The sequence below is a fragment of the Melitaea cinxia genome, chromosome 4 (genome assembly GCF_905220565.1).
Source record: "Melitaea cinxia chromosome 4, ilMelCinx1.1, whole genome shotgun sequence".
Lineage (NCBI taxonomy): Eukaryota > Metazoa > Arthropoda > Insecta > Lepidoptera > Nymphalidae > Melitaea > Melitaea cinxia.
Window position 1 is genome coordinate 14,563,128 of NC_059397.1, and position 130,000 is coordinate 14,693,127.

At 32.8% G+C, this 130,000-nt stretch overlaps 4 protein-coding genes and 2 long non-coding RNA genes across 6 annotated transcripts; 4 read left to right on the plus strand and 2 right to left on the minus strand.

Moving 5' to 3' along the window:
• The first annotated feature begins 1,999 nt into the window (after positions 1-1,999).
• LOC123669935 lies at positions 2,000-2,960 on the plus strand. The gene is made up of 2 exons (XR_006745829.1): positions 2,000-2,157; positions 2,653-2,960. It is a non-coding gene; the product is annotated as an uncharacterized LOC123669935 (long non-coding RNA).
• A 682-nt stretch (positions 2,961-3,642) lies between these two features.
• LOC123669936 lies at positions 3,643-5,004 on the minus strand. The gene is made up of 2 exons (XM_045603449.1): positions 4,819-5,004; positions 3,643-4,011 (listed from the first exon to the last, which is right to left on the minus strand). Exons 1-2 carry the CDS (start codon positions 4,896-4,898, stop codon positions 3,768-3,770), a joined length of 324 nt encoding a protein of 107 aa, XP_045459405.1. The 5' UTR covers positions 4,899-5,004; the 3' UTR covers positions 3,643-3,767.
• A 4,431-nt stretch (positions 5,005-9,435) lies between these two features.
• Positions 9,436-69,678, plus strand: LOC123669937. Its single transcript, XM_045603450.1, has 6 exons — positions 9,436-9,534; positions 31,987-32,074; positions 49,281-49,366; positions 52,352-52,459; positions 65,263-65,322; positions 69,592-69,678. Exons 1-6 carry the CDS (start codon positions 9,436-9,438, stop codon positions 69,676-69,678), a joined length of 528 nt encoding a protein of 175 aa, XP_045459406.1.
• LOC123670283 lies at positions 47,943-48,174 on the minus strand. The gene is made up of 2 exons (XR_006745891.1): positions 48,133-48,174; positions 47,943-48,004 (listed from the first exon to the last, which is right to left on the minus strand). It is a non-coding gene; the product is annotated as an uncharacterized LOC123670283 (long non-coding RNA).
• Positions 69,679-86,863: 17,185 nt separating the features above from the next.
• On the plus strand, positions 86,864-87,370 carry LOC123670420. The gene has a single exon (XM_045603915.1). The coding sequence runs from the start codon at positions 86,864-86,866 to the stop codon at positions 87,368-87,370; it is 507 nt and encodes a 168-aa protein (XP_045459871.1).
• Positions 87,371-110,067: 22,697 nt separating this feature from the next.
• LOC123670421 (carboxypeptidase Q-like) lies at positions 110,068-112,142 on the plus strand. Its single transcript, XM_045603917.1, has 3 exons — positions 110,068-110,228; positions 110,597-110,726; positions 111,043-112,142. Exons 1-3 carry the CDS (start codon positions 110,068-110,070, stop codon positions 112,123-112,125), a joined length of 1,374 nt encoding a protein of 457 aa, XP_045459873.1. The 3' UTR covers positions 112,126-112,142.
• Positions 112,143-130,000: the final 17,858 nt, after the last annotated feature.

Sequence of the window (130,000 nt, forward strand, 5' to 3'; positions counted from 1 at the left end):
TATTTAATATATTGCCGTCTTATTCAAACCTATATTTGTAAAAATTATCAAATTTAAATTATCAAATGGCTGTAAATTTAGATCATTCTTTTTTCTTGTGTTTGTTATATTTAGGTCGCTATATACGAAAAAAATAAAAAAAATATACAGCATTGCGAAGTTCATCAGGTCAGCTTGTATGTAAATTTACTTTCATTATATCTGTTAGACATATCATCGTTATCATAACAATTAAGGAATTTAAATTATCTGACACACTAGGGATTTTTGACGTTGTGAAAACCCAACGAGATAAAAGTATAAAGAATATTTATTTTGCAATGTTATCGTGTCAAAAGTGGCCAAAGGCAAAGAATCAAAGGTTATTAACATCGGCTGTTACTTATTATAGATGCGTAAATGATCATTAATTAGTAAAGTTATATTCTACATTTTGTTTTTGTTCATAATTGTGAAGGATCCGAAGTAGCAAAGTGACATGGAACGATGTATTACAGTAAGTTTGAAGTAATCACCTTTTTGAAGTGTAAAATTTCTTTACGCACGCTTGATTTGGGGAGTAATGTGATAAATGCGTGACGAGAGCGTTACGAAAAGTGTGATTGGGCGAGGTGAACGGAGTAGGAGAGAGAGGAGCAGACACACATTTTCTGTCTTTCTCTCATAGCTAGTTACATTTCGTATATTTAAGACACAGTGCAGGCCTATTGTACAGAAACATTACTTCATTAGTATGGTCTAAACTAAAGCATACTCGTTTTTTAATACGCTTTTATAAGCATGACTTGTATATATGTATGTAGTGTAATCATTGAACTTAAGAATAATATAATAATAAAATATATATTTAAAGCTTATGTAACATACTAATAAAAAAACTTTGAAAATTCGCTCAGGATTCTACCTCACGACTTTTTTTTCTCTGTCTACGCTAGAGGCTTTAAATTATTTATTTTAATATTTAATAAAGCCGAGAATATAATAAGAAAGTAATGTCTATCGAGACACTAGGATTTAGCATTAATTGAATATTGTGACTATGTTAAGGTTGCTGGATAAAACTAGATACCTACGTTACCTAAGCCTAAACTTGTGTACCTAATGTTTGTATGTTGTAATTTTTTTGTTTGATTTTTTTTGCAACTGTACTTTTGTGTTTAAAAAAATACTAATAGATTCAGATATAAGGATAGGGTCCAAATAGATGAAGTGATATTTTATGGTGAAATAGAAAAAATATATCAGTATATTTTATAAATAAATAAATAAATCGTTTATTCCTTCAAACTTACAAAAAGTATAAAAAGTGGAGATAGACAATGAATTATTAAATAAAGTTTTCATTTTTATTTCACACTACGATCACATGTATAGCGCTCGAAAATCGGTCTCGCTCAGCATGCTACCTCAACTTATAAGTCATGGCGCTGAACTTAAGTGAGCTTATGATTGATTCATTTATGACAAAAAGTTACTTGTTTAATAGTTCTAGGAATAGAAAAGTAATATTTAACTTAAAAAATGTAGTAATTTGTACTATGTAATAAATAACTATATATGTATAAATATAATTAATGACGATATAACTATAATTAATGACGACCCGGAGAAAGAGATACAGGTCAATAGCAGAGTTATGGCGAGCTGTCTATTTTCAATAGGACTAACTTAATTATTTGTTTGTAAATTGTGATAGAACTTGTGATAACCTTCCCTTTGTTAATATTAATTTTTAAGTTTTTTATGACGCCTTTAATAATTTGTGTTATTATTTATTATTTTCCAGTTTAAGTGTCTTGTTATGTAAATTGATCTTTTTCATTTTTTTTTAAATCCCTTTGTAGCAAAGAGTACCTAATACAAATTTAAAAAATATGAAATTATTTTACCAGTGCTTTTTTTATTTATACACATAAATTGTTTATCAGAATGACCTCATACCAGTTCAAAACAGTCATATGTATATAAAATAAGCAAATTGATAGCAATATCCACAGTCATCCATTGTACGAGTTTTAACTTAATGTAATAAATACACTTATTTGGTATATAAGATTGCATTATTCTTAAGGCTAAAATGAACAAATCAGTTATAATAAAAGTTCTATGCTTATTTGTTTTGTTTATATTCAGCGAAGCGACACCGATAAAGAACATGTGAGTTTTTTTTTTTTTTAATAATAACTAAGTATTTAGATCGAAATTATCAGTTTGTTTTATTCTTCGGATATATTATTATTATTCATGATTATAGTTATTTAAATGTTATTGACTAGCCTGGTGACATAGTATGCAGTGAACTACCTAATGTATAAATGCTATGCAAAATTTGCCAAATATTTGAGCAGAATTTTTATATTGATAATATATCGTAATTTGTAACATATTTTTATGCAACTTAATATATGTGTGTTGTTGAGCGGTCGATTGATATAGATATACTTTTATATAATTTTAATTAATGTAGTCAAAAAATAAAAGATTTGACTAAAAGATTGTCTATATTCTAATAACGATTTAAAATGACTATAAATAATACAGATGGTTTATTGGAGAATGTATTTCTTTGAACGTGTAAAGTCTCGTAGCATGTAATTATATGTATCTTTGTTTAGGTGGTAATTGTATATTAAATATAGCTTTATATTACAGGTTAACGGGTGATATCAGGGACCTGGATATATATGATGACATCTCTGAGGGTTCCGACGAATTCGTAAATTGCTCCGATTGCCATTTCTACAAAATAGGCAATGGTTACAAAAATGTCAATAAAATTACTATTTATGGCTAACACGACAGTTATAAATAACCAAAATGGTCCCTCTTCTTCTTCTTTAAAGAATATGACTCCGTCAGCTTTTAAAATGGTTATAATTAACAAAATAGTTGTGCTAATTATGCGTAAGCTTTGAATATTGTATGATAAAAATTTGGTTTCAATAAATGGCATTTACAGATATGATTATACTTATTTGATATATTCTGTAGTATGTGAAAACAGAGAGAACAGTTCTATCTTTATATTAATACGTGAAGCAAAAAATTTGCACCCCTTTTTATGAAAATTACGCATATAGAGGAGTATGAAATTTCACACATATAGTTTATACAGAGGAGTGCAAAATGCTAATATTATTTTAAAATCATGCATATAAATATATTAAATCAATAAAATAATACATTACACACACTACCATGTATTTGACACACACACGCATATCTCTTTAATTTGTTGGTTGTCAAAGTCTGTAGTCAGATTTAAAAATAAAATAAAAGAGGTTCTTAATTTTCATAATGTTTTGGTTTTCTTTAATTATGATCGAATTTCGACCTCAAGGCGTCCACTAGATTATTTTAAAACATATGTAATAAAAATGAACAATGTAAAAACGGAACATAACAGTACAAATTTTACTTGTAGTATAATATTTATATGTTTTTTTTTTTTTTGTGTAGGTAGTAAACAGATTTTTTTTATTAATTTTTATAATATTAAGTATAAAATATATATCGCCTAAAGTTTTAATGCATATATTGATTGCCTTTATAAAGCAAAAGTTAAATTAAATGTTAATATTTGTAACAATCATAAAAAACAAAACTCACAAAATACTTTTATTTTATTTTTTTTCACACCTATACTAAAGTAATAAAATATAACATTAAATATGAATATGAACAAGTTGCTTCAGCAATAGTACAAAATAATATTGATGCAAAAAATTTTGATTGACGGAGGACGGAAGTCTTTTAACAATTGTTTTTTAGTGATTTTTTAACGTTGGTTCTTCTTTCGAACTGTAAATAACCACTTCGTTAATGTTTTTATAGCCATTTCCAATTTCTTTAAATCTACAATTGTGGCAGATTTTTCCAGTTGCAGTTAATTGTTCTTTACTATGTTCTGCGCTGTCTTTACTTTCGTTCCTACTTTGCTCGAAATATTTATCATGATAACTGTGAGAATTGTATCCGTGGTGAGGTCCAGTATACTGGTAAATACGATCCCTGGAAATAAATAAAATTCATAAAAATATACACAATGTATGGATAATAATATTAAAATTTAGTTACTTTTGTACCTTATTATTGGCACATTTGAGTAAGAAATACTAAAAAGAGTGACATTAATTGTCAATTTTGAGGATGATACAAATATAAAAAATTTCAGATGAATTATTGAGTCTGAGAATATTATTGTGACGAGAATGGGGTATGACGTTGTTGTTATATGTAAAAATTCCAACAGAATAAAAAACGAGAGTAATACGAAATGCTGTCTGATATCTATTTTAAATATAATACATGTACGCGAAATTTAATAATGAAGCTGTTATTAATAATGACCATATAATCGTTTTACACGTTAAGCTGTCGCCCCGGTTATCATAGATTTTTGATAGCGATTAGTATTCAAAAAAGGGAATGTATATCCCTCAATTCGTAAAGTAGCAGCATAATGGATTGAGCTCTGATTGACGGTTTTTTATCTATAAAATATGGCAATACGAGATGTCGTGATTAGGTATTTACAAGCACGTTCCAAAGATTTAGTAATAATATACTACAAATAATCTTTATTTTACGCTAAAACATATTTTATTATAAAAATGAAATAAAACTAATAAAAAGTATGTACAAGGGGTGGCTTTATCGCTGGTACAACGATATTCAAGTCAACTTTAGGTAGAGTAAAGAGATAAAATTACGATTTTGCTAAACATTTGAATAATCCATACAAAGTTCAAAAATACGAACGTATTTTGTTATCTTCTATTGTACATTGTTTGTAAATCAAATCAATGATTAACTCACCTGGGCATCGGATTACATTCATTTGTAACGATAATAGTAAACAAACACATAACGAAAATTAAAACAGACGATGAATGCATCTTGATATTCAATATTTATTGGTATTAACTGCAAGTAAATAAACCAAAACAACTAAAAAATACTTGTTATACTGTTATTACCAACGAAGTATTTGTTTGAGACTGATACCCTGCAATAACGGGAAAATTGTTATATATATACTTGTACTGCTGATATGAACAACAGGTCAAATTGATAAGAAATTATGAACTCTTGAAATTTAAAGAAATATGAATTTTACTTCACACAAGGTGGGAAAAAATAAACAAGAAATGAAAATATGATAACTACAATCGTATAAGGATTGTAAAAACGAGTTTCAATACTAATATTACATAATAAATAAATAAATAAGCGCTTAACATTGAACGGCCCCCAGTAGAATTTTCTCCTGTCTCGGAGGTCCGGAAACACACACACAATACACAAGCACAAACACCCAGACCACGATAAATATCTGTATAGCCAATACAAATATCTGTCGTGAGCGGGGATCGAAACCGCGACCGTTAGCACAACAGTCAGTACTATGACCACTGTGCCAACGCGTCGTCAATATTATTTTCGTTTTTTTTTTTGTACGAGAAATTTAAATTAAATTTTGTGTGTTCATATTATTAACAATATATTTAAATACTTATGGATATTCCCTAAATTTTATTCGCCTTGAAAGTTTTCATTTAATTTGCATTTTTCTGTAAGTTTTGTTGGATAAAAATATGTTAACTATATATTAAACATTAATGCGTTATCTGTTCCTACGCAAAATTAAGAATTGTTTTATGTGACAAACTGAGAAAAGTTTAAATATAATTGAAAGATCAATAAGAAATTTTAAAAGTACTTTGATTACTTTTAATTGGGGTTCATTGAAATATTTATTTATAATTATACATAATTGTTAGATGAAAAGAAAAAAGTGTATGTTTTAAAGAACGTTGCCTGTTTATCGGGGGCATATAATGACAAATATAATATAAGCCACAAGACAACGTTATAAACTTATATAATGATTGGTGTCTAGTAGTTTATTGAAACATAATTGTGTTTGCAGGCTAACGAAGAAAAACCGACTTCAGTTATATCGACAAGTAATGCAACGTAGGTAGACGAAAAAAAAGATAAGTAAATACGCATTATCAAAGATTACTCGAAAAGTTGTAATCAGATCTCAATGGAATTTAAATGTGACCACATGATAAACATCGGCTTTCGATTAAATTAAAAATCATTAAAATCGGTATACCCAGTAAAAAGAAAGAATTATCAAAATCGGTCGATCAAAATATTAATGACTAATGTTAGATATAAAAAGAATACATTTTGAGAAAATAAAGGTCACTATAGTAATATTAAAGTTACATTCAACATACATAGTAGCATAATTACTTACAATTTCAATAAATAAATAAATTAAATAGGTAGGATTAAAAAAATATTATAATGTAACTACAAGTAAATCAAAGTGAATTCTCTCTCTAACGCTGTGAATCTCAATTACTATTTATTGTACTGTAAAAATAATATTCAATATAACTATGATATGATAATTTTTAAATAATTATTTATTTATTTATTTATTTGAATTCCTAAATAACTGGAGTTTAAATAGGCACAATATTCATATACAAGCTGTATTATGTATTAAGCTGTATTCGTGTGTATTAATCTGTGTGGCTACGGCATTGTAACCAACCCAATATAGCCAATATAGCCAACCCTTCTATTCCTGTGGGTGTCGTAAGAGGCGACTGGAGGATAACACTGTTCCACTACCACCTTGGAACGTATAAAGCCGAACAATGGCGAGATAACCATCCAACTCTTGGCTTAGAAATTCACAGGCCGAAGACGGGCAGCAGCGTCTTCGGTGCGACAATGTCAGCCCTGCAGTCACCAACCTGCCTGCCCAGCGTGGTGACTATGGGCAAAACACATGAGTTCGCCATTTTTGACGCGAATTTGTGAAGACCTTCGTCCAGTAGTGACTGCAAAAGGCTGAAGAAGTGATTCATATACAAGGTTTCTTAAGGAGAATCTTTCATTTGATACCCATATTGTATGAGTTAATTAAAAATAACTACTCCGACAAAGTTGTTGCTCCATCATATTAGATTTAGGTTAACGTCACATATCTAACCATGCAATGTCAATCAAAGTAAACGGATATACAAAACTTCAACTCTATCAGTTGAAGAGCTATACTTTAAAATTAACTTGCAAGATTCCACGCCAACAAACATACATAGTTAAAATATTTTACATGTTAAATAAAATCATATGAAATACTCAATAAAAAATTTTATAATTAATTCGGGATAGCTCAAAAACTACTCGTCAGATCTCGCTATTTAAATGGTGGTTGGTACCTTACAAATGACAATCGCCAACTTTCGAATAAAGAATCATCAAAATCGGTTTTTGAAGTCAGTCAGATAAATGTGAATATTTGGTAAAGGGACGATTAATTTACGTATTTAAATTACGTTTTAGACACGATTTGATATCAGCAATATCTTAAAATTGAAAAAAGCTAATCATAGAAATATATTAATTACTAATATGTCACTATATAATATATTACTTTTTCTAAAGAAGATCATTCTTTTATTTTTATCTAAATATTTAGATAAAGATGTGCTATAGATTTAGATAGCCCTAGAATAAGAATAATATTTTATTCACTTAGTGTCATTGTAATATCAATATTGATTTAACTGGCTCAGTGCCACACCAAGCTTGGTCACACGTCTGACTTCGCAATATCGATGTTATGCTTGTGACTTCCCCTCGAACTATTTATTATTATCTTTCATGTCAGTTCGAGTTTCTGTATATTCTCCAAAAAAAAGTTTACTTCAATTTTAATGAACTTCAATCAAAACAAATAACAGTTTTTATATAACTTTATTTTCTTAAGAAACGGGCTACATAAAATACAATTTAGAAGTATAATGGCAAGGCATAGAAGATGTCAGAGAAATCTTCTTACCTATGCGTCCGTATTTACATTTACCTTAACAAGATTGTTCCGAAGCTCCCGAAGTTTTCCAAGTAAGTGGTTTGGTAAATATTATTTTTATCAGGTTTCATATTATCGGTGACGGAGGATTCAGGTTTCTTTTACCTTGAGTGGGAGAAACATAATAATGTTTACTCCATTTTTACTCTACTACATTTTTATTTACATTCAAAAGGGTATTTTTCAATAACATAATTTAATAAAAACTTGTCTAATTAGGTAAGGTAAAGAGTCCACATCAATATTATCTTTAATGTGGGAATTTCTATCTGATTTATTCAAAAAACGACGAGAATCAATATTTTAACGTTACTTTGAAATAAAAATGGTATAAGTACATACTATCAAGTCAGATTAAAATTTGCTTATTATCTTGATGTTGCAATTTTCAATTTTTTTTTTAAATAATTATAAATAGTCAGTCCTGAATTTTTTTAGACAACCTATTTTTAATATATAATCTGATATACTAAATTTATTATAAAATGTGTTTCATTCTATTATCAGCTCAGTGAAGATAGATTTAGGTTCGGATCTTAGACCAAAAGTATACAATTACTACGTGTATGTGTAACAATAATGATGATTTTTTTTACAGTTTTTTATACATCAATTGTCAAATATATTATTAAAGTTTCATGATAATAGTTCTGATACGAATTACTCAGTCGACCTAACGCCAGCGTTAGGTACGACTGTACAACACCGCCTTACAAATAGCCTTTTCAATTTTCAGTCAGCACGCGACCGCGGTGATGAGTGCACGCTCTTTCGTCTGAAACTCACGAATAAATACGATAAAAATAAATAGTAACAATACTATGCGTAGTGATTTAAAACTTTTTGCAGCTTCATTGTTAAATCAAAGGTAATTTGAATGTCGTATTTTATATTTTAAATGACGATAAATTCTAGGTTATTTTTTGTTCGTCACAAAAGCCTGCAAATGACATAATTATTTTATTTAACATTTAAATTATGACAGTTAATTATAAGTTATAAAATTATTTAATTGCGCATATGATTTTAAGGTTTTTTTGTTGCATTTTTTTTAAATGTTGTTATAGATTTTAATAAAAATGTAAATGACTTTTTTTTTATTTTCTATAAGTACCTACACTATTCTTGTTATGTTAAGACATTACATTGAATCTTGAAATCATTGTATCATCGAAATCATTGAACCGACCGAGTTACCAAGTAGGTATTACAGCTTGCTTCATAATTATAATCACACTAACTTTTCAGGAGCCATAATATGTGAAATAAAAAATATCTTTGTAATACTAAAAGTACTAGTCTGTAATGTAATATTTCTAATTAAACCCTGTTTGATATTTTAAACTCAACGGGCACCTGTAGGATTTTCTCCTTTGTCGGGGTCCGGAAACACTCATAATACACATGTTCAAAAGCTCTGACCAGGAAAAACGTCTACATGGCAATACAAATATCTGTCCTAATAGAGATCGAATTTATGCTATTTATAAAATTAGAATAGTTTAAATATGTCTAATATTATAATTCTTTGACAGATGAAAGCGTGGACAGCTCACGAACAAGACACAACACTTTCTTGCTGCAGAACTTTGCACGTTAAACACGCAGCTTACGCGAGTGCCCTCTATACTTTGGTAAGCATAAGTATTATTAAATATTTCCTTAAATATTGACTCTAATTACGACGTTTTTTTATGTTCCTTCAAGCCAAAAATCAAAGTCGATATATACCTATTTGATTCTAATAGGTTTTTAAAAGAACTTGTATATTTAATATTCTATTTATATTATTGCAAAATTACTTTAAAAAATTTCAGCTTTTCCCAAAAATAACATAATCTCACTTATTTTATTATATTTATCGATATAAAATCATCATCGGCAATAAATCAATTGTTTTTTTAAATCTTTAACCAACCCTTTTAAAATCTATTATCGGTTCAGCCTGTAATATGCCACTGCTGAGCATAGGCCTCTTTCCCCGTTTAGGAGACGGAGCAGAGCTTAATCCACCATGCTACTCCAGTGCCGGTTGGCAGATATATTCCGTAACATGAGTACCGATCGCTATCAGGTGTACATGATAACAACCGGGACCGACGGCTCAACGTTCTCTCCGAGGCACGGTGAAAAGACCCAGACCATGGCAAACATCTGTATGGCCAATACAAATGTTTGTCATTTGCGGGGATCGAACCCGCAAGCGCTAACGCAACAGCCACAAACCAGTGCTGTGACCGTTGCGCCAACGTGACGCTTAAAATCTAATATATATATATATATATATATATATATATATATATATATATATATATATATATATTAGATTTTAAGCGTCAAATAATATATATATATATATATATATATATGGTATACAGCTAAATTTTAAAGAGAAAGCCATCAGGAAAAACAACGAAAATTAGTTTCATGTCTATACTATTTTTACAAAGATTAAAATAACGAAAATGAAAATTATTTCTTTAAGAATATCTAATTTTCGTAACTATCTTAATCCCGTAACTTTAAAGACAAAGTCAAGACTTATTGTGACAAACCGTACACATTTTGTACATTTTAAATAACGCAACCGCAAAACTTTTATGAATTTGGAATAAAGTATTACATCAAGATAATTATAGAAATACATCTTTCGTGTTAGGATAACGTTTTTACGTCGAACTAAAAAAAAGATATACACCGCTTTGGTGTCACGTGTGTGTGCCGTATAAGCAGCTACACGAACTTAACAAAGCCACCGTTAATCTGTCAGTCCCGGTTATCATAGATACCTGGTAGCAATCCTTGCTCATAGTAGTACATAAATATATCCGTCGACCCGCAGTGGATAGCATGGCGGATTAAGCTCCGACCTTCTCCTACATGGAGAAAGTGGCCTTGTCCAGCAGTTGGATGTTACAAGTTGAATTAATCGAGTGTACATATAAATAAAACATGCTTAAATATTAAAACCCGACTTGAGGTAGAAATCGAAACCAGCGGAACGGAAAGTATGGTCACTGCCTTTGTGTTCAAAGGGCTAGTCAAACAATAAAACCTCCTACAAACATAAATAAAAAATTATGTGGTGTCATGGGACACCAGGTAGGAACGAAGTTCCTTCGGATAGTATAGAAGCAACACAATTTGAAAAAAAATTGTTTAATTTTATATATATTTTCTAGTTCTTAATTTTTTTTTTTTTTTTTTTTTTTGTTGATTGTTTTTTAATTAAGTACATAAAAGTATTTAGGAAATTTAGTATTTTAGAAAATGACAAATACCGTAAAAAAAAAAAAAACAAACAAAATAATAATTCAAACTATTAAGTGAAATAAAAAAAATGTCTTTGTTTATTTTTGTCGACAGTATAAAATTACATAAATAATTTAACACACAGTTTACTAGTAACATTTTAGTTTTACAAACGTCATATTATACAGTCGTGTGACTGATATTCCGTCACTTTCGTTATATATTTTTCTTACGGTTTTAGTATTACATTTTTCTTCAGTTCGGTCGCCCAGCCAAATGTCAAGCCTGCCTTAAAAAACTTCGTTCCAATAGGAATCTTAGCAAGAAAAGCATTTTTTTCTTTTTAATTTTTAACAAATCTTTGTATTAAAATTACAAATAAACAAAGTCTAAATTATAAAATTACAAAAAAAAAACAACCAAAAAGCTCGCTATTCAAAATTAGAACCTTCCAAATAACTAGCTACGCTTTGTTATTTAACAGAAATACGAATAACATTCATTTCCAGTTTTTTTTTTTTTTTTTTTTTAACGTCTATTTTGATTTCAAATGAGAATATTAATATATTCGAAAATGGATATCCTAAATAAATATAGGAGTTCTGTGAATTGTAGTTAGAATTATAATCTATATATTAATACGTGAAGCAAAAACTTTGTGACCCTTTTTACGAAAATTGCGCGGACGGAGCAGTATGAAATTTCGTACACAATTTATATAGAGAAGAAGTGCAGAGTACCAATTTTTTTTTACACACACTACAACAATATATGTTGTATTGACACACACACGCATATTATATACTCTTTTGTTGATTGTCAGTCTAAAGTCAAAGTGAAAATTTAAAAAAAAAGTTTTTTATTTTTATTATTTTTTGGTTTTAATTATTTAAAATTTTAGTTACGGTCGAATTTCGACCACTGGGCGACCACTAGTATGAAGAAAATACTCGTAATATTGTGGTTTCCAAATCGCTTAAACAAACTGCAGACCTCGTGTATCTGATATAATCACACATTTTAATCAGAATTTAATCAAATACTTCACACTTGCCGTCCCTAATAAGAGTAATGTGTGAAAGATCCGGAAATACCCCAGCTAAAACCCTTAATACCCGGATTGTTCGGGTCAATATGGAATATTTTAATTAGCTCAAATCAAATCCCGTCCATGACTACAAAATAGCTTATAAAATTCGCTAACTGTCAACCAATGTCTGATGACCAATTGTCCAATTCGTTGTCAATAATCAAACGTAATAAATTTTTATAATAGTACTAGCTGAATCGGCAAACGTTGTCTTGCCGCTAAACGCTATTTAAACATAGGGGTTGAATGTAGAGGGTTGAAAATTTAGGGTTATATGTATTTTTTAATGTTGTATCATAAAAAAATAAAAAAAAATAATGTATCTAAAAATTAAAAAAAATAATTTAGGGGTGAACTACCCTTAACATTTAGGGGGATTAAAAATAGATGTTGTTCGATTCTCAGACCTACCCAATATGCACACAAAATTTCATGAGAATCGATCAAGCCGTTTCGGAGGAGTTTAACTACAAACACCGCGACACGAGAATTTTATATATTAGATTTTAATGATATCTTGCGTTATTTAGAAACGTCAGTAAGTAATGACATATTATTACTATTTGGCTTCAGGGTATATTACATTATTATTACTCTACCTGAAAAGCTAGATATCGTTTATATTTATAACTATTAATTAACAATATTTGATATGTTGACGTAAATGAAACGTAAAAACGTAATTAGAAATAGTAATCTTAGTACATTCCAGTGTGATTAAATAAAAATTATTATTATTATTAAAAGAAGAATCATGTGAACCGGAGAAACTAGTAAAAAGTTATGACATAACACACACAAAAAATACCGTCGAACTGAGAATCTCTTCTTTTTCGAAGTCGGTTAAAAGTTCTATATTTTAAGAAAAAAGTATTATAAATTCAACACATTTAACAAAGTTTTATCTGAAACAGACAATTAGTAGAAAGATAGACATAAATATAGAGACTATAAAGAAGAACAATTAGTATTTCAATATACACGTACAATTTATAATAATACTTTATTGAAGTAATTTTATACAAGATCTTTAGACGTTCTTTGCGTCGATTTGATTGTTTGAAACAGAAATCAAAGACCGCATTGTAGATAAGTTTATATATCTCCAATTTCTTTTGATCATCACGATTTAAATGAAATTAAGCTAAACATATATTTAAAGTCAACACAAAATCATACCGATTTCCTGCTGTACACAAACTAAAATTCGAATTCCAGATTAATAAAATGCTTAATGACGGAATAATAAAACCATCAACATCACCATGGTCGTCTCCAATTTGTATAGTTCAAAAAAAAATACCTAGACTTCGCCTACTCGATTTACGTTATAACTATATTTTATTAAACAATATAATTATAACAACTTCCGTGTACATATTAAAGTTGTTGTATTATTTTAGAAACAATAACATTGAAAGGGTAATGTTAATACATTAAACATAACATAATATTGCTTAAAGGTAAATATTTGAGCACAACCGAATTTATAAACTCATCATGTGCTTTACTTTAGTGACATTTTAGTTACGGTTGTTTGCACATTTTCAGATTTTTTCTTTTGCATATAATCATTATTGCTTTTTAGGTCTAAGTTATCTTTTTATTTTGTACATTTTTGTAGTAAGTTTACCATCGCATAAAATTACATGTAACAAGTAAATTGCAACGCCCAAAAACTACCGAGCTATTTCGTTATAGATAATTTTTTTTTAAATTACTTTTATAATTTAAAACTAGCTGCTGCCCGCGACGTCGTCTGCGTGAACGCTATACAGCACCAAAAATACCTACGGTTATATCTTTTAAAATAACATTCATTTACCCGTTTCTTCTTTACATTTCATATCTACAGAAAAAATCTCATAGATGGCGCTGCTTTAAAATTGTCTTATCTACTTATATTCATTTAATTATGTTTATCGGCTTAGTTACTTTCCTACCATTTTATTATATGTATAGATGACTGAATAATTTAAACTATATATTTATTATTTCTCTTAAAACACAAAAATTGAATTAGGTAACATAAAAAACATCGCGTAATTAATAGAAATTCTAAGAAACTGAAAGCTTTATTAAAATTTACTACGCTATTAAGATTCGGATACCGGAGATCACGTTGATAGATGAAACCATGTTTGAGATCTTATTTTACTAGTGATCGATAGGATTCACCCTCGTTAAAGTTCAGAGTTAATTTACCTGTCATAGAAGTTGTTACCTAGCACTTAAAAATTATCTACAAATAATAGCGCTTTTATTTGATTTATATGTACTAGACCTATGATTAAATTAATCAAATACCGAACGAAGGTTCGGTGAATTTTATTCTCCAGAAAAAAAGTAAAAAGATATCATGACCAATATGTACTATGAGAAATGTATATCAATCTACAAAAATAAAAATTGGTATCCTTTCAGAGACGTACGAAATAAAGCGGAAAACTTTTTCCTAAATAGTTTATCAATATTTTTTATACCGATTTAACGGAATCTATACATTTAATAATAAAATTGGAGTGTCTGTTTGTAATATTACAATAACCGCTTTTTACTAAATGCATTTGGATATATTTATATTATATATACGCCAACCCGCATTGGAGCTGTGTGGTGGATTAAGCTCTGATCCTTCTCCTACACGGGGAAAGAGGCCTATGCCCAGTAATGGGATATTACAGGCTGAAGCGTATATGCATGTATATACGGTACACATACCAATATAACATTTTTTTACAATTTTTGTCTGTCTGTCTGTTTGTTCCGGCTAATCTTTGAAACGGCTAGACCGATTTTGACGGGACTTTCACTAGCTGATGTTAGCTGATGTAGTTCGGGGTAACTCAGGCTACTTTTATTTTAGAAATTTATTTATTTTATAACTCTCCGAACTGATAAATAATTTTTTTGTTAAATTCTATGCGAACGCGTCTTGGCACACGCAGTTTGGGACATCCTCCGGCCCGTTGGACCGACGATCTACGTAGATTGCCGGTGTAGGCTGGATGAGGATTGCGGAAAACCGACACGTTTGGCGCGAACTTGGGGAGGCCTATGTCCAGCAGTGGACTGCAAGAGACTGAGCTGACTGACTGACTACGCGAACAAATTCGCGGGCACAGCTAATAGATGAATATGATTATGTTAAATGTAATCTTTCTTGTATCTTTGAAACTGTCAAAGATACAAGAAAAATTAACAAAGCAACATGTACGGCAGACATCTGCCAATTAAAAATTCTGAATGTGCTTGTTAATGGTGAAACTCTCCAACATATGTTGCAAATGGGCGAGCGTCGTAATTCAATTACTCGTAATACAATGTTTAATGTTACTAAAAAATGAAATTACCGGAATTTATTTCAGTACTTAAGTTATGAAACTCTAAACTTTTAAGATGAACGATTGCAAAGCATCCAAAATCTTCTGCAAGCGTAAAAAAATGTTGGTGAACATTAACACTTGGTTATAAAAGGAAAAGACAGACGAGGTTGAAAAAAATAAAGTTTTTGCAAAATAATAATAAAGATAACCTTTACAAATACCTCTTCAATACAATAAACTCAAAGTACAGTGTAATATAGCATCGTAATTCAATTATCCTCCTTCTGCAGTTGGTTAAAAATGAGAATAGAAGATAGGGAAATTCGAAACGATATCTCAGAGACGGTACAGTTTTTCAAACTTTGCTACCAGAAGTCGTTACGTAAAGGGATGTGTCTACATTAAACTTAATTTACGTTCCAGATTCGTGAATTCCTCATTCGGGCTCCGCTTTAATTTAGTGGAAAATTTATGAAAGGACCCGCTTGAAACTTGGAGTACTTGTTCTGGATACCAGATTTTGTTTCCGAGACAATTATTCGTCACAAATACCACAGATGACAAGTACGACGCTAAGTGGTCAAAGTATATATGATTAGTTAAAAGTTTTGTTGACCTAAAATGAAGAAAAAATATTTTTTGTAGATTTTTAAAATATTGATTAGTTTTCTTAGTATGCAACTTTATGATTTTTTGCATAGTCATTATGCACGAAATATGTAGAAATGTATTAAAATTATCTCATATTTTGTAATTTTAAACCAAGTATTTGTTACAAACTACTTACTACGAAATCTGATATATTTTGTACTGTATAATGACTGTATTATGATGACACTTTACATAACATCCCTGAAGGGGAGCCTGTTTGCCGTATAAACTCCCTAATGGTGCCATATAACACCAGATTCATGCCCAAAGTTTCGAACCCTTGCTTTCATCAAAGTGACATTAAGACCGACAGCACATTATTTTGTACCATACGTTCTTATCTACTAAACAAACTTATTAACTGTATTAATTTAAATTTAATACTGGTACGATCCTGTTGTTATAATCATGTCATATTAGTAAATGAATGGTCGATCACTGACTTCATTATAGTGCTCGACAGCTATACTATTTTACATACTACTAGGGTGACAAACAAAATTCTAGCCCACCTGAAAGAGGTTACCATAGCTCAGTAAGAGCTCTGGCCACCTTACTCAGTATAGAAACAAAACCCTACTTGATAGCAGTATTATTTGTCTGTGATCTTATGTAAGGTTAAGGTACTTACCCAGTCAGGCTGCCCCAGTTCTGTCTGTGTCGTAATGATTATCCGATCACGTACAGATGAAACCTAATTATTACAGTTACAATAATTGTGTTTGCAGGCAAACGAAGAAAAACCGACGTCAATTATATCGACAAGTAATACAACGTAGGTAGACAAAAAAATAGTCAAGTAAATACGCATTATCAAAGATTACTCCAAAAGCTGTAATCAGATCTCGATGAAATTTTAATGTGACCAAATGGATCACTTTCGATTATCGACTTTTCAACGACTTTCGATTAAATTAAAAATCATCAAATTCTCGAGAGTTTCCCTCGATTTCTCTGAGATCCCATCATCAGATCCTGGTTTCCTTACCATGGTACCACACAAGGGATATCTCCTTTCCAACAAAAAAAGAGATTTATCAAAATTGGTCCATAAACGACGGAGTTATCTTCGAACATACATTGAAAAAACATACGGTCGAATTGAGTAACCTCCTCCTTTATTGAAGTCGGTTAATAAATAAAAGTAGTCATTGAAACTCAACTAAAATAGCAGAATGCTACTGACTCAGTCTTAAAGCACGTTCAAATTTTAATTTATATGTTATTATTATAGTAGTTCAGAACGTACGCTAACTAAGTAGCTTCTGCTAACGGTTCCTTCCGCGTGGAACGGAAGCAACTGCAAGCGGAAGAAAGCAAATCTGGAGCTCATTTGAACACATTTAGAAATCACAAATGTTCAAATTCTAATAGTAACGTTTAACTTATACATTTATAGCATATTTTTAAATCGTCTCACGATTTAAAAGTATGCTTTCGTTTACCATTCTCTTAAAACACTTTTGTGATTTGTCTTGATTAACTATTGAGGAAAATGTCATGGTAAATTAATTTAAAGTTTAATATTTGTAAAGTAAGGAACTTGACTGGGAAGAGAGGACCTCCCATGATCATGTTTGTTGTAAATAAAGTATCCAAAACGTCGGGCATCTAAAAAATCTAATAAACTTCTTATAATTCATTATAATTTATACATTTGAGAAATAGTTTGAAAAACATTAGATACTATTCTTTGTTTGAATTATTGTTATTCAAGTGAAAACTTCTTTTGACGCACCGCACACATATTACCGTAGGCGGTAAGTTATTCACAAAATACTGTTTTCAAGCAGTATTGTGTTCCTGTTGGCGAGTAAGGTGACCAGAGCTCCTGGGGGGATTGGGGATTGGGTCGGCAACGCGCTTGCGATGCTTCTGGTGTTGCAGGTGTCTATAAGCTACGGTAATCGCTTTCCATCAGGTGAGCCGTACGCTTGTTTGCCGACCTAGTGACATAAAAAAAAAAAAACCTAAACAATAATGACACATTTGTTATCGTTACAGGGAATAGTAATACGCTTTTGGTTTACAGAGATGATAAATGCGTACCGCAGTAAATCAACCGGCCCTAGTATATTTGTAAAATAATTAATTATATAGGATTGGCCCTTCATAATATTTTTATTTTATAGAGATGCAACCATTATTTTCCGTTTGTATATTGACAGCAATTATTGTGTAGATGACTCTAGTATACCATCATTAGTGTAAATACACAATAAAAAATACTTAAAATATAAATAATAAAAGTGTTTACAGAAATAAATGCTCTTAATAATTTTTATTTTTTAAATAGAATTAGCTATCGCTATTTAGGAACGAAGCCGTCTTTTGTACTTATTTAGTGTTTTTTACAGCATTGCTTACTCTTGTTTTACCAGGAAGAGTTATTAATATTTTTAGTTAAAAACAAAATTAGCACTAAGAGAGAAATTATTCTCTTTATAGTATTAATATAAAATAGGTTACAATATTTATTCAGGAAATAAATATTACAGCTGTTGACAAATTGGCTCACGAATAGAAGTTGACGGTTTATTATAAACCAAATTTGGAAGTTGGTCTCTATAGGGAATTGCTACAACTTTCCAAATTCAAAATATAATATTGGATTCAACTGAAATATCTGAGTATAATGTTGAAATAAATATGATGTTCAGTATTCAAACATTATTATCATTTTTCGTTCCAAAATTTTTCAATTTATGTATAATTTAGCAACCGCTCCGGCGTAGTAGTGAGTGTGCCATGTATGCGCTAAACACCGACGGTTTGCGGATTTGATTCCCGCTCGTGATAGATATTTGTATTTATACAAATATTTCTTTCCGGTTTTTATTTAAAATTACCATCCATAGGATCAAAGCGATCGGGAGCGATTTATTAGTAAAACTACAGATCGACAGTCCTATGACTGCCTAGTAAAGCTAGGACGTGGGCTGACGCTGACGAAATTTTTCTGTTACAATATCATATATTTTATACCGTCAATTTTCATTTTTTTAAAGTCTATAATTTCTTTCCTGGTTAGGATGTCTGTCCTTGTAGGTTTCCCCAATTCCTCACCATGTCTAGGAGAACACTATAATCTATCGGTCCCGGTTGTCATCTTATACGCCTGATAGCGATCGTTACTCATAGTGGGGAATATATCCGCCAACCCAAGTTGAAGCAGTGTGATCGACTGGAATCCAATCCTTCTACACGGAGAAAAGGATATTATGACCAGCAGTGGGATGTTACCGACTGAATCGATATGTTGAGTTAAAATTGCGATTTGTATTTGTTGTTTTGAAATATCTAGCAAAATATCTTTAAAAACATTCAAAAAATATTTTTACTACATTTAAGAGTAGGTATATAATTTTATAATATGATCTTCATTAACATGAAGAGTGAGGATGCCTCTCAACAACAATTTCATGACTTGGGTGTAACGACCGATAAAATATAATTAATAGAAACATAGTAGACTCGACGATACTATTTTCCGCTTTTATGTAAAGATTAGATTCTTTATTTCTTTCTAATTGATTAGTGCAGCATTTTGTTATTTAACAGCTGCAAAAACAAAGAATTTATTTAAAAAAATTAACAGATAACCAAAAATTCGTAATTATTAAAAAAAATGTTTAACTTAATAAAAAATGTATAATTATTGTCGAAAATACGAATTTTTTCTCTTTGTTTCGTAACGCCTTGACTGAAATCCCTTTTGTTAATTCGGTTCTTTGTTGTTCACATCCTTTGTGATGGTTAATTTAACTACACTTGTTTAGCTCATAACAATATATTAACAACATTAAAATATCTTTAGGGCCATCCTTATTTGTCCTACGGGGATTAGCGCCAGATATATGTTTCAACAGAAGAATAATTTACATTGTGCTTCATTTCCTTGTCTTGTTTTGTATTTCAGTCACTATTAGCCGTATTCCCAATGCATATTTTTTTACAGGAAACTAACCACTTTTATATAGATACCTTAGGGACATCTTCAAAAATGACGCAACACAAAAAGTTAACTTAAATTTTCCCAATTATAAGAGACAAGTGAGTTATATTAGCAAGTTAAACTGAATTTTGACTCACGATTGTTCTCTATAAAAATTTGGACAAAAGAACGTCTTAAATAACAGCGGAACAGCATTAACAACAGCAACTGGATATTGCGTGGTAGATAGATAGATATATATATAACATAGTAAATGTTTGTTACGGGCCATGTTTTTTTTTTATGGTGAGACCGGCCGTTAGCTTGAAGCGTCTAAGTAATTGAGTATATTTTGCGCATAGATTTCAAAATTTAAGCTATTCATCAATCTCTTAGTGCCAGAAGTTTATAAATAGATTATCCACTTAGTGATTACTTACAGCTAACCGAAGCAACCAAAAATGTAAAGTTTGCACAATATTGTAAATTGCCTGATGGAAAATTTTCAAACTTGCGTAACTTTAATGCGGCTTTCGTCTCTTCAATATACAACAGTTTATCAAATACTTGCTGATACTAATATCTTGAGAAATATAATTATGTACTGAAAAAGAAACTTATAATAAACAAAATAAATAAGTAATAATAATTTCTTAGTGTTATTTTTATTTTAAATTTAAAACTTTTTTTTTTTAAATATGTAAAGTGACTTTTAGTGAATTAGTTCATGACAAAATAAAAACGAAAACCGTACAACCAACAAGTAAACACATGAAGCTTCTTTTCCATATAAATACAATAGATTACGTAAATATTTTTAATTGCAAAATAATAAAATTTCTGAATACGTTATCAATAAACATGTATTCAGCGAGCCAGTCAAATCCCATATGTGTGGATTACTTTTTGACAGAAAACACTAAAAATACAAACGAAAAGCCCATCGCAATTCCACAAATGAAACCCGATACGACAGAAGTTGTTAATTAAATTGTATTGGTACCCTCCAGCCTATGATATCATTTGTCAATTGGAATTAGTTTGATCAATGCAATTTATATTGGTTTTAAAATATTTTCAAAACTCATTAGTTTGTGTCATGTAACAAATCGTTTTCAGCAGTCTGAACCGAATGAGTTTTAATGGGATTCATCAACCAAAATGTGCCAATTGAACCGTTCAATTGAGACCCATCATTCCATCTAATCCATTATTTAAACAATAAAACATCCCTTTTTTTCCATGGCTATATACGTATAGTACTTGCACTTTTAGCACTGTGTGTATTGATTTGAAACATTCATCATTATAACATATATCATAATGATGATTATATTTCCTATAGGTGGAAAAAGACTATCAAATCTCAGGTATGCTGACGACACCATTCTTCTCGCAACATCCGTAGAAGATATGAGAGAGCTGTTCCATAGGCTGGAGTTAGAAAGTCGAAATATGGAGCTTGCAATAAATCCAACGAAAACCAAGGTTATGATAGTGGATCGAGCCGGAAACCTATCAAAAGATACTTTCAACATTCGGGGCATTGACACCGTCGATCGCTACATTTACCTAGGTGCCCAAATCTGCAACGACGGCAGTTGTGTCCCCGAAATAAGAAGGCGTATTGGGATGGCAAAGGACGCTATGGCGCGTCTGAACAACATTTGTAACAAAAGGGGAATCGGTATCAAAACCAAGACCAGGCTGGTACGAGCCCTTATATTCCCTATCTTCCTGTATGGAGGTGAGACATAGACAATCCTGGCCCGAGAAAGGCAAAGGATTGATGCATTCGAAATGTGGTGCTGGAGGCGAATGCTAAGAACACCTTGGATGAAACGCACTAATGCGTCGATCCTGGCCCAGCTCCATATCAAAACCAGATCGTCCACCGTATGCCGACGGCGTATTTTGTCGTACGATACGCAGAGGCGATAAAAATCTGGAAAGACGGATTGTGGTTGGGAACACGGACGGCAAAAAAACGCGCGGTCGTTCACTAACGAGATGGGCAGACCAGGTCAAAAACTCATCTGCCACTAGGTTATACACGGTCGTAAGAGACGCCATGGACAGAAACCGGTGGAGGCAAATCATCCGCTCCAGGTGCAACCCTGATGCTGACCACGATCCTCAGACATGAAGGACCGACAAGAGAGAGATAATGATATGATAATGACTGTAAGCTGAATGGTTACAGTAGTAAAGAATATAGCCACCCCCTCTCTTCCCGTGGGTGTTGTAAAAGGCGACTAAGGGATAACACAATTCCGCTACCATCTTGTAACTTATTTGATTAAATACTTACGTTGATGATGATGATGATGATGATGATGATGATGATGATAATCATCTTGTAACTTAAAAAGCCAACCGATGGCGGAATAAATATCCAAGTGCTGGCCTCTAAATACACAGGCTGAAGACGGGCAGCAGCGTCTTCAGTGCGACAAAGCCAGTCCTGTGGTCACCAACCCGCTTGTCCAGCGTGGTGACTATGGGCAACGCACATAAGTTCACGCCATTTTTGGCACGAACTTATGATGAGGTGATGGCCAGCAGTAGATAGTCACTATGTAATATGAGATTGTGATTGATTTTCAGAATATTTTTTTTATATAAACATGAATTTTATCGTTCGAATTCGTTATTAGCGCTTTACTGTAAACAACAAATTTTGTAATTAATTTCGTTGTACGACAAAGGTTGTAAGGCTAAATAATATAAATTAGTAACAAAATTAATTAACAACGAAATTTTAAGAAATAATTTAGTCTAGTTTATTAAAATTAGCTTACTCGATTGAAAGTTATTACGTTTAATTTGAAGGAAGGCGGAAGTTAACTGTCATAGAGCGGAAAAACGATTTAATTAACTTAAATATCTTCACGTAATTACACAATTTCTTTATACCTCGAAAAGAACTTGAAACTAATATTTTTCGTTCCTATCTGGCATCCCGCGACACCACAATTTTTACAGTATCTATTCAACATAATTATTTTAATGTTTCAGAAGTAATTAAAAAAGTTTTATTTTCTCATAAAAATCCATATTTTAATTATCTCATGTGCCACACTGTCATAATAGATGGCGTTGTATTACGAGGTCCTAAAATGATCTCATACATCGATTGAAGACATAACTTTAATATCTATACACTTAAAAAAAATCCGTGTGGAGATTTGGAATAATTAAAATGCATAACTGCTTTTGATGTCTCCTAGAAAAACAAGAATCTTCTTAAAGGATTCAAATCTGTGGGTGTAGTTCGGTGGTAACCATATAATTTTTTACATAATAGTTATGTGCTTGATATACTAGTTGGAAAGTATTATGAATTAGCTGACATAACAACTTGCATACTTTTAGAATTCCTTTAAAGGAGTATACAACTAGCATTAATTGCTAGAACTTCACTTGTCAGTCTATTGTTATAATAGCTTTGAGTCGAAACAGGTAGATACTATATATCTTAAAACATAATTATTATGTATATTTATGGTCACTATAACGACGAAAAAAACAAAACGTGTGTGCTTTAGATCACACGACTGAAGTAAAACTTCTGCACAATAAGCCTGCACTGTGTCTTAGACATACGAAACGTAACTGGCTATGAGATAAAGAGCGAACAAAATGTGTGCTCGCGCCTCTCTAGCGACGTTCGCCTCGTCCGATCACAGTTTTCGTAACGGTCTTGCACCAGCATTCGCATTAATTCGCAACGCATTCACCAGCTTACTCCCCATGTAAAGCGTACGTAAAGAAGTTTTACTTCAATAAATTTAAGAATTAAAGTAATGAGTAATACAAGAAACTCGTTTTCTCGTTTATATTAAAACTTAATCTTAAAATTTATGCACTATTTAATATTGTCCATTAATCTGATACCTTTCGCGTGTGAGTCAAACTTTACTATACCAATAGTTAGTTTTAATCGCCAATATGCGTGTTAAAGTCAAATTTGCAGAGGCTAAAACTAGAAATTTATATGAAAATAATTTATCGCATTATATTAAACGTTAAAAAATTTGTATTAATTTTCTATAATTTTGTTTTATTATTTACCTAATCATGGATGTATTTACCCTAGGACCAAAAGGGCCATGGCCCGGGGCGACACAAACTGAGCACAAAGGGCGGCGCATGACGAGCAAACGTATCTACTAGACATGTAAAGAATTATGAAAAATATGATGAACTTATGGAATAGGTGACCTAAAAAAAGTCAGCCGAAAATTTCAACGGCGGCAAACCTTACTAGGCCAGGGCCCTAAATCTTAAAATACGCCACTGATTCTAATAAATTGTTTTGAAGGTATTACAGATCTTTTGAGTTTCTTGCCGAATCTTCTCTAAAAAGAAACTACTTACCTATGTGCTTTCCGTAACGGTAACAACTTCATAATTATTAACTGATTATTTAATTAAAAGAATTAAAAATTCCTAAAAATAAGGAAACAATTGAAGATATTTAAAAATAGAGAATTGAAATACCTTTTTTAATTGTAGTTTCAAATGTAAATTACGCATCAAACATCTACAAATCTTCTGAAAATAAATAATAATTAGAACATGATTGTAATATTTCACGAGTAGAAAATACGCGTAACACTATGGTCGCTTTTCAACGAAAAGGATTAATGAGAATTATTACAAGCAACAGGGGATTTAACAACTGCCCGAGGTTGTATTTGGTGGTACATCATACTTATACTGTACCGTATATCTGTATGTATTATATACTATTTTATGCTAATATGATATTATAACTTTTAATAATTATCTATTAATCAATAATAGTTACTCAATATCTCAACCCTCTGGTAGCGATTCACGTGTTATATCCAGTGTCATCTCGGGTCAAATAAAAAAAGTAAAAAACTTTTAAAAATTAAAATCAATCAAATAAAGTTATTAATTTCCTTGTTTATCTACAAATGTAAACGCAATTTTTTATTGAAGTGAAAACTTCTGTTGGCCACATATTTTCTCGTTGATAGTATAAGCTACGCTGACCTGTCACGGTCTGAGGTGAAAGGCTCGATCGGGTGAACTAAGGACCGCCGAGTGTACCCGAGCGAGAAAGATACATTCAGCTGCTTTTCGCTGTTGTGTCGCTTTGTTTAGCATATTCAATTAATACGTAATAATTGTCATTAGTAATTTAATAGTTATTGTTATATTATAAATTGCTTGCCTTGCCTGTATTGGATAGTACTAGTTGCTGGATAGGTTTCTCAGTCTGGTAGTCTCATCAATCTTTTTATTTGATACCTATAATGTAGCAAAGCATTAAAAACTTACTCTGACGTCTTAAGAAATCTTTTATATTGAATTCAGTGTGACGTCACTGTATTTTTCGAGTTATTCCCAGCAAGCCCTTTTATTTGATACCCATATTATAGAAGTGCATTAAACATATCTATTCAGCTCAGCAAGCAATTTTATTTCATATCTATCTTGTATTAGTGCATAAACAATAACTACTCCACTTCCTTAGGTTTTCCACCAAGTTGGATTTAGAACAACGTCATATATAGCTTACCATGCATTGTCAGAAACTAAACGTGTGTACAAAATTTAATTTCAATAGATTGCAGATACATACTTATAATTAAATTGCAACAATCTACCCTAACAAACATAAATACATCGATGCATATATATTTAAATACGTACATTGCAAGTTAAATAAAAGCTTTTATTATAAAGTATGAACTTTTATTACACCAAAGAGTTTGGTATACCAAAGAGTTTCGTTCACCAGAGAGTTTCTATTATTTACGAAAAAAATAAATAATAAATGATTTTTCGGTGTTTTCATTTACAACAAAATTTTGTGTTTGATGAATAAAAGTTTGGTGGCAAAGACAAATTCATTTCGAATTTATTTTAACTAGCTAACGAAAAGCGGTGTTCTTATAGAAACTTAAAAAAACAATTATGAAGAAAATGAGAAATTAATTTCTCTTTTTGTTGGCGAAAAATAACATTATTAAATACATAACATTCAATATTTTAATATATATATTGTACATTAAATTTGCTAAAACCTTGGAAGAACTTTCTCCCCTTTAAAACCAAACTTGGCTTAACTAATTCCTTACTGTTACCCTTATTAGATAATGTCGACATTGTTTTTATTGATTTATTTGAACACTTTTTAAACAAGTTGTAACAATTATATTCGGTTTCGTTCGGTGTGGCTCATATATTATTCGGTTTCCACAAATTCAACCATATATCTCAACATCGTCAATAGTTGGGTAGGTTACCAATTACGATTAAGGATCGCCATTCATTTGTAGAACACAGTCATGACAGAGTAGGAAAATAAAAAAAGTGGAATTTTCTTTACTTTAATTTCATTTTTCATCATCATTATTCCTTTATTGAAAAGTATTTTGAACGTTACTTTTATATATATTAACTATTTATTTACTTTAGTTACACGTTTTCACATGTATGTATGTATATGTTTAAATATGTTATGAATTGCGATAATGGAATCGACAAAGTTGTACAACTTTGTTGATTACTTTTAAAGTTATATGACTTTGTAGGGGACCAACTACTATAACTTTAACTCGAAAGAGAAAAATTTTCGTTTGTGAAAGAAGTTGCGGGTTTTCTTCGATGATTAGAAAGCAGATTCTCAATTCAAGAAATTTAATATATATTTTTTTAATTTATAATAAATAAGTACATTATTGTTTAGTAAATAAATAAATTAAAAAAACGTTTCCAACAAATTTTATTATTAAAAAATATAAAAATCTAAATTATATAAAATATATTTCAGTTTAACATTCGCACACTTTTAATGTGTATTTCATGACATTCAATTCAATCCTAGCTTCATTTTAACCTTTCTTAAAAAATTTAACTATAAAAACTATATGTATAGTTTTACTAAAAAGTTATATTTGTACAATAGTTTTAAAGCAAAAACTGGCTGTTAATAACAAAAAAAGTATATATTGATAAAACCGTATCGTTCTCATTGAAAACTGCCTGTCATATAATATTCTTTTTTTAAATATAGATTATTTTCAAACATTATTGTACACCACAACCACATGTTACACATCACATAGTTTAAGATAGTTATAGTTATTTTTGTTGAGAATAGTAACCATTGTAATGCTGGTTTATTCTGTAAGCTTCAAGAGCAACCCAGGTCAAACAGATTAATTACCGCTGACGATTTATTTATTTTTATTTCTTTATTCGTTTTTTTTCTTTTTTTTTTTTCGTCACACTATTTTCCTGGTATAGAGTACCAAGGGGTACAAAAACTGTCGTATAACTCTATAGAGAACAGAGTGGATAAATAATGAAGCAGTGTATTGTTAGACAATCAAAGACGGTAGACTGTATTTTTTCGCTGTGATTTTATTGTTCGATAGTGATTTGTCGTCGTCAATCAGGATATTTTATTCTCCATCTCAGATTGGTATATCATTAAGCTATTATCTGACGTAATTTTAATATGTATTTCTTATCATATCTATATAGCCTTAACAAAATTATTTATACATATATAAATGAAAGTTTGTGTATATGTCCTTTACAGAATCGTAAACTATGCATTTGATCATGTCATGATCTTCAGCAAAGTATTGTGCATGAGCCCACAGAGGTTTCTGATTTGATACAACCAAAAAAAACGTAACAACGCGCGCAGGATACAGCTAGTATATAATAAAACATTGTGTGCAGATTAGTAATGCAACTTAAAATGTCGAACTAATCATTAAAGTAATCTCTTAAGTGGCAATTATAATAATATACACACAAACACGTTCATGCAGAACTATCCATACATATGTACAAATATATATATAGATAAAATATTAATAAACTAGAAGTAAAGTTTGATAAATACTCGTCAATGTTTAATTAGTAGTGCTTTCTTTACACTGTACTTAAAATTGTCAATTAACATTTTTCTTATCTAAGAAATAACAAAACACAAAGGGCTTTCTACCCTGAATCCCATTTACGTTATCTTCAAATTTAACATAATAAACAATAACCCAACCCCTTTGTAGACAATAGTTATGTCATTAATGTCAATTTATATGATGGTCTGACGCCACACGTAAATGCCGGCGTTAGCATACATCGATAAAATATTATTTTGATCTATGTCATAATGCCACGACAAAAAAGATTAAGTTTGTGTTCTTTATTATTTACTCAATATCTTGAATATTTTCTCAGGATTTATTGGAAGAAAGATTTAAGAGACAGGGTTTAGAGGAAGAAGGGTGTTTGTGCAGTCCTTGTGGGTCTCCCCACCGTGCCTCGGAGAGCACGTTAAGCCGTCGGTCCCGGTTGTTATCATGTACACCTGGTAGCGATCGTTACTCACAGTAGGGATCGGGATATCCGACAATCCGCATTGGAGCAGCGTGGTGGATTAAGCTCTGATCCTTCTCCTACATGGGGAAAGAGGCCTATGCCCAGTAGTAGGATATTACCGGCTGAAGCGTTATTGGAAGAATTTTATTTACTAAGCCTAAAATCAAGCATTTTCGGGAAGAGCCTAGCCTAGGGATTAGCCTATAGGCTATCAAATATCGCATTTCTAATTTTATTAAGATTAATACTGAATGAAGACATAAATTTTCAATAGTGTTGCCTATTAACAATTTCAATGGTGCAATGAAATATATATAAACACATAAACAGTACATGTGTTTCTTTTTAAGCATAATGTGACGATGAAGTTTTAATAACTTTTAAAATATAAACAGACGTATTTTCTTTTCATTTGATTTGCTTCATTTGTCTTGCACGTACCGGAAACCCGAGAACATTACATACACGTATATAGAAACATGTGTTCACCCAGCCTCATCGTTAAATCGTTGAGCAGGGATAGGCACACTAGCGCGTAAATACCAATGAAATATAATAGTCGGGGTATATTGAATTTGAATTATGAACTTGAATAATTTTCTAACACTGGTAGAAGCTAAATCTACTTACATTGAGATCTAACGAGTACTTTTTGAATTCTCTGTCTTTTTGAGTTATCTCCGTATTTACTTGATTATTTTTTCGTCTATTTACGTTTTATTATTGATCAATGTGATTGAAGTAGGTTTTTTTTCGTTTGCGAGCAAACAAAATTAAAAAAAAAACAGGAGTTTAAACTTAATCCATGCATTGCAAAATTTTTATTGGCCAATACATAATAAATACATTTTAATTTGCAATTTAAGTACCACGAAAACCGCGCGGGTTTATCTGGGTACAGAGAGTCACTTCCGTGTGTTTTTGTAAAAAATATTTTTTAAAACGTGATTTGTTTTTCGTGGTACTCTTCTCCGCCAAGACCATAATTAATTTTAAAAATAGCCTCCGCTATCTTTATGTCCAGCCGCAAGAAGCCTTAGTAATTGGGTGACGTTGGTGCTCTTTAGGGACGAAACATTTACACATTCACGGTTCACGTCGCTAGTACCCAATTTCGTCGGAATTTAATACTTATAGTCTTGTATATCTTCTTCAATAGGGAACTTATTAATGTAATTTTTTTATTAAATTGGACTTAAAATTAGAAAATTAGTTCTATAAAAAGTCTCCAGCTGTAAATTGAAAATGACACAGTTACTGTTCTTTTTTATTCACAGTGAGTTCGTGATGTGTCTTAGTTTCTGCTTAAGCTTCAATCTAAATCATATTTTAAATATGTTAAAATTCAATAAATAAGTGAAAGTTTAATAAATTTATTACAAAATAAGAATGTTTTCATATGAACCTAAAATACCTGCAACCTCATACACCTGTACAAAACTCAAAAAAACCTTCTTCTTTACAATATCAACTATCTGTGCCCCAGGACACACACGGGGTTTTACACATGCGTTCATTTGAGGAAAAGAATATTTTGTATCCTTCCTTGGTAAGTTGACTATCAACCAAAAAATAATTTTCCAATTCGAACCATTAGTCCCTGAGATTAGCGCGTTTAAACGAACAAACAAACTTTTTAGATTTATTATACCTACATATAAAGATAAAAATTTAAATACCAACCAGTGAAGCTTTAGACTGAAATGCGATGGTGCAAACATGTATATGTATATAGTTCTTCTTACGGCATCCGTATATTTACATTAGACCTGCATAATTAGATCCAACCGGCTCTCATGTAAATAGCGCCTAACGACTCTTACATATAGTTTACTCTACAAGTTATGTTTGCATGTATCCAATTCAAATATACGGCATATGGTTATAGCGTTGTGAAGGTGACATGGGTGTTCATTAATAGAAGCACAAACACTACCTGTCTATTTTAATATAACACAGCTGAAAGTTTTATATCTTTTAAGGCGCTAACCTCAACAGTACCCATGTCTTCTTCTGTCTGGTAGGTATCCAAGAAATTGGTTTGATGTCGATCATCATTATCACTTCAGCCTATCGCAGTCCACTGCTGGACATATACCTCCACAAGTTCACACCAAAAATGGCGTGGTAGTCACCACCCTGGACAGGCGGGTTGGTGACCGCAAGGCTGACTTTGTCGCACCGAATACGCTGCTGCTGGTCGTCAGCTTGTGTATTTCAAAGCCAGCAGTTGGAAGGTTAACCCGCCATCGGTCGGCTTTTTCAATTCCAAGGTGGTAGTGGAACTGTGTTGTCCCTTAGTGGCCTCTTACGACACCCACGGGAAAACAGGGGGTAGCTATATTCTTTACTGCCGTAATCACACACCTGGAACCTGATACAACGAAATGAAAATTTTTTATTACATTATATTGTAAAATACTATTAATAGTATCCAACAGATATAATTGTTTGTGTTATATGTTTACTCTTCAGTCTTAAATTAAACTTTTACTGTCTCAGATATTCTGATCCGTAAACGTTAAATGCAAAAGTTGTAAATTATTATTTAACTACAATAAGGTTCCAAGTATCTGTTGGTTCTCCTGCTGATAACTCATATAACTAATACGCTAGAAAAACTTTATCGGCAATTAGTAAAAGAAATCCATAGATTTCGATCACTATGTGCGATTGATGTCGATACCTGTAAAAATTGAGAGTCTGTCTATATCTTCATTTGTCATATTGGCATTTGTTAACTTTCATACGTAATTTCATTACATATAAACCCATTTTTTTATCGAAAGGTTCTGCTTGTCATATGGTCAATTTAAATTTGATCGAATTCTGACGAGTACTTTTACCCTTAGTAATGCGTATTTAATTGATCATTTTACTCTCATTTTGATTATTTTACTATTATTAACTGGTCAATGTTGTAAACTGAAGTCATTTTTTTTCGTTTACGAGCAAACACCATTACCGTTTGCGAGCAAACATTTACCAGCAGTAACCAACACCTATTATTATTATTATTACCCCGGAACCGTATTAACATTAGTTTTCGTCATTGACGTCACGATCTAAGATACCTATTCTTTCTCCTTCCTCTTCTGCAAGATCACTCTGACATACTGCGATATTCTTTGTCAGTTATCTGTCATCATATATGTAACCCATTAGTAATTGTATAAATATAGACTATAAAATAAAAACACTAATACATAAATAACAACGACTGATACTGATTATTATTTGACATATAGCATGGAGTCATAATTATATCAAAGTATTAAAGCTAAGTCATTTAACAGTACAAATTTAATAATAAGTGGACACAAGGGAAATCAATGTTGTATGTACGAATACATTAAAAACTAAATTGGTGTAATTTGAGGAACAAAATATTTTAAGCCATAAATAATTGTTATACTCTTTGTTATAAAAAGTCAAACACAATGTTAATTTGTTCCAGAATATATCAATACTGGTGGTGCTGTTGTACAGTTGGAGAATTGGAGTCAATGCGAAAAGGTACAAAGAACTCGACGATGTTTACTATGGTATGTACTATCTATAACATCAATATATTTTCAAATTCAAATCAACAAAACATGTTGTTGGCAAACGAAAAAAAAATTACTAAAATTTACTTCGACAATTTACAACGTAGGTAGTTGAAAAAGTAGTCAGTTAAGTACACATTATTAAGTATAACTCAAAAATTAGTCGTCAGACCGCGATCAATTTAAAATCGGGTACCAGTAAACAGTTATGAGTTACAACTTTACCTATATAAAAAAAAACAGTTGAATTGAGAATAGTAGGTTCTAATTCCTTGAAGTAGGTTAAAAATAAATACCAACCTTTATGGTGATCACTGAGATAACCCATCGACAAATCGACAAACATTCTGGTAAACTTTTAACATCATTTGATCAAAATACTTTTTAGTATTTAGTAGTTATTCAAACTGTCAACCAAATAATGACGAAACAAATGAACAAATTCCTCTGTTTTATTATATCATTTTTATATGGTCACGTTTCATCATACACAATGGTATTAGGTACTAATACATTTTAGTCGTGAGGTTTACGTGACTAGACCCAATTTCCTATTACTCTGGACAATTTGCTCATAACAAAACATATAGGTTTATTATAAAACAACTAATGACTAGATGATGACAAAATACTTATATGCTTATATATTGACGACCGCTCTGGTATACGTAATTGCGCCAGTAGACTTCCTCAACACCGTCAGTCATGGTTCCGATTTCCCTTCGGGGCAGGACATTTATATTCCTTACATAAAACGGGTTTCTTGTCTCGTTTATGCCCTTGTGAGTTTTCTCACCGAATTTTTGATAGAACGTAAAGGCTTTAGTTGTTACTAACTTCAGCCTATTGCAGTCCACTGCTAAATATAGGCCTCCACAAGTTCGCGCCAAAAATTGAGTGAACTCGTGTGTTTTGCCCATAGTCACCACGCTGGGCAGGCGGGTTGGTGACAGCAGGGCTGGCTTTGTCGCACCGAAGACGCTGCTGCCCGTCTTCGGCCTTCGGCCTATTTCAAAGCCAGCAGTTGGATGGTTATCCCGCCATCGGTCGGCTTTTTGAGTTTCAACAAGACACCCAAGGGAAGAGAGGGGGTGGCTATATTCTTTTCACAGCAAAGTTGTTACTCATGGTAGAAAAATTATCCACCAAGACGGAATGGAACATGTGGGAATAAGCTACAACTCTAGTCCTAAATGGAGAAAAACTCCTCTCCTCGATGATACCGTGATACGGTTATTGGTTGACTCATCTTTCTGTTCATTGGAAATATGTTATTAACACGAAAAAGCGAACGTTTAAACGTTTTTGTAATGTCTTTTTCGGATTATTGTTGATTATTGTTGGTTGGTTTATTGTTGAATTTTAATCAGAAAAGGAATATAAAAAGCAAGTCTTATATTTCCGTTTAAAATTAACGTAAAGAAGACCTAGATGATCCAATTAAAATATACCACAAATCCAAAAGTGCTGATAAGTAGAATATTCTTGGTATTCTTCAAATTATTGCGCGCGAAATTCAAAAAATACCGCAATGGTACTACACGTTTTATTTTTATGTTTTTTTTTAAGCTATTTTAATTAAAATTACATTTTAGCCAGTTTATATTCTTTCCAAGTGGGCACAAGCGAGTGACATTAAGTTAAAGTATATATTCTACTTACGTGCAATTATGTGCAAAATAAAAGTACTATCTTGAGACTAAACTACTTCTTTGACCTCGCCGATTTTAGTGTACACCTAAAAATTGCGTAGAAGATATTTAATTTGACGCATCTCGCTTTTATCGACCTGTATACTCGTACTACCTTCAAGTTTTCATCTGTTTTAATTTCGTTACTACTTTTCAATGCAAAACAACTTTTCAAACTAGTTCAGTAGTATATCAATATTTAAACAAAATTAAACATCACACATAACATCCACAGTCTGTTTTGACTACTTCCCTATCTTGCAAAACTTATTGTTTATAACTTGACGAAAACTCTTGAATTTCAACTAAAGTACGTCTACTTTAAATGCGACTACTTCGTACGACGTACACTTGCTTTCCGAGTATTTGATATTGGGACGAGCAAGACGCCGTTTTAAACGTTAACACTCAAACATATTTTAAGTTTAATTTTCACACAAATCTATTTTTAAATATCTTAAATCTTTTCTTTATCTAATATAGATGATGAACAGATTGTTCTCAAGACCGCTTTTTTACATCTATCTATATATGTATTATTTCTAGTTTGTTTCATTGTGGTGTACAATAGTGTTATATCTATAATCTATAATAATATATATAAAAGCGAAAGGTCACTCACTCATCACGAAATCTCCGAAACTATAACACCTACAAACTTGAAATTTGGCAGGTAGGCTCCTTATAAGACGTAGGCATCCGCTAAGAACGGATTTTACGAAATTCGACCCCTAAGGGGGTAAAATGGGGGTTGGAAGTTTGTATGAAAGTCCTATGTTTTTGAAGTAAGAGACTTGAAATTTAAAATGTAAGCTCTATAGATGGTGAAAAGGTGTCCAAATAATGTATCTTTAGAAATTAACTCCCTTTTGGGATTAAAACGGGGGATAGTAAGTTGACTCACTCATCACGAAATGTCTGAAACTGTAACATCTATAAGCTTGAAATTTGGCAGGTAGGCTCCTTATAAGGCGTCAACATCCGCTAAGAATGAATTTTACGAAACTTGAGCCCTAAGGGGGTAAAACGGGGGTTGAAGGTTTGTATGAAAGTCCCATGTTTTTGAAGTAAGAGACTTGAAATTTAAAATGTATTCCTTATAGATGATGAGAAGGTGTCCAAATAATGTATCTTTAGAAACCAACTCCTTTTTGGGGTTAAAACGGGGGATGGTAGGTTGACTCCCTCATCACGAAATCTCCGAAACTATAACAGCTACAAACTTGAAATTTTGCAGGTAGGTTCTTTATAGGACGTAGACATCTGTTAAGAACTGATTATACGAAACTCGACCCCAAAGGGGATAAAACGGTTGAAAGTTTGTATGAACGTCCTATGTTTTTGAAGTAAGAGATTTGAAATTTAAAATGTATGCCTTATAGATGGTAAGGAGGTGTCCAAATAATGCATCGTAATCTATATATATATAAAAGAGAAAGGTCACTGACTCACTCATCACGAGAACTCAAAAACCGCTAGATGGTCCATCCATCCAGGATGGACAAAGATGAAATTTGGCAGGGAGGTAGATTATAGTTAGCAGACGTTAAGAACGGAATTTACGATATTCCACCGCTAAGGGGGTTTAATTGGGGTTGATAGTTTGTATGAAACATATACAGCCTGAAAATAAAACTAAAAATGTGGTGTATAGAGAGGTTTTATAAAAATAACTATTAAATTATATTAAATTGTGCCTTTTAAAAAGTTACTCAGTTTGATAAGCATTTCAAGTGACTGAAATAAAAAAAAATTGCGTTAAACATCTTAATGCATATCTTCATAACCACGCGAACGTAGTCGCGGGCAACAGTTAGTGTATTACGAAAAACAGTCCCCAAAAGTGTATGTGATCGATTCGCTCAAAATCTACTGAACGGATTTTCATGCGGTTTCACCATTGGAGAGAGGGCTCTACCATTGGCAAGAGGAAGGTTTACGGAACGGCTAAGCCGATTTTGATGAGAGTTTCACTGGAAGTTTGCCGGAAAAACTTTGTGACACACTAATTTCAACGCGGGCGAAGCCGCGGGCACTGCTAGTATCTATATATTAATACGTAAAGCAAAAAGTTTGTACCCCTTTTCACGAAAATTGCACGAACGGAGAAGTTTGAAATTTCGCATACTTATATAGATTATATATAGAGGAGTGCAGAATGCTTATATTTTTTTTAAATGATGTATAAAAAATACATTAAATCAATAAAAAATACATTACAGACCCTACCGTGTATTTGACACACACACACACGAATATATACTCTTTTGTTTATTATTATGGAAGTATAGTGTTTGACAACAGAATCCTATTAATGTTCAAATTTAAAATTAAAAATTAAATATGGTCGAATTTCGATCACTGGGCGATCACTAGTTATTATTAATCTATATAGTTTATCATATACGCGTATCCTCTTTACTACTACTCCTCTCTGTAGTGCTTCTCTTTTCTATTCTTTCTTCTTCTGGCAACTGTGATGCCATCAGAACGAGTAATACGATGTGTTCTCTAAATTAAATAAAATTGTTCAAATTAATTCTTACATATTTTCATTCTCATTTAATACGACAAATTTAATTTGAACGATACACCCTACGATACATTCCACTACTAGGCATAGGCCTCTTTCTCCACGTAGGAGAAGGATTAGAGAAAAGATATTCGCCAACCCGTTGTACCATAATCCAGCACGCTGCTCCCCTACGGGTTGGCGGATATGTTCCCATTATGAATAACGATCGCTATCAGATATTTATGATAACAACCGGAACTGGCGGCTGACGTGCACTCCGAGGCACGGAGACTAACTAGGATAGACATCCAAACCGAAAAGAAATATTTGGACAAATATAAATAAACATTCTGAGCGGGAATCGAACACGCAAACCGTCGGTGCTTTAGACGACTACACGCACCACTACACCAGAGCGCTTGTCAAGAGAGGTGGGAATGTTTACAAATTGTTAAATAGTAGTGTTTATACCTATGTATCTCTGGATCTTTATGGGTCTCTCACTTTTATGAAATTTAATAATTATATTATTTATGAACAACCGTCATAAAGTAATTATAACATGTTTTTATGATAGAACAATTCACATGCCTAAATATAGTACGTACATATAACCTATATGTGTAATACCTTGCATTTTGTTTTTTTCTTGACCTCGTTTCTGTTTATTTATTCCTACATGGCACCTCCAATAAAAACGGCAAAAGGTACAAATCTCGGGTGCTGCTGTTTAGATTTACTACGCCGTTCGTTTCTAGAGCATAGGGTACAAGGAGAGTTACATAAAGGAAGGGATCGATCCACGATAACTGTTTCCAATCTACATAATCAATACATATGATAAAACTTTAAGCGGATCGCAGTGCAGTGCATGGAAGATATACGAGAAAAAATATTATTAGGAACTTTATCAACGCAAATAGCACCCAAAACAATTATTTTGAGAACTTTTGTCTGTTTTTTCAGTGCGTTTGTGCACGCTAATCTCAAAAAACGGTTTATCTGATGTAGATGTGGTTTTTATTAATATATTGTGATAAGCTTCACTTAATATGTAGTGTTTGTTGAAAGTTATGCCAATTTAAAGAATCACGTTGTACATGTAAATACCCAAACGACGGCGTCCATAATCCAAAGTAAACCAAAAGATATATCAAAATTTGCTGTCCAAAGTCACGATTCCACGCGGACGAAATCGTAGCCACAGCTAGTATGGTATATATTCCTCGCGAGCACAAAGTTCAATTTACGAATTAATTTTAAGCGACACGTTTTATGTTACATATACGTGTAATAAAACTGAAAGGTCTCTTTTAATTGTTATTAAAAAATCCATTGAAAGGAATATCCGTGGGCTAAAAATAAGGCGCTAAAATTTAAATGACATGAATCAATTAACAGAGCACGTAAACGTTATTGCTTAGATTTAAAATTCAAGTTACTTTTTTTTTAATTTTCGCTTATACAAACTTTATCCTGACAATAAAGATCACAAATTATTCAATTGGTTGTCCGGAAGTTATGGGCGTACATACACTTCGCCTATTTAAGTAGTACCTAGGAGACCGAGCTCAGCTCGGTATTTTTAGTAAATCGTGTTTTATGGAAATCATATTTGAATACGAATTACATATTTATAAAATATGAATAATATTTTTCGATCTTACCGACATAATAATAAAAAATAAGAACTAGGTATTTAAATAAAAAATAACGAGTGCAAGTAGAAAAAAAAAAGAAAAAATTATAATCGATCTAAAAATTTGAGAACTTGAACCGTGGTATTTTCGGTCGATCGCGACCGGCCGATTTCCCACCAAAGCGACACAACTTTACGATATTGTAGCCATTTTTTCATTGCCTAAAAACTGGTATAAAACGACGTTTTCTAAAAATGGATCCTAGCTAGATTTATTTATCTCCCCCGAAATCCCCTGCATACTAAATGTCATGAAAATTATTCGAGCCGTTTCCGAGATTCAGATTATATATATATACTAGCAGTGCCCGCGGCTTCGCCCGCGTTGAAATTAGTGTGTCACAAAGTTTTTCCGGCAAACTTCCAGTGAAACTCTCATCAAAATCGGCTTAGCCGTTCCGTAAACCTTCCTCTTGCCAATGGTAGAGCCCTCTCTCCAATGGTGAAACCGCATGAAAATCCGTTCAGTAGATTTTGAGCGAATCGATCACATACACTTTTGGGGACTGTTTTTCGTAATACACTAACTGTTGCCCGCGACTACGTTCGCGTGGTTATGAAGATATGCATTAAGATGTTTAACGCAATTTTTTTTTATTTCAGTCACTTGAAATGCTTATCAAACTGAGTAACTTTTTAAAAGGCACAATTTAATATAATTTAATAGTTATTTTTATAAAACCTCTCTATACACCACATTTTTAGTTTTATTTTCAGGCTGTATATGTTTCATACAAACTATCAACCCCAATTAAACCCCCTTAGCGGTGGAATATCGTAAATTCCGTTCTTAACGTCTGCTAACTATAATCTACCTCCCTGCCAAATTTCATCTTTGTCCATCCTGGATGGATGGACCATCTAGCGGTTTTTGAGTTCTCGTGATGAGTGAGTCAGTGACCTTTCTCTTTTATATATATATAGATTACGATGCATTATTTGGACACCTCCTTACCATCTATAAGGCATACATTTTAAATTTCAAATCTCTTACTTCAAAAACATAGGACGTTCATACAAACTTTCAACCGTTTTATCCCCTTTGGGGTCGAGTTTCGTATAATCAGTTCTTAACAGATGTCTACGTCCTATAAAGAACCTACCTGCAAAATTTCAAGTTTGTAGCTGTTATAGTTTCGGAGATTTCGTGATGAGGGAGTCAACCTACCATCCCCCGTTTTAACCCCAAAAAGGAGTTGGTTTCTAAAGATACATTATTTGGACACCTTCTCATCATCTATAAGGAATACATTTTAAATTTCAAGTCTCTTACTTCAAAAACATGGGACTTTCATACAAACCTTCAACCCCCGTTTTACCCCCTTAGGGCTCAAGTTTCGTAAAATTCATTCTTAGCGGATGTTGACGCCTTATAAGGAGCCTACCTGCCAAATTTCAAGCTTATAGATGTTACAGTTTCAGACATTTCGTGATGAGTGAGTCAACTTACTATCCCCCGTTTTAATCCCAAAAGGGAGTTAATTTCTAAAGATACATTATTTGGACACCTTTTCACCATCTATAGAGCTTACATTTTAAATTTCAAGTCTCTTACTTCAAAAACATAGGACTTTCATACAAACTTCCAACCCCCATTTTACCCCCTTAGGGGTCGAATTTCGTAAAATCCGTTCTTAGCGGATGCCTACGTCTTATAAGGAGCCTACCTGCCAAATTTCAAGTTTGTAGGTGTTATAGTTTCGGAGATTTCGTGATGAGTGAGTGACCTTTCGCTTTTATATATATTATAGATTATAGATATACGAGAATTGCTCGTTTAATAGTATAAGATAAATAATTGGAATTCAATTTATTTCCTTTTTTTTGGACCTAGTAAATAAAACATAAACTAAATAAAGGCAATATATGCAACAACTATTTTTTTAACAATTTCCTGCGTACATAAACATGCGTGCGTGCGTGTGTGATATACTTAAAATATATATATATATATATATATATATATATATATATATATATATATATATATATATATATATATATATATATATATATATATATATATATATAAGTTGTTATTGTTTATAGATAAATTGTATTATTTTTTTCTTTCTATCTTTTTGTAAATTTTAATTTATATAAGAATTAGTTATTTGGAGTTATATATATATATACAAGAATTGCTCGTTTAATAGTATTAGATATTTTATTATATTTTTATTTTTTTTTTTTTTTTTTTTTTATTTATTTGTACTATTAAGAAAAGCATACATCAAATTATATTTACTTGCAAAAGCCCATAAGCTTGTCCGCAAGTGACAGTCTCTCACATTTTACATAAGACTTGTAATATATTGCTATAACATTTACAATCTATAGTGGTTACAAAAAAACATATTTATACTACGCTTAGATAATTTTTGCTAAACAAAGTTTTACGTCTACCCTACTTATTAAAAATAGTTTCGTTTTTATTAATTAAACAATACTATCATCGACGGTATGGTCACAAAAACGATTACACAAAACATACGGGTGTAAGCGAGATAGTTAATTTGTTTTTATTTGCTCAGAAATAGCTAGCAGTATACAGGTTGTTATGGTAAATTAGTTACTATATTCATATATATTTTACTTCTATTTATTAATTATTCAAAAACAGATAGCAATAAAATACATATTATTCATACATAGATATATCCATTTATTAAATTTGAGTTTTTTAATATTTCTCATTTTTTTGCAGTTGTTCACAGAAATATTTTTTAAATTTGTATTTGTAATTATCTTCTGTAATATCGAAAAGTACAGTTCTGGGTATTTGGTTAATTAAAGTGGGTATCTATTTGTGCGTTTACCGTAATAGTTACGAACTTTAGGTGTAGCGAGTTTGTTTTGTGTAATTGTTCTTGTTGTGATTTTATGGTTAATTTTAATTTGTAATTCCTTTTTGTGAAATTGTTCCATTAATAATAGCATCTGAAATTTCGTATGCACAGGTAATATTTTACAATATTTAAATATTCCATTTAGATTGTTTTCATTGTAAAATTGATTTTTAACTTTTTTGGGTATTATAATTTTTAATATTTTTAATTGTAGATTTTGTATTTTATCTAAGTAAGTTTTAAATGTTTTACCATAACTCGTTATTCCATATGAAATAAGAGACTCAACAAGTGCATTAAAGAGATTTATAAGAATGGGATACGGAGTTTTGTATTTTAGAATGGCAAATTTTGCTAACACAGCCCGTAGCCTGTCACATACATATTCAACGTGTTTACTCCAATAATAATAATAATAATAATAATAATATTTATTTAGATGAAGATTACATTATGAGGAAAATAAGTTATAAGTAATTTTTACACAAAGTTTTTTAGAATGCGTCGAGCGGATATGTACAACTTTGGTTTTAAGCGAGTTCAATACTAATCCTGCGTCATGCGACCACATGCAAAGGTTGGTAAAGTCAAGTTGTAACATTTTCTCTGCCTTTGCTAGGTTTTTATTGGCTATTACTAGACATGTGTCGTCAGCGAATTGATACATCGAACTATACTTAACGACATTTCCCATGTCATTTACAAAAGCCAGACAGTGAAGAGGACCAAGGACAGATCCCTGAGCTGTACCCGTAGTGAAAGATACTTTATCACTGTGTTCATTTTCAATTCTCACTCGGTATTTTCTGTGCTTGAGGTAATCTTCAGACCATCTACGAAGTGGTCCACGGACGCCGGTATTGTCTAATTTTTTTATTAATAATTTATGGTCGAGTGTATCAAACGCTTTACTGTAGTCAATAAATAAAAGAATTACGTGTTGTTTACTGTCCAGATAATTATTAATTTCGTCGGTAAATTTCGATAATAATAAAGTAGTTGATTTATTTTTTTGGAATCCAAACTGAGCCCCGGATAAGACGTCATTCGATGCGTAGTAATTTTGTTTCTGATTGCATATGTATTTTTCAAATATTTTATCGTCCTCTGGCAATATGGTAATTGGTCTATAATTGTCATAGTCGTTATGAGACCCTTTTTTGTAGATAGGTCTTACTATTCCTTCCTTTAGTTGTATTGGATAAATACCAGATTTAACACTGGTGTTAATTAGCTTTGCAATTACAGCTGCTATTTTTTTTACTTAAGCGTTTTATATCTATGCATCGAATCTGGTCCGCCCCGGGCGCTTTGCTTGTATTTAATTTCTGAATTATTTTGTTAATGATTATTGCATCTGCCGCTTTAAACCTTATTGAACTATTTTGAGGAAATATATACGTCGACTCATTTAAAAGTTTTTTCTTACAGTTAGGTAATATTTTTTTAACATTTTCTTTAAAACTATTGCCAAAATTATTTGCCAGTTGTTTAATAGTTAAATCATTTTTTTTTTAAAAGCTTTTAGTATTGCCGCATCCAAAGATTTATTTATTCTACCTGTTAGGGAATTTAAGATATTCCAAAGTTTTCTTGGGTTATTTATATTATTGTTTATTTCCTGATTATAGTATTTGTTTCGCGATAATTCAATAATTTTATTTGTTTTATTTCTTACCTTATTGTACTCTAACCTTAATATTTTATTGCTTGTATCTTTTTTCCACTCCCTATATAGAAAGTCTCTTTTTTCACAAAAAAAGTTAATTTTATTGTTTATCCACGGATACTTATTTCTCTTACTATTAAGACTAGTTTTTATAGTATATTTGGAAATTTCGTAACATTTTTTAAAATTATCTTCTATAAAATTATATATATCCAATGGATTTTGCATTTTTTCAACTATGTTCCATTCAACGTTTTCAAGAAGAGATATTAATTTTGTATCATTTATTATTTCTTTGATTTTCGTATCATCCTGTATACTGCTATCAAACTGTGCGGAGGCGCACGACAGTATGCACATGCGGTGATCCGCCACTACAGTTCCAAGCGCGGCCGAGTATAAGTCTGACGAGCGTGACTTAACAAATATATGGTCAATACAACTCCGCATAATATTTTCATTTCGAATTTCTATTCTCGTGTAATCCGATATCGCGCTTATCAGACCACACTCGGACATACAGCTTAAGTAATGATCTCGTATGTTATTTTTTAATTTCAGATCAATATTTATATCGCCAAAGAAGAATAAATCAGAGTTTTTGATTGAATTGTGACATAATAGTAATTTAAGCTCATTTATAAACAGGTGTTTGCTTTCATTAGGTGGTCGATACAATGCACAGATGTGTGTCGGGTAGTGGCGGGTAGTTTGGATGTTTATTATTAGTGATTCACAGTGTTTTAGTTTGAAATCGTTTACTATCTGGAAATTATGGCAATTTTTGATGTACATAACTATACCACCACCACGTCGCCGCTCCCGAAGTACACTACACATTTCATAACCGTTAATATTAAATAATTTCAAAAGATCGCTACTCATTGAAATGCCTACCTCAGTTACAATAACAATATCTATAGATAATAAAGATTGATTTAATATCTGCACTAATGAACTAAAATTTTTGATTATGGATCTAATATTAACATGGACAACATTAAATAAAGAAGTATGTTTAGGAAGATAGGTACTAAAGTCATTTAAGTTTGCTGCATCATGAATTTCAATTATTTCCGATGCAGTGCCTAGCGTGTAAGATTTCTATTATCGGCTCACTTGTTTCTCCATCACTATATTGTCTATATCCGTACAATTTCGGATGACGACAGGCTTATCATTATCACTCCTGCGAACTAAAATTTTACCGCCTTGAAACCATATATATTTATGGGTATCTTTGAGCTTTAACTTAGTTTGCCACAAGAGGGTTTTATTGGCGTGAGATAGGGCACGGCGTATCATAATTTTGGATCTAGCAACAGACGGGTCTGAAGATGAAACAATGTCCCCTGCATAAATGGTTCCTTTTCTTGCTGCTCGTATCCACTGGTCCACTAGTTCTTCCTGTTTTACAGACACGTGGAGTATGCCTTCCTTCTCATTTTTTCCCTTCACACTTTTAGTTAAAATTATATCTTCTTTCTTCATAGCAAGTTTTGTAGCTAAATTATTTATCATAATTTCCGTGTTGTCTTCTATCATTTCGGGTACACCAGCGATTTCGATAATGTTGTTAAGTTGCTTTTGCTCTAGGTTTCCAATGTGTTGTTCCATTGCATCGATTTTTAACTCCAGATTTTTATTTTTATTTGTTAAATATGTATTTTTATTTTCCAATTCTTTTATTTTTTCCACTAATTATCGCCAAAGTATCCATTATTCCATCCATTTTTTGACAACAGGAACTAAGAGCATCGTTCACTGAGCATATTTCTTTCTTTACTGCTTTTTTAACCTCGATCGAAATATCGCGTAGTAGTTTTTTCATCACACTTGTTTCTGTATCATTACCCTGTGTCTTTATTAGCTCCTCTGCATCTTCCTCTTCTTCTTCTTCTTCTTGTATCATAAACGACTTCCGTCTTGGAGATTCGCGACAACAATCTTCGCAGGTTCATTCTAAATTCTCAGCGTTGCGCAGTGCTGCTAATTGCTTGGATGACAAGCCAGTACAAGCCTGGTTTATATACATAGATAGTATCACTACCGGTAGGTTTTTATTTAACCAAAAAAATAAATTTAACTGAGGTAGGGAACAGCAGGAAATTGCAGAAAAAATAAAAACTAGACAAAAGCCTGCTCTTGGCAATAAAGAAATATCTAATAGCCTATAAAGAGTTTGCACTGGCAACATAACTTTACGTACAATTATTAATCATTTAGTGATTGTAGCAGTATGTGTATTGTGCTTTTGGTAAATACCATCATCACGTAGTAAAAGTAATTATATTTATATAATATTTATTATATTTGACGACGTTAATACGTGGTCACACTAATGTAAAACATTTGTATAGGTATAAAGCTATACAGTTTGTCGTAGTCTAGGCGTTTGTATCTAAAACACATAACATAATTATAAATATTTTATGGAAATATATATTTTTACATAAGAGGAATACCGTTAAGCCGATTTTTCTCTGCAGAATCTACATTCCGAATCGGTGGTAGCTTCACTTTTACAAAAATAATAATTTATTTTTAAAGTTTTAATTTGTAAAATGACGATTCGAAAGTGCTCTTGGAGCCTATTTGAATAAAGCTATTTTTGATTTTGATTTTGATTTTGAGTGTGATCTGTTTATTTCATTATTTTTTATTTGGATAGATAAAACATAAAATTGACAATAACTTATAAAATTAAAGAACTATTTTATCGTACGATCACGTCTGCGTAGCAAGGTGTCAAGAATGCTAGTAATATTTTCCTCTTAAATCGTTGTTCCGATGAAAACCGGTCTTATAAATAAGCTTATCAATTAAAAGTTAAAAAAGTAACGATTCTATTACGTAAATGTAGCTTAGTTTTTATTTTAATTATTTAGTACAAAACTGATAAAGTATAAATTTAAGTAAATGAGGAAAACTAGTAGTGAAACTTGAACGTATATAAATGTAGATTGAGATCATATACATACATAGGCTTACTTTTTTATTCCAACATTCCCAGGGGTACGGAGGCTACGTCGTAGTTAGTAATAACTCATTGCAACTTAATGGACCACGTTGCTCCTCTGCGGATTGTATACATAGATATATATAAATCCGCAATAAAAGAGCTTATGTACTTAATTTTACACTTTCAATTTTTTGTCAGTATACTGCTTTCGTAACAAAATACTTATTGTTAGAGTATTTTGTACACTAACTTCACGCATAACAATTACTGTATACTAGTGGTCGCCCAAAGGTTGAAATGCGACCATAATTAAAAAATTTAATTAAATAGAACCAAAAAAAATATGTAGATATAGAACCATTTTTTTTTTTTTAATTTGACTACAGACTGACAATCAACAAAAGAAGATAATATGTGTGTGTGTGTGTGTGTGTGTCGAATACATGGTAGTGTGTGTAAGGTTTTTTTATATTGATTTAATATATTTTTATACATAATTTCGAAAAAAAATTAGCATTCTACACTCCTTCTTTATATAAACTATAAGTGTGCGAAACTTCATACTTCTCCGTCCGCGCAATTTTCGTAAAAAGGTGTACAAAGTTTTTGCTTCACGTATTAATATATAGATTATGCACATAATTATTTATTTGTATATTCATATTTCCTTACTGACTGGAACTAATGTATTTGTAAAAAAGTTTATTTAAAAATTGATTTATTGTTAACAAGTTTTTCTACTAAATTTGAATATGGTGTCAAAATTGTGACATCTTCAGACACGTCTACATAATTTTAGTACTGGAAATTTTGGGAAAGCCATTAATAATCCTTTATTTCGCGGAAATCAAAAATGAGAAAGGGGAAATTAACTTTTCTTTTTTAAGAGCTTTAAGAATTATTTGATGTTTCAGAACATTACAAATCTTAATCATTTCTCTCAGAAATTGTCATACAGTTTACCTTCTATGTACTATTGTGGTACTTTTATAAAGACTCAATCAATCGAAGATTTATTTTTTTACAAGCGTTTATTTAACTTGCGATGTATGTATATTTGTTCGGGTTAAATCTTGCAACTCAATTATGAAGCAGATATCTTCAATCAATTGAGTTGAAATTTAGTATACAAGTTCCATTTGGATGACAATGGAAGAACAGGAGATTTACTTGTCAAGATAAACAAGTAAATTAAATAACTCAATGTGATCGATTTTAACAATTAAAATTTTCTAACTAAGGAAATACGAGTACTCAAATCTCGCGACAAGTTTATATATCATATAAATTATGTAATGACCTTATAAGTAGATAGTAAAAATTTTAAAGTAAAAATTTATTTTTTTCGAGTTAGCACATTCAAATAAAAGCTAGTTTTTAAAAAGGTTTTTTACCTTCAATTATTTTTTTTTTATTATAAAAACTAAAAGGCTGGCTGGCTGGTTGCTGGCACTGGCTGTTGTGCTGACGTTCGCGGGTTCCATTCCCGCTCACGTAAGAAATATATTTTGACATATTGTTGTTTGTCAGGGTCTGGGTATTTGTGTATTGTGCTGGTTTCTGGACCATCTCCCTACAAATCATTAATTTACTGTATACAAAGTGCGTAAAAACTTAAAATATTTATATATGTTTATAATCTAGCACCAAAAAAAATCTCTTAAACTAGATTTTCTAAACGTAATAAATACTTTTTTTTTTTTTCATTATCTATCGTTGTGTCCATTTATTATAAATATTCTTTGACGATTAGCAGGAAAGTGGACATAGGGTGCCAATCAAACCACCAATTGCAAATTCATGCGACGTTTCGATCCTTTATTGGACCATCATCAGGCATCTATAAAATATAAAATCATTGAAGAAAGCTGTATACATAAACCAATCCACAACAACAAACAAACAAAAAGAAACCAAATCCTCAGTACCTTTACATACGGTAGTCAAAAGACATCTCCCCGTCAAAGTTCTTTAAGTAAGATTCTAAATTCCAAACATTATATACTATTTTTTAAGTTATATTCTAAACTTTAATCTCTAAATTTTGAAAATTTAAACTACAACATTTGAATTTATTAGGTAACAATATGCACACTTTTAAGTTATTAAGTTATTAATTTTACAATTTCAAGGCATCAAATTCTCCGAACTTGACTATTGAACTGCATCTAAAACATCAATCATATATGTACACACAAATAACCATCAAAGACTGACAATATCTACATAACGATCAACAACCAACATTTTATATTACCTTTACATATGTTAATTCAATTTATAATTTTTTTCCTCCTATTTTGGTTCCTTTAATTTATATTATTTATACCCACATGTATTTTTCTTCAATTTTATATATTAATTTTTATTATTCATTATTTAAATTGTTAAGATTTACAAAATATTAGTCATTTCTTATCAAATTGTCATTAAAATTAAGTCATTTAAAATTGGCTAGTTAAAATTTACATTAATATTTCTATTTTGTAGTTATTGCTCTTTAAATTTACATTTTGTTCTCCAACCTCTTGTATTTTCATGTCTAAAACAACAAATTATACATAAGCCACAGCCGAACACGTAACATTGTACAAGAAACAAACTACCCACTACAAGTGTACTAAATACGGATTATGAACTATAATCATTATAATACAGGCTTTTACTCACATATAGTCGCATCAATACATATTTTTGATTATTAAATTACATCCTCCAATTAGTTTTTTTTGTTTCATGTTATTAAAATTATCTTGTTTGTCTTTTTGAAAACAGAAAAACCGTCGACTAAAAACAAATTTTATTTTCTTTACAAGCCTAATTTACTGTTGAAAGAAAAGTGGTAAAGTGAAAACATTTAATTACTTTATTTAATGGTCCCTGAAATTTAATTTAAAGCAGCGAATTTTCGACTCTAATTCAATTCAGTACGAGAGCGAGCGTAATTCTGTCATATATTTTCTCAAGCCGAGAGAGGCAAATATCTCCGGGTAATCGATGTGATCGATTTTACTCGATTTGTTTGTACACTTCAGAATCGATTACGTGCTATCGTTACCCTCGAGATATAACGCTACTTTACCCTGAGTTGTATTTCCATAATCAAGGCGAATCGCATCAAAATTACCCCATTTCCTTACGCAGGAATCTTTTGGAATTCCTCTCAATTTTCAGTGTTATGCATTTTATTTGGATTGTGTTCAAAATTTGCGTTTAGTTATCATTAAACTACACAATTAATCAATTTGAACAACGCATTCTTTGAAAAAAAAAATGTGAAATTTCTTTAAAGGTAATTATAGTTATTACCATTTCCAAGCTAACATTTTTAAATTAACATTTCAAATAATTTTTATTATTATATTTATTATTATTATTAATTACACACACACACACACACACACACACACACACACACACACGCTCGCGCGCGTGCGCGCATACTCATACACACACACATATGCGCACACATGCACGCTCATATATTTTAATAAGATTAATAGATAATATATTGCAGTAAATACAATTTCAGTGAATTATAAAAAGGAATACACGAAACATTCACTAGTTAAGTTCGCGTAGGCGGCCTTATTTCTAATAGCTGTCTCCACCAGACAACCTTTTGTGAATTAACTTTCTAGCTATACATAATAATGTTTGAGTTTTCATATAACAGATTATACGTTAGGACTGGTAAACTCTTTACTAAAAGTCATATCCTAGAAAACATAATTAATGTTATCCTAATAAAAATCGTACCGTTTACATACGAAAATTTTCTGTAAAATCGATCTTTATGAATTTTTTCTTTGTTCCAGGTGTTCAAATAGCGTATTTTGCAATCATAGGAACGCAAATGTTTATGATCGTGCTCAGCATTTTCCTTTTTTACGGGATTTATAAAGTAAGTATGAAATTTTATCATTATCTAAAATTAGCATAACATGCTTAATCTAAAAACAATTTAGAACCTACAATCCTAATTATAAACGATCCCCGCACATGACAAACATTTGTATTGGCCATACAGGTGTTTGCCGTGGTCTGGGTGTTTGTGCAGTCCTTGTGGGTCTCCCCACCGTGCCTCGGAGAGCACGTTAAGCCGTCGGTCCCGGTTGTCATCATATACACCTGATAGCGATCGTTACTCATAGTAGGGAATATATCCCCCAACCCGCATTGGAGCAGCGTGGTGGATTAAGCTCTGATCCTTCTCCGACATGGGGAAAGAGGCCTGTGCCTAGTAGTGGGATATTACAGGCTGAAGCGATATATATATATATATAATATAAATTATACCGTATCTAAATCAAGTCACTATTTAAAATTCTTACTGGAAATATTTTTCATATTCCATAACGCTTTATGCATTTCTTGAAAAATATTACCGCTAGAGTCTAGAACCGTTCGCTTAAAAGTTATTCGTATATTTTTCTTGGCTTGGTTTTATTTGTCGTAAGTGTTATAAAGCGTTTTAAAACGAGATCGGGTGTCAAGTGTGGGTTTATGAGAGTCACCCATTTTTACTTTATATCTTTATCACGCTGTTACAGCAGTTATAAAGAGCTTATCTTAATAGCCCCTAAGGTTGTTAGATTCATAATGCTTATAAACGTCACAGTACATAAATTTCGCTATAATATCTTAAAGCGAAGTTTTAATTCGTTTTTGTCGAAACATACAATTTATCATAATAATTTATTATATTTTTGTAAATAACGGTAAAAAACCGTTTTGTAACAAAAACTAACCTAAAATTTAGTTAACTGGTCGAGTTAAAATAAAATTTGGATTTGAAATATCTGATTACGATGTAGGCACATAATATTTCGTCCTCTCTTATCGAAGAAAACAATATGGATTTCAATTTCGCATAGATCTATTATAGATAGGCAGATGTAATTTGAGAATTTAGTTCATGAAGATCTTTCATTGATGCCTAAATTGAAATACATTAAATTGGTTTGGATAGGCATATTAAACTATTTCATATAGGCATATGGGCGGAATGATAACCAGTAAGGTACATGAAAATAATGCTAGTGTCGTTTTTTCCATATCAAATTATCCATTCGTCGTTTTGTAAACAACTTCTCTGTTGTCTTCTTTTCTTTTGTTAACAATTCTCGAGACAATTAAATAGATTTTAATAATTATTTAATCATAGGAACTTACATACTGTGTTTTATTTTATTTTGAGTAATAATAAGAATATAACTGTATCGTTTTATTTTAAATACATCATTTAAGTATTTGTTTTTAACGCCAGAAAAAAAAAAACGCAATTGACTCGCGTTATGAGCTACATTTATAACACTTTATTGAACGAACAATTTTTTTTTAAATATAAATAAATAAATAAATATCTACACAATACACACACGGTCGTCTGTTCCTAAGCAAGCAACTTAATGATTGTGTTATAGGTAACAGCCGACTGGTATAGCTACTTTTTTTTCGATAAACATACTTATAAATAATACATATATAAATATATAAATAAACTCGGGGTGAGAATCGAACCCACAACCCTCGGAGAAGAAAGCAGAGTCACTGCGCCAATGGGCAAGTTAAATCTATTATAATGTAGTTATTAAAAAATTTACTGACCAAATAAGTCAATATATCAACGCAGTTAAAACACCGGGACACAGATAGTAGGTACACTCAGAAATGCGATCTCAACTTTCATTTAACTTACCGTTTTATATACTTTATGTGAAACGAAAGAACTCTGGTTTAGAGCATCGTAACGAACGCATCAGGCTTTTACGAGTTCAGACATTCGAGAAGTGTTCTATTTAATGGAGCATGAAAAGCGAGTTGAATAAACTCGTGGAACATTGATTACATTTCGACTGGAGCTCCCCTTGAATCTTGAGTGCACATCATATTTATATTTACTTTAATATCGTTAATAGCATACTAGCGAGTTCACTTGCGTGAGTTTAATTTGTTTGGGATTGAAATTGGAGTATTTTGATGTTTAGATTTATTTAGTTAAATGTTTTATTCTTGTTGTACCAAACTTCTATCTCGTTTACCTACTTGAGTAAAGAGATATACATCTCGGCCAATTTCAAACTAATTTTGTCCTGTCAACAACAAAATTTGGTGTAGTTATTGGAGAGTTAGACGCATACCTCTCAATGGTTCGCTTTTATTTTTATGGAAGATACTAGCTTCTGCCCGCGAATTCGTCCGCGTGGAATAGTTACTTTGGGCTAGCGCTAACTTTAACACGCACTTAAACTGTTTACGCAGCGGAAGCTCTCAAAAGGAAAAATACCCGATTTTAAAACATTCTTTATTGGTGCTCCGCTCCTATAGGTCTTAGCGTGATGATATATAGCCTTCTTCGACTAGCCTATAGTCTTTTCAATATTACAAAAAATTTAATTTGTGTCTCTTTTAGTGCCTCAAGTTTTTTTTATATATGCTTTTTTTTAAATGTAATATTTTAAATTATAATTGTCACACTACTACTAGATGTCAAGGGGATTATCTTAAATACAATTCGCAGACTCTTATACATAAAAATGTCGTCAATAAATTATTGCGCTTATTTAAATTTTATTCCTTGACTTTCCAGATAGCTTGGTATAAATATATCTAGTACGGCTAGTATTCGTCATACATGATTTCTCGTGAGAGTATTGTCTCGCAATAAAAGCAACTGAAAACAAGATGGAGAGACTTCCGACTAGTCTGCCACAAATAAATAAATTTTTTGTCTTTGAATATATATATATATATATATATATATATATATATATATATATATATATATATATTATTTATTATATATATAATATAATTATCATATTTTATATTATAAATATTTAATTTGGTTTTATATATGTATATACCTATGATATTTTTGTTTCAGGAAAACGTCGCCTTTCTAGTTCCATGGGTAGTTGGCTGTATGACCTTCATGGCTTTGGAGGCGATGGCGATGGTTTACTCCAACATACTTCGAGATCACGTTAACAAAGTAAATATATGTTTATTATCTAGCCTTTATCTTCGCTCGTGTATCAGGATATCAGATAACCTCAGAGACCTAAGCGAAACCCAATGATATCTCATTACTTTCTTCTCAAGATAGATGTCTCTGTTTGTCCGTCTGTGAATAATATAACTGTAGTTATAATATATGAAATTGTAATAGTTCAAGTTTTATACTCTTTACACATTTTAAAATTTTCTTACCACAAACACTCAAAGCACTTCTAATCGTCACTATCTGAAGTATATTATTGAATTAAATAATGATATTGTAAATAATAAATAATAAATTCTGTTAAAAAACCGGCTAAAAACTCAACAGTTGCTTTTTTGTTGCTATGCAGTGTAGTAAAAAGGTTTTAATTTTTATTTACAAAAAATTATCGATGATTAACAATATCGATGGTCAAATGTAATTTTGGCAATCAGTTGTGCTCGCAGATGACATGATTTATTACCGATCCCTACCAAGATTGTGGTAGTAAAAACAATCTTGATACCGGTTCTGGATTACGTCAATATTTCTTGTCTCGATATAAGAAAAGGTTAACTATACAAACTCGAGCGGTTTCAGATTCTACGCATTCGGTTCATATTTAAACATAGAAATGAACTTATTTATGACTTAGACTAATGATTATATGTGTGAATTTTTCATAAAGTGTGGGTAATTTTTTATCCGCCTTTGTATGAATATGTACATTCTTTTCCTTTTCTATCTGTGTATTGTACAATCAAGGCTTAATATATAAAGTCGTGGGCCTGTTATTTGTTACAAATGTTACCTTTAGAGACAGGTTGTCTGTTAGAAATCACTATCAGTGATAAGACCGCCTTTGCACTTTGTTCAGTATGTTGTTTCTTTTTAATGTACTTGTAAGTGCAATAAAGTATAAATAAATAAATAAAATAAATAAAATCTGAAAGAACTATTTGAAGTTTGGGTCCCTATGAGAATTTTCTCAGCACTTCTTCACACTCTTTCTATTTCACATCATGTACTATCAAAGTGTTTCAACTTTGAAATTCTCTGCTTAGTATATGGATTTCTCAAACTGTAGGAGTGCCTATTTATAAAGCATGTAAAGTCACATTATTTGGCAAAATGTCGTTGATATTTCTCTTTTCTCATTAGGTAGATATTATTTTTTATCTTTTTGCTTCGTTTTTATGATTGTTCAGTTACGAATTATGTTTTTATATATTTACAAACGTATATAGGTTTTATCACTACATAGTATATAATTTAAAACAAAAAAAAAAACCGACTTCAAAAAGGAAACTAAAAAGTGAAAAATAAATTTACTTAGTACAAAGTAATTCGTATTTTGATTTAGTTAATCAGAAATGATTAAATAAATATTTTATAATTTTGAAGTCGGTGCCAAGTAAAACAATAACTACTCTAGTATCTACTCATAAGTTGTATTCAGTTTTCTTTCATAATTTGTTTCATTGACTATTAGGTTGAATACTGTTATTATTCTGTTATTGTTTTGACATATCTAATAACATTTTTTGTACTTGTTTGTTGTGTGTGTGTTGTTTGTATTTATTATTGTAGCCAGGTTGTTTTAGTATTTACTTGGCACCAACTTCAAAATTATAAAATATTTATTTAATCATTTCTGATTAACTAAATCAAAATACGAATTACTTTGTACTAAGTAAATTTATTTTTCACTTTTTAGTTTCCTTTTTGAAGTCGGTTTTTTTTTTTGTTAAAAATTATTTTATTTTACAATTTTTGGTAATGGGTAGACCTAACAAGGATGCTCTTTCTCTTATGTCGGGGGTCCGGAAACATACACAATACACAAGCACAAACACCCAGACAATGACAAACATCTATATGGCCAATACAAATATCTGTCGTGCGCGGAGATTGAACCCACTAACGCCAGCGCAACAGCCGGTGCTGTGACCGCTGCGCTAACGCGTCGACATACTATGAGTAAAGTTCGCTATCAGGTGTACGTAATAACAACCGGGACTGACAGCCTAGCGTGTTCTCCGAGGCTCGGTTGGGAGAACCACAAGGATTAACAACTAGACCAAAAATAAATATTTATATAAACATAAATATCCACTCCGAGCTGGAATAGAACCTGCGACCGTCGGTGTTTAGGCGCCGCCGACACGGCACAAGCACCATTATATCAAAGCGGTCGTCAAACAGCAAAAGGTAACTGCTGTAAATTGTTGAGAAATTCCCTCGAGTGTTTATCGGCTCCATCATCAAACCTGGTCCTGCGACACAGATGATCACACAGCAGGTAATCGCTATAAATCGTTGAAAAGTTCCCTCGACTATCTTTCGTCTCCATCATCAGACTTTAATGGCACTTGTAACTCATATAGGTGCAAAGTTCTCATCAATAGAAACGAATTAAGTTCAAACAGCAGGTAATTGCTATAAGTCGTTGAAGAGTACCCTCGACTATCTTTCGTCTCCATCATCAGACTGAGATGGCACTTATAACTCATATATATGCAAAGTTCTCATCAATAGAAACGAATTGAGTTCAAACAGCAGGTAATTGCTATAAATCGTTAAAGAGTTCCCTCGACTATCTTTCGTCTCCATCATCAAACTTTAATGGCACTTGTAACTCATATAGGTGCAAAGTTCTCATCAATAGAAACGAATTAAGTTCAAAAAGCAGGTAATTGCTATAAATTGTTGAAGAGTTCCCTCGGCTATCTTTCTTCTCCATCATCAGATCGAGTCCAGACCTTTATTAAATAGTAGTGCTTTATAGTACTTAATGAAAACATGATTAAATTTACTAGTCACCCTTACGATTTTTGAAATTTTCCCTTGATTTTTCTGGGATCCCATCATCAGATCCTGGTTTTCTTATCATGGTACCAAACTATGGATATCTCCTTTCCAACAAAAAAAGAATTATCAAAATCGGTTCATAAACGAAGAAGTTATCTCCGAACATACATAAAAAAAAATATATATATATATACGGTCGAATTGAGTAACCTCCTTCTTTTTTTGAAGTCGGTTAAAAACAAAGTCGCTTTCTCTGTCCCTGCACATGTATGTACGCTTAAATCTTTAAAACTACGCAACGGATTTTGATGCGGTTCTTTTTAATAGATAGGTTGATTCAAGAGGAAGGTTTATATGTATAACAACATCCATTAAATAGTGGAGAAATACTGTTATTTTTGAGTTTTCTAATGTTATGTCGTAAATAATTACATTTTTTCCGCTTACATTGCAAACGCAGCCAGAACTCTACGAGATTTATCAAAATAATGTACTAAGTATTGTACACATTGAAAAGGTCTACAGAAAACTCCGCGATGGTATATACCTATCTCTTATGGATATCCCACAATAACATTTTTTTGTCATTTACTTTTTACGACAAATAATGGCTAATTTTCGAAGCAATTTTAATCAATACAGCATTAATCCTTATCCAATTAAATACCTTAAATATATTTTTTATTTAATATAGATTTATAACAACATCCATTAAATAGTGGAGATAGCCCTTTACAGCAAATTATTTAAATGAATATTTTCGAAGATATTACAGATTTAAAAATCGCGGTACGTAGCGTTTGCGGCGGTTCCGGCCGGCTTTTACTCTAAGTTAACGCGTGCGGGTCACGGGTAGTCCAGTCATTACGTCGGAAAAATCGGGTTAGAAATGCAAATGAACCGAGAAAGCCAAATTTTGGATATTACGTGGGGGATGGCTAGAAAAGCTTAAGTTCAAATTGTCGACCAAAATAACCTTGTGGGTTATCACCATCTTGAAAAAAGGGTTAAACTCAGTTTTTTTTATCATAACTCGGTTCCCCGTTGAGATACGAAAATTTTTATAGAATACTTTTTTGTTGCTCTCTTTACGGTCTACAATTAAGGTCCTATACATTTTTCACGTATCGATCATCGTTATCGAGATATCGTTAAAAAAAGCCACAAATTTTGGGAGAAAAAATTGTTTTTCGCTATTTCCTTTTTTTCGTGAAAAATATCGAAAAATGTTTGAAATAAAACTTGTAGAGCCTGTTCAGACCTACAAATTCGTTTTTTAATTTTTCATTTTCGAGAAAAATTACGACCTCTAGCGCGCCGCAAAATGAGTAAGACTGTGCCCGGTGTCAATTTAGCCGCTCGCACGGTTATATCCACAACGTAAAAATGAATGAATTATTTGCTTAAGGGAATTATTTTTAAAAGAATTATTGGTTAAGGGAATTATTGCTATACGAAATAAATGAATAAACCAGCCAAATTATAAATCTAAAACATGAAATTTATTAATCAAAAATTTTTTATGCAGCAACAATAATAATTACACGTAGTCATTATTGTCACACGTTTTTCTCCGTTTTGATGGTCCTGACTGGTGTTGAAGTTCCTCCTCGGTACACTCTTTGAGTCGTGTAAATTCTTCAATCGCAGGAAATGATGCTGTGACGGTCCAAAATTCGTAATCTTCATCTTCGTACCTAATCGTCGTTGAATAATATCTCGACTTTGGCGACATTGTCGCATGTCTGTCCACTGCAGTGCAGGCAAATAACCGAGCAACTAATTCCTGCTTTCCTGCACCCACAAGCAGCCCCACACTTTCCTTTACATTTGCACGAAATTAGTTTTAAAAGTTCAGGTGGAGCGGGTGCGGCTGTGGTGCAAATTGACTCAAGCCCGTAATTCGTCTGTCGCCAACCCCATTCCTGAGGATCTTTAAAAATTTCATGTTTTTGACAATGTCGCCAAAGTCGAGATATTATTCAACGACGATTAGGTACGAAGATGAAGATTACGAATTTTGAACCGTCACAGCATCATTTCCTGCGATTGAAGAATTTACACGACTCAAAGAGTGTACCGAGGAGGAACTTCAACACCAGTCAGGACCATCAAAACGGAGAAAAACGTGTGACAATAATGACTACGTGTAATTATTATTGTTGCTGCATAAAAATTTTTTGATTAATAAATTTCATATTTTAGATTTATAATTTGGCTGGTTTATTCATTTATTTCGTATAGCAATAATTCCCTTAACCAATAATTCTTTTAAAAATAATTCCCTTAAGCAAATAATTCATTCATTTTTACGTTGTGGATATAACCGTGCGAGCGGCTAAATTGACACCGGGCACAGTCTTCCTCATTTTGCGGCGCGCTAGAGGTCGTAATTTTTCTCGAAAATGAAAAATTAAAAAACGAATTTGTAGGTCTGAACAGGCTCTACAAGTTTTATTTCAAACATTTTTCGATATTTTTCACGAAAAAAAGGAAATAGCGAAAAACAATTTTTTCTCCCAAAATTTGTGGCTTTTTTTAACGATATCTCGATAACGATGATCGATACGTGAAAAATGTATAGGACCTTAATTGTAGACCGTAAAGAGAGCAACAAAAAAGTATTCTATAAAAATTTTCGTATCTCAACGGGGAACCGAGTTATGATAAAAAAACTGAGTTTAACCCTTTTTTCAAGATGGCGGAAAACCCACAAGGTTATTTTGGTCGACAATTTGAACTTAAGCTTTTCTAGCCATCCCCCACGTAATATCCAAAATTTGGCTTTCTCGGTTCATTTGCATTTCCAAATGTATATAATGACTGGACTAGGGCAGTAATGAATAAATCAAAACTACTGATCGATTTTAATCATTTTTTCAGTGAATGACATAGGCTATAATTATATTTTATACCCGTGCGAAGCCGGAGCGGGTCGCTAGTTTTTAATATATATACAATTATACATGTACGTATATTTTATTTTGTTTTACATGTTTGTATTTATTTGTACTTAGCGTATCTTCTTTCCACATTATTCTATTCGTGTCCTTTGCCTAATATTTGCTTCGAAAAAATAACCCTTTTAGCGTTCAAACCAGTTTTTGATCGTTTTAGTGTATTATATCACGTTCTACTTTTATATATTACTAGCTGTGCCCGCGGCTTCGCCCGCGTTGAAATTAGTGTGTCACAAAGTTTTGCCAGCAAACTTCCAGTGAAACTCTCATCAAAATCGGCTTAGCCGTTCCGTAAACCTTCCTCTTACCAATGGTGGAGTCCTCTCTACAATGTTGAAACCGCATGAAAATCCGTTCAGTAAATTTTGAGCGAATCGATCACATACACTTTTGGGGACTTATAATACACTAACTGTTGCCCGCGATTACGTCCTCGTGGTTATGAAGATATGTATTACTATTAAGATGTTTAACGCAAATTATTATTTTATTTCAGTCACATGAAATGCTTATCAAACTGAGTAACTTTTTAAAAGGCACAGTTTAGTATAATTTAATAGTTATTTTTATAAAACCTCTCACCACATCTCACCTCATACACCACATTTTTGGTTTTATTTTCAGGCTGTATATGTTTCATACAAACTATCAACCCCAATTAAACCCCCTTAGCGATGGAATGTCGTAAAATCCGTTCTTAGCGGACTACGTCTGCTAACTATAATCTACATCCCTGCTAAACTTTATCTTTGTCCAAGCTGGATGGATAGACCATCCAGCGGTTTTTGAGTTCTCGTGATGAGTGAGTCACTGACCTTTCTCTTTTATATATATAGATTACGATGCATTATTTGGACACCTCCTCACCATCTATAGAGCATATATTTTAAATTTCAAGTCTCTTACTTCAAAAACATAAGACTTTTATTCAAACTTCCGACCCCCGTTTTATCCCCTTAAGGGTCGATTTTCGTAAAATTAGTTCTTAGCGGATGTTAACACCCCATAAGGAACCTACCTGCCAAATTTCAAGTTTATAGCTGTTATAGTTTCGGAGGTTTCGTGATGAGTGAGTCAACCTACCATCCACCGTCTTAACTCCAAAAGAGAGTTGATTTCTATAGATACATTATTTGGTCACCTTTCTACCATCTATAGAGCATACATTTTAAATTTAAAGTCTCTTACTTCAAAAAAATAGAACTTTCATATAAACTTCCAACCCCCGATTTAGCCCTTTAAGGATCGAGTTTCGTAAAATCCGTTCTTAGCGGATGCTTACGTCTTATAAGGAACCTACTTGCCAAATTTCAAGTTTGTAGGTGTTATAGTTTCGGAGATTTCGTGATGAGTGAGTGACCTTTCGCTTTTATATATATTATAGATTATAGATAGTTTACAATACAAAATATTTGTATAATTCATTTCATCTATTTTATGAATTAAGAACAGAAATACACATAATATCGTTAACACAGCTCACATTTAGAGCTCCCTATTTGAATGTATTGTGGTTTCTGTCTAGAGACATAATATAAACAACCGTACAACGCGTATAAATACTAGCCACAAACGCCGACAGAATCCTGCCGCAAGGGCAGTGTATGTATTGAATTGTAAAATTTACTGGGACTTATAGAGAATAACAAAAAATGTAATTATAAAAAATTAAAGCTCTTCTAAATTTCATTATATTTTTAATTTTTGTATTGTGTAATTAAATATGATTTTCATCTTCTTTACAAACAAAATCGTCAGGTCATTGACTCATTAAGAAATTTCAAAAACCGCCGGATGCATAAAGATGAAATTTGCCAGAAAGGTAGTTTATAGTTAGTAGACGTCTGCTAAGAACGGATTTTTTCGTAGGGCTGGATTAAAGGGGTCTAAGGACTCTTGCAAGTTTGTATGAAAGTCCTTTAATTTTTATGCTACAAGCTTGGAATTTGGCAGTAGGATAGTCAATAAATAGTAAAAATCTACAAAGAACTGATTTTTACAGGAACGTATTTAAAAGCTTTAAAGAAAACCTATACATAAACTGTAGCAAAACTGAAAACCTTTTTAATGTTGTGTGTTACTTCATAGTTCAAGAATTTTCACTTTTTTACATGTAAATATAATTAAGTAATGTTACATTATTCCAGATATACTGTATTTTTTTATAATTATAACTTTCCGCCGCAGTTTCACCCGCGTTGTCTGCTCGGTTTTAACTATTCCGTTTTCTCTCATTAAAATATAGCTTACGACACTCAGTGATAACGTGGCGTTCTACTGAAGAAAATTAAAATCAGTCTAGGTTCTGGTTGTACAATAATGTTCGTTTATAAGTATAGTATTTTTTATGCGTATGTTTATATATATAACGTTGTCTGAAAAAGATCGCTCTTCCAGCGATAAGACCGCCTTTGTACAGTCTGGTTACTCAATTCGACCATATTTTTTTTTTACCAGGAATAACTCCATCGTTTATGAACCGATTTTGATAATTCTTTTTTTGTTGGAAAGGAGATACCCCTGGTGTGATGCCATGATAAGGAAACCAGGATTTGATGATGGAATCTCGGAGAAATCGAGGGAAACTCTCGAAAATCCGCATAACTTTTTACTGGGTGTACCTACCGATTTTGATGTTTTTTAATTTAATCGAAAGTTGATGTTTATCATTTGGTCACATTTAAATTTCATCGAGATCTGATTACAGTTTTTGGAGTAATCTTTGATAACGCGTAGTTACTTGACTATTTTTTCGTCGATCTACGTTGTATTACTTGTCGATGTAATTGAAGTCGGTTTTTCTTAATTTGCCTGCAAACACAATTATTTATAATATGTTATTGTGTTGATTGTTGTTGTGTACAACAAAGAGTATTATTATTATTTCTAATATGACCATTTATTATTATTAAGACCTAAGTATACCGGTCATACTATATAGGACACTCGTTTATTAACCTTTCAATGTCATTGTTCGAAATTCTAATAAATTGTTAATATGAAACGACCTCACTATATATGATCAAAAATTCTCCCGACCTTCAAACAATGCTTATATCGCGAACAAAATAATTACCTTTTATACGTGTGTTGGAAATGTCATCATTTATAAGGATAAGATAATAATTTACTGGGACAGACAAAGGTAGAATATTGCTGTAAAAGTAATGATGGAAATACACTTTAAAACATTTTAAATGCATAAAACATAATATTTTTTTTACAAAAACAAGATTGGTCAAGGTACTAGTCTAACTGCCTTGCTAGCGACCGTGGGTTCAATTTTTGCTTTGACAGATATTTTTATACAATAAAAAGATGTCTGTCGTTGTAAGATCGTGTTATTGTATTCTATTTGCGAACTATCGCCGCCGATACAGGATTTACATACTTCTGAGTACCAAGGTGTTGTGTCAAGGTTAATTTAAATTTCTATGCCAAAGATATTGGGATTATTATATAAGTAGTATATACTCATGAATATTTTAATCGTCATGAAAAAATGTAGTACGGACTACTCGCCTATTGCACTACTCTCCTTTCTTTTGAATCCTCAGATTTAAAGGTCATCAGTATCCGTGAAGGAATATTAGCGTTGACTTACAATTGATATTGATAGCATTTGAACATCCGAAAATTCACGTTGCTGTCTTGCAATATTTCCGGAAGTAGTGCCATTTTTCTATAATCCCAAAAAATTAATAATATTAATAAAGTACAAAAACAGTCGATTTTTATTTACACTATCGTAAAATGAATTAACTTCTAGCAATATGCCTATTGCTAGCAATATGCCTATTAAGCTAGCGATGCGAAGAATTATCCAAATATTGCCGCCAAATTGTTTTCAAGAAATTATTAACCTCCTTACGGTGAACTGTCGGTGAATTAATATACAAGTTGGTACCCATAGTAACACGACATTGTTCTTGATGCTAGCTTAATAGCAAACTTTTTTTATATATATAATATAACATGGCAAAACTTTAATGTACACCAAAACAGAAATAATACATATCAGATTGATTTTAACAAAGTATCATAATGTACAAAGGGTAATTATTATACATGTGTGTTTATGTTGTCGGTCGGGCGATAACTCCGTTACAAAAAAAAGGTAAGTACCACAAAAACTGATTACATAATGATGGACATTATAACCTTTACTCTAATTTATAATGGCTATATAATGCTAAATTTTCATTAGCTAATGAGTGATCAACTTTTACGGACGTAATAGTGAGGGGTGTAACCTTATTAATTCAAGTACAAAATAAAACAGATGGTTCGTACACAGATAATAAAAAAGTTTTATGGTAGAATTTGTCGTTTGAATTATACTGCTATATTCCTTAATGTAAAGATAACAGACACATTTTTATCGCTTCTTCATTTTAAATACCATTGAATTTTTTTTCAAGTACAAGCTTTATTTATAAAAAATTTATAACTTGTACTGATTATTTTGCAAACATTTCTGAATGCATTTTTGTCCTTATAGTTACAAATTAAACGAAATTAGAAGTCATATTATATAATTATAAAATGTTCAAAAAGATAGTATATACAAATATTCTAACTTCATATTGCCATTTAACATACAGTAAAATTAGTTTTTTAATAACAAAAGAATATGAGCAACAAAGTGATTTCGTTTTATCATAACCAAAGGTATATTAAAATTGTATTTAGTAAACGTTAACAATAAAGCTAACTTTAATTCCTGAATCATACATGAATATTAGATATCAAATAAGCCTAAATAATTAAAGTGGAAAATACAATTCTTATATCGTCTATAGTCGAGATTGCTTTCAGAATAATGAATTCATTATATTTAATGAGTTCTGCGGGAAAACGCGATAGTATGTCGACGGATACGTAATAAGTTTTTACGGCTTTAAAGATTATTCCAATTTCAACTCCGCTGTTCCGATGGGATTGACTCTTAGCAAATACATTTCGCCAGATTCATGCATTTCCTCATCAAACTTTAACATTTTTGGATAAAAATCACGAATAAAGCAATATAAAATACTGTACTGTGTATAAAATACTGTACTGTAAGTTCCTCAGCATTTAAATGTCTCTTTACCGTAAAGTGCCTTTTTTACCAATCAAAGAGAAAGATTGGAACTGAGAAACATATTTTGTACCAAATTTTCTTACAATATTTTTTTACCATTTAAATACTTTAAGGTGTTTTAAAGAAATTTATCACCAAAAAAATCATCTGGAGTACAGTAGCTATGCATAGAACTACAATCTGCATTCCAAATCAATTAAAAACAATAATTCTTGTAAGATTTTAATTCATTAAATGATTAAAAAGTGCTTTTGAAGCCTATTTGAATATAGTTAATTATTACTGTATTTAAGCGATAAAATCCGGAAAAGTTGTTTCATTATAATCAGTGAAATTTGCGTAAACAATAGAAAACAATATAGGTACGTGCTTTTTATTTGGGCGGTTTTATTACACATTAATTCGCGCAAATTACAAAAAAGGAGAAAACACGAGACACGGTGAAATCCGAGGGTCCAACTTAATTCTATGCAAAAATCTTTCTACCGACATACGCAAGAAACCCACAGTCTTAAAGCAAGAATATTCATTTTCCGAAATTATTGTTTTCATAAGCATGAAATTAAAATTTTTATTATTATTTTTTCTGAGACAAATTTTTATTCGATATAGTTGAAGATTATGAGGATGAGTACATTTGACATTTGTATCCAACTTTACAATTGATTTTTTTTTCTAGAATAAATGTCCATGCGATACAAATATACAACCTTTTTAAAAATTTAGTAATACTTATCATTTTACAAACAAGAAATGTTATTTGTCACTCTTTCCTCTGTAGATATTTTGTAACAACTTTATCAATTGACATTATGATATAAAGATGAAAAATTCAAATTTAACAGTAAATATTAAACATACTTGCACAACTAAACGAAGCAACTGCAAAATGAAACCAAGTGTAAATAAAGCGAGATAACCAATGTGTAAAGAATTCCTTGACGCTTGAACGAACATCGCCAATGCTTTCCTTTACGGTTGCTTTATTTTTTTCATATGATTTCTGCATCGTGGTCGTATTTTTTTTTTTTTTTTTATCTGTAGAAACTTTAAGTCATACAGATAATATAAAGATACTTCTAAATTGCTTGTGTTAAAATATCGTAACTTGTTTCTTTGTTCAAAATAAATTTTGAGGCTACAAACAAATAGCGTGATACGAACATTCGTTAAAATAAAACATTACATCATCCTACAAAGCTGTTTTCTCTGTGACCTTATTTGAAATTTCTGTAAAACGAAGCAAAGAAAAAGTTATTTAAATTTTACACCTACATACGAGATTATAAAAACTACGGACTTTCTTTATTTAAAATTCAATATGTTTTTGAATGCAAATATAAACTACGCTTTTTTGGGATAACTGACCTTAAAATTGATACATTTTTATTTACGAATATGTACGATGCCGATACACATATTATACGCCAACCTCAGTATAGCAGCGTGGTGAATTAAGCATGGAGAAAATCCTTCCCTATATGGAGAAAACGGCCTGTGCCCAGTAGTGGCGTGCTATATCCTGGCTGAATCGTAAATACGAAACTACTTCGTTTTGTACAACAACCTTTAAACATCCCACAATTGGCCGTCGACGGCGAAGCTTTGTCTAGAGTAGATAGAATACGTGATATAGGTATAATCTTTGATTCGGCGTTAACGTTCAATCACCACATTAAATTAATGTGTCAAAAAGCGTACAAAGCACTTGGGTTCATTATAAGACAATCGGCAAGATTTTTTAAAAAAGATAACACTTGCTGAATTACTGGCATTTATGTTTACGATTATTGCTTCAGTTATGTATTAAAATATTGTATAAAATTGTAAACAACGAAACCATTGACTTTCAATATCACTATATATGTAAAGTATATTTTTAACATTCATTGTGATGTCAAATGGTTTCTAGAATGTAGCATAATTTTTTGTACTAATGATAGGTATTTTTGTTTCAGCAATTCGACGCGATGTGCAAAGCGGAAATATCATTTTTAATACCGAGAATACTTCTGAACGTAAGTATTACATTTAAGTCGAATCCTCATTATAAAGTAAGATACTTTTTCTTTTCTCTGTTAAAATATATACGAACTTCAGCGATTTCATTTGCATACTTACTATTCACGAGTATCGTCATTAAATATTTGAATGTTAAAATTAAGCCAGTTTTATTTTTTTTTTAAAGGCTTTGTAAAATGTAAAAGAGGAAACGCTTATTGACACAGAACAGGAAATCCTTACAACCCTTGTTACAAAAAAGAGGTCAAGGGTATTTGGAGTCACGGTTGGCTCAGGGCTGCGCAATTATTACAGAAAAACGACAAAAATTCTTTCTTATACTATTCAATAAATTTGACTAGCAATTTAAAGCTGTCGATAATTGTCGAGAACTTCGACTTGTTTTACCCTCCCTATTAACCTCCCATTAACTGGATATTAACAACAAAACCGACAGTAGAACAATAGTTCTACAAGTATAAGACAATAATTATTTTCTTGTATTTTACTTGATCTTAAAGACGAATTCAAAAAATATCGTGTTATAAAATTTACCTTTAATTAAAACTTTAGTTACAAACATGCTCTATATTTCTAAATATTTTGAATAAATCCTTTTAAGAAGTTGTTTTTAAATCATTGTACAACAATGTTACTATACGAGTACTAACTTACTTATACGAACTTTTCTTAAAAACATTCAAATCGTAAAAAAACATAAAATTACTGCTCAGGTAATAAATACTTTAAAGAAGACAGACTTAACAAGATTAAGTAATCCCTAAATTATTTCTTACAACAAAATTCAAAAGAGAATCTTTCCTTTGTCTAATTGATAATTTATAGCTTATCATATCTTTAGGTATTATTGGTATATAAAAATAATAATAATAAATAAACGTTTCACACTGAACGGCCCCCGCAAGGATTTAGGTGTTGGGGATCCGAAAATATACACAAAACTCGAGCACAAACGCCCAGACAGTGGTCAACATCTGTATGACCAATACAAATGTATACCATGTCCGGGGATCGAACCCGCATCGCAAGCGCGACAGCCGCAATACAGCGCTGTGATCGTTACGCTAACGTGAATACAATAGGCTAATATATAAAATAATATTGAAGGGAATAAAATTGAAGTTATTTATTTATTTACCTGATAAATTAAAATCGTTTGTAAATGTTTGTCTATGTGTATGTACATCTATCTGTCTTTGAAAGGGATAAAATAAGATAAACGAAATCACATCAGGATCACGCCGTCATAAAGAATAATGAATACCCAGATAGATCCCACGCGAACATAGTCGCAGGTACAACTAGTGTGATACAAAACGGTATTTCGCAACACATCAAAGGACCACTGTATCATTTAATTTTGATGTCTTGGCTAAAATCGTCTAATTCCGACTTAGCTTGGAATTTAATAGTAACTAAACTATTAGTGAAGTTGGAAGTTACCTTGTTTGGTCCTCCAGGATTTGTGAGTTTGATTCTCGCCTATACTTTACCTACTATTTTAGTATGTATTTTTAAATGTACATTTATAACAATATATATATATACATATTTGCTGCTGCCTGCGACGTCGTCTGCGTACACGCTATACAACACCAAAAATACATACGGTTATATCTTTTAAAATAACATTCATTTACCCGTTTCTTCTTTACATTTCATATCTACAGAAAAATCTCATAGATGGCGCTGCTTTAAAATTATCTTGTCTACTTATATTCATTTAATTGTGTTTATCGGCTTAGTTACTTTTATTGCGTGATTTTTATAGTGTGAAGCTAGCTTATATAGCATGGTTATTAACATAATAACAACAACATTCAAATATTCGTCGTTAGATTACACGTTGTTACAGAATGCGTTGAGGAAATAAAGGTTCACTGCTCGCTCCCGGTAGGAGATAGCAAGATAATATAAGATAGCAAGATGATATATAGCCTATATGTTGACCCGACTTCTTAATAATATTCATGCCAAATTTGAAGTAAATCCATGCGGTACTTATAGAGTTTATCCCGGACATACATACAGACAAACAGATAAACAGACAAAAATTCTAAAAACTATATTTTTGGCTTCGGTATCGATTGTAGATCACACCCCAAGTATTCTTTTAAAAAAATATTCAATTTACAGTTTTGACTTTCCTACCATTTTATTATATGTATATATATATATATATATATATATATATATATATATATATATATATATATATGGTACCTACATAATATATATAATATATATCATGCGACTTTCACCTTCGCGATCTTAGGAACAGATGGTCATCTGACATCATGTTAAACATATTTATTTATTACTAGCTATGCCCGCGACTTTGTCCGCGTGGAATCTAACAAAAAAGTTCAGTTTCAGTTCGCAGAGTTATAAAATAAATTTCTAAAATAAAAGTAGCCTAAGCTACTCCTTATTACATCAGCCAGTGAAAGTCCCGTCAAAATCGGTCCAGCCGTTTCAGAGGTTAGCCAGAACAAACAGACAGACAAAAATTCTAAAAAAATGTTTTTTTGGTATATGTACCGTGTATAAATATATATGCCTTTAGTAAAAAGCGGCTATTTTAATTACAAACAGACACTTCAATTTATTTGTATAGATTTTCGAAAAGGACAATACAGTTAGTTCTTTGTAAGATGATAATCGTGTAAATGCTGTAGCAATTTCATTCTTGCTCTCATCGAAGTTTGTGTTTTTTATACCAAGGCAAAAAAATCCTAATCCCGCATTAATTTAACTTAAGAATTCTATTTATAAAGATTTATTATCAAAGTTTTCAAAGAAACATATTAATTTACCAGCCGTGTTAATAAAAGCGAAGGAAAGTCATAAATCATTATTATTAAAGTCTTTCCATTACCAGCTTATATTCATAAATCGTTCATTCTAAAAGCCAAACCATACTAACCACTTTACCAATATTTTGTTTCTAATATTATGCTTACGTAAGTTTTCTTCCGCCTATTAAGCCGTTCATACGTGTGTCCCTCAGTTCAACTGTGGTAAGCCTATCTTTGGTACCATATATATTCATTACAACAACCGCTCTGGTGTAGTGGTGGTATTCGATTCCCACTCGGGACGGATATTTGTTTTTGTACAAATATTTCTTTCCGGCTTTGATGTCTGCCCTTGTCAGTCCCCACCTTGCCTCTGAGAACACATTAAGCCATTGGTACCGGTTGTTATCATAGACACCTAATAGTGATCATTACTTATAGTGTGAAATATTATATTCGCCAAATCGCAGTGGAGCAGCGTAGTAGAATAAATCTTCCAATCTAACCCTTCTCCTTTATCGAGTAAGAGGCAATGCCCAGCAGTGGAATAGTACAGCCTGAATCGTGGTTCGATCAGGTTCGATATTCATGACTAATATATAATACTAGTAATTTGCTTTGTATTGTATACACATATATACATATGTATATATATATAAACATTGTGATGGTTATGGTTACGGCATGTACTGATACCGGCTATTTTAAATTTATTTATCTATATTTTTTGGAGACGTTCTGATAATTTGTGAACTAAATGGAGCAGGAAAACAGGAAGAGCGCTGTAGAAAATTTTGTCCACAGACTTTAAAAGATAGTGTTAAAGAACTGATACTATAGTTAAGGATCTAAATGTAAACTATAATTGACGAATGATATAAACCAAAGTATTCCTATAGATAGCTTTTTGTAGATGTGCAAACAGAACTAGGTAGGTAAAGGTCTCATATGTATTAAAACGAATCAACCATGATGTATTAATATCCCTGGTGATTTAACAGCAACACGGAAAGTAACTTAATAGAGAAGTTCTAAATATTGACTGATTGATCCAACTTAGCGGGAGTGATGTCCATAAGTTGTTGTTTGGGGAATTCATACTAACCTTTCATATGAAAACTAGTTGATTTCCTTTGTTCCACCCGCCTTGAATTTCAATACTTTTGACGTTCGTTACGAAAAAACCCACACCTAAAATAATCAACAGTTATCCTCAGTCATTAAAATCATATCTTTTCATCTAATCTATAGTTTAATGCAATTAATATAAATAAATAAAAAATCACCGGCTTTGGATTACAAACGACGTGGTCACGGCTTTGGTTCTATAGTCATTTTAACATTAAAAAGAACGTTGTAAAAATTTTATTTAACACTTGAATTATATCAATTTATACCTTATTACAGTGTTCTTAATGATTCACTACCTGCAACATCCATAATCTAATAGATATTCCATTTTTTCAGTGTCTATGCATATGGTGCGTACTACGATTGTACCACTTGTTAAGAGCCGGAGTCACTTGGAAGGGGTCAGTGGCCATTGAGCTGTGACTAATGCGACATCCAGACGTCCAAGGAGACTCACCCAACCGTCACCCGCCCTGTGAAACTAACCTCCTCCTCGGCGGGGCGGAAAGTGACACTGACGCCAGTTTGCACTCACTATGACATGACTGTTTAAAACGACTCAGTGTTAAATTATTTTTGTGTGCTACTTACTATTGTATTTTATGTTTGTATTTAGCTCAGTTATATTAAGAATAGTATGCTAAAAATTTCTGACACTCCTGTTGCTTTGAGGGATGGCAGAAGCTATTCATACTAGAAAACACACAAATTCTATCACCAGTCAAAAGCAGAGGATTGGATTACGAAATTCAATTTCTGACATAATTGTTCCTACATTTTAGAAATTGCTGACAAATAATTATCACTATTTGCGGTTAGATTATTTCACCCTATTTAACTATGTAAAGATTATGTATGATGTTGATGAATGAAATTACATTGTACAAAAACCATTGTTATAGCGTAAGATTTATGTTATGTTATTGAAAATTATTATATCAATAAAGTATTTATTTATTTATTTAATATTCATGTATAAATTATTATTTATTTGAAACGTATATTTTGCTTAGACAAATAATTTAATACAATGTTCATTTGAACTTCAAATTTTTATTGTATCATAATTTTATGTAAATATACTTAATGTATAAAATTTAGATGACTTCTTGTAGTAGAATGCTGAAATAAAACATCAAAAGGACGTTAAGTGAGATGCGAGTACGTTATTTATAATAAAGGCCGTATTTATAATTATGTAAATATAAATTAGACGAAATATTTGTGTACATAATTAACAATTAGAATATGATATCGTGACATGACAATGTTATTATATGAAAATTTATTTTACCTTTGTGTATTATGAAGACATATTTTATTATATTGTATGATACTTTCTACTGATGAAGTTTCTTTGAAATAAAGGATATTCTACTATTGTTCCTTATATCTACAAATGTGAATTAAAGAAATATCACGGTCAAATATCCGATTTTAATCATAATAAAGTATTATTGAATGTTGATGAGTTTTGTTTTTATTTTCCGCTACTTTTTTCTTTGAATAATTAATCAGTTCTTAGCAGGTATTTATGTTTTTCTAATGAGTAAGAGTAATGAGTATTTATTTTTTTATAGAACCACTCCAATTAGTATAGAAAATGAATATTGGGGAAAAACATTATTGATGCCGTCCTACTTTATTATTTTTAATGTTGTAATACAAATTAAATGTAATTTTTTTAAACACTACTTTTACCTTCGAGGCTAAAAAAATGAAATACATTTTTATTTCACCTAATCAAAATCTCTCAAAATTATATAATTATGTTCCCTCTCATCCAGCAAATAGCATTGTCATAATATTGTCGGTCGACTCGTTCGATAGATTTATTGACTTGGATATTCCAAGATCTGAAATAAAAGCTTAATATTCTACTCAAAATTCCCAAGATAGATGCTAAATTATTCTGATCCAAAATTTAATAACGTTTTGGCATTGGCAGGATAATAAATCGCCAAAGGCAGTAATATTTTAAATTAAAATAGCTTATTCAGTTTACAATATTTCATATAATTAGTGTATTTTACTTTGATTTATCAGAAAACTGGATAATTCCTCCTTTGGATAAAAATATTTTAATCATCCGATATTTCAGCACTATTGTAAGTACCGTCACAGATTACTTAATAGTTACTACGGTGCCCTGTTCACAGGTTGACAATGCAAATGCAAAAAAGCGCTGTCAGCCAACTATGTCATCTGGTCATTAATTATGATGTTAATGTATTAACATTTTGTAGCATATATAATTGAAAACTTGGATTTGATATATTTAGAACTCGCAAATGATTCTCAAAGCGATTAAAACATTTTAATACGTGTGAATTTATTTTACCCGTTTTGATGAAAAAAATAAATTGTAGCCATCCCTATAACCGCACACGAACTTGGTAACATACTCTGCACGCACACAAGGCGGCTGTGATATGTTAAATTGATCATTCGTAAAAATATGCTTGTCATCAAAAAACGGATATCATAAAACTCCTCGTAATCTGAATAATTTATAACTCTTATTAATTTTTGTTATTAATTTTTTTTTGTAAGTACAATAAGTAAGGGTTCTTAAAATATACGCCCTAAACCCGTAATCAGATTTCAAATTAAAAAATGTCCTTCTCATATATGTCATTTCAAGCAACACTGCCCTTTGTACCCAGTCTTTGAACCAACAACGCTGATAACAATTTCGTAGGGCACTTCATCAATAGGCAGCTGACCGGGACCACAAAAGAGATAATTTCCGTTACCCAATATATCCTCTCTTTAATCTAAAAATTAATCATCCTCAGATAAATAGGTACATTTGTTGTCAATTTCCTTTACGATATTGACGTCTAATAATATAACAAAAGGTCGAATGCTGTACCACAATAGCAGGAAATCAGCAGGAATACCTACAACCATTTAAATAAACAATGTGGTCGGTCGCCGCGCACTAAGCTGCAACATGTATTCCAATAAAATACTATTGGTTAAGTATACTTTTTATATATCTTAATACTAGTGTTCGCACAGTGGCTGATATTCGACCATAATTAATTTAGATTATAAGTTTGAACATTATTAAGGATCTGCTGTTAAAGACTATCACTTATCACTTCAGCCTATTGCAGTCCACTGCTGGACATAGGCATCCACAATCTCGCGCCGAAAATGGCGTGAACTCATGTGTGTTGCTTGGCAGGCGAGTTGGTGACTGCAGGACTGGATTTGCCGCACCAAAGTCGCTGCTGCCCGCTTTCAGTCTGTGTATTTCAAAGCCAGCTGTTGGATGGTTATCCCGCCATTAGTTGGTTATTTAAGTTTCAAGGTGGTAGTGGAACTGTGTTATACCTTAGTCGCCTCTTACGAAACCCAGGAGAAGAGAGTGGGTGGCTACATTCTTTGCTGCCGTAGCCACAGATGCAAGTGATTACTATACCTTATAGACGCCTGCAACACCAGAAGCATTGCAAGCGCATTGCCGACCCTACCACCGGAGCTCTGGTCACCTTACTTACCTCACGAAAACAACGCTTGAAAGCAGTATTATTTATCTGTGATCTTCTTCGTCGTAAGATCTGTGAGGTACTTCCCCGAACGCTCGTGGACTTGAATTTTGCGGAAAGTTAAAATAAAAGATTCGATAATGTTACTGTGTTTAATACTAAAAAACTGTTTTAAAATTATAAATTTACATTCACTATCACTAGCAACCGTACCTCAAAAACGCCTGACAAAATATAATGGCAATGAATATGACTGAAGTTGTACCTGACGCTTCAACAAATTTATAAATATTTATTTACTACTAGCTGACGGACAGACTTCGTTCTGTTAATTAATTTCTTTTTTAATTTTATTTATTTATTAATTTATTTATTTATTTTCGTTGTATTAAACCTGCCGTGGGCCTTAAGGAACACAAAAAATAAATTAGCCGAATTGGTCGAGCCATTCTCGAGTCGCTTAGCTACATTCATTTTTATTTATATAGGAAATAAATCGTGATGTATTAAAGATGTATTAAGACCTGTTATATTTCTGGTCAGTACAATTTAAAATTCAATATTTATCAACAATTTATAAATAAATAAAAAACAACGAACGTTCAGCACATTCGTCTTTTTTTTTCTTCAGCTCTCGTCACACATTCACCAGCTTACTCCCCAAGACAAGCGTGCGTAAAGAAATTTTACTTCAAAAAGAATTAATTTACCTTTTACCGTTTGTATAGAACTAATAGAGTGATACAAGAATGAAACTATAAGCATGGTGTCCATAACCTTACCTAAAATAGAGTATCATTATACTCGTACTTCATTTTCAATCTTTGCAGAAGTAAGTTCGAAAATTCCACAGTTAAAAGCCGTAGCTAGTCGTTAGGATCAAAAGCTTCAAAGGCTGGACGTAGACTAGTGGTATTAAGGAATCTCAAGCTCCTTTGTCGTTAACAATTGGGACTGTAAATCCTCCTGTCTCGGATCACACGATTCGTTGATGTATTTTGAATTTGGCGACTGTAAATCCTATTGTAACAGACGTGTAATTCCTCTTGGCATACTTGATGTTAGTGATCAAAATCATGTGTATATGTACACAGTTCAATTTATGTTGTCACTTTTTGTTATCGACCTTGCAACACGTATTGTGTAGTCCGTAGTAAATAATATCCTACTTTAGTACCTAATGGTTGCTTGTGACAGATCAGTCCCGTAATTTCAAATCTACAGCACTCAAATGAAAGAAACAACCAAACTAAATATTCTTTCATTTAATATTAGTACAGGTATAAGAGCACCTTTATATTAATAGTTAAAAAAAATGATTGTATTAAACTAAATAATAATTAATTTAATTTTTTATGATAATTTGAATTCCAGGTACTGCGCAAAACTTTACTTATCAGTATCTTTACTACGGTAGACTTTTTTTTTAATACAGTATTATTCTTATAGCTTAGAAGCTAGTTAATGAATTCATTTTATCTTTAAATGCAATCGCTTAAGGCACTTTATTACAAAACCTTTTAAAAATCTTCATGGAATATTATATTTTAAAATATTTTAAAGCAATTGAAAATTATTACTTTTTTCGTTCACTTTTATGCAAGTACTTTTTTTGCTTCAAAAGAATTTAATAGAATGCTTATGACACCAGAAGCGGGCCTTAGCTTATTTCACATTTTTAAAATGTTTTTTTTTTGTGTTGTGTTGTAAAATATTTCTATTACGTTATTATCTTGTTTACTAGACACCTTCATTGTGGAATCTAATTTGAAAGCGATATAGTCTTTAGATAAAATTTTAGCTTGTTTACATTCATTGAATATTCGTTAAATAAATAAAATTTTTATTAAAAAAAATTATAGACTGCAAATAGTTATGTAACTATTGCTTGTGTAAATATCAGATTTAAATCAAATTGTAACAATACTAAAAATGCAATCATGAATTTATTTTATTAATTAAACAAAATACAGAGGTCAAAACAATCTCAGAAACACCTCAATTCTTCAACATCATCATAATATTAAAATTATTATTACACGAGAATAATTTTAATATGCGAAAGATTTTCAGGTTTTCTTGGGGTCGTAAATAAAAATCGAAATATATGTAATCGCTGACAAAATCATCAATTCAGATAACTTCTACCTCTTTATGAACGTGGCTTTCCAACTAGCTAAGGCTTCCTGTTAGTTCAGCATAAGATTTTCTTTTCTGTGTGATGTAACAATGAACGGCACTCGCAATTCAAGCACAGTCTCGGATGATGTGAAGCCAAGAGTATTTTCTACGAAAAAGCACCTATTTTTCGGCGACTTTTCTTATCATGATGGGTTCGAGAAGTCTGTATTTATTAACCAACTTCAAAAAAAGGAGGTTACTCAATTCGACCGTATATATATATATTTTTTATGTATGTTCGGGGATAACTCCGTCGTTTATGAACCGATTTGGATAATTCTTTTTTTTTTTTTTTTTTGAAAAGGAGATATCCCTAGTTTGGTACCACAATGTCCAAAGTTGATTGTCCACATTTGTTACACTCTTTTAACCTCCATGTTCCCAAACGTGCCCCTAGAAGACCAATTACCTCTCTATGCCCCCCTCTTAGAAGAACTGTTCTAGGGTCTAGTTCCCTTGTGCCACGAATCTCTAAATTTATAAACAGCTGTAGTGGTTTGGTTGACCTTCACGCTGATTCCATCTATTCCTATCGTAAAAATGTGTTAAAATATATGTACAGTATTTGACAATTTTTTTGTAATTTTATTATATTCTGGTACCATCAGCGGACAACTTTTCTTTTTCTAGTTTTGAATATTTTTAGATAACTAAGTTTAATGATCATCGAGGTCTGATTACAACTTTTAAAGTAATCTTTGATAATACGTATTTACTTGACTATTTTTTCGTCTACCTACGTTCTATTACTTGTCGATAACACAACTATTATATTTCAATTCATGAACGAGACAAGTACAGCTTGTACTGAAATATAAAATAAATCAAATAAAATTCACTTATCATTTGAAAAGAAAAAATTAAAAGCACGTCTCACCTCTTTTCGATCGCTCTTTCAACGTTAAACAGCTTAAGAACAAACTGATAACATCAAAAGTTGTATAGAAAGTCTTAAATATTTTTTTTTAATTATATACTTTATTGTACACCACAACTACATTTTACACATTTAAACATATTTTAAGACGGTTACAGACTGGGAAATACAATAGGCTGTATGTAGTACGGTATGGCTATTTACTATTTTTTTCTAGAAAACCTAAAATATTTTTACTTGATTTTATTAAAAAATTACACAAATGTTTTAATTTAATAGAAGTGCTTTACTTCTAGCGCAAATCGCCAATAGATAGTAAGCTATCGATTGCCACGCAACCCGCAACCCGCGGAGTAGTAAGTAGAGCCACTACAATCTGCGCCAACGTTCTAATAAGAGAGAGGGCTTGAACTTGTGATAATATGTGTTTTTTTTTGGTTGTTGTCTAATATTTTAGTATAATTTAGTTTTATCATATTACAATCAAACAAATCAAAATCAGAAATTACTTTATTTAAATAGGCCAAATTAAAACCACAAAATCTACAGACCTTTATATAACTCACAAGCCAGTGTGTACTTAAAGTGTCACTTGTATTTTAAGCTTTGCTTAAAATGATCAAAATTAACAAAAATATGTGTATCAATAATGAAAAGTAACAAAGTACAATATTTCGTATATGCAATCCGAACGATTATATGAATATAACCAGTTTTTTCTATCTACTTCGTTTTTTTTTTTTACTGCATCAAAGTCAAAAATTAATTCGATAAGGCAAAAAGGTTTTTTACTAAAAATTTTAAAGAAAATGACTGCTGGAAAATAATATAAATAAATTTTAAAAGAATAGAATTACTTATTTTACAGACCGTATTCTAAAATACAGACTATTAAGAATTAAAATCCCCCTGTCTCTTTTTGTATTTATGGCAGTGACGTAATTACTGGGATACAGTAAAAAGAGTTTATTACTCTCACCAGCGGTACTTAAGCTATAGAGAGAACAAATAGTGATTTAAATTAATTACCATTCATAAGTCTACTTATACAAGTTAATTTATTGGACAAATATAGTAAGTTCACTATTTTATTTATTTATTTATTATTTGGCACAGTTATACGATACAAATCATGAATTTTGTTATAAGCATAAATTACAAAAGAAAATTTGCATATCTATAACAAATATGCACAACATGCAAATAAACATTTATTAATTAATTTAATCATATTTTTATACGATTCTGGTGGCAAAAAAGTCTACACCTTATTGTAAGTGGTTATCGTATCCTATGGACGGCTGCAACAGATAAAGTGGCGAAAGCACGTCGCTAACCCTCCCCAGGTGCTCTGACTACCGCACTTGTAATTGAGAACAGTATGATTTCGCTGTGATCTGCTGTAAGGTTTAAGTACTTCCCTCGTCGAGCTGCACCAGATTTATGAACTCCTGTATTTACTTCTGTATCTTAACCTTAATCACAAAATATAAATTTTATTCTACATTAGACATAATAACGACACGTTGGCGCACTGATCTCGGCAACTAGATGATGCGTCAGCTGTCGCGGATTAGATCATCGCCCATGACAAATATACAAATGTAGTAAATAACCATACAAATGTTTCTTGCGGTCTGGACATTTGTATTTGTGTTGAGTATATTTCAAGATCCTTGACACATAATTAACGTACAACTAGAAACCGGTAAGTTTGAAAAGTTTGCTTATCATCTTAATGCCTACGTTGCATAAATATAGAGCTTAGTACCTACTAAAAGGATTAACTACCAAACAACTTTAGAACGAGAGGTCGTTTGAAGGTACAAAAGAAGTAAGTAATGAAATTTGGATATCGATAAACCACACTGATGAACTGGTCTCTCTAAGTTTATCTTCTTTGTAAGTCGGCTCACACTCCCCTTACAGCACCACACCGTATTATCACGATAGCCTAAATATCGTCAAATTTCATCAAAAACACTCTTACTAATACATTATACCGAAAATACATATGTCCGTTTAATTTTTAGTATCCTTTTCCTATTTTATATGAAACCGAACTAATGTATACCGCTACACATATATTCCACTAACGGCCAAAAGCCTTCTATCTGGTCTGGTATAAGTGAAGCTGGGCGTTACAATTTGCTTAACAATGCCAACGACCGTTTTGACATGTTTATGGTAATAACAAAGATCGGTAGCTCTGCGTACTCTCCAATATACGCACGGGCCCATTTAGTACAAACATTCAGACAAGACATATGTAAATATCTACACAAATACTAATATTTACTTTGAGCGGAAATTAAACCCTCTGTCATTGGGTTTAAAGAAAACTAAAACGGTTGGTAAAGAACTGTTTAATATCTTAATGTGAAAACTTTCCTATAAAGAAACTATTGTCGTCTACGCGTGGGTCTTCTTTGTAATTAATTACTTGGCTCAGAAAATCGTATACTTTGTCTTTGTTTAACGGTTTTGTCGACAGGATTTTTTATCATAAAAGTAAAATTATTATTTATCTAAAAACCACGACTTTATATAAAATTCACCTTTTGATCCAAAAGAAAAAAAAGTATAGAAAACTTAACATCAAAAATGCGTTTTAATCTTCTAAAACACAAAAGTATAACTCCGGAAAAAGTCGCACATAAAAATGAATCTTATTTCCATTACCGTTTTGAATACACTAATAAAGTCGAGCTGAGGCAGCAGACTTCATATTCATATTTCTCTGCACACCGAAAGTTGCTCGTGTCCGTTCCCACATCAAAGGGCCTCGGGACGCTTGTGTTTGAGTATGTACACTACCTACTATGTATACAAAACCTCTCGACGGCGACGGTGCAATTGGATATTTCGAGATTGTCTTGGATTTATTTTTCATGTAGCATGCTATATATTCTTATCAAATAAAACAAAGTATACAGTATTTTACAGCCTTTTCATTTAGCACTATTTCAATAGTGCCATTTAACCTGAAGAATATATTTTACAGCTACCAATCAATGAGAAACTAGCTCGTTACATTATAGATTCTACTAAAAAAAAATAAGAAACTCAACAACAACAGAGTGTATAAATTTTCCATTATATTAAATTTATATAATTATTATAAAACTATTCATTCATTATTTATTTCTGACTAATTGGATTATTTATTAACACATTAAAAATGCAAGAGCCTGTTAAAAGTTTCAATATCGCAAATAGGGCCGTTAAAGCTTTCGATTCGAGATCTCAATTAAATTTACGACTATGGAATAATTTATTACAACACTAGCTGTGTCTCGCGGTTAAGCCCACCCTAAGACCGAAACCATTAAAATTTGAGGATAAAAATTAGCAATCCATCCATAATTATTAAACAATAAAACGTATTAAAACAAGATCTGTAGCAGTTGTATTTTTAGCGGTTTTAAAACTTCGTATACGTTTATTTAAAGAGGATTATTTCTCATAAGAAAATACAAGTTATTACAAAATACAAGTTAATTACAATTTTTCTCCGATGAAGTTTGCTAAACATTATAATTGCATATACAATTTCATGACGTATTGTGTAAAATATGATAGTATAACTTTCTTTTGAAAATTGGTACATTATGACATTATTTTATTACTGTAGACAATTTATTATAGATCTGTACTCTTTACACAAATTTTTTTAACCATAAATAGTACTTGAATTTTTATTTATTTCTAAAATGAGATTACATTCTTATGTAGTTGTTTGTTAGAGTTAATTGAATTTGTCAAGATTTTTATTTTTATTTTATTAGAATGCACGTTTAAAAAATGTGTCTAATATTAAATAATTTTGTTTATTTCACACTGATTCGTGGGCGTTAGGTAAGGGTAATGGAACAGTACTTTTATAATTTTGTTTTGTGTTCTTCTAGTTCTACTAGAGAAGGGGTCTACCTAATGTTATCATAAAATGAGTACCTATGTATTAAACATTTAAGGTTGGATTAAGTTTGTATTGGATTTGGTCTCATGTTATAGCGTTCTCAAATATTTTGCATAAGATTTGAGGCTGTCAAAGCCAATTTTAACTAGTGCCAAAGTTAGAAGGATATATCAAGTTGTGTACGAAACAGACAAGTTTTGAGGGACCTTGGTAATTACTTTACCTTGCTAATCATAACTATAAGATATAGCAATTTAAGTAAAAAGAAATCATAACACCACATTTATCAATGTTGGTATAAAACATATATACCCTAAAGTAGCCTATCTAATATTACGATTATTCTATGAAATCATTTAAGCTCTCTGAAACACTGTTCGCTTTCGGAAATCGAACCCGCTATCGCCGATTTGTAGGCGCCAACACAGCACGCGTACTATACTAGAACGAAGCAGAGCAGAGCGTCAACCGTATACGGTCGTATACCGGATCTGAAATTGTTAAGCATGAAAGACAATTTTTTTATTATTTTTTTGTTAACAAGTTTTTATTTATATGTGATACATCAATCATCATTAAAAAATGAAACTGGCGTTTTGAACGCTATTGTACGTCACATGAGATTCCTGAAACAGCTCTCTCCGAATAACGTTTGTATTTGTTTCACTCTTATTTTCAGTTTCTGTTAAGCTTATATGATCCTATCAAAACAGTGAAAATACTTCGAAATAAGTAATATATTATTCTCATCCTCTGTACTTTTATAGGAAGCCATTATCATTATCATTTCAGCCTAATACAGTCCACTGCTGGACATAGGTCTCCACAAGTTGGCACCAAAAATGGCGTGAACTCATGTGTTTTGCTCACAGTCACCACGCTGGGCAGGCGGGTTGGTGGCCGCAGGGCTAGCTTTGTCGCACCGAAGACGCTCCTGCCCGTCTTCGGCCTGTGTATTTCAAAGCCAAGAAATTGAAATTTTGCACACTTATAGTTTATATAGAGAAGGAGTGCAAAATGCTAACATTTTCTTTTTAAATTATGCATGAAAATTACATTACACACATTACTACGTATTTGACACACTCACACTCACGCACTGGGCGATCACTAGTAACATATTAATTCAGATATTTAAACTCAATCCCAGTATATAGCTAGTATAAAAAACTAATAAAAAATAAGCAATATTTTCATTTATTGCGTGCAATATCTTGAACAAAATTTATGTGAAATTTTTCTTCGCTTCGCGTTGGGATTTTTTAAACCGTTTTCATATAACGTAGCCAGCTTCAATATTAAGTTTTCACGACCATTCCGTTTACTTTATGAAAATTATCTTTTTGTAACATTGCGGTCGGTCGAAGCTTATTTAAATTAAGATTCTGTAATGATAGCATAAACTTAATAACATTTCGGTTGCGGGTTCGATCCCCGCACATGACAAAAAATTGTATTGGCCATACAGATGCTTGCCGTGATCTGGGTGTTTGTGCAGTCCTTGTGGGTCTCCCCACTGTACCTCGGAGAGCTCGTTAAGCCGTCGGTCCTGGATGTTATCATAAATACCCGATAGCGTGTTACGAAACGGTCTACGCCGGGATTTGCTGACCGGAGTTTGCTTCGAAACATTCCCACGTCTCGCATCGGTAGCCGGAGGTTGTTACGAAACTTTCCCACCATGGCATCGCACCTGAGCATCGCACCTGGGCACCGTGTGAAACGCCCCAACACGAAGAACCCAAAACAACCCGATGCTCCGACTGAGCGATCTTTAATTTTAAGTCACTCTTGTTTCTCACATCGAACAATTGTCACGTGTAAATAACTAATTATAATTTAGTAGTAATAAATTTAATTTTAAGTAAAACTTTGCTTTTTTTTTGCAATCTTCGGCTGTCGCTTTTATAATTAGCGTTCGTTAGTCATATTAGGGAATATATTCGCCAAACCGCATTGGAGTAGCGTGGTGGGTTAAGCTCTGATCCTTCTTCTACATGGGGAAAGAGGCTTATACTTAGCAGTGGGTTATTACAGGCTGAAACGTAATGATAACATTAAACATTGTTTACTTCATTAAGTACAACAAACATTCTTTATATTTACTTACTATATATATGCTGTGTGGTTACGGTATTAACAATATAGCCACCCCTTCTCTTCCCGTGGGTGTCGTCAGAGGCGAATAAGGGATAACACAGTTCCACTACCACCTTGGAACTTAAAAAGCCGACCGGTGGCGGGATAACTATCCAACTGCTGGCTTTGAAATACGCAGGCCAAAGACGGGCAGTAGCGTCTTCGGTGCAACAAAGTCAGCCCTGCGGTTACCAACCCACCTGCCCAGCATGGTAACTATAGGCAACACATAGTGAGTTTACGCCATTTTTGGCGCAAACTTGTGGAGGCCTATGTCCAGCAGTGGACTGTGATAGGCTGAAGTGTGAAGTGAGGAAGCATAAGACAACATTTGAATAATTATAAACTTGACTTTTTAGCACATATGCTTATATATATAAGTCTTAACTTCAGTACTTCTTCCTTACCTGTAAGCAAAATTTATATCTAAGTACTTCACACAATACCCAAAATGATAAGTGACAATTTAATAGGTATAAGAAAAGTTGGTAGATAATTTTAGAACGATTTCTTGTTATCTTTGCCTTTTATGATTTTCCCTTCTCAAGAAAGTTAGTTTCCATCGAAGCGGACAGTTTTATTCGATTATATGATTTATAACATTGAATAAAATTTTGCACAACGGTAATATTATCTGACTAGCACGATAAATTTGAACAATTTGTTTATTTAGGTGCATTAAAATGTCATGTTCATATTAAATGAATTCTGTACGTGTTAGAAATATCGTATATACAATATATTGTTTATTATTATATATATCTTGAAACAGTTACCATAACTATTTAAAGAAACTAAATTGTCTAATCGATGCGAGTAAAATCACGAGCCCTGTCTTAATATCAAATAATCCAAAACATATTAAGAAAAATGAATCAACAATTTGTACAATGTATTCATTCGAAATAACCATTAAAGCTTCAGATATTAAATTTACGTTTTTTTTACGTTCAATAACAGAACCAACAGGAAAAAAATTACGAGTACTTTATCTCCAATACCTTATTTATTTTAATGAGTTGCCCTTTAAAGTGTATTTCAATACTAAAAAATGATATTTTTTAATAGTGGAATATGGCAAAAGAATAGATTTCAGTGTAGTTATAACATTTTGTAGTATGTACCTATATTTTCGCTTAAGACAGTATTTTGTTTCGGAGTGTTTGTACCTAAGTAAAAAGAATTTTAAGATACATAATTACTTTAAATATTTACGAATTAACGCTACAAAGATGGATTTGTTTCTTTCTAACCGACTTCAAAAAAGGAGGAGGCTACTCAATTCGACCGTATACATATTTTTTTAATGTATGTTCGGATACAACTTCGTCGTTTATGAACCGATTTTGATAATTCTTTTTTGTTGAAAAGGAAATATCTTAAGTATGGTACCATGATAAGGAAACCAGTATCTGATGATGGCATCCCAGAGAAATCGACGGAAACCCTCGAAAATCCGCATAACTTTTTACTGGGTGTACCGATTTTGATGATTAATCGAAAGCCGATATTTATCATGTTGTCACATTTAAATTATAAACTCTGAAGCTTAAAACATAATATAAATATATCTGTAATCTTTATAAAGTAGCATATACATAAACATTTTCCGACTCATACTAGTAAATCATTTGCCCGCATCTTAAGAAGGGCTCTCGTCGCTCGTACGCTCGACGTACTTTAACGACCTCTAGCGTATCCTTCTCTATGTCAAAATAGAGGAACGTTATCGTCATTACATTTTGTATCTTACAGGAATTATATTGTATTATATAGTATTGAAAAAAACTCCTTACATAAGTCCTACTTGTTTTAATGATCGCTTAAATGCTTTGTTAATAATATAAACTATAGTAAACTACTAGTACTTCTATGGACTTATTAAAACTGTTGTAATTATTTATCACACAACCAACCTTTATATTGAATGTCGTTAGATATAAAAATTGAATTTAGGATTTTTTTTAATAAAGCGAGAAAAACATTGTATTAAAAATTTTACCCACATCAAAAGTCTTTGAAATAAATTACATAAAGCTTGTAAAATTTGTATTAACGCGTAAACATGAGTGAACGTTATATTAGGGCGTAAACGTGAGTTACAGACTTTTAATTTATTTAGACGAGTTTTTGCTTACCCTATTTGATTAAAAAATTTGTGATATTTTTTTATCGTTGTACACAAGATTAGCAGATATACATATATTGGCGTCTAAAGGTTTCTGTTGCGTTTGCCTATGAGGTTTTTCTTTTTATACAGAATCTTTACGGTATTTTTGAGATAAGCCACGGCAGAAAACTCAAAATTAGCAACGGCCCTTCTGCGAAAGTATCTCAACTTTACAAGAAAACCACAGCTAAACAACACTACTTTCAAGGAGTGTTGTGTTTCTGTCGTGTGTAAAGTTGCCAGAGCTCCAATCTTACCCTAGACCCGACAACACGCTTGTAATGCTCTTGACTTTATAGACTAAAAGGTTATGGTATTCGCTTACCATCCAGCGGACCGTACTCTTGTTTTCCACCTTTATCTTATACTATGAAACGAGCAATTCTTATATATATATATATATATATATATATATAAGAATTGCCCTTATATATATATATATAGAATCTGAATCTCGGAAACGGCGGACGGAAATTTAGTATGCAGGGAATTTCGGGTGAGATAAATAAATCTAGCTAGGATCCATTCTAGAAAATGTCGTTTTATCCCAGTTTTAGACAGTGAAAAAATGGCTACAATATCGTTAGAATACGAAGGTAAATTTCGCATTTGTTAATAAAGTTGTAATAGCTCATGTGGTTAATCGACCGGTCGCGATCGATCGTGAAAACCACGGTTCAAATCCTCAGATTTTTCTTTTTTTTTTAATCGCATTCGTTATTTTTTATTATTATATCGGTAAAATCGAAAAATATTTTTCATTTTCATTCATTCATTCCAGCCTATTGCAGTCCACTGTTGGACATAGGCCTCCACAAGTTCGCGCCAAAAATGCGTGAACTCATGTGTGTTGCCCATAGTCACCACGCTGGGCAGGCGGGTTGGTGACCGCAGGGCGGGCTTTTTCGCACCTAAGACGCTGCTGCCCGTCTTCGGCCTGTTGTTTCAAAGCCAGCGGTTAGATGGTTATCCCGCCATCAGTCGGCTTCTTAAGTTCCAAGGTGGTAGTGGAACTTTGTTATCCCTTAGTCGCCTCTTACGACACCCACGGGAAGAAAGGGGGTGGCTATATTCTTTTTTTGTGCCGTAGCCACACAGCACATTTTTCATATTTTATGTTTACTATTTTTTAATTATTTTTTTTTATTTTTGATTTTTTTTATATTTGTTTATATTTTTTTATTATTGTCGGTAAAAAAAATATTTAAATTTTATAAATATGTAATTCGTATTTAAATATGATTTCCAAAAAACACGATTTACTAAAAATACCGAGCTAAGCCCGGTCACCCAGGTACTAGTATTAAATAAACTATATTAAACACGCGGTTAATTTAGGTAAAGTTTTGGATTAATTAAAATATTTACAGTGCTGATTGAACTATCTACAAGAATTATTTGTATGATATGTGAGGAAAATAAAAATGTGGTGTGATTTTGATGTTAATCAGTCGTGGTATTTCGAATGAATTCATATGTACATTATTACAATTATTTTACACACGAGGTTATACTGCGAGCATTCAACAACATGTTACTTTATTAATACATTGTGCGGAACATCAGTGCATAAACAATATATTATGTATGTTACAACCACTGTTGTAGTCTTCACAGTCACAAAAAATAATGTAATTTAATTAAATAAGAAGTAATATATTATAATTATTCATTATTTTTATTCATTTCATATTCATTTTTTTTAATTCTACCCGCGGTTTTGTTAAAACGCTCGTCCTATGCTGTCGTAAATAAAAAATTCTTTAAATTACTACAAACGCGAATTACATTAAAAAACTTGGTTGAACATAAATTCAAATAATAGTGATACAAATAGTGATAATTATTTATTCTAAAGTGTAGTGTTACAATCATATAAACTTGTGATATCCGACGGTGATTTTAAACGCTAACCAGTGAATTTTGAATAATTGTAACTGCTCCCTAAACATTGGTGACTCATTGAACGTGTGCTGTAATTTATTATTCATCGCCTTAAAACGTAAATCGGTTTTTCGCCGATTATTGTAGAATATCATTGGTGCGAGGCGAATGCGTCCACATACAATCATTTGCATTGAAGGTCAACTCCAAGTTTGATTCCTGTCGACGTTTGATTGATGATTTAATATAAACTAAGTGTAGTGCTATTGACCATAAAAACATTATCAACTTAACATATTACTAATTTATTATTATTCTTCTTATTTTTTTGTTATTATAATAATCTATAAGTAACTTTCATTAACAATGGATAAGTGTAGTTTATGCGCTGGTTGTAAGTCTTCGATCAGTGAGTCATACATGAAATGCGCATCATGTAATCTAAAATTTGACATATTATGCGCTGGGCTTACCGAAGCAAGCTATAAAAAACTACCAAAAGCTCAAAAAAATTCTTGGTTGTGTATAAACTGTCGTAGTAGAATACCAAAGAGTGACAACACTAATACTCCCGTACGACAGACGCCTGATTTGGAACCCAGGAACTTCTTGCATGGTGAAATTTCTCCCACAGTGAACGTCACTATGCGCTCAAAGGAAAGATTTGAGAGAGCGTCCTCGTACGAGCTGGACACGTACACGACACCCGATCTAATAAGAAAAATTGTACGTGAAGAAATACAGATTGCGCTCAGAGACTCCCTGGAAAATAGTGTCGGAAAAATGTGTAGTGAGATCAAGGAATTCAGAGAATCTCTTACTTTCTTAAACTCGCAGTTTGAAGAGATAAAGTTAAAGACCAAAGAAACAAATAGTACGATCGAGAAACTGGACAGAGAAAATAAAGAACTTCGCAGACTGTAGACAACCTAAGGCAGAAGATGAACCATATGCAGCAACAATCACGATCGAATAACATAGAGATACAATGTGTTCCTGAGCATAGATCTGAAAACTTGTACACAATGTTTAAACAGCTTGTCTCAACGGTCAAATGTGATGTGTCGGAGGGAGACGTTCTACACTGTACGCGCATTGCTAAACTGGATCATAAGTCAAAACGGCCTAGAACGATTGTTGTGAAACTTAGTTCTCAAAAAATAAGAGACACAGTTCTGGCGGCATGTACAAAGTACAATAAAGCGAATCCAAGGGACAGATTACATGCAGCTCACCTTGGAATATCATGTGAAAACATAGTTCCTATCTTCATTACAGAGCACTTGTCACCTGTTAACAAGAGTTTGCACGCAGCGACAAGAAAGAAAGCCAAGGACCTTGATTATAAATACGTGTGGTTTCGTAACGGCCACATTTTCCTCCGCAAAACAGAATTTTCTGAGCGTATACTGATCAATAACATGGACAAATTAAAGAACTTACCCTAGTGTACTAGGAAAAGAGCACATTATAAGTCAACAATGATTAAATTCTCTGCTATTAATATATATTACCAGAATGTCAGAGGCTTAAACACCAAAATCGCGAACTTTTATCAAAATGTATGCATCAATAATCATGAAATTATAGTTCTTACGGAAACCTGGTTACAGGAGGGAGTCTTGAGCTCAGAATTATTTGATGACCGATACATTGTTTATAGAAGGGATCGCTCCACTTCGGGATTTCATAGTGATAAAATCGGGGGCGGAGTCTTGGTGGCAGTCGATAAAAGACTAAACTCTCGACGACATAAAAATTTTGAAAGTAAGTGTGAAGATCTCTGGGTTAGCATTGACATAATCAGCTGCGATAAGAAGAAAGACAGGCTTTTGATCTGCGCTGTTTACCTTCCTCCACCAGTGAAAACAGAAATACTAGACCATTTCATACATAATTCAAATCAAGTGCTGGATAATATAAAGTTCAAACTAATCTTGGGTGACTTTAATCAGAGTAGTATAGTTTGGAATGATGGCACATTGGTAGCTCACCGATCTGGAACGGTTCTCTGTGACATGTTGCTCGATTCTATTGATTTACATGGTCTCAGACAATTCAATAATATTCAGAATCACAAATCAAAGATTTTGGATCTTGTTCTCAGCAATGTGTCTGTTGTCAGTCTCTCTAGTGGGGACAATGTTCTTAGTGTTGTGGACTCTTTGCATCCCCCACTGGAATTTGTAATCTCCATCGGATGTAGCAGAGCTGTAATAAAAAATCAAGTGTGGCAAAGCTTTTTTAAAGCTGACTACGACAAAATTAATCAAGAACTTGTAAGAGTGGATTGGTGCGGTGAGCTTAAGGGAGACCTTACGGTGGACGAAATGTTGGACATTTTTTACGGAAAAATATACGAACTAATTCGTCGTTTCGTCCCCTCGCGAAAGGTTTCAAACAGAAAGTATCCGCCTTGGTTCACCAAAAACCTAATAACATTGCAGAGAGAAAAATACAGGTACCATGTAAAAGTTAAGAAATTCGGAAACCCACGCGACATCTTGAGTTTTCAGTTACTTCGCGATAGATGCTTGAGGCTCCAATCCTACTGCTATAATAACTACATCGCAAAACTTGAGAGTAGCTTAAAACAAAATCCAAAGCTTTTATGGTCACATGTGAAATCAAAAAGACTGGACATTCATTCGTACCCTAGCTGTATGACCCTCAACAATAGCACTGCCACCGAGGGGATGGATATTTGTAATCTTTTCGTTGCGAACTTTGCCTCCGTCTATCCTTCTGTCATTGCAACTTCCTCTTTACTGCACATTTCTGATGGTGGAGTTGGCACAAATAATTTTGTCACCTGTGCGTTCTCAAAAAGGGAAATTTTAAAGGCACTGGAACACCTGGATACTTTTAAAGGTGCAGGGTCTGACAAGCTACCATCAATATTTATTTCCAAATGTGCTGGACCTCTCTCTTGTCCCCTTGAAATAATTTACAATGCGTCTCTTCGTAGCGGTGTATTCCCGTCTAGGTGGAAAAATGCTCGAGTCGTCCCAATATATAAGTCTGGAGATAAAATGTTGGTTTCAAACTACAGGCCGATTTCTATATTGCCTACTTTAGGGAAAGTACTGGAAAAACTTCTGTGTGGACCGCTTACCTGGCACCTGAAGCACCACATGTCCTCAGACCAGCACGGTTTTCTACCTAAAAGATCAACTTGTACGAACCTTGTCTCGTTTGCTGACGAGCTGGCGGTGTCTGTTGACTCTGGGTCGCCTGTTGACGTCGTTTACACGGACTTCAGTAAAGCGTTCGATCTAGTAAGTCACCCTATTCTATTGGACAAACTCTCGCGATTAGGAATTGGCAACAATATTCTTAAATGGTTCAGCTCATATCTTGAAGGTAGATCGGCAAATGTTGTTTTGAATGGCTTCACCTCCAATCCATACTTGACTCCGACGGGCGTACCGCAGGGATCACATCTTGGTCCTATATTATTTAACATCTTCATAAACGACATCCCCAACAACATCCGTCACTCACACTGCCACTTATTCGCGGATGACCTCAAAATCTCTAGATGTGTTAAAAGTCGGCGCGATTCATTGTTTCTTCAGGAGGATTTGGATGGTTTGGCGAGTTGGTGCAACAAAAATCAGATGACGTTAAACGTGAACAAGTGTAGCGTTATAAGGTTTTCCAGGCATAGATTAAGGAAAGACTGTGATGATTATGAATATAGAATTAACAACGCTCCACTTAAAAGGGTTGAAACAATACGTGATTTGGGAATCACTCTGGATAGATGCTTGCGCTTTGACACGCATTTTAATGCCATTTCTGCTAAGGCTCTTAGAATGCTTGGATTCATTCTGAGAAACACAAGGGATTTTAAACAGAGTGACACTATTATTTTACTATATAACGCATTAGTCCGAAGTTCCCTGGAGTATTGTTCTGTTGTATGGAATCCAGGCTACAGGGTTTACATAGACCGAATCGAACGAATCCAGAGAAAGTTTTTACGGATTCTGGCGTATCGCCAGAATGTTGGATATCTGCGAGATTACCGTAGTAGGCTCGAACATTTCAAAATGACTTCACTGGAGGAGCGCCGGCGTATGCACGATTTAGTATTTTTATACAAACTAATAAACGGCGTACTTGATTGCCCTCAACTTCTGAATAAGTTAGATATTTATGTACCCACTCGAATACCGAGACATGGTAAATACAAGCCTTTTGCAGTGAAACGCAGCTATACTAACCTAGGTTCAAATTCTCCCATAAATAGACTTGTGCGAGAATACAATAAACTAGCTACATCCACTCTGGAAATTGATATATTTAGTGACAAGTTGACAAAATTCAAAAAAGTAATTAAAATTAATGACTCAAATGATGTAGTATAATTTTATTATATTTTGAATCTTGATTAATGTTAGTTACATTTATTGACGACTTTAAGTTCTTTATTTTTTTTTTTTTTTTATTATTACTGAAAAGATAAGATTAAAGCATGGAAATATTATAAATCGGAACAGTTAATATTTGATTTAAATCAGCTGTACTTTAATTTGTGTTTTATTCTCTATTTAAATTGAAATGGTCAGAATAATGTGACGTTATTAATTATTTGATCTTAATTAATTATATTTAATTTTAACTAATTATAGGGAATGATATTATAATATATTAATTAATTGTAAAGAATGACATTGTAATTTAGTCTTATCATAAAAGCCGACATTACAAATGATTGCAGGTATACTTTATTTATTATATAACTTGATGTAATGGTTTCCTTTTTCTCAAATTATAAAATTTATTTTTAATTAGTACTATTGACGAAATCATCAAAAATCAGCCGTAAATAAGTTTTTTTTTCTTCTTTGAATCTTCAATTATTTTTATTTTTGGTCATTAATTATTGTGAACACGTTGTGACATTTTGAAAATAGTGCGATTGTGAATTTAATGTTTTTATTATTTTTGATTTTGTATGAAATTTATAATAATTATGTATATCTATTGACATATGGAGGCGCTCTCTTAATTTTATAATGTATTATAGTTTATTCTGAGATTTTAAATATTTGTTCTTGTTGTTTATTGTTTTGTTACTAATCGAAAAACTACAGTTATTCATGTATTGACTATGTTGCACTTTGGATCTTTTCTGTGTTCTCTATTTGTTATAATTATTATTACTGTTTTTTTTAATCATTGTCTTAAAGTTCTAAGAAATTGTTAAATTATTAAGTTAGCCCAACTGTAAATTCCTTTTAATCTAGAATAATTTTATTGTACTAATATAATTAACAAATGCGACGTTTTGATACTTTGCTAACGTTATTGTACAATCATAATCAAATGTGACTGATTGTAAAAATATGTAGGTATTACTATTTGATTGATTATTCGAGCGTCATTATTGTAAATGCTGTGCCCATCTGTAATTGCGGGTACACGAACATTTTAACATAATGTACGTACGCTAGATAGTTTGCTGTGTACCTTGCGTTGATGAGCCTTGAATAAATAAAATAAAAATAAAAATAAAATATATCACTCTTACCTATAATATGACAACATTGCATTGGTGGGTACATATATATAAAATATACTTATCTCAAATAAATTGGGAATTTCTTACCCAAATTTAAATTTATATGTATTCGTTTATTCTTGGTATACAGTAAAGAATACATATTTACTTATTTACTAAAGTGAAAAAAAATTGTGTCGGTAATTTTTCGTACTAACTATTTTTGCCTAACACTACCACCCATCTCAAGGGGCAACACTACAAGCATCTCAAGGGGCTCTGATCACCTTAGTCTCAACATAATACTTGACAATACTGCTCGAAAGCAATAGTATTTAGCTGTGATCGACTGTAAAGTCGAGATACTTCCCTAGTCGGGCTGCTCCAGATTTTGAGTAGGACGAGTCTGCACTACCGCAGTCATTTATAATTAACTAGCGGACCCGGCAGACGTTGTCCTGCCCGGAAAACAGCTATCAACCAAATTTGATAGCTTACATACCGATAGCAGCGCCACCTACCGGTCCAATTGAGATAAAAACTACCATATCTTCCCAGTTTTACAAAATCACAGATGCTTACAAAATTTGATAAAAATTGGTTCAGTAGTTTCGGAGTTACATACCAATAGCAGCGCCACCTATCGGGTCCGATTGAGATAAAAACTACCCTATCTCCCAAGTTGGACCATATTACAGATGTTTAAAAAATTTGATAAAAATTGGTTCAGTAGTTTCGGAGTTACATACATTTCAAATTTTCATTGTTAACGCCCACCCCCGTAATCCTTATTGGGCATGAGGTATCCTAAAATCCGCTCATCGATCATTTCTACATAACATATAGGAGATTCGTACCAAATTTGGAGTCGATAGTTTAAAAACGGTAATTTTCCATTGTTCCCCGCAACAATATAATAAGTAATGTGAAATAGCTAGTTAGTACCATTTTTACTGTATGTAAATTAAATTAAAATGCGGTCTACGAAAAAGATCAATTTAATCATTAATAACTTACGTAAAATGCACCCTAATATATTATTTAACATGAACTTTATTGAATAGTAATAAAGTTCAAATTGACTCTACACTTTAGTTAGAGAACGTTTGTATGGGAAAAAGAAAAGAGCTGTTTTTAGGGTTTTCACGGAAATTATTCGAATTTTTCTCGCCGTAAAAACCATCCTTGGACTTCAACGAAACTTTTAAAAAAAGAATTAGCGAAATCGGTCCAACCGTTCTCGAGTTTTGCGCTTAGAAACACATTCAGCGACTCATTTTTATATTATAGAGAATATCAGTTTAATTGTATATTAATTATTTATGACTATACTATACTTATATAATGACTAGTCCATTGGCGCAGTTTGTAGTGATCCTGCTTTCTGCTCCGAGGGTTCTGGGTTCGATTCCCACCCCGAGTCTGAGTGTAATATAAATATTTATTTATATAATTATATATGTATTATTTATAAGTATGTTTATCGAAAAAAAAATATGTAGCTATATACCAGTCGGCTGTTACCTATAACACAAGCATTAAGTTGCTTACTTTAGGAACAGACGACCGTGTGTGTATTGTGTAGATAATATATTTATCTATTTATTTATTTATATAAAAACAAATATTTTACAAAGGATACTAAAGATGACTAACGTACTCCAAATACATGTCCTTCTGATAGGAACAGAGGAATAAAAGAACACAAGATAAACTCAGTGTAAAAAGTGTTAACAGCCAGCAACGGGCTCGAAGAAAGTCGATTAAACAATTCTTGCTTCTGTCTGTTCATTTAACTTTTACAATGAATTAGTTGAAGGTAAACGAAAAATCTCAATGCTCCTTAGAAATTTTTTCTAAGAAAACCGTTTTTTACCCTTGAAGCAGTCATTAGGTAAATTAAACAGCAAGATAAACGGCACGAACTTTTCTCATTATCATTATCAAACATGGAATATTAAAGGTTAAATTTGGATTGTCAAAAATAAAAATTAAGGTAAAAAATATATTTTTTTACCTTAATTTTTCAGTTAATTTAGTCAAACTTTTACAAAAGAATTTTAAGATGAGAACTTTCTTTATGTATTAAATACTTTTTATTTGAATCTCTGTCTTATTATAATTGTGATGGAAATGAAAAACAACTGTTCAAGCCGAATAATAAAATACTAGGACTAAGTACAAGCTACACATGGCTTTGTCTGCACTTAAGATTTATTACAAAACACCCATGATTAAATAAATCACTCGATTTATACATTTTTAAATTTTAACCACAACTTTAAAGAACTAAATTCAATAACTCAACAGGGCATCAAATATGCTGTAATTGATTTCAGAATTACATAATACGTGGTCTATTTGAGTGTTGTGGTTTCAATTTGAGATAACAGTGATAACAGAGCAAAATCAGAATATGTTACTTAAATCCCCTAAATATGTATAATCATAGCCAATCACAGCAATTTAATGTCACTGGGTGTAACATTACTCATAGCATCGAAATTAATAATTCTTTCTTATCCAAACTTTTTTTAATTCAATATCATTTTTTTTTTAATATAACTAAGTCGACAAACAAGCGTACGGCTCGCCTAGTAAGCAAATACCGTAGCCTATAGACGTAGCCTATAGACCTAGTAAAGTATCGTTAGCGGGTTGACGACTCTACCCCAATCCCTCCCCAGGAGCTCAGATCAACTTATTCATCACAGGAACACAACACTGCTTGAGATCATTATTATTTAGCTGTGATCTTCTGTAAGGTCGAGGTACTTCCGCAGTCGGGCTGCTCCATTTTTTGAGCAGGTAATTTCCTGTTCTGCCTCAGTTAAAATATACATATCTTGCATACCTTGGACCTGTTTTTCTCACGATATTTGGAATACCATCGCATTTTTTCCCTAAATATTTTTGTCTTTAAATTCTATATTAATTGCTCGATTAGCTGTATTTAAATTTAAACCCGGATTGTTTTTTTTTTTTTTGAGATAATATCAAAATAATTAACTGGCACGTATTAGATGAACAACCTTAACTGCTAACATTGTCATATCTAAAAAACAATTTATGATCCACGGTAAGATTATCTTACTTATTTTGGTGTTATTTTCTATAACAACTAAAATTGTTTTTGAGGGTGAAGACGGATTCAGCCATTCTATTTCACTAACAAACGCAAAAATAACAATTTTACTTACATTTTTGCTCTACATACATACTGATCGTTTAATTCAGCCTGTAATATCTTGGATGTAACTAGCTGAATAAACTACTAGGCATAGGCCTTTTTTTCATGTAGAAGAAGGATTAGAGCTTAATGTATCACGCTCCTCCACTCTAGGTTGGCGGATATATACCTTACTATCAGTAACTCCCAAGTACAGACACCTAGACTGGAAACAAATATTTGTACTAGCAAAAATATCCATCCTGAGTACGAATTGAATACGCAACTGCGGGTGTTTAGGTGCCGCGCAAGCAAACGCACCACTAAACCAGAGCTATCTATATACTGAGCTTAAATATTTCAAAATAAGAAATTGTACGTGTTTTTTAAACTTGTATATAAATTAATAGTAATAATTGTATATAATATAATAATTGTATTTATTCACAAAGTTTCTATTTGACCATAAGTATTCGCAAAAGGTAAATCTTCCATAAGTTCCTCGAAAACGAGAGGTAACAGTATTATTATCACCAGAATTTACATCTTCATTATTGTTCAGTTCGCAGACTTATAAAACTAATAAATTTCAAAAAGAAAGTAGCCTAAGTTACTCTTTATTACATCAGTTATCTGTCAGCCAGCCAATGAAAGTCCCGTCAAAATCGGTCCAACCGTTTCAGAGATTAGCCGCAACAAACACACAGACAGACAGACGTAGGCAAAAATTGTAAAAAATGTTATATTGGTATAATACCGTGTATACATCATTACACCCATATGCATTTATAAAAAAGCTGTTATTTCAATATTACAAAAAAACACTACAGTTTTATTTATTTGTATAGATCATTTTTATTTTACGACATATTTATTTACTATACAAGTAAGTAATAGTTATAAAAAAAATCTTTTTGTAAGTTCACTCAAGGTGATTCTCAACTATAACAAAGTAAGAGTGGGTGTTTACTGAGAAAACGACGTCAAAGAGTCCCACAGCGCAGTGCAGATAAATTTTTATATAAAGTTAAAAGCGTGATACTTGATAGCTTAATTGGCATTTATGGTATGGCGATAAGTGCTTCTGAAGCCTCCATGAAACAATATTTCCTTTTATTTTGTTACTCTAAGGTTCAATAATCGGGAGAAACTAAAATGGCTTTACAATAAAATAAAAACTTTTATCGAAACACATACAATAAGTTTCGTTCTACACCAAACAACATCAATATAGTAGTAATTTAATGTGATTACTGTGTCAACAATTCTTCAATTATATATTGAAAGTTTACCATCAAGAGCCATTTCATTGGATAACAAATAAAAATACTTAATTTTAAAATATTTAAGGAAAAACGAGCTTTGAGTGCATTAGTCCCGCTTCATTAACTCTGAAACATAGCGTTGCTATCAAGTAAATATTACAGTCTATTAAGCACGGCTTCAAAAAATATTCATTCTTAATTTTGAATTAAATAAAAGCTATGCACACACACAGGAATAAAATAATGTCTTACAAAACAGTAAATATCACACAATAGAAAAAAAATATATATTTATAAAAAAATTATTTATACAAATTTTTGTATTGAGAGTTTAAAAATTAAATTGCATTAATTTATTAAAGATCGTGAAATGTACACTTTGCGCTCTTAAATTAGTATTAGATTAATATCATTATAATTGTGATACTGTTAGGTTTTTCTTATACTATTTGTGTAAATACAATAGTTTCGTGTGTAAATTATACGTTACATACACTTTAGTGATCTAACAAATTAAATAATTTAAAATATTTGTCCAGAATTAGTATCAATATTGATTATGTTATTTCAGTTTGAAAAATATTACTTTGAATAACAAAATCTTAGACAGCAAACCTTATATAAGAACATTGTATAAATACGCACGTGCATCTTAACCTACTCAATAGAACTTAAATCTTAAGTACTTTTTGGACCGCATTTTAAATAAAGTTACCTAACCGCGGTTCTCGAACGTTCTATTTACTTTACGAAAGTTGTCTTTTATCCGCTTTGTAAAGGCACAGTTTGCACGAATTACAATAACTTTAGACGTCACGAACGAATTCAATTGAAGGTTTTCAAATAATATTGTACAAAGATGGCTGTTTTCTCTTTATAGAAATGTATAAAATCGGTTGTGGAATAATACTGGGAATAAAGAAAATGCGTAAAGTAATAATTTATTTCATAATACGGGAATCATTTTGTGTTTTATTTTATATTAATAATACATACATACATTATCAGCTGTGCTCTGCAGTTTCAGTCACTATAGCTTAACAATACAAAGTGCCTAGTGCCAACTTGATTATTATCGAATCGTCGTCTGCGGGAACACTATACAGCACCAAAAATACCTACGGTTATATCTTTCAAAATAACATTAATTTACCCGTTTCTTCTTTACATTTCATATCTACAGAAAAATCTCATAGATGGTGCTGCTTTAAAATTGTCTTGTCTACCTATATTCATTTAATTATGTTTATCGGCTTAGTTACTTATATTGCGTGATTTTTATAGTGTGAAGCTAGCTTATATAGCATGGTTATTAACATAATAACAACAATATTCAAATATGCGTCATTAGATTACACGTTGTTACAGAATGCGTTGAGGAAATAAAGGTTCACTGCTCGTTCCCGGTAGGTGATAGCATGATAATATGTAGCGTATATGTTGACCCGACTTCTTAATAATATTCGTGCCAAATTTGAAGTAAATCCATGTGGTACTTTTTGAGTTTATCCCGGACATACACAGACAAACAGACAAAAATTCTAAAAACTATATTTTTGCCTTCGGTATCGATTGTAGATCACACCCCAAGTATTTTTTTTTAAAAATATTCAATGTACAGTTTTGACTTTCCCACCATTTTATTATATGTATAGAAATAGATCACAGAGGCTCTCAAGACCTATAATAACCAAATTCTGTATTTATAACTTTAAAAGAGATAATTTTTGTACAAACACTTTTTTCTCCATTTGACTCCCAGCCCCAAGCATGTCATCTCAAAACAGTTCGATGTTAGTAATAAACAAAAATCGAACGTAAAAGATTGCATTCGTTTCAGCAAATATTTTCCTGCTCTTTTTGTAGAAAAAATCAATTATGGTTCGCTTTGGTTCTCCGACAATAAGCTTACCCCCAAAGTACTTAAATAATCCATAAGTTTTACCCCTATTCCTGATTCCACTGGGTTAGCTCTAATTTCTCTAACCTAGGAAATCTAAATTTCTTGATTATGTTTAATATATTTTTTTTTAATTTGTATGATTTTATTTTTGTGTTACCCACACATTACGAAATTATAAAGATTTTTTTTAAATATCATATCAAAAGTCGACACTTCTCGCGAATAAAAAAATCTTTAAAAAAATTTAAATATATACTTGATTATATTTGACAAGTATTTAACATTATTTTGTTTGGGTTTAACTTCTATACATTCGTGAAAATCATCGCTAAGAACTACAACATTCTGAATGTATTATCTGATTTGTAACAACATTATTAGCATTCCTTACCCTAACTTAACTTTTTACCAGCAGCTGCCAACTTCTTCGTCCACATTTCTTATTGACTTTAACAAACTTTGACAGCCCAATTGCTCACAGCTTGAGACAAAATTATAAAAAAGACATTGAAAAGATATTGAGATAAGTATTCAATGAAAAATGTATATATGTATATATACTACTTTAATCATATATATACACTGCTTTAATTAATATCGATAAAACAAATGTTTTTCATCTAATAATATATAACAGTAATTCAGGGTCAATGGCTTTGCATGTCTTTTCAAAAGGTCAGGGATTCGATTCAAAGTGACTCAACGAAAAGAATTATTTATGAACCTCACTTAAACAAATGGCTTCCGAAACATTCCGTGATATATCAAAATTTATTTATTGTAATTACCTTAAATATGTCATAGCTTATCGGGTCGTTATAAAAAGCTTATCGTCCTATTACAATGGTAAATTTATTAGGTTTGAATTATTTTTTAACACATTAAATATTTCTCATATTATCTTTATGGGTCTCGCCTTCGTGTCTCAGAGAGCACAGTCCTGGTTATTGATATGCTTGATTATAACACCTGATAGCGATCATTACTCGTGGAAGGTAAATTATCCGCCAACCTACACTAGATCCGCGTACCGGATAAGCTACGACCTTAAGACCTTTACCCTTTAAGACCTTAAAGCAGTTGGAACTAATATGCTGAGTTAAGTTTTAGTCAAATGCTAATGCATTTTATTTGTACAAATTTAGAGCAAAAATATATGTTATATGAAACCAAACACACTTAAAAATTAAATATTTATATATTAAAAAGCAATTATTACAAAATGTAAAAACCAACATTGCGTCTTAATGGGTGATATTAACATTTATATCAAAGAAAGCACAACCGATAAACGAGCGGAAGAGTATCTCAGCTTATTGGCCCATTACGGATATATACCCGGACACAGTATACCAACAAGAGGTCAAAATTGCTTGGACCATTGTATGATTAAATCTTGTCTACCTTCAACCACTATTGTCTGTCATTCAGATCTTACAGATCATAGCAGTGTATTGTGTAGCCTTGGTTCTAATATTTATAAGGAAAAATTAAAAACAACTGTAACTAAGATAAATTATGATGGCTTACATGACGACCTAAATAAATTTGACTGGTCGGAACTTTATTACTTAACTGATGTAACGGAAGTAACGCATTATTTTATTTCAAAACTAAATAGCCTGATTGAGAAAAACAAATCTACTTTACATTTTTGCAGATCCAAAATTATTGTAAAAAAATGGATTACCCCAGGTCTCTTAAAATCAATTAGAACACGGGACAAATTACACGTTGAGGCAAGGAAAAATCCGAACAATGTAGATTTACAAAAAAAGTATAAGAACTACAGAAATATGTGTGTTAACTTAGTACAAGAAGAAAAAAACAAATATGAATACAAACTTTTAGCAGAAAGTAAAAATAACATTAAACAAACATGGAGTAATCTAAAATCAATCTGTGGTCTAAACAAAAGTGAAAATAAAACTAATCAGTTACTAAAACTAAAGGCTAATACTATTGAATCTTTGGATGCGGTGAACAATTATTTCACCACTGTTGGTGATCGTTTGGCAAAGACAATTTTGGATGGATTGAATGTGATGGAAGCTGACTTGAGTAACAATATAAAGCTTAGTTATTCCAATTCACCAGCACATTCATTGTTTTTTCAACCAACGGATGAGAATGAAGTTGCCGTACTCATAAATTCATTAAAATCCAGTCAAGCTGTAGGACATGATAATATAAGTAATGAAATACTTAGGATTAACAAATATTTGATTGCATCGCCTCTAACTTATTTGTGTAATCTTAGTATGTCATCAGGAATAGTCCCAGATAATTTGAAAATTGCAGAGGTAATACCTATTTTTAAGACGGGTGATGCACTAGAACCGACTAACTATAGACCAATATCATTATTGAGTGCGGTGGCTAAAATAATTGAAAAGGTAGTAAATGTAAGACTACTTAAATATTTAGAAAAAAATAACCTTTTAAGTCCTAACCAATACGGATTTCGCTCTGCTCGGTCCACAGAGGATGCTGTTACGGGCCTTGTTGATTTTGTAACGGATAAAATTAATGATAGACAAAAATGTGTTGGCGTCTTTTTAGACATAGCGAAAGCCTTTGACACTGTGTCGCGGCCTATACTATTAAAAAAATTAGAATTGTTGGGAGTTAGAGGTTTAACATTGCAATGGTTTCAATCTTACCTAAGTGAACGGAAACAGCGAGTACGAATTGGTGAACTCATGAGTGGCTATGCCGAGACTGCTTACGGCGTGCCCCAAGGCAGTGTTTTGGGTCCTACTCTCTTCTTAATTTACATTAATGAGCTCTGCTCACTTGAATTGCCACAGGCTAGGATTTTTACTTTCGCAGATGATACTGCCATAATTTTCCACGCTAAGACATGGGCGGAGATCGTTGATGTCGCTGAGGGGGATTGAGTACTGTAGCCAGCTGGTTGAGGAATAACTTATTGAGTCTCAATGCAAGCAAAACAAAACTCATAGCTTTAAGTATATCTAAGAGAACTGCCCCTAATAAAGTTTTGAACCTTAGGCTCCACTCATTTTAATGTGTAAAACACCCAAATTCATTGCAGTGTCAATGCCCCTCTATCCAACAAGTTTCGTCTATAAAATACTTGGGTATACTGATAGACGAACATCTGTCGTGGAAATTACACATTGATGCAGTAACGAAACGCATAAGGAAGCTAGTACATATATTTAGAAGGATTAAGTTCATAGCAGATCCAAGCTTAATTCGAGCCGTGTATTTCAGTTTATGTAAATCTATCTTAAATTATTGTGTCATTGCCTGGGGAGCATCCAAAAAGACATATCTTCTCCCTCTAGAACGCGCTCAGCGAGCCATTTTAAAAACAGCCTTTAACAAACCATGGCGCTATTCCACAAACGCATTGTTCTTGGAGTGTAACATTCTCCGCGTGAGACAGATTTACATATCATCGGTGCTTGTCCGCTTTCATAAAGTTGCGAAGACTATAGCCCGAGCCTCAGGCAGAACTCTTAAATGGGACCTACCGAGAGCTCGTTCGTCTTTTGCTCGTCAATCTTTTACTTTTATGGGACCCTTTCTATACAATAAGTTCTTTAAGCATAATAACACTATATTAAACCTGACATCGTCCAATCTCAAAACCACCATTCAAAAATGGCTACTACCAAAAAGCTATGACCATACAGAGACCTTATTGAACAGAGATATTTAATATCATGTGCACGCAAACCTATTATCTATGTATATATATATGTGTGCATGGGTATGTATGTATATGTATGTATATATAATCTATGTTAATGAATCGTATCTTGTCCCCTCTGTTCAGTGAGTTAACTCGATCCCAAGACGTTAGTCGTAGGGCTGGCAGAGGCGACATACTGATGCAGTGCGCACGCGCACGCACGCAAGCACACGCACGCGCACTCACTCACGCTCACTTGCAGACAGGCATACATCACCAATCATCAGCACTACTACTTTAGACGTCGGGGTATAAAAAACAGTGTATAAATATATTATTTATTATTATACACAATGACATTGATGTACACACGTACTTACACACACACACACACACACGCGCGCGCGCGCGCACACACACAACACACACACACACACACAAACACACACTCACCATTTGTTGCCTTAGTTCTTGTATGTTCCAATCAAATAAACTTTAATCTTTTTATTTTTATTTTATTTTTAAATTATAAACTTTAAATGCATTGTTTTTGTTTAAACTAACGGAATCGTATTAAGCTAATGGAAGGGACTGGACCCCACGACACAGGGAATCCTAGTGTGGGGACCAGAGACATACTGTTCTTCCTGTGACTAAATATAACTGATGTAATATGTGTTAATATAATGTACTAACGTTTGAAGAAATAAAGATTATTATTATTATTATTTACAGATATAATTTATATTAATATTAAGATTAATTTAATTGTAATTTTTAAATTTATTAATTTTAATGTAATTACATTAAGCTCTCAACATCGACATATAAAATTCGTAGTGTAAAAAAATGTTTTTTCAAGACCCCACGTCTACACATTATACATTAGTGATAATTATGCGACAGTTTAATTGACTGCACGCGAAGGTAAAATAGGCCACGCAATGTTGTTATGTGTTTAATTTCCGTTGCCAATGCAATTTTAATTAGGAAGTGAAAGTATAATTACATACATCACTTTATAGGAAATATAGTGACACATTATTTTGTGTATTATAATTTAGTTTTACTTCTTGCTTCATATTTCGTGATGTTTACGCCTCTCATTGCAATAGATATTGCTTATTTTTATTTGAAATAGTTATTTCTATTTCATATCTTGCCACTAAAATGCAATTATCTTTATTTCAAAGGCTATTATCCGATACGGCTTCCACAATGTCATCTTCTTTATATTTGTTCCAGATTTTCTAACTTCGTTCGTCGTGGATGTTCTCCTATACTCATAATATAAAATAAACTGTAAACAAAATATTTTCTACGAAAAAAGATTAAATATTGTAAAATAATTTCCATGAAAAATACAGAAAATATTTTTTTCTAGTCTACCGTCATTTTATGTTTCAAATTAAAATTTTGTATTAAGAATAAACTAGTTTTAGTCACTTAGTCAAAACAATATGTCTTAAACGAAGAACAAAGAAACCAATTCCCGTAGCACATATCTAAAATATTAGACTGATGTTGTTTATCTCCGAACATGAGCAGAACGAACGAACACTGATGAATAATTCACCCGCTCCGTCTCTTTGTGGCGTGTAATTCATTTAAAGGAGACGAGATAATGAAAGTCAAAATACTTTAATTTTGCTGCATTGCTACTGTTTTGCTCTCTTTGATAAATAAGGTATAAATGAACGATGAAATGGAGGTCGCACGTAAGTCAAATATATAAGTGCCTAAACTACAACAAACATTACTGCCCGAGAATTTATAGTCGATAGTTTTATGGTTATGTTGTGTAATAAATTATTAAAATGTAATGATATTTTTTATTGCATCCTAATTTTAATTCACACTCTATTTATACACATATTAAAATATTTTTTTAATATTTTTATTGATAAATTTTTAAAAAGATATATTAATAAAAACTTACTAATTTTGCAAAGTAATGACTACTAACACATATATATATATATAAATTCTAACAATAGTTGAGGAATTCTATCCCATATCAAAAGTTTTACCATCGTGTTTTTATTGAACACCTCGGTAGCATATACCTTAAAACAAAACAATAAAATAAGGTAATATTATAAACCAAATTCTTATTGTTTTTTTTTTTTTTTTGAAGGAGTAAAAGTACCTTCGTCAAAAGTCATCATCATCATCATTGGCCTTAGTCCGTCTATTGAAAACGATTTAAACAGTGTCAGAAAGACACTATGTTGCCTAAGACACTTTTCAGGAAAACGCAGAGTTGCCTAAGCTCTGCGCCACCACAGGAACGACGAGTCGATACGTGTGGAGCCAGTTCGGCTGCAGGAGTCTTTCGCATTTTAGAGCTATGCCACGAATGCTTGACGGAGACCCCATTCCGGGTTTCGAATGAAGTTTTCCTTCTGCAGGACCCTGATGATTTTGAGCCAGGTTTATTCCTCGGTCACCTTTTATGACCCCCACGGGAAGAACTTATGATTTGATAATGATAATTACTTATGTATGTGTGTGTGTGTGTGTGTATGTATGTATGTATATACGTGTCTGTGTGTGTATATATGTTTTAAATAATAATTATAATAATGTATTTTAACATGATAACTTTGCATGTCGTGTTTGCTTTAATATGGTTGTACATTTATAAATGTAGTCTATGATAAAATTAATATTGTCAAGTATCATAAATGTAACAACTGCTAGCAAACTTATTAAATAAATAAATAAATTATAAATAAAGAAAGGGGGTGGTGCTAGTCTATTCGGCCGACACCACACGGCATTCGTTAAAAGTAACAAAAACCTAATATAATACCTTCATATTAAAATCGATCAGAAAGAAGTACTTAATTACAGATAGAAACAATATTAAATTTCAGGTTTGTGTAGCAAAATAAAGAGAAAATAAAACTCATCGCATTTTTTATCTATATTTTACTTTATATTAATTATAAGAACTAAAAATATTATTTTTCTTTCAATAAACATTAACAACTTAAAAATGAATAAATAGTGATAATATAGATCATTGAATATTAGGTCTAAATTCTACTTTGTATAGTACAACAAAACTAAGTTCAGTAACAAGAATAGGCAAATTTTATTACCGTAATAAGCTTTAATTGATTTCAATTTTACAGGCATTGAGAAAACTGAATACGCTGTTACAGGCTGATTGACTATTCTGACATAATAAATACAGTCAGTAATTGAATTTGCAAGAGTTTTTGTTTTGATCGCGATTGAAAAGTAAGTAATAAATATAACTTTCGTTTTCCTTAATTTTACACACTACAATGACCAAAAATCTTTATTGGGACAACATTTACAGCACAGCAAAAAAGGCTTTTTTTAACGTAACTTAATTATTTCACAACAACGTTGAAGCACAAAAATTATTCCAGGGTCTACGATATAGTATATCTCAGAGAGCTTTGACAACACTTCATGTGACTAAACTGTACTCGTGTTTCGCATTGTTAAATCGTAGTATCATTGATGTCGTTCTTGTTTCTATATTGATCGCAGAGGAAAACAATATCAAATCTTCTCTGTTTGAAGATCAAATTAGTTGAATCACAAATATTAAAATGCATGAGTTCGAACAGTGATTGAACAATTTACGTGAATGATATGAATGTATACGAGGGACTATAATAGAATGTGTGTTGTAAACATACATGGATTTTGATTATATTACAACTCCCCAAAATGTTTCATTTGAAATACTCGCAGGGTCATAGTACTTTGAAATAATATTATAAGTTTTTTTTATTTAAATTAAAGCTATTGTAAAAAAAGTACGCGATATGACTTTCTGAGGTACGCTTCGGCATGTGAAAGGGCTTCTCGGTATTCGGCAAGACATGTCTGCAGATGTCAAGGTGAATCTACACATATTAAAGGCCTAATGAAGTGCCATGTTAACAACGTTTAGGACCTAAAAATAGTGTGTGTTAACATATGTTTGAAAGCTTGTAAAAGAAAAACTTTTGACAGCTTATTCTCAAATAGCTTTACTTTAAAAATGTTTTTGGTAATTTTTTTGAGCAGAGGCGTATTCGGAATCAGTTTATAAGGAACGTAACTAAACCTGTACGAAAACATTAAAAAAATAGAATATTCCAGATAACAATAATATAACATGCTATATTTAGTAAACTTGATATAATATTAAGTTCCAAAGATAAATTAGACGAGGCAAATAAATATTTACAGAAGAAAAAAATTACGACTCTTAAATGATATAACTTTTATGTACGAGGGAAGCCGGACTGAAATCAAAAGAGTAATTGTCGCTACAAATAACCGGGTAAAAAATAATTCATTGTCGCCTCCGAAAAAAGATGACATCAGTTTTCATAACGACTTTAACGAGGCGACGAAATCTTTTACCCAAGATTTTTCTTGTCCTTCTTTTTATGTTCTGACATGAAATTTTACCAAACGATAGCGAGATTCGAGCCTTGTGCCGGCTTTATTCGAATTTAATATTCAATTGGTTCATCATAATACTAGCGACCCGCCCCGGCTTCCCACGGGTGCAATGCTGATACTAAATTTAAAATATAAAGTAAATATAAAATAAAATATATATAATATATGCGCAAAAAATGTGTTTATTTTACGACATCACTGGTATAGGAAACCATAAAAACACGCTTTTTTATATTAAACAATTTAATTAGTAACAGAGCGCGCACATTCGGTTCGACGTCCAGGCGAGAAGAGGAAGTAAGTGTTGCCAGAGATAACAGGCCGCTAAACATTTTAGTCTCTGATTCCATAGACCACACAAATACAATATATTATTAACATTACTACAAAACCGTTCAATTTTTGTGTTAGAATTTTAATAATTTAACATAAGTTATAATACAACATAAACAAACCACCTTAGTAGTATGTTAAGTAATAGTTTACATTAAAAAAAGAAATTTCTAGAAAATTCATACAAATGATTTATCTTATATTAGCTATTATTAGACTAACTTTATAGTATGTTTCTCAAATTATCCTGCTTAGTAACATTTTAAAATAGCAATACTACTGATTTTCTTAAGTGTATTTAACAAATTAAACTTATATTCTTATGACAATGTAAAAATAAAAACAACAAGAAAATGTAAAAATAATTATCTTTAACTTTCATAGATAGGTGCTACAGCTACCTTATTTATAGCTCTTTGGTGAGTACCTGTACCAGATTTGATTTCCACCACTCGTCGTACCAAACCGTCAGAGCCCCTGAATACATTTGTGACCCTGGTCAGTGGCCACTGCAATGGTGAACAATTTTCAGCAACCAATAACACTACATCACCAATTTTAACGTTTGGATTAATATGGTACCATTTAGGCCTCTTTAGCAATTGTGACAAATAGCCTTTGTGCCATACTTTCCAAAAAATCCTGTTGTATTTTAGTGCGTTTTTTCCAGAATTTTAATGTATTTATATTGTTGGATGTCAAGTCTGGCTCAGGTATAGCTTTCAAAGGGGCTCCGCACAAAAAATGAGCCGGAGTCAATATAGAAAAATCATTGCAATCATTTGGCAATGGGCTCAAGGGTGAGTTCGGAATTCCTTCTATTGTGCCATTATAGTGTAAAACTGCTCATATGTAAAACACATGTTCCCGACAACTCGCTTGTAATGATATTTGAAGAGCTTAACTGAACTTTCCCAAAGTGATCCAAACGTGGGGCTATATGAAGGAATGAATTTGAAGTCTACTCTTACTTGCACAGTAATTTAATATCTCATCCTTATGACCTTGAGATTTGCTTAACAAATACAATTCTCTCAATTGATTATTAGCTCCCTTAAATGTTGAAGCGTTGTCTCAAAAGACTATGGCATTAATGCCTCGCCTAGAGCTAAATCTTTTGAAAGCCGCCAAAAAGCATTCAGTTGTTAAATCTGAGACTAACTCTAAATGAACACATTTTGTAACAAAGCAAACTATTACTAAAACATAACCTTTGCTCACTATTGATCTTCGGATTAGAAACTTCTAAAACTACCAGTGTTTCTCTACTATATTGTGCATGTATTTATTATGCATGCATGTATTATACATATAACCTACCTCTTGAATCACTCTATTTATTTAAACAAACCGCATCATAATCTGTGGCGTAGTTTTAAAGATCTAGGAACGGACAGCGGGAAGCGACTTTGTTTGTAACAAGAGGATTGATGATTGTCAAATGTGTTTTATTGGGTGTTGCGTATGTTTGCGAAACTCAATACCTACCCACCCTACTGAAGACCGTAAGGTATTATTTAATGTTTGATTAGGAAACCATATTATGATATATTTTCATTTAGACATTCTAAAAATACACAACTTTGATTAACAAGCAATATATAAGTTACCCTCTAATATATTTCAAGAATCCACATATTTAGCAATAAATATTGACTCCTATATTTAGTACGTTTAATAACGAATCTCTATATTTTATTTCCAAGAAAATTACGCAAAATCGTTTAACCTGCAAACTTCTAAAGTAAGTACCTAAGTCGAGTATATAAGTGTAATAAGTCGAGTTAGTCTATATCAATAATTTATTCGTTTTTGCATATTTTTAAAACTTTATAAAATATTTGTTAAATCACGTCTGATGCTAATAATGAAAAGGCAACATTGTAGCTAAATTTTCTTAATTAAAATTTAACACCTAATTTTGCTAATAGAAATTGTTTTATAATTAAAAAGTTAAAACACCAATAACCTGTGAATTAATGAGGATCGAACGAAGTTCTAATTGTAATAAATTTGTTCTTGGTAAAATTCGTAAATAAACGTCAAAATATAGAGCATAACAAATACATTAGCCCTAAAATTCGAGCTTGGTGGATGACCAATTCGTTTCCTCGCCTCGATCATTAATTTGTTACATCGATGTCCAACAAAAAGTATTTAATTTTTAAAAAAAGTTAAACACACTACTTTTTGGCAAAAAATGACTTCCTCGTTAACATATTTCGAATTATAAAAAATGGGTAGACATATATATATTCGATATAATTCTAAAAAAGGATTTCTTAAAAAGTAATTATTATATATGAGGTATTGCCATTAAAAAAATGTACTTAAAATGCTAAGTTGATAAGTTTTCTTTTTTTTTTAATTTTTAAGTGTGTCAAAAAACATAATAATACCTATATACAAAATTATTTAACAGAGTTTAAAGGCGAAAACCACGAACTCCCTTAGTAAAAATTAAAAGCAACATAAAGATGGCTACTCTCGAGCAAACATTTAAACTGAAACATTTAGTACTTAAACTTTTAACGATACTTAGTAGCTTTGATTGTTTTTAAATAACTTCGATATTGTGTTCTGTTCACATTGAAATCGAACATGAGGATTGTTTTTGTGAAAAGTAGCGTCTTTGGCATGAACTACAGTAGAACAAATCAGTTCAATATACAGTTACCTGCTGTCCCAATACTCGCATTTTCAACGTGTTTCTTTTCAGTTTAAGCTATAATTTTCAAACAAAAATTTACGTACATAAATCTTGATATACTTACAAGTGATTGACGTAGTGAAGAGACACTTAGTCTGCACAATTCGGCAAACAGATTTAAAATTAAATGAAAATAGATTATGTTGGCTTACTATCGTAAACGAAAACAACATTGACATTTTTTTGACAATTGTGATAATTTCAAAACAAAGAAACCCATATGATACAGCTTGAAAAATATAGCTTAATTATTTATTTATTAATACTTTATTGTATACCACAAGTAAAATTTTAAACATTAAACACATTTAAAGACAGATACAGACTGAAGTATAATGGGCGGACTTATGGCTATTTAGCCATTTTTTCCAGACGACCCAATTAAAGGAAGCTTACGTAACAAGCTAAGCTTTCATTACCTTTGATGACCATTTGAACTTCCTATTACGTTTTTGCAATATATTTCTATATATATATATATATATATATATATATATATATATATATGACTAGGTCGGCAAACAAGCGTACGGCTCACCTGATGGTAAGCGATTACCGTAGCTAATAGACGCCTGCAACACCAGAAGCATAGCAAGCGCGTTGCCGACGTCATCCTCAATCTAGGAGCTCTGGTCACCTTACTCACCAACAAGACACAATATTGCTTGAAAACAGTAGATATTTTTTAGCTGTGGTCTTCTGTAAGGTCGAGGTACTACCCCAGTCGGGCTGCTGAAAATATTAAAGAATTACATAAATTACTTAAAACAAGATGTATATTTTCTTCATTTATTTCCCGTAGTCACATTAATGAAGTATGAAATACTACTAATCATGCGTGACAACCAATTAATGTAAAATATAATCACAAATTTCACATCAAATTACGAACATTATAAGTATTTTGAACCTTGCAACTATATTCCATAAGAACTATAACAAAACTAGTTATTAAAGTTTAAAATAAGAATATTAACTGGTTTCCCCTCTCTTAATTTGAGACATCTTAGTTATAACAAAACAGTTTGCCTTTCAAACTGTAGCCAACAAAACATTTTTGTTGGTCATGTTTCGAAATTAATAAAACCATTAAATTTGAGAAAAATGTATTCTAAAACATTTTTATTAATATTCTTTCTTTGTCTCATAAAAGTTATGAACCAACAAAAATTAGATACAGAAAGAATAGACTTTCTTACAAAGGAATGCAAATTCGATCAAACATTAGAGAAAAGTATTTCATCGTACAAGCCTATAATAGAATATATTATGGCTGTTATTACTTCGAAACCAGTATCTGAAGGTTTTTACGGGTTGTAAGTAGATTTTTACTTTTGGAAAAATATGTTTTATCTATTAACATATACATGTAAGATTTCCGGTGTAGGCTGGATGAGGATTGCGGATAACCGGGATGTCTGGCGCGAACTTGGGGAGGCCTATGTCCAGCATTAGACTGCAATAGGCTGAACTGACTGACTGATATACGTTTTTACTAACAAGAAAAAACATTTTTTTTAAGTCTATTAATCCTTTATTTTAACAGAATCCTTATTTATTTATTTTTATTTATTGAAGTGGTATGTGTCAATTCTATATTAAATTTAGTAGCTTTCGTCATCTCTAACAATGGTTTTTATGCGGCCATGAAACTTGTAAACTTACGATGTTAATTTTGTCGCAGATATACAATGTTCATCGACAAATTCGGACCACGTCCTGCAGGAAGTAAAATTTTAGAAGACGCCATAGATTACATGAAAGATCTTACACATACAAGTGGAATTCACAACGTTACTACTGAGAACGTCCTGGTGTGTTTTTATTGTCCAATTTTTTTTTTCTTATCATTTAGTTGCAAATAAGCTTGCAGCTCACCTAATAGTAAATGATTGCCGTAGTCTATGGAAGTATCACATGCACATTGCCGAACCTACAACCCTCCGAGGAGCTCTGGTCACCTTACTCGCAAGAATATTACTTAACAGCTTACAGCTTAACAGCTTAGCAAGAACATTACTTAAGGTGAACCCCAGGTGGCTTGCTCCAGATTTGGAGCAAAGTTTTTCCTGCTATGTCCTACTTTAATTAAATGATAAATAACATAACACAAAGCATATCTACTTCTAGATACCCCATTGGCATCGTGAATACGAATCAGTAAAAATGCTGCATCCATTAATGAAAACTATTAAAGTCCTCGGAATTGGATTAAGTGTTTCAACTCCTTCAGAAGGCATAATTGCGGATGTAATTGTTGTAAACAGCTTTGATGAATTTGATGAAATTGATGACACTAAAATTTTAGGAAAAATCGTGTTATTCAATGCTAAATTTACTTCTTATTCCGAAACCGTTCAATATAGAACGGATTCTGCTGTAAGGGCTGCTAAAAAAGGTGCTGTTGCTGTTCTAATCAGAAGTATTACACCTTTTTCACTGTATACCCCTCACACAGGAGCTTTAATGTACAATGCATATGTCCAAAAGATACCAGCTGCTGCCGTTACTTTAGAAGACGCTGATTTAATTCAAAGGTTATATGACGAAGGAGAAAAAATCGTTATAGAAATGTTTATGTTTAATACTTTAAATTCAGAAATATCTCGAAATACCATAATTGATCTTCAAGGAGTAAAACAACCAGAAAAGTTAGTTATAGTATCTGGTCATATGGACAGTTGGGATGTGGGCCAGGGAGCCATTGACGATGGCGGAGGAATGATGATCAGTTGGTTTGTACCTGTTATATTAAAATATTTAGGTTTGGAACATAGACGAACTATACGATCCATTTTATGGACATCAGAGGAACCTGGCTTAGTAGGTGGGCGAGCGTATTTGCATAAGCATTATGATGAGTTACATAACATCGATTTCATACTAGAATCTGACGAAGGAACCTTTAAGCCATTAGGTTTAAAGGTAGCTGGATCAAATAGGACAAAATGTATCATAGCAAAAATTATGGAACTCTTCCCTCCAATCGATAAGGTTCAATTTGTTGATATAACAGGGTCGGAATTATCACTATTTATCGACAAGGGAATTCCTGGAGCTTCTTTGTTAAACAAAGACGATCAATACTTTTGGTACCATCATACAGACGCTGATACTTTGACCGCTCAAAATATGGATGATGTTGTCGAATGTGCTGCATTTTGGGCAGCTATAGCTTACGTCATTGCAGACATCGAAGTAGATCTTTCGTGAAAAAAAAAACGATACAACTTCTACCCAATACTAGCACCACTCTTACGAAAAATAAGTGATAATACCGTTTTTGTTACATTATTTTCGTACATTATATTATACACATATTTACTGTAAGTACATAATATATTCTTAAAATAACATTTAACCCGGTTTAAATATACAAAAAAAAATTTTAAAAATATGCTGTATGACTTGATTTTTCCACAATTGCGTCCGCAATATAAAATGAAAATCTCAAAACTATGAAAAATCTACGTATCGTAAAATATAACACCACTTTTGTGACTATTGCTGTGAGAGTTGAAGTAGAATTGCCTTATTTCAAAAAAGATCAAATGTGATTTACGTACATGCATAGTAATATGTTTCTATACAAAATATCTTGGCGGCCGCTTAAAGATTTGCGTGTGATATATAAAATGTTTTATTTAAAACCTTTATCCTGTTTGCCGCGATTCTGTTCTTGTGCGTGACTATAATTTATTGGGAATCAATATATCAATTTATATATTATTAGACTAGCCCGTTGGCGCAGTTTGTAGTGGCCTTGCTTTCTGTTCCGCGGGTTGCGGGCTCGGTTACCGCCTTAATCTGGGTGTAGTATTTGTAATTATGTATTTAAATATGTATTTTTAGGAGAAACAAACTTATTTATTTAAAAAAAAAAGACAGAACACCGAACACTTAACTTTTATTTATTACTAATTTTTACAAACACAACAATTATCGAGAAATTAACCTTAACCACGAACTTAATCGAAAATAATGACCGAGAATTACAATTTAAATTAACCAAGCAAACAACCATTACTTTGAATATAAAAATGATCAACGGACTCGTCATGAAACAACGACCTATCGTTCCGAAAGCCGAGAAGCAAATGAGCCCTCTGAACGGGTAGGGACTGCTTTTATTGACGTTGTTGCATGACGTTACAAAACGTATTAGCGGGTAGGGAACTATTTTTATTAACACTGTTGCACGACGTCACGAAACGTATTAAAATAATCGATATTATGCTAACACGGCCTCTCCTGACCGCGCGCCGTCCCCGGTGCACATTTTCACCACGAACGCCGTCGGTGGACGCTGATAAGGACTCGAGCTCGCCGTTTCCAGGGACAACTCCTGGGGAAGCAGTAACGGGAGCCGTCGAAGGCCCAAGCTGAGCATTGTCACATTCATCGTCTGTAGCAGACTTATGTGATCAACGGTCAGAGGCAGTATTACGCGATATCCAATATGTAATCAACGGACAGAGGCAGTATTACGCGATATCCACTATGTGATCAACGGACAGAGGCAGTATTACGCGATATCCATCATGTGATCCAGGGACAGAGGCAGTATTACGCGATATCCACTATGTGATCCAGGGACAGAGGCAGTATTACGCGATATCCAATATGTAATCAACGGACAGAGGCAGTATTACGCGATATCCATCATGTGATCCAGGGACAGAGGCAGTATTACGCGATATCCACTATGTGATCCAGGGACAGAGGCAGTATTACGCGATATCCACTATGTAATCAACGGACAGAGGCAGTCTTACGCGATATCCATCAGGTGATCCAGGGACAGAGGCAGTATTACGCGATATCCCTTGGGCAGAGGCTGTATTACGCAATACCCATCATACAAAATTTACTTTATTTTACGGGCAGAGGCAGTATTACGCGATACCCACGATGTGATCCAGGGACAGAGGCAGTATTACGCGATATCCATTGGGCAGAGGCTGTATTACGCAATACCCATCACACAAAATTTACTTTATTTTACGGGCAGAGGCAGTATTACGCGATACCCACGATGTGATCCAGGGACAGAGGCAGTATTACGCGATATCCCTTGGGCAGAGGCTGTATTACGCAATATCCATCACACAACATTTACTTTACCTTACGGGCAGAGGCAGTATTACGCGATACCCACTATGTGATCCAGGGACAGAGGCAGTATTACGCGATATCCCTTGGGCAGAGGCAGTATTACGCAATACCCATCACAGAAAGCAGACAGAGGCAGTATTACGCTTGTCTAAAATAACAAAACGGTCATTTTGTTACGTCGTGCCAGCAACGTGCAGGTGCCATCGCACGTGTACAGCTCCGCACCACTCCGTACACGGAGCCACCACACGCATGACTACGCCGACACGCGTGTCCACACGTAAAGGCATCTCACATACACGATTCATGTACATTGCTGTAAAATACGGCAATTGGTTAGCTTGCTAATTCATGAAAAATATAGCAGTGTGGCTACGGCACTAAGGAACATAGCCACCCCCTCTTTTTCCGCGGGTGTCGTAAGAGGCGACCAAGGGACAACACAGTTCCGCCACCACCATGGAACCCAAAAAGCCGACCGGTGGCGGGACAGTTATCCAACCGCTAGCCCCGAAATACACAGGCCGAAGATGGGCAGCAGCGCCCCAGGCGTGACAAAGCCAGCCCCGCGGCCACGAACCCGCCTCTCCAGCGTGGCGACCACGGGCAAAACACACGAGTTCACGCCACGCTTGGCGCAAACTTGTGGAGGCCCATGTCCAGCAGTGGACTGTATAGGCTGTAATGATAATGATAGCAGAGGCTCCACGTTTGCTTACCCGTACTGCTACCATGGCGGTGTATACCAACCGCTATCGAAGAATACGAAGCACGTGTCCGGCGTCCATTCGCCGAGCCACTGAACCATGTATTCAGAAGCTGCTCGTATCGTCTTACCATAGGAGCCTGCCAGCAACTTAAACTCGTACCGATTATGCGGGAGTGCACTAAGTACACTGTAAGTGCTTGCTAGATTTTAATCACAAAGACAAGGTCAACTACAGCAAAGATTCGCCGTTTCTTAATAATTTGGCAATACAAGCAGTTTTGGTGGAATAGGACGCAATATAATGGCGGATATAGCCTGTAAGACCTAGAAATTTGTTAACCTGTCTTGCGTTGGTAGGCTTCGGTGACTGAATAAGTGCCTCAATTTTACTAAAGCTCGGCCTCACCTGACCTCGGTAAATTAATCCACCAAGATATTCTACCTGTTTCTAAAAAGATACTCGACTTAAAGCTGCTTCACGTTCTATCCTGCATCACACAATCATTTAACCACGACTGCGCTTCATCCCGTAAACAACTACCCACACGACCTAAACTCGCGACAGAAATTGAACGACGAACGATCATTACTGGTCCTCTCGTTTAATCAAATTTTGGCATCGCCCTTAAAACAATTAGTGACTCGTGATAAGCCCTCAAAATCTTCTCTATAACACGTCTACTTCACGACAACTTCACTATACCACGCTCTAAAATTGTGTACAGCTGGATCAAAAATTGATACACAACTCTGCGGCTCTCGTGGACGCATCGTTCTCCACTACAGATACGTTACCAGTTTCGTACGTCAGTTTGTATCAAATTTCGTAATGAGTTGACTGTCGATTGCTCGATAGCAGACAGACGAGTCATAATCGCATCTATCGTATGATTAATCAATCGAACTACTACATCTGCGCGAACTAGGTCTACCCGAAAGTAACGAATACTCACTGCTACTGCGTGATAACCGTTCGAGATTCTCCGAACACAGCCTGCGTGGTCGCAGGGAACGTTCAGTAAGTTGACACGGCGCCCACTCGCGACGATTGCACACACCTGAGATAACCTTTCATCGTCAGATTCACTTCGCGATCTATGACGACGGCGATTTACCCGTGACGGCCTATTGCGCGTTTGTTCGTTCCTTATAGATTTACCGCGACACTATTTTCACGGCTAGGAGTCCTACCTGATCGACTATGTGAACACGAACCGCACGATCGTGAACGCGGCATGACGATTTCAAATTAACGGCTGTTTGCTTATGAAGTGGTGTCGTAAGGAGCAATCCCACTTCTGATTTTAGGAGAAACAAACTTATTTATTTAAAAAAAAAAGACAGAACACCGAACACTTAACTTTTATTTATTACTAATTTTTACAAACACAACAATTATCGAGAAATTAACCTTAACCACGAACTTAATCGAAAATAATGACCGAGAATTACAATTTAAATTAACCAAGCAAACAACCATTACTTTGAATATAAAAATGATCAGCGGACTCGTCATGAAACAACGACCTATCGTTCCGAAAGCCGAGAAGCAAATGAGCCCTCTGAACGGGTAGGGACTGCTTTTATTGACGTTGTTGCATGACGTTACAAAACGTATTAGCGGGTAGGGAACTATTTTTATTAACACTGTTGCACGACGTCACGAAACGTATTAAAATAATCGATATTATGCTAACAGTATTATTTCTATATATATTTATCGAAAAATAATCAAAAATAACAGTCTGCTACCTGTAACACGAGCATTAAGTTTCTTACTATACGAACAGACGACCGTGTGTGTATGTTATAAGATATTTATTTATTTATTATTACTTATGTGAATACTCTGTAGATCACATGTAGTGCCCGCGTCTTTAACTCACGTGTACAACGTGCTTCGCTCATGCGTGTGACGATCGGTTACGTGTTCTTGGTGTAACAACTTAAAATTCTCAATAATTTTACTACACTATATTTATAACAAGTATTTTTTAGGTACATTATAATTTCTAAGCTATGCTATGTTGATGTGTCTGTAGGTACAGTTATAGATGTGAAGCCCGTTATTAACAATTTTAACAAAGCAGTTAAAAACATTTTTCGTTTTAATTAATAATACGCGCTACAATCGCCGCACGCTACCCTATAAAATGTAAAAAATGGAATCTTTATCTTTATTTGGTAATCGATTTTTCACTTTGACTAGGAGTTGACTACACAATAAAAAGACAGATTATTTACCTTTTTTGTTTTTTTTTTTTTTTTATAAATAAAGTTATGTCCACAGGCTTAAAGTGCCCATGCTTTTGTTATTCCGATTTTTAGTTTTATTACTGATCGTTTACTTGTTACACTACTGCAGCTTACATTAAGAGAACTAATTATTCTAACTTAGTATCCCTAATGCAGACGTGAGTCCACCGACCAAAATTATGCTAAACTTAATTGATATCTTACATGCAAAAAGACATAGAATTATATTGCGCCTTACTTTAATTATTGTTGTCACTATTATAATAATTATTATTATCTATGTTTATATATACACTTACTTGCTATCTATAATATAGGTACACTTATTGTCTAGCTAACGTATATGTACACTTATGGCCTACTTGGCCTACTTACAATATACACTTAACCTATGTTATTATTAGTATTTTTTTTTTTACTTACTCCTAAGTTTTTTCCTTACATTAAATTACAATTTATTCCTACAAATAAGGTGTGCTACAATTTTAACATTTCGAGCACACCCTCAATGACGGCAGCATCCCTGTGGTGAATCGCCATCCTGAGGATGTCTTTTTCAGAAGTTTCCGCTGCCTTCGCCATAAAGCGACCAATTGCGTCGTCACGGTCGTCGGTGTAATAGACACAGGTGTTGGTGTGCCTAGTCACCGCGACTACAGCGTGCGAGACGTTGTCGTGAATCTTGAGCCTCCTTGTCTTCGTCTGGAGGACAATGACGTCCTCATAGGTCTGGCCCTGCGCCTCATGGATGGTTAAGACGCGCGATCCCTCACCGGACCCGTATCCCTGGTCAGTCAGCAATCTCTTCTCCTCTTGCGTAAAGACCAGGTACAAGGTCCGGTCCCTTCCTACAGGAATGCGCGCGCCCGTGAGGCTCTCCACTCGCAAAGATCGGATCTTTGTGCTTGAGCTGTACACGGTCTTGTAAACCTCACTGATGGCAAAGGCGACGTCTTTGGGGTTACGATGCGTGCATGACAACTCACATAAGATGGTTGTTAACAGGGTTGGTCTGTGGTATCGCATTTCGAACAGGTTGTCCCTGTCGATGTACGGCAGCTGATTTATATCTCCAATGAGGACTACCTTCTCTCCTCCCGATAGTCGGGCGGCCATTACTATGGCTCCGAAATGGTTCATGAGGGCTTCGTCCACCGTTAGGCGTTTGATTTTTGAGCCCTCACGGAAACCATTTACCAGCACGGATGCCATGGTGCGCACCTTTTGCTTGGCCTTGTTGCCATAGCGGTGCGCCAGTTTTTCCTTTAGGTCTTTGGCCGCCTCGACTGTGGTCGTAATCACGACCTCCGTGTCCTCATCGAAGTCCCTGACTATGCGAGTTGTCTTACCGCATCCCGGTACACTGTTTATCCACTCCAGCGATGGTAGCCCCCAGGTCACGGACGGTAAACCGGCTTCCCGGTCGCCCGAGATGGTTTTCGCCATCCGCAGCATCCGGTCCCCCAGCATTACTTTCGTGCATCTGGCCACTACCACCACCGGGTCCCCTTCAGGTGTGTCGAAGGTTTGAGACTCCTCGTCACTCCCCTCAGACTCGACCGCGCTCACGAAACTTGCTGTGATGTTATATGCAGCCATATACCTACCCGACAGCTTGCCCTTAAGTATTTGTCGGGTTTTGCTGTTGTATATGGCTGCTTCGGCTTCCTCGAGTTCCACCTCCAGTAGCCTTTGGTGATCGTACTGGTAGGCCTGCATGATCTTTTTGCAGGTGGCCAGGCTTACCTCGCGGTTTGCCTTTATTATGGCCAGGAACTCGATTAGGGCGTTCTCCGCATGTTGAAACGGTGTGGACGCAGGTCGAAGTCTTGGTGGTTCTATTTGTCCCATATCGGCCCTAGTTCGAGCGGCGAGTGACGCCTCTGGGTGCCTCGGACTATCGTCTTTGGTAAACTCGCTCAGCGCCCCCGATAGTCGCTCTCCTTGTCCAGCCTTTTTGGGAGAGGGGTGATGCGGGAGCTTAGCTTGTTTCGGGAGATGGTTGCCTGGATAAAGGTCGCCAATGACATCGAGCTCGGCTTAGACTCAAGTGCGGCCCTTGCTTTGCGTTGTTCAACCTTCTGGCTCTCGATCTTTTGTTGTAGGCGCTCCGAGCCACTAGGTGCGGGTTCGCTGACAGTCGGCAATGCAGGGGATGAAGGTGTTTTGAATTTCGGTCTTAAGTAACCAAGATCCTCCCCCCTGTCTTCGTAAACAATGACCTCACTGTTCTTAGAAGCCATTAGCAACCGTACCTATCCGATACGTTGCCTCTATCATAACCGACTCTCATCGAATCGACACTGATTCTTCCGGGGATTCCCCCGGGGATCTCGCCCAAGCGCTGTAGCCACAAGCTGGACTGCGCGAAGGCGGACGTCTCTCCCCATTCGAAAAGTGCGATCTCTTTGTTTTTCAACCGCAATAAACGATAGGTCGGGTCGCCCTCCTGCTCTTGCGCTAGCGCTGTGATTTTTGTGCGCTTTATGCTTGTCTTTTGGGTGCTACCGTTTATCAGTAAAGCGAGCCCCGGCGAAATCGCCAGCTGATTGCGTTCTTCAGAGCGACAGAAGCTTATCCCCATCCTCTCCGTTTCGCTGTCCATGAATAGAGCCACGCATCTGGTCCTAATACCAACTTCTCCACTTCCGTTCACTTCACTGGGCGAGGATTGTGTCATCCTGCTCTGAGTCGGTTGCGGAGGTGCGTTTTGGTTGGCTCTATTCCTGAACAGGTTCTGCAGTGAGGAAGACATGGTCCTAGTTATTTGGCCCAGAAGGGTGCGGCCAGGAGACATCCGCGGAGCCGTGATGTTGTCCTGCTGAGTTACTTGTTGGACACGGTTTTGTTCTATTTGTGTTTGTGTGTTGTGTGTCTGAGTGTGTGTTGTAAGAACGACGGTGTTGGCATTCTGCGTAGGTGTTAAAGCCAGTGGTGGAGAAAGCGTGCTGTTCCTCTTTGCGGCTGTATTGACGGCCTTTCTCGCGAATGTGAGGAAGGACGTTCTGCTAGTCTCGCTCTCCAGGATGGTATGGAGCGATGGCTGGTCTAATTTAATCTGGAGTTTGAGTTCCAGATCCAGCCTTTCCTTACTGAACCTCGGGCAGCTCAGTATAATATGCAGAACTGTCTCCTCACAATTCGGGTCGCAGTCAGCATTAACTAATAACTATCCCGATTTCCGTGCTGTGTACTTTTCTACTAAAATAACTATCCTTCTGCTAAGTGATTCCTGTGCTATAAGAAATTGGTGATATCATAAATTGTGTTTACTTAAGCCAACATTGACCACTGAAGCCCACAGTAAACCGAGTACTCAGAGACGATAAGCGAGAGAAATCTACCTCGTCCAACAAGTATTATTATACTAGATGTCACTCCATCCGCTTAATTATAATAGATACATATAATATAATAAATACTTGTATACATAATATAATTAATTTACATATACTTACATATAACCGGGTGGAGGATTACGCCCGGGCAGGGAGATCTGAGAAACCGGCGGACAATCCTAGCCGAGTCAAGTAACACTGCCTTCTGCATCCTGGCTGCGAGCGAACCGTCCCGGATCCCCAGTTGCCTCAGATGGTGAGCGAGGCTAACCGGGATCATTATTATTAGTTAGAATATTTATTTTAGCGTTGTGTTTCTCTCGTTGTCTTATAATATATATTATATATATATTATATCCTATTTTATATAAGCATACAATAGGAAACCAATCATTCGTGCAATACATTTCCTGTAATAAGCAGCTAGCCAATAATGTGATAATGATCTTCAATACAAATAACATCGTTCATCACATAAGATTAGATTGAGAAAATCCTCGATTAATTATCTCGTAGCAAATATTTCTGACAAAGGTTTCTTCATATGTATGATATTGTTACATCAATGATGCGAAAATTATCTTTTCATCAGAATTATGTGCTAGCGAATAATACAATTAATGTTGGTGTGCGTGATACAACAAACGATATTTATATGTATATGTAAACGTCCTTTCTTCCCTAAGTACTTGGGTTCCTTATTTTTATAATGTCGTTTCTATTTCTATACATTTTAACTACGTATGTTTTATTTTAATTTTTCAAATTAAAATACAAAGAAAATAAGCGTTTATATTTATTTCCCTTGTTCACCCGGATTGCCATGACAATTGATTATGGTGCGTAATTAAAATTCCAATTCAGTTTGGTATTAATTTCAATTAAAATTCAATCAGCTATTACTCAGCCGATCAAATTTAATATTTATCGAATGTAATACAACTTTTAACAAAATTAAGTGTAATTGTCTATATAAAACTATTTAAACCCGCAAGCTACGGGAATCAACATGTCTGATAAATTGTATTAAATGTGTAAAATTTCACTATGTATACGTCCTAATATTATTACGAAATTATTTAAAAATTGCGCTATCAAAATCTAATAACAATTTAATATCTCAAGTAATAGGAAAATCATCAAATTTAAATGTATCAAAGGAAGTAAAACCGTGATGGATTACGTCCAAAGTTAAGTAACTTATTATTTACCAAATATTTAACCTTAAATACTTCAGCTATAATTTCAAAGGGTCTACAAATCAAATGACTGTATTATCACTTCTCAGAAATCCCTTAGCTTTCATGTTATTTAGAATAAGTTAAATAAGCTGTTTGTTTTATTATTCAATTAAAACCAATAATTCCAGTCATTATTTTCTGGTTAAAATCAAAAACAAGTTTATTCTAATAGGCTTCAAAAGCACTTTCAATTCGTCATTTTACAAATAAGAATTTTTAGGTGGTTATTTTATTTAAAAGTAAAGCTAGCGTGGATTTGGAATATAGATTCTGCGAAGAAAAATCGGCAAGAAAGTCCGTAGTTACTCTTTTGAAAATATATACAGAGTGGGGATGACAATACGACAAAAATTGATAACACCGGTAATCTTATACTATTAAACGAGCAATTCTTGTATATATATATATATAGAATCTGGATCTCGGAAACGGCTCCAACGATTTTCATAAAATTTAGTATATATGGGGTTTCGGGGGAGATAAATCTATCTAGCTAGGATTCATTTTCAGAAAATGTTGTTTTATCCCTGTTTTTAGGGAGTGAAAAAAATACCGTTAGAATACGAAGGTAAATTTCGCATTTGTCAATTTAGTTACAATAGCTCGGTGGGAAATCGGCCGGTCGGGATCAACCGAGAAGATCATGGTTCAAATCCCTATGTCCCTGATCAATTATTTTTTTCTTTTTCTTTTTCTAATTGAACTCGTTATTTTTTTATTTAAATGGGTTGTTTTTATTTTTTATTATTATGTAGGTAAAATCGAAAAATATTATTCATATTTTATCATTATTATTTCTTAATTATTTTTTATTTTTGATTTTTTATATTTATTTATATTTTTTATTATTGTCGGTAAAAATTTTTTTATTCAAATTTTATAAATATGTAATTCGTATTTAAATATGATTTTCAAAACAAACACGATTTGTTGGAGCGCCTATCAGTTTTGAGAAGCAATTACTCTCAATTTTGTAATTGTATATTTTATATCAATTTTTAATTTATCGATATTTTTTATTTTTATTTTGCATTAATTCATTATTAATAATTGTGTTTGCAGGCAAACGAAAAAAAATAGACTTCAATTACATCGACAAGTAATACAATGTAGGTACACGAAAAAATAGTCAAGAAATACGCATTATCAAAGATTACTCCAAAAGTTGTAATCAGATCTCAAAGAAATATGACCACATGATAAATATCGGCTTTCGATTAAGTTAAAAATCATCAAAATCAGTACACTCAGTAGTATGTTAAGTATTATGTAGTTAATGTAATGTTATGCGGATTTTCGAGAGTTTCCCTCGATTTCTCTAGGATCCCATTATTAGATCCTGATTTCCTTATCATGCTACCACATCAGCGATATCTCCTTTCCACCAAAAAAAGAATTATCAAAATCTTTTCATAAACGACGAAGCTATCCCCGAACATACATTAAATATATATATACTAGCGACCCGCTCCTGCTTCGCACGGGTATAAAATATAATTATAGCCTATGTCATTCACTGAAAAATGATTAAAATCGATCCAGTAGTTTTGATTTATTCATTACTGCCCGTGGCCCGCAAGCGTTAACTTTAGAGTAAAAGCCGGCCGGAACTGCCGCAAACGCTACGTACCGCAATTTTTAAATCTATAATATCTTCAAAAATATTCATTTAAATTATATGCTGTAAAGGGCCATATAGATCTAATTAAATCAACAATCACATCACATTAGAAACCTCAAAAATGAGAGTATTTCTCCACTATTTAATGGATGTTATTATACATATAAACCTCCCTCTTCAATCACTCTATCTATTAAAAAAAAAACCGCCTCAAAATCCGTTGCGTAGTTTTAAAGATTTAAGCGTACATAGGGATATAGGGACAGAGAAAGCGACTTTGTTTTATACTATGTAGTGATAGTGATATATATATATCGCACCTTCGGTGCAACAAAGTCAAAACAACTCATTTCTTAATTTTACAGGAGAAGACTTCTAATTTCTTTTTCGCTGTTACTTCCTCATTTCTGGATTACTATTTATAGTAGGTTTGAAATCGTTATAAAATTAATAGTTTACTTTCTTTGCTATAGTTTAAAAATCTTATATTAAATTATCAAAAACTTCAAAAAAAGACATAACAAAATAATTGTGTTTGCTCGCAAACGAAAAAAACCGACTTCAACTACATCGACGAGTAAATACAACGTAGATCGACGAAAAAATAGTCAAGTAACTACGCGTTATCAAAGATTACTCAAAAAGTAGTTATCAGATCTCGATAAAATTTATATGTGACTACATGATAAACATCAGCTTTCGATTAAATTAAAAATTATTAAAATCGGTACTCCCAATAAAAAGTTATTGCGGATTTTCGAGAGTTTCCCTCGAATTCTCTGGGATCCCATCATCAGATCCTGGTTTCCTTATTATGGTACCAAACTAGGGATATCCGTTTTTTAACAAAAAAAGAATTATCAAAATCGGTACATCCAGTAGAGAGTTATGTGGTATAATACAACGTAGGTCGACGAAAAAAGTGTCAAGTAAAAACGCATTATTAGATATAACTCGAAAAGTAATTGTTAGTTCTCAAATAAATTTAAATGGGACCAAATGACACACACCAACTTTCGATTAAAAAAAAATTGTCGAAATCGGTCTACCCGGTGAAGAGTTCTGATGTAGGTAACATACATAAAAAAAAAATACAGTCGAATTGAGAACTTCCTCCTTTTTTAGAAGTCGGTTAAAAAGTGTCCTGAATTGTGACTTTGTTGGACCGAAGGTGCGATATATATACATATTGAGTTTCCTTCAGCCAAATTGAGTAACCTCCTCCTCTTTTGAAGTCGGTTAAAAAAGACTTCATCCAAACCGGCAACGAATCATTTTAACTCTCTCTTCTACTACTAATCCTTCACGATATACTAAAAATACCGAGCAGAGCTCGGTCACCCAGGTACTACTAGTTTATAGGAGTATTTCAAAACCATCAAAAAAGTCCTACGATCAAAATAAAAAAAAAAATTTTTTTCAAACAAACTAAATAAGAAAAATATGATAAAATTTTATTACAACATGTGTAGCTATGGGTTCACTGACCTTTTATGACGCGCGGTGCCACAATGAACTACTACTTGGGTTGTTTGGACGGTGATAGTACTAAATTTTCAAATTTTCGATATGTCCGCCATGAACACTGATGCACAAATTATATCTTCTTACAATGTTATTAATTAATTTTGACATAATTTCGCCATTGGCGGTCATGTTTTTTAATTTAATAAAAGCTCTTATAATTCTATTTTTTAACTCATCAACTGTATTTACTTCTGTTGAGTACACATCGTTTTTTATAAAACCCCACAAAAAGAAATCCATCGGCGTGAGATCTGGTGATCTCGCTGGCCACCTTGATGGTCCATGACGGCCAATCCACTGCTGTCCGAACATTTCCGATAAACGTTCCCTGGCAGACACAACTGAATGAGCAGGTGCTCCGTCTAGCTGATACCACATCTGGCTGTAAGCGTCTAGACTAAGCTCGTCAATATAATCAGCAACTGGTCCGTTTAGGAGTTCCAGAAACTTATCAGAATTTAAACTGCCGTCAATAAAAATAGGACCAATTATGGTTTTTCTATGTATGCCCGCCCATACATTTACCGTAAACCTGTATTGGTGGGACGTCTCCCGTGCTAGATGTGGATTCACGTGTTTCCAATATCGAAGGTTTTGACGGTTCCATAAACCATTCCTTGTGAATGTACTCTCGTCCGCCCACATCACATTGTACAGGAAGTTTGGGTTATCAAAAACTTTGTTTAGCATCCAGCGGCAGAATGCTTCTCTGACGGGCTTGTCCCTTGACAATATTGCATGCACTTTACTGTACCTAAAAGGCCTCAGTTTGTCACTTTTTAAAACATTATGTATCGTTTTATGATCCACACGATGGAGACGTGCTGCCTTACGCAAACTGGTTGTTGGGTTATTTGAAAAATAATCTAAAATTTCAGCATCCTGCAATCGACTTGCATGTGGAGGAGCAGTATCTAAATGCGGGATTAAGCATTGATTTTCCCGTATCCTCTGGAAAGCATTTGTAATAGTGCGGCCATTGGTTGGACAAATACGGGTGTTCCCATATCTCTCCCTGTACTTCTTTATTGCCAAATTAGCATTGCCGTGACATTCTCCGTAAACAAAAATCATGTCAGCGTACTCCGAAGCTGTGTAATTATAGCGTGGCATTGTAAATAAAATAAAAACTATTGTTAATATTAATACTTAAGCGTCTAATTTCGCACAATTCACTCAATAACTATTAAACTAGGTACTTATCACTATAAAAATAAAGCGTTAAATGTCGCACAATTCACTTAATAACTATTAACTAGGTACTTATCACTATAAAAATAAAGCGTTAAATATCGCACAATTTACATAATAACTATTAAACTAGGTACTTATAACTATAAAAATAAAGCGTTAAATATCGCACAATTCACTCCAAGAGTTTTTCGAGATAATTCAATAATTAATTAAAATTGACAAAACAACGCTAATAACATCAAGAAACACAAGTATCTAAATAAAGGGCATAGAGACTACTGGCCGCTTGTCGCGTACGCAGCGAGCCTGGAAAAAACCAAAAACATGTTATAACATGTTTTGTTTACGCTAGCCTACGCACCAGGGCTGCCAGATGTACGATTTTAATCGTACTCATACGATTTTTTTTTGCATTTTTACTCATGTACGATCGCTAGACTAAGATCGTACGCAAAATGTACGATTTTTATATTCCTATTACCTGGAAGCATTTCATAATTAAAGAAACGTCATCCACCGGCAAGCATGAATTTCGTTGAATTTCCCAACTACGTAACGCGTTCCTAGATCTTTTACTTAAATGAAGACTGAAAAATCATATAAAGGCTGTATTTGTTTGCTTTCTAATGAAACTTATAATTTCTTTTGTGATAATAATTTCGACTTGAAAAAAAAATACATTTTGAAATAAAAAACAATTTGAAAATTATAAAATATTGCCTCAATTTGCTTTAAATTTATTATTTTTTCCCCATCACAGTGCAATCTATAATATGAACGAGCATTCAACGAAGTTCATTTAATCAGAACAAAACTTAGAAACAGTTTATCCAATGATACACTGAAGGGCACATTATTAGCCAAGAAATTAATAAGAAGAAACGAAAATTATACGAATTTTAAGCCAACAAATTCTTTTGTTAAAAAATATGACCACAGAAAATTTTGTATGAGTGTGACAAATTTTTCTAGCAGCCCTGGCACAGCCAGTTGTCCTTTACACCGTTAGACGTTCTCAGGGTCATTGCAACACACGTGCCACGTTGATTGTTTTTTTCAGCTGTTGCAAGATTTAATATTTTAATGTAATAACGTGGTATTTTATTATTAATAATTGTTGTTATTGTTATTTGTTGTCTTTATCGCATTTGTTGGACTGCTCGAGCAAAAGTTTCGCGAATATTTTGATCTTGAAATAAATATAGTCAATGAAATACTTAAATTTATTAAATATTGTTGATATGCCATGTGTGCTCCCCGTGATATTACCTACTTGCAAAAACTATGTTAGATTCAGAATTTAGATTTACAGAATTTAAAAAAATTTATTGTTTCTTAAAGCATTAAAAGAAACAATAAATTTTTAAAAAACAAAAATTATAAAAAGAAAATTATTAGAATCATACTGAATATTAAAACTATTTAACAAATGTTTTTAATATGTCTTAACACAACACTGACCTACCAAAATAGATAACAATTTTGCACGTTTTTAAATTACGCGTACGCGTAATATTATGTTTGTACCGATCGCGCTCAAAGGGTCGTTAACCTACGGGTGACCGTTTATTAATGTTATACAACACGTACTAATTTTAAAAAATGAAAAATCATATTTTTTGACTAAACTACTGGATGTATTTTATTGATTTTTTGTATGTGGGCTTGGAATATCATTACATATACGATGTCAAAGTTATTGTCGTATTGTCATCCCCACCCTGTATAAGTTTATATAAAACTGTGTTTTAGTTCAAAATTAGTAATATCTTGCATGAAATACAGCGTCCCTAAATCCACATATATTTATCAACTATGTAATTCCTGCACAGAATAATACGCTTTATCTATCAATGTCCTTTTAATAAAAACTTTAAATATATTTTGAAACAAATGTATGGTATGATAAAAAAAAAATGCAAAATAACCCAGAAAGGAGACGTTTACTTTGCGCAGTTGGAAACTTGGAGTTACAATTTTGCTATTCTTTCACGTGTATATATAAATTATACAACTAAAATATAATATATAGATATTAATATAAAACACCAAACTATGACAATAATATTTAGACCAAATTCCGCCCACCAGCAGTGGAGCAACGTGCTGCCTACATGGAGAATGAAGCCTATGCCCAACAGTTGGATGTTATAGGCCTTGTCGTGATCTTGATCATATGAGAGAAAAAAATCTTACAATCAGTAAAAATCATATTACTGACAAAGATATCTTTTTATACATATAAATCTATCATACTTTTTCACAGCAAACCGGCAGAAATATTTTCAAGTCAGACTGAATAAACAAAACCACCCGAAAACTCAGAGTTAATTTGGATTTTATCCACAAAACTGTCTGTTTAACTTATCGTAAATTAGCTGAAATGTTAACCAAATATGTACAAACTTCTGCTAGGAACAAAAACATTTCTGAATGATTTATGATAGACCGCTAGTTCAAATAACCGAGTTATAAATCAGTTCAATTGATTTATTTGTTATTTACTTATTTCGAATATTAACCATTTGAATAAATGTAAATCATTTGTTGTTATTTATCAAAAACTTTTCGTGCACGTTATAAAATATTTTGACCTCATTTTTCAGGTGGTGGTATTTTAAATATAACTAAATTATGACCTTATTCGTATTTCAGCGCATTTATAACAATATGTTAGAATAGATTATTGTATTTTGAGTTATGCTTTTAACTGTACTGAGAATTCAGTTGCTGTAAAGCAGCCTTTCCCAAAGTGGGCGACAACGCCTTGTTGTGGGCGCTAATAAGCTAAGCGCTATAAAGGGCCCTTTAGCCCCCCGGGATAAGAGACCCAGAAAAAAATGGTGGCATTATTTAGAGGCTTGGGGGCGATTTAAATCATCCTTCACATTCGTTTTTATATTAGAATCGATTATGTTTGTTTTATTTTGAATAAAAGATACTCTGTCTAAATACTATGAAGTTGCGTTTCAATAATCATTCTGATTGGCAGGTGTAGCCCGTAAGAGTTGAGACCTGAGCGCCACTGTGTACTACCTACTGCGCTCAGGTCTCAAGATAACTCTTGTCTCTAAAAGTCTCGTTTTAGAATTAATCTTTAATTTCCGTTAATTTAGCTCGCAATAATTAATTTAATTTATAGTTATAATGGTTTTTAAGTTTGTGAAAAAGTGGGGGACACTATAAAATAATTTATTCCCAAAGGGGGCAGTAGACAAAATAAGTTTGGGAACCCTTACTGTAAAGTATCCGAAACGTCGGGCATCTAAAAAACTTAATAAACCGCGATAAAATCGCGTAAATTCGCGTAAATATTAGAAAACAATACGTATTTCTAAAACTATATACAATTTTGTGCAATTCATTTTGTTAGTGTGTGTACCTTACAACGCGAAAATAAACACACAGATATAAGATATCAAGCATTAGATATTCTGTATGTATCGTACATTTTTTACGGTATGTTTACCTTATTTCTGTCATTTATATTCAAACATCGTCCTATTTCAACAGTATTAGGTGTATAGATTGTGGTACAAAGGATTCTGTTTACGCAAATCGGTCATTTTTCTTTGAATTCTTTTCAATACCAAAATGTTTCCTTTTCATATCTTATTTCTTATTTTAGTAAAACGTCTTTATATGGGAAAAATGTATAGTAAAAGATCATCACAGATATCATGAAACAAAGATGGATATAGTACTCACTAGTATCAAGTTACAAGAGAACGAAAGTAACCGACATAGCCCACAAAATTAGCAAGTTGAAGTGGCAGTATACTGGTCATCTGTGTCGCAGGACCGATGGCCGTTGGAGCAGACGGGTCCTGGAGTGGAGACCGCGTCTTGGCAAACGCAGTGTAGGACGTCCCTCGGCCCGTTGGACTGACGATCTACGTAAGATTATCGGTGTGGGCTGGATGAGGATTGCGGAAAAACCGGGATGTCTGGCGCGAACTTGGGGAGGCCTATGTCCAGCAGTGGACTGCAAAGGGCTGAACTGACTGACTGACTGACTGAGTATCAAGTTGTCGTAAGATCATTTAATACTTACAATAAATTACTCATATCCAGAAACTATGCCGAC

What these genes read in the sequence shown, in the direction of transcription:
- LOC123669936 (XM_045603449.1), bottom strand. Translation starts at nt 4,898, where the DNA reads ATGCATTCATCGTCTGTTTTAATTTTCGTTATGTGTTTGTTTACTATT. An exon ending in GAATGTAATCCGATGCCCAG is followed by an intron (nt 4,012 to 4,818) that starts GTGAGTTAATCA and finishes ATTTATTTCCAG; the next exon opens with GGATCGTATTTACCAGTATA.
- LOC123669937 (XM_045603450.1), top strand. Translation starts at nt 9,436, where the DNA reads ATGAAAGCGTGGACAGCTCACGAACAAGACACAACACTTTCTTGCTGC. An exon ending in TTCGAGATCACGTTAACAAA is followed by an intron (nt 52,460 to 65,262) that starts GTAAATATATGT and finishes TTTTTGTTTCAG; the next exon opens with CAATTCGACGCGATGTGCAA. An exon ending in TACCGAGAATACTTCTGAAC is followed by an intron (nt 65,323 to 69,591) that starts GTAAGTATTACA and finishes CCATTTTTTCAG; the next exon opens with TGTCTATGCATATGGTGCGT.
- LOC123670420 (XM_045603915.1), top strand. Translation starts at nt 86,864, where the DNA reads ATGAACCATATGCAGCAACAATCACGATCGAATAACATAGAGATACAA.
- LOC123670421 (XM_045603917.1), top strand. Translation starts at nt 110,068, where the DNA reads ATGAACCAACAAAAATTAGATACAGAAAGAATAGACTTTCTTACAAAG. An exon ending in TCTGAAGGTTTTTACGGGTT is followed by an intron (nt 110,229 to 110,596) that starts GTAAGTAGATTT and finishes ATTTTGTCGCAG; the next exon opens with ATATACAATGTTCATCGACA. An exon ending in TTACTACTGAGAACGTCCTG is followed by an intron (nt 110,727 to 111,042) that starts GTGTGTTTTTAT and finishes ATCTACTTCTAG; the next exon opens with ATACCCCATTGGCATCGTGA.